The sequence below is a fragment of the Lytechinus pictus genome, unplaced genomic scaffold (assembly GCF_037042905.1).
Source record: "Lytechinus pictus isolate F3 Inbred unplaced genomic scaffold, Lp3.0 scaffold_19, whole genome shotgun sequence".
NCBI classification, from domain to species: domain Eukaryota; kingdom Metazoa; phylum Echinodermata; class Echinoidea; order Temnopleuroida; family Toxopneustidae; genus Lytechinus; species Lytechinus pictus.
Window position 1 is genome coordinate 12,024,740 of NW_026974140.1, and position 144,179 is coordinate 12,168,918.

Genomic DNA, 144,179 nt, shown 5'->3' on the forward strand with positions numbered 1-144,179 from the left:
TTTCCTTTTATCCAGGTTTCCCTCACGTGACATTCTGTTACTCCCCTTTTTCATATCAAGGCGATACTCTCATGATTTTTAATGTACCAAGTGATATATTTTATGTGATATTCTTTTTCATTTTTCAAATCTCAAATTGTTATTCTCTTCAGTTTGATGTCACATTGGCAAGTTATGCACTCCCATCTTACATTTGCCAGAGCCCCAAAATCATAAAATTTATTACACTATCACAAAAACTTCTATGTTAACTAATTGAAATAAACATGTATTTTCATACAAACCCGGTGTGAAAAAAAAACTCAATGGGGATTTAAGTTTATAGCTCTGAGAAAGAGAAAATCAGCTTACATACTGTACATCATAGACTTACTACTTTGTTGATATCCTTCTTTATTTTCCCCAACTCGATACCATAAAATGCTTTGTTCTCATAATTTTCTTATTCTCGTCTTCAATTATTATTTATAGGGTGATCTAATCAATCACAATGCACCTGTATTTTTTAAAGGGGAAGTTCAGCATGATGAGTTGATTTTAACAAAAACAGAAAACATTTGAGAAAACAATTGAAAAATTGATGAAAATCCATTAGAGAATAAGGGTTGTGAATTAACATCTTGTTTTAATTTGTAAGCAGCTCCCTCATAATATCATGCAAAACAAATTCCATAAATCCATATTTTTAATAGAACATGATGAATAAAAATATTTTTCTTATAGATTGGAGTATGAACTGATTTGTCTGATCATATATCCACCACACAAATAAAATCACTATCAATATTTTGAGAAAAATATGCTTTGTGGAATTTATATTACACAACATATAGAGCAGCTGCTCATCTGTGACATCACAAAATGAAACCTTTAAAACTTCATAACTCTGTTGTTCTTGATAGATATTTATCAAACCTTCACAAATATTTCTAATTATTTGTCTGCTTTTAATAAAACCAACTTTCATCAATGTGAACTTCCCTTTTAACTAAATTTTGTAGTGGCCAGCATATGAAGGAAGAATGGCTATTAAAATTAAGTTGAATGAGAAAGGTATGCTAGCAGACATGATAGTGAATAGTTGGGTTCTATGAGCAACATTGGGTGATTGTTTATTTTCTAGTGATATGCTTTCACATCAGTATAATATAATTTATTGTTATACTAGTAATTTACTATACTAATATCTGACATCACCCTTTATAAATATTCTAGAGGAGTTATTCTATAATTACCAAGAGTTCAAAACTTGTTTATTACACTGAAGAGTTATATAGGGAGACCCAATTTCTATGTGAAGTTTAGAAGGCAGAAGGAACTATTTGTTGAAAATCAGCTACAGAGTATTTCCTTGGTGTAGTGGACAATCATATATTTTGGTTCCATGACATTTGCTCCAGCGACAATTACTCCGATGGAAAATCTGCATGTTAAGATAATCATAAAAGCAAACCTCCTAAACTAAATAAACCTAATCCTAATCTTTTTATTACTCTGAACCAAAAACTCTATTACAATCCTAACTCAAATCCTATGCCTTTTGAGATATTAAGACCGGAGCAATCGTCGCAGAAGGAAATGTTGTGTCACCTATATTTCTCAGATTAGACACATTTTTTGGTCAACATTTCAAAGCAGAATCACATGCCAAGTGAAACAATGCTATATTTAAGATATAAATGAAATTTATTTATAAATCCCTTACCATTAACATGTAATCTTGTCCTATTAAATTTGAAATGATTTCACATAGTTATAAATGTACTGTATACATAATTATAAGAACCACATTGAAAATATTCCACACATATCAACAAAGAAGATATTATTTTATCAAGTTCCTTTAAAGTCTCACTTAAATAAATGAGCAGTCCATCTGAATTTTTCTTAATACTAACGATACATTACAATAAAATTTATACAGATACGAAATATCTAATATTAAGTCCAAAGCTTTAGTGAAGGTTCAATAATTTGAAATATACTTTATCATTCTAATATCACATTCTTGGATAATTTTTTCATCCACTTATTCATTGTGAAATTTGAATATGAACGCTAAACATATTTAGTCCCCTCTTTGTAACCTATTATATTATCTCTTATCAAATTAATTAAGGTACCTTTTACCAGAAAGCTATGAACGCACACATTTTATCCCATTCCACCATACTTTTATTACGACATTCTGATTGTAAATTTAGTCATATCTGATTTTTTTTATTGCGTTCTCAAACAACAAACGTTTAATGATAAACTGTTTTTACTAAATCTGAAATTTGAAAACTAACAATCTTAACATTTACCGAAACTGCCAAACCTAACGCTACAAAAAAAAAAACTTCATTGCTGTCCGTATGATAAAACATATAAAAATATACATCCATGTCCATATCACAATACAAACAAGAAAAATACAGGAAAAAAAAATAACAGTCTACACCTTTGGTGAACATTTTATTTGTGACATAACTGTAAAAAACACTTGATAATGGAAATATGGGTTAAAGTTGTGAACAAAATTTAGATACAAGATTCAGACATAAAAAGAATTCACTCATTGAGTAATAATCACCTGACATTAAAAGTCCTTAATATAAATAATTAATCAAAATATCAAAGTACAGAAGCAAGGTTAACTTCCAACAGACATGGAAACTCAAGATGAGGACCTTACATGTCAAACCTTGTTATATTAAGTTTTGAAAAATACATTGCAAGAGCTGGAATATCAGCATTATTATATCAATATCATGGGTAATACTTCATTGGGATCAATAACACAAATCAGTCTCAACTATGGAAAACCAGCAACACCATAATTTTATACTATGGAAAGCTAGCAACACCACGATTGCCCCTTTGCAATGCATGTCTCAGCTAATCCTATCAGATATGTCAAAAATTGGACTATCAGTATGCTCCTTTTTGTTTGCTAAAGGACAATGGCCAAAGCTTTCTTTTTAACAAATTATCACATTGCTGAAGTTACTTCTGAAGATGATTCAACTGATTACTTCTAATATTGATTCAATCATCATTTCAAATTATGTAGGTATATGGCACTTTGATGTCAGTAACAAGTATGATATTTCATCAACTAAAAATCATACACCACACTTTATAAATTTAACTAATAAGAAGTTGAGGTATTTCTTGCTGCAATTTTTTTAAAACTACATGATTATTCTAGTAGTTTAATCTTTACAAACCTGCAAAAAAGCATATCCCGGAAAATGACACAAATGACAATAAAAATAACAATAGAATTGACATTTTTAGAAGAATATCTGCAAGCATGGCTCATCATACACAAATAACCCTTGAAAACTTAAAGAACATGAAACAAAATAGAATTACAGTGATAAGTTCTAAGAAGTAAAATGATGCAAGCAAGGCTTCCGATTAGAGTGTTCTTCAAATCACAGATCACTTTATAAGGAAGCTGAAAGAAAAAAAAGAAAATCATTACAGAACAATATACAAAACATATTCAAATGACCTCTTTGACCTTTGACTTGTATTTGATACCACCAAAACTAACCAGATCATTGTCACCCTATATGCATTATTGGACTTTGTTGGAATTTGATATTTCAAACATTTCTTGAGTTATTGCAGGAATGAAACAGAATGGACAGATGGACTACCTGCAAACATAATGCCTATGATGGGCAAATGCATTAACATTTCTTTTAAACCAATGACCAATACATTTTCACGAAATTCTTTTTTTTCTTGAAGTAATAGTATCCATATCAAGAGAACTGCAGTTTTCTTTATTTTGCTGCAAGTTCACAAGAAATTTGTATATTCAAATAAAATGAATGATGAAAAAAAATGATGAAAATCCATGTTTTATTGTTCGAAATAGACATGAAATGAAATACTCCAAAAATATGCTTTGCCCAATTGATCGTGGACCCGGCAGCCGCTAAGCAGCGCCAGATCGATGAGGCTCTATCCCTTTAATCGTTGAACGCCAAATAGGGTAGCAGCAACTCCCATCTTTTAACGTCTTTTGGTCTGACGCGGCCGGGGTTTGAACTCCCGACCTCCCGGTTATGAGACGGACGCTCTACCAACTGAGCCAACACACCAATCAGCAATCATCCTCATTTACTTTCTTGCATATGCAGTGGACTTGAAATATCATTGCTCAAGTATTTGTACTTTGATTTTTTGGACCTGTGATACTGTCCAACCTCCATCTCTATTCATATTTTTCACATGTCAAAAAATAAATCAATTTACCTATGTGCAACCAAGTGCACTCCAAGATTCAATCATAAATTCAAAATAAAGAAGGCATAATAGATATTAGAACACATATGTAGAGATCTTCAATGCCATATGTGCTCTCTTTCTGTACCTATTTGTTAAATAACCACTGGAAATTCTAATACCAGTATCTCTGTATATTATGCTAAGATATGCATAATTTTGAAAATGTGTTGCATTTAGGTATAACCTGGTTACAATTTTCCTCATATGTGCAATTCCACAAAATCATCAAGTTTATGTACATCCCATCCCCATTTTTTCTTTTCATGTGTCATTTCATGACGTGTTAAGCTGTGGTAATTTGAAAGCAATGCAATCTTATAAATGCACTATACAAATTGTTTCAGGAATGTGAACACATATTTCATAGAATTGCGCATTTAAGAAGAAACAAGCTAATTATTGGTAATAAGAATATGCTTTGGAAAGGATTATTTCTTGATAGATAGGGCTATATAAATGCACATTATTATTATCATAATCAATAAAAAAATTATTCACCCAATCCCCATTAAAAAAAAATTAAATGACAAATGTATGGCAAGATATCTACGGGATGATTCCCCCAAAATATCAAGGATATTCCTCATGAAGTCAATAAAGATTTTTAACTTAAAGATAGATGCAACATAAAATGTACATAAATTGGAGTGAACATAAAGGGGAAAAATAGAACTCATACAGAAAATATGAATTTGTTAGATATTCACCTGTATGGGTAACCTCTATATTTGGCTCTGAATATTGAAAGTAAGAGACTGAAAAAGAAGACAACCAGAGCCAATCCTATAACAGTCACAACTGAAAAAAAAAAACAAAAAAAACATAAACAATACCAGCATCAGATAAAATTCCAATAAATTAAAGGGGAACTGTCCTCTATGAAGAACTAAGTCACAAAATTTGTGTCCTGCTATTAAAGGCCTGGGCACTTTATTGATTCTCTTGATAACCTTGATAGAAATGGTAGGATTTTACTATGGCATTTTATATTAATTGATAAACAGGAATGTTTGAAAACAAACTTTAATCCTTTCATTCATTGGTATATCAAAAGAGTAGCAGAAATTATGTCACATTGTGAATAAAATGTTGCATTCTTGATGAGGCAACAGGGAATATTTGATCATTGGGACTTTGGCGATTCTATTCCAAATGGCTTTAAATATATTGCAGCAGTCAAATATAATCTCTTCTCTGTATTGTCCTTTCTACCTATACAAAAACAAAATCATCTCAGCTGAAGATAATTTATACCCCTCCCTTCCTTCCTGCTGGTCCTATCTTACCTCTACGCTTCCTCACATCACCATCAGTAATGGAGTTTTTATTCAACAAGATAATACCACAGGTCACAGCAGCATCTGATTAAGTCGTTGGTTAAAGGAATTATTAAGTTATAGGAAATGCGCTCGTCATTATCAAGATATAGACACGTCTTCCCTGGAATTGGAGAATTTTATAGTTATTTTTTACTTTTGCAGACTGGTAAGTCAAATTTAAGCGGAAAATTTGAGAACATTAGAACAATAGCTTCGAATAGGACTAGTTAAAGGCAAATTGATAAAGAGGTGGAAAGAATATCATGTATGAAAGTGACGATTCAACCCGGCCTGTTGAGTATGGTGCTACGTCGGATGCCACGTATGCAGACGCAACCAAAACAATGGCACGTGATACGGGTCGTACGGGCGTGGAGAACGGGGTCAAGCCTGTCTTCCTAAAGAACAGAGACGTGCCCGAAGGAAAGCCGCTTCAGCATGAAGAAATATATCTAGCCATACACAGACATCTTGGCTCAACAAAAAAACCTGAAAGGGTTGCAGAAAATTGGAGGACTCTGGAGGATCTACTTTGTAGATAGAGTCGATAGAATTGCTCTGATATCTACAGGACTCAACATAAGAGGAGTGTCTGCCCCCATCTACGACACAAACCCCTTCCAGAATCGCCATGACCCTACTACATCTTTGAAAGTCATAGTGAAGGATATCCCTTTGTCTGTGAAAGACGAAGTAATTGCTAACGAAATCGAAAAAAAGAAATGCAAAGTGCTAAGTAGAGTGCAAAGGATGAAATTAAGAGTAAATGGTCTTCTGACCGACTGCTACACAGGTGATCGAATGCTGTTCATCGCACCCCCCACAACGCCTATGTCGCGAGCCATGAATATGGGTGGATTCAAAGCACGTATTTACCATGAAGGGCAGGACAAAGCCCCCACCCTGTGTTCTAGGTGTCTAACACAGGGGCATCATGCTTCAAGATGTGTCAACGATGTTGTTTGCAGAAAGTGTTCCCAGCCTGGTCACAAGGCTATGGATTGTGCCCATTACCCAAACAACGAATATACGGTTGCCCCTACTTCGAAACCATCGGGTCCTGTACAAAAGAAGATAGATACGCCTTCAGTGAGAAATTCCAATGGAAATGAGCTAGAACGCGAGATTGAGATGAATCAGTGTGATCGTAAGGTACAGAGCAACAAAGCATCAAGTAGCAACGAGATACCTCGAGCCCAAGCAAAGATCACTCAATTCATCTCAGCAGAAAAGGTGCGTGAAAATGATTCACAAGGAGATTCAGAGAGTGACGAAGAGTTTGAAGATGCTGATACGCGTGAAGATGAGGAGCAAGAGTACTCCGATATGTCAGCAGATTCCCCCAAACTACCGAAGGATGGGAAAAAGTTCGCCAAGGGTAAGCGGAAACAAAAAATCAGGAGCAAACCAGCAAAAAAGAAATAGGAAGCTGCTTCCGATTTCTGACAATAACAGAGTGTAAATAGTGTAAATAAATCACCTATGCCAGGAATAAAAAACAAATACTGCAACTTGATTAGTTTGAATGTTAGAGGTATCAGAAGTAAAGAAAAAAGAGACGCAATCCTGTTATGGAGCAAGCATCAGAAAACAGACATATTGTTATTACAAGAAACTTATTGGACAGATAATATTTTGAAAATCATTCGAAATGAATGGAAAGGGCAAGTTTTTTGTTCAAATGGATCTAATCATGCCAGAGGAGTCGCCATTCTTATTTCAAAAGATTTACCAATAACTTTCAATAACATAATTTATGGTCAAGAAGGACGGATGATTATGTTAAATATTATGATTAGTAATTGTAATCTATGTATAGTAAATATTTATGCACCCACAGAAAAGAAATACAGAGAACGATTCTTCAAAAAGCTTTATAGGTGGATCGAGTCGAACAGACCTCTAGATAGCGAGTTAGTAATAGGTGGAGACTTTAATTCCATCCTCTCCCCAACTAAAGATGTGAAAAGAAATCCGAATACTTATTATAAGACACCACAAAATCTTAAAGCTATTATCAAACATTTTGATTTATGTGATATATGGAGACGTTTTAATCCAAACAAACGACAGTTTACTTGGAGAAATGTATCTTTAGATTTGGCATCACGCCTTGATTATTGGCTGGTAAATAAGAATCTGAAAGCAAAAATAATGATGTGTGATATACGTCCATCTGTACGTTGTGACCACAACGCTATTTTTTTAAAGGTGTTGATAGGTAAAGTGGAGAAAGGTCCAGGATTCTGGAAATTAAATACGCATATTCTGAAAGATGATGTGTATAAAAGTAAAGTAAGAAAAATTATTAGAAACATTGAAAATATGAATCTTAGTTTCTCTGAAAGATGGGAACTTACAAAGATTAGATGTCGTGAATTTACACAAACATACTGTATTGGAAAGAAGCATAAATCAAAAGAATCAAAAACAAGCTTAGAAGAAAGATTTGCTAAGATAACTAGGAAAATTGATGAACAAGGTAACATTGATGATGTGACTAGAAAAGAGTACCTCTGTATTAAAAGTGATTTAGATAGACTGTATAAAAGAGATTGTAAAGCAGCAAGTGTACGAGCTAGAATCAAATGGCTAGAAAAGGGCGAAAAGAATACAAAATATTTTCTGAGTCTAGAAAAGAAAAACGCCCAGAAAAGAAATATAACTAAAATACGAAAAGATAATAAGATTATTACGAAACGAGTACAGATTCTAAATGAGGTTGTTTCTTTTTACAAAGAACTATACGCCAGTAAACATATACGAAAAGAAGATATTGAAAGATATTTTGTAGGTTCCGTTGTAAATAAGTTAAATGAAACAGACAAAGAAAAATGTGAAGGACTATTAACATATTCAGAATGTCGAATTGCTGCTTTTAAGATGAGCAAAAACAAAAGTCCGGGAGCAGACGGTTTACCCGTCGAATTCTTTTTCGAGTTTTGGGATGATATTGAATTTACGTTGGTCAATGCTCTAAATGAAAATTTTAGTAATAAGGTTATGTCAAAAACCCAACGGTTAGGAATTATTACGTTGATTCACAAAAAGGGACAGATTGAAGATTTGAATAACTGGAGGCCAATAACCTTGTTAAATTACGACTACAAAATAATGGCCGCTGCCATATCAAACAGGTTACATAAAGTGTTATCAAAACTTGTTCATGAAAATCAGGTAGGTTACATAAAAAACAGAATGAGTGGTTTTAATATTAGACTTACGCAAGATGTTTTTGATTATATGAAAAAGTACAATTTAGAAGGTGCCTTAATGTTAGTTGACTTTCGGAAGGCATTCGACTCCGTGGAATTTGATTTTATTGAAAGCTGTTTTAGTCATTTTAATTTCGGCGAAGACTTCCGATGTTGGGTTAAATTAATGTATGAAAAAGTGGAGAGTTCGATACTAATCAATGGTTGGAGAACGCAAACATTTCAGATCTGTAGAGGCATAAGACAAGGCTGCCCCCTATCGGCAATGTTGTTTATCTTGGTGGTAGAAACCCTAGCAGAAAGAATCAGAAGAAATGACAAAATCAAAGGAATTCTATTTGGACACAACAAAAGAACAGAATTAAAAATCTTACAATATGCAGACGATACATCTGTGTTTTTGAGAGAGAAATCGTCTATGCAATATATTATGGAAGAATTAGATAAATTTGGACATGTGGCCGGGCCGGTTGTTAATAAAGACAAAACAATGCTGAAATGGTTAGGCTCTACGGAAACTTATTGGAATTTTGATAAATATGGTTTGAAGTGGACGAAAGGTTGTATTAAATATTTAGGAGTTCATATAGACCATGACCTAGATAAGGTTGTGAAATTGAACTGGGAAACCAAATTACAAAAGATACAGAGAATCGTGGACAATTGGAGGAAAAGAGATCTTACAATTATAGGAAGAGTCCTTATTATCAAGACTCTACTTGTAAGTCAAATAATTCATTTAATTATGTTTTGTCCAGTTCCTCACCAGATAGTAAAGAAACTGGAGAAGATAATTTACCATTTTTTATGGAACGCGAAAGTTGACAAAGTTAAGAGAATGACAATTGTAAAGGAATATGAGGATGGTGGTATTAGAATGATCGACATTCAGAAATTAATACAGAGTTTCAGATTGAAATGGTTGGCGAGAATAGTTGACGATACAAGTGGTTATTGGAAAGATTTTGCTTTATTGAATTTGGAATCAGTAGGGGGTGTCAGACTAGTTCTTAACTGTACTATGGATAATCACATGATAGAAAAATGGTTTGTTAACAAATTGCCAAAATTTTATGTTGAGATTATAAAATCATGGTCACACTTGAAAGAATCCACAAAAAAAGATGATTTGTTATCGAACACACAGATTCTATGGTATAATAAATATATTGTATATCATAATCAACCATTTTTCTATAGAGATTGGTACGCTAGCAAAATCGAAGGAAAATTTGTATCTCTTACGAAACTGAAAGAATATTTTGAATCCGAGAAAACAAAAGCAAGAGCCCTGTTTGATTATTCTAAACTACAAACGGCGATACCGAAAATATGGTTGAATGATTTAACAGATGGTATTACGTTGGACATTCCAAAAATACCACTGAAGGGAAAAGACAAACAACTTAAGTTCTGTTCCAGCAAGCTATTTTACTACATTTTATTAACACATGACAAAACAAACGACGCTCCTACATATTGGGCTGACTTTGCCGATAGTCCTATAAATTGGAAGAATGTCTTTCAGAGAAATTTGACAAATATAGGGGAAAACAAATTGAAACAATTCAATTTAAAATTGTTGTATAACTTAATTCCTACGAAGAGGATGTTGTTTTTATGGCAATTGGACAATGATGATAAATGTGAAGTTTGTAATATCAAAGAAGATTTAATACATGCTTTTTTGTATTGTAGTTTGAATAGGCATTTCTTTTATAATTTATTCATAATGATTAAAAATGTGTATGACGTAGACCAGCCATTCTCAATTACTTTTTTTGAAGCGCCACATTTCATGTTGAGAATCTGTAATGCTCCACTGTCCATTGCGCAAACCAGCAATGTATCAGCGGAGGGGGTTCAGAGGCCCCTGGTGGGGGTCGAGGGGGCAGAGCCCCCAGATGTTTTGGAATATGAGGCCTTTTAAATTGCCCAGAGGGGCTCTAATTAATATCAACAGAAGAAATACAAATGCCAACAAACTACACAATATCAATATTAAAAGAAAAATGACCAGTGACTTTTTCACAACATACCAATGATACCACTAGATCAGACTGTTCTGCCCCAGATATATTGGCTGAAGCAAGTGGCGTAATGAGTAAAAAAAAAAAATGAGGGGGCTAGATATGGCAGCTGAAGCAAAAATATTGAACTTTGCAATACAAATATCTATATTTTGACATAATATTAAGAAAATAATACAATATTCCACTCTTTCTCTTTCCTTTTCTTTCCCTTTCTCCTTTTTTTCTTGGCCATGAAACACTTGGGCCCCCCAATCGCCACCCCCATCTGTACGCCAGTGGTTGAAGCTACATTCCCCGATTTTGCAAGGGCTGAAAATTAGGCGTTGCACTGCACTAACGCCCCAACTGCCCCTCTCTCTCTATAACTCACGTGCAGTATCATTCATTCAGTTCATGTTAAGCAAGAGTGCATGCAGGCAATCACGGCAGACAATACATCTGAGCATACATTTATTTCACTTTTACAACATCGGATTTTAATCGGCTTCGGAAACAAAGTTTCTGCTTGTTATGTCCCAAATTCATAATCTTTTATGATCAGGATGTTCTTTGAATATCATATCATTTGATGTTTAACTCTTAACCAAAACGTATACTCTGGAAATGCAAAATTTCTCGCCGTTGAAATAGAAATCCTACAAACGGGGTTTTCAAATCACTTGTGCGGCACAAAAACTTTGTACAGCGTAGAATAAATAACAAGTGGAATGCCTCTGGCCGTCTCACCTGCATCACGCGATTCAATATAGCAGCAGTGCTGATTTTGAAAACTACTATAACTCGCACAAGATGTTCAGTGATACTTGGTTACTCTTATTTCCACGTTTTATGAACTAGACCAATACACTTATAGAGATATGATGGCAATTCAACAAATACCCCCAACGTGGCCAAAGTTCTTTGACCTTACATGACCTTTGACCTTGATCATGTGACCTGAAACTCGCACAGGATGTTCAGTAATACTTGATTACTATTACGTCCAAGTTTTATGAACTAGACCAACACACTTTCAAATTTATGGCTGTAATTCAACAAATACCCCAATTTGGCCAAAGTTCATTGACCCTAAATGACCTTTGACCTTGATCATGTGACCTGAAACTTGCACAGGATGTTCAGTAATACTTGATTACTATTATGTCCAAGTTTCATGAATCAGATCCATAAACTTTCAAAGTTATGATGGTAATTCAACAGATACCCCCAATTCGGCCAAAGTTCATTGACCCTAAATGACCTTTGACCTTGGTCATGTGATGTGAAACTCATGCAGGATGTTCAGTGATACTTGATTAACCTTATGTATAAGTTTCATGAACTAGGTCCATATATTTTCTAAGTTATGATGACATTTCAAAAACTTAACCTTAGGTTAAGATTTTGATGTTGATTCCCCCAACATGGTCTAAGTTCATTGACCCTAAATGACCTTTGACCTTGGTCATGTGACATGAAACTCAGGCAGGATGTTCAGTAATACTTGATTAACCTTATGGCCAAGTTTCATGAACTAGGTCCATATACTTTCTAAGTTATGCTGTCATTTCAAAAACTTAACCTCAGGTTAAGATTTGGTGTTGACGCCGCCGCCGCCGTCGCCGTCGCCGTCGGAAAAGCGGCGCCTATAGTCTCACTCTGCTATGCAGGTGAGACAAAAAGGAGAACACCATCGATCCTCCATAATAGGGGTTATCGAGTGCTAAATTGGACAAAACTTGAGGAAATCAATTAGCAATTAAGTGTCAAGTAAAAAGTTTTTGTTTTCTCTTTGTATTAAAATGATCACCAAAACCTTATTGCCAGGTTACTGGTAGATACATTTTTTCTCCCTTATTTTTCCTTTATTTTTTATACCGGCTCCCAAGCGCCACTCCGCAAGGCTCGGTGCGCCACAAGTGGCGCGCGCGCCACCTATTGAGAACCCCTGACGTAGACCTTTGTTTTCATGTCGATATTTTGTTGAAAAATTACAAAGAAAAGAAGATTGATGATATTATAACAATAGCACTTTGGAGTATTTATAAGATGTTAATTTTTAGAAACTTACATAGAAAAGAAGAAAGAGAAAATAAATTATGGTTTACTTTTGTCAGAGAATTGAAATTAAGATTAGATATCAATAAGATTCTGAGGAAAAGAAGAAAGAAAGAAATGTATAATTTGCCTGTTGCTTTGGAAATGTATCTATGAGTTTTGTTTAAAAACAATGTGTATATGAAATGAATTTTTGTTGAAAATAAATGCCCCTGTTATGGGTGAAAGAGAAAAAAAAAAGTTATAGGAAATGCATTACAATCAACATTTCCCAATCATTTTGGGACAGTTTCTTTTATAATTCAATCCCACAATCAGAATATAATAATCTCTCTTTGATAGAATCAATCATCACATGTTATAGGTGTAAAAGAATCAAATAAGATAGATACTGTATCAGTAAGGAGATGAAATATTATATTTGATGACATAATAAGAACTTGTGCCTATAGCACTGTGCCAAGTGGGAATGCATGTTTAATAAATTGCATTATTCATCATTGTTGATTAATTCTATTTATTCAAGGAAACAAATTCAATCATTGTTAAGAGGTACATTATAATAAATTATCTTTGAAACATGCATAAAAACTATTGGACGGACTCCTAGATGTAGACCCCAATGCAAGACCCTGCCCTATGTAGAGATATGATTGTTTTCAAAGGATACTAAGAAGAATGACGATGTGGGTCTCAGCTACAAACTGTCCTTGACTGCTTCCGTGGATGTAACTCTAGAAATGCAAAATCAAAAAGAAATATAACAATAACTACACTTCTCCCCAAATTTCAACAAGGTGATATTAAAATTTTTCTTAAACATTGCCTGTCAGTAATCCTGTTTCTACAACTTCATGTTGTTGTTGTTGTTCGTTGTGGGTCGTTTCCACACCCAAATGATCTCCTCAGTATACAAACTAGTGTTTTCGCCCAGGCAAGAAATATGAGAACAGAATATATCTATGACGAGCAAGTAAGCTGTCTGAATATAATAGTGATAGCAATTACCAAAGTTATTTTTTGCTGTGGTGGTAAAAGGCAACTAGAATAAGAAAATAGGTTGATGTGCTTAGGCATTAATCTCAGTATTAAGAGCTACATGTATGTCATGAAGCTGTTTGTGAGTTACGCACGACTTTATGAACGACTTTTAACTTTTCTCATCCTAAATGAAATATCCAAATATTCTCTTGTAAGGTACTAAATTTCCTACATTTGGACAATTAAGGAACTTTGAAGTTGGATTCTTGTTGAAAATAATTTTAATCTACAAAAGATCAGGGGACAATGTCATGAGGGTTGACCATTTTGACAAAATGTAATTCTATGATAATGCCATTAATCCAACAAATGTTTATGAAGAACTACCAAAATTTTAGGGTGTGCTCATTGGAATTAAAAAAACTGAGGATGTGCATTCAGCTCAAAAGAAAGTATTCCAGTCATGTGCAAAGTTGTGCATAGTTTTTTCATGCCTTCTTGGCTTCTTATAATACATCCATGAGAATAGTTCACTTACCACTTGTCCATTCTGTGGGTTACGATGAGCGTAAGGTGGTCCTCTGATATGATTCCACATCTGACCTGAGGTCATGGCAAATACAATGCTCTGAGGAAAAATATGAAAAATCAATTACATAAAGGTACGCTACTAATTAATAAGAGTTTTGTTTTTTGGGGTTATCTCCTTTTGTTCCCATAATTGTGTACTAAATACTATCTGTTCACATATTCGTAAAATACAGCTTGATTTTTTTGTACTGTGCTGATATTAAAAAAATAAATTTTAATGAGAACCATTACCAGATTAATCACTAAATGTTCATTTAAGCACATTTTCTCTCCCAAAACTGACAAGCTCTTTCTCAATGTGAATACCACATCAACATTGACACCATTTTCTGATTAATCACAAACTGAATAAATCCCCGACACCAACAATTCTAAAGTAGTGCTTATCATTCAATACTAACAATAGCATTTTAAGCTAACATCTAACACCCAAAATTGGTAAATAAACACCAACAATAACCTCAATACCTTGTCGATCAGGAGACATTGTTCAATACACGGAGCACTATGTTGCTGTAATCTGACAATAACAATAATACAACTCAACACTAAATAATACTTCCCAGAGCACCAGTACCCGCATGGTCTTCTTGTAGAGGAGGTCAAGGTCATTCAACACCACAATGTGACTCAAACAACCAACACAACTCAAACACTTCAACCATTTGCACAAACTCTCCACATGGTGTTGTTAAACAGGAATTTTAGGATGATCAATACTGTAATCTGGCACCAACACAAAACACAACTCAACAACACTTACCAGAGCACCAACACCCCACATGGTCTTGTTGTAGAGGAACTCAAGGTTGTTGCGTCTGAAGTACAAAAAGCCAGCAACCATGGCCAGGAGGATACCAAGGGCAATGGTACCAGAGTAGTTGGGTGGACGGAAGATGCGGATCTGAAATCACAATATAAAGAGACATGATTGAAATCATTGGCTGACAGACCATTACCTTACTGTGTTGTAGCTGAAGCAGTTACTGTATAACAATGTACATATAACATTGTTTGGCTAGACTACCTGTTGCATGAATTCCATTACCTGATTGAGAGGCCCATGCAGACTTGACCGCAAATAAGCCTCTATAGACATATGAGAAAACTGAGATAGCCATACAAACAATAATCATTCCAAATCTTCAAGCAGGGACTGCCCATCTTCCTAACAGCAACATTTATAAGAAGACCTTGATTTGGCTGCAATATGTTGCAAGTTTTATTTTCAACTTTCATCCATTCCTGTGTGGCTAAAATCAGACTTGAGCCAGTCCTATTATTTGATCCTTGTGTCCTTTCTGACATAACTGTTTACATATTGAAATAATTTAAATAAAAATCTTTCACCCAAAAATAAAATACAATTTTATAGACTGTAAAACAAAATTATAGCAATAACTGATCTTTTCAAAATTATAGTTTGGGTAGTGGACTAATCTGTATACTTACATGTACATCTGTCCTTTCAGAAACCCACTTGGCCAAATTTTCAGCCTGGAATCCCAACCTGCAGTTAAAGAATTGGAAAATAAATTTTATGAATATAAACACTGTTACTATTACACTATGCTCATCTTATCCCCATTCTCATTCTCATTCTTCTCCCCTCCTCTCCTCTCCTCTTCTCTCCTCCTCTTCTCCCCTCCTCCTCTTCTCCTCTCCTCTTCTCCCCTACTCCTCTTCTCCTCTCCACTTCTCCCCTCCTCTTCTTCTCTCCTCCTCTTTTCCCCTCTTCCTCTTCTCCCCCTCCTCCTCTTCTTCCCCCTCCTCCTCTTCTCATTCCCTACCCATCCTTCCCTGTTTCTCTTCTTCCTTCCCCTACATGTATAATCCCTTTTGAAAAAAACTAATCTGCTCTTGAAATTTGAGAAATCCACTAGTATTGATGTGACCGATCTACTTACCTCTGAATTTCAAATGTATCTCCTTTCTTTGGCTTTCCCTTGGCTGGGAAGTGGATAATGCTGGGGGCAGAGTTGATCTTTAACTGCAGAAACAAAACAATACATGTGAAACAATGTCATTTACAGAAAGACAAAATGAACCATGTCATGGTTCACAACAAAACAAAATCACAACAAAACAAGAGTTAAAATTGCATTCCTACTCGAGCTAAAGTTTTGTGGTTGTTTTTTTTCTGACTGGTGACTCTTAGGGACTTCATTGACCCATGCACAGAAGATAAGACAATGAAAGTGTAAAATGTGTTTGGTATTTAAAAAACAGCCAAAAATGTTTTATAAAGCTATTACAAAATAATTCTCATTAGAAATCAGTTAAATTTTAAGTTTTTATATCATGTAATTTTTCTTGTTATTTATTATTTTCAAACCTGCACAAGTGTAAAAAAATGCACTGATGCATAGCAGTCAGTTTTCAGTGGACCACACGAGACAGAATCTCTACAAATCTAGATGTGCTTTGCTGAATGTCTCATTCGGTGCAGAAGTCTAAACTTGAATCCCATCATCATGGAACAAATGTAGTAAAATGTACTCAGTTCAAGACTTCAGTGTCCTACACCATACATTTTGTGTAATTGATTTTAAGGATATATCATAGACGACTGGCTTTGGGAAAACATAATTTTCAATAGTTTACTTCTCTGACCTACAGAAATGTGGAAAAAGTAAAAAGATAGCGCATCCCATACTCACACTCTTAAAGACATCTGCAGCCTCGTCATAATCCACACTGGCAAAGAAGAGTTTGTTGGAATAAGCTTGAGAGTAACGCCATGAATTTGCCAGTATCTGATACTCCTCACCAACAGCTCTGGGTCAAACAAAAGTGAATTCGGTAAGGAAGAATGAGATGAGTGGATAGTTTCGTATAATCAAAAGCTTACTTGCAGACAGGTTAGACTAAATTTTTTAAACAAGTGATTATTGGGCGTATGTTTCAAACTAAAGCAATGTTTAACTCAGCAATATATATATATATGGGCCCCTAACACAAAGGTTAGCCAAGGCTCCACACTAATTTTTTTTCTTGGTGGCCCAATCAGTACACCAAAATAATCAATTTCATATTTTAGTGGCCCTAAGAGCAAATTTGGCAGCCCTTAAACAATAGAAAACATTACAATTTATAGAAACTTTGGTAGCCCAACAGGGCAACAAAGTGTGGGCTTTTAAGGAATTTTGGTGGCCCGACTCTCATTTTTGGTTGCCCCGGGCACCCGGGCCACTGCTAATGTCGAGCCCTGGGTTAGCAATTAATCACTGAATGAAATGGCCTATCAAGATCATCCTTATATGCGCATTTCACTCAGTAGACTGACTAGGACCCAATCAGAATTGCCCTGTCAAATTAGCGATTAATCGCTAACCTTTATGTTATGGGGCCATGGTTTTGAAGTTTTGTTTTTTTGGCTTATCCCCATATCATCACTTATCAAATGTATTCTAAAATTTGGAAGATATCAAATATTGGTAAATCCATAAAAGAATTAACATGATTGTATGTTCGACACCCTTTTTTCCTTAACCTTACCCACTTCATGAATTTCTTAGGCCAGGATAAACATTTTTATATGAACTAGAAAAACATATATATAAATACTAGTAATCACTGCTATCTTTGTTCCAATGACGTTTTTGATAGCTCCCTAAGGAAAATAGTCAGGCCAATTGTAGTGACCAAACACAAACTGGAAAGTTGAACAAACAATTTTCTAATCTTACTTGCATACAGAGCACTGCCTCTGAGGCTGCATGGCAGTCAGCATGATGACCAGGGAGTAGTTCCTTGGGGAACTCTTAGCATACAGTCGATATTTGTCCCCATTCATACGGATGACGGCCCGTTTGTTACCCCACTCTACCAGCTGCTTAACCCTCTCACCAAGCTGCTCCTGTAAATGAGATGGAACAAAATAAAGAAAGTTAATCTCAAATAGATATTATAGAAAGAAGTGAAAAAAACCTGTGTGCTTAAAAAATGCTAAGAGCTAAGGGTTGCAAAATACATGTATTATGTAAGATGATTGCTAATTTCAAATATGGTACTTAGAGAGAGAAAAAAAAATCATTTCAAATACACATGCACCATGTTCTATATCACTCAAACAGATTCACATGTGCACAGATGGAGTGTGACGTAGGTCTTTAAAAATATTTATATCAATGAATAAACTATAATGATTTGAATCCATTTTACATTTGTTGCTGTATTGGGCAATGCTTGTGAAAGCTGTGAGGATGTAAAAGACAGCTTATAACCAAAGATTATGCACAAACAATTTAATATGGATAGTGCCTTGTTTATTTACCAGTGTGTGAAAAGCCAAATTTGCAATGAAACTTTATAGGTATATGAAAGGCTAACAAAGTTTCAGCTGTGGTGTTTCTATGCCTTTATAAATTATCTAAAATGAAATTCTGCTTAAAAACACCCAGCTTATATCACAATCCAGCATATCAAAACAGAAAAGAATCAGCATCACATGAAAACAGATGAGACTTGAGGTGTAATGCCCATGACATGAGAAAGTTTTACTTACTTCTTTTTTTACTGCATTACTCTGCTGATGACAGATAATGACAGCCAAGATGGCCGCTCCTAACAACATTCCAGACCTAGCAAACCTCATCTTGTTTACCTGAAATACGTTTATAAGAAAAAAAACATGTACATGTCTTAACAAAAACACACACTAAAACCCATTTCAAAAGACTGAAAACATTGAGGTACAGAAGGAAATATTCCAACATTGTAGGATACCAGAATGGTCATTTTCCGTAACACTAACAGGATAGAGTTTGAATACGTTTAAGATTGATTTATAAGGAAATGCCCCTTCGAACAGTCCCTCTGATTTGAAATATATTTTACCTTGGAAGTAGGCATAAAGTTCTACACAACTTATTTGCCCCTCTGCATCCAAAAGTTGGTACCTGAAACTAATTTGGCATTGAGTGGTATGGGTAGTGCATGGACAAAGAAAATTTTCATCTGGATTATACATATTCCACACCTTTTCTAAATGCGATTTGAACATGTTGACCATTAGACTTTTTACAACTTCATCTGGTAGATTATTCCATTGCGTGACGACTCTCTGTGAGAATACACCTTGTATCAGCTTTGTATGAACGCAATTCTTCTGAATTTAAATTGTGTCCACGTGTTCTCTCTGATTTTTACTAATTTACTAATTATGGGCACCAATAAATGAAATACCTTCAAAAACATAATTCAAGATTACTATTGGCGATTATAACACTTTTTTGCAATCAATTTAAAACGATGACTAATCAAAAAAATTGAAAAAAATACACATGCCTGAAATGAAACCAGCAGTACAAGCTTTAACGAACGTCAATAATACGGTATACCAAAGTCTATACAATGAAAAGATTGGACACTTCACGGACTTCGCGTAATGCCTTGCGTCGATTTGCGTGTAAAATAGTGTAGGTGCCTAGTCTTTCCCTTGTCGTGTCTTTGATATGAATATAAATCGCGCGCCCTCTTTAGGCGAAAATTGATATCCACGCTGACCAATTTTTATCTCCGTGAAATCTTCACTAAAGACCAAGAAAATATACACATTTTTAAAAAGAAACTTCAAGGAGAAGTCACGGAAGGATCTAAATGATTCGTGTGTGTCGCGTGCATATGACTGATATTCCTTCGCACGCGAGATGATATGAACCCATGGGTGGGTTGGAACTACCCCTTATTGACCACCTAATTTTCTAAGCATCGTATCTGCAAAAATATTTATCAGTTTAACCTAGTTTTCGTCTCATTTGTGCAGAAAATCGAGCAGATCAGATTCCCATGTTTCGATCGGCGACTCCGATTCAATTCGCGTACATATAGGCGAACAACGAATACTACGGTTTTACATTTGCACCCTTCTTTTGAAACTGACCACCCGCGATACACTAAGTTTACGGCCGATTCTTGTCGCGTTGGCGAAATATTTTGACTCTTCCAAATCAGTTCTATGAAAGTATGATGTCAACATGCTAATGTCAATGATCGTCTCACTACTTCCACTGCAAGCGCAAGCTCCAGCACATGATTTAACGATTGACGACGGATATTTGTTATTTTGTTCTAAACTAAAGCCGTTTCTTATCGGAAACGGGGCGATTTCGGGTCTAGTCAAAACAATTTTGATAAATTCTACTAAAATTTTACCTTTTCCCCCTCCTTTTTCTCTCGTAAAATTGATTCTTACCGTTCCTAACAGTAGAGGCGCACAGCCAATATTGGAGACTGTCTCCAATGTGGGAGATTATCTCCAATATCAGAGACTTTTGTAAAGAATTTAGGTATCCAATTTCAGAGACAGTCTCCAGTTTTGGAGACCAATTTCCTTTGTTTACATTTGCTGCAAAAGGATTACCTTGGCGGCAAATAAAAATGTGATAAGCAGATTCCTCATGAAAAATTACCCCTTTTCACCGTCTACTTTAAAAATTCACCGTCTACTTTTGTTTTGATAAGGATTTTTGTTGTCAATCACACACAAAAAAAATGGGCTTCTGACCTCAGGCTCAGTGAGACAAAATGAGAAAAAAACATGCTTTTGTTGGTGTTGTTTCTTTTGTCCTTTTGCAAAGCAAGTCTCCAATGTGGGAGATTGTCTCCCCTATCACTCCTAGTACCAATGAGGTCCAAACATTAACATGTATGGACCTCATAGGCGACATTACCCAAATTATGGGTTGGACAATGCTGTTCTGATTTCCAACCCAAGACTTGGTAAATGTACACCTTAATACAAGTTAGAGTTATCCGATATACCTTTCATTCGGACGGCAAACCTTTATTTAGTTGTAAAAATAGTTGAAATTAAAATCGATTATTGTTAAACTTACATTTCAGGCCCTTTTTGTTGATTTTCGGTGAGCGTTCCACACAGCTGCGACGAGTGATCAACTCCGAAGTGATACGCGTACTGGTCAGCTGATCGGTCAGGTGATCGGTTGGTTATATTTTTGTCAGACGTTCATAATTTATGTTAAGCGTATCAATCTTCAGTATCTTGATTTCAAAGCATCAGTATTGCAGAGAAAAGTCATTATTGATTGGAATCAGTGGCGGGGGGGGGAGGGGGGGGGGGTTGGGGTGAGCATTTCTGCCCGTTCCCCCTTTTGAGATTTATAGTAAACATTTTGGAATTAAATATGTTATTAATACTAGTTATGTGCCCCCCCCCTCATGAGAATCACGTACAGCATTATTTGTAATGGGGATATTTCGTTCATATTCTTTTCTCTTTTTTGCCTTTTTTTTTAATTGCCAAATTCAAAATTTTACTGGGAACAAATTAACAATATGACTTTCTTTACATCACTTTTAGGGACAAACTTTTTTTTATGGGGGTGGGGGTTGGGGGCTTGCCAAATATAATCAATGGTGGAAAAAATGACCTTCTTTTTAGTGACAACTTTATAAAAAAATTGTCAAATTTTACGCGAGACAAAATGACCTTCGATCATTGCTATAGTTAAAACCTTTTTTTTTTTTTTTTTTTTTTTTTTGGGGGGGGGGGTTGCCAAATATCACGTGGACAAAATGACTTTCCCTTTTCTTATTTTTGTGGGGGGGGGGCTTGCCGAATATTACGCGGACAAAATGACTTTCATTTTGAGTGACCATTTTTTTTTAACTTGTCAAACTTTACGCGAGACAATATAATGACCGGTTTTTTTTTTTTAGTAAGAACCTTTTTTGGGAGTTGTCAAATTTTACTTGAGAAAATTCACCCCGCCCCCCCCCCCTACTTAATTTGGAAAATCTTGGATGCGCCTCTATATAGTTTGAATCATAATGAAGATTAAGATCATGCGTATATATAGCTTACATCCACGGCAGAGGCGTAAACCGCCGGGGGCATGCAGGCTGGCCCTTGATCCCCGGTCCAGTGGATTTCACCAAAAAAAAAAACGGGATAAGAGAAAAGGAATGAAGGAAGGAAAAGAAAGAAAGAAAGAAAGAAAGAAAGACAGAAAGAGAAAGGGAAGAGAAATAAAAGGCCATAAAAAAGCAATAGGAAAGAAAAATGCATGCGAGAATAATTCCGAATGTTATGTCAAAATCTATTGCAAAATTGATATTTGTAATAAAAGTGACAAAGGTTTTGCTCGCTCGCCTCTTCATCTGGTAGGCGCGTAGCTAGGGGCGGTGCCCCCCGAAAAGATCCCTCCCCCCAAAAAAAAATAAGGAGGGAATAGAGAAAATAAAAAGCGAAATGAGAAAAGGGGGATGTATATAACTTAGTTTATAATTGTTTTTCCTTTTTTGGGGGGGAAGGGGTCAAAACATTAACGTTATGTTTTTCTATAAATAGGTCTAATTGCTAAATATCCAGAGTTATCGAGACCCACCTGCTGATATTGCACTGGGGGTACACGATGGAAGGGTTAGGCCTAGGGGCCCCCGAAAGTTCTACAACCAAGATAAAAAAGAAATGAAGGGAATTAATGAAAAGAAAAGGAAAAGTGTAAGTTAAGATATCTATCTCAAATTTAGATTTGCACGAAAAGTTTTTTTCTCGCTTGCTTCACTCGCTTGGAACATATAAAGCAACTTTATTCCCACGCGCCATGTATGCCTACATTGGCCCTCTTTCTTTCTTTTATTTTATTTTTTTTTTACTCATCACGCTACCGTACTGCCACACACGGGTTGCCCTAATGATCTTGGACAATCATAAAAAATATCATTTTCATACCATGTGACTGGGAAATTTTTGGCTCCACCCCCCCCCCCCCTCTCGATCCCTGTATCGATTTTGACTTGATAGGGGCCTATACCTGATGGAATTAGCTTCATTCAATATAAAATCATAACGGATAGAACGCCTTGAATACAGGCCAAACAGCCTAACGACATTGCCGTGTCACGTGACAACCAGTATTAAACGAGAATGTGCACAACCCTATGGCGACAAAATTTGCCGCAAAAGTTGAGCAAGTTCTGGACAAAAAGGCTTCAATACCCCAAGAAAAGACCAGGCGAGTACTATTTATACATTTTTTCAATTTAGTAATATCTAGAGTCTAATTTAAGGACGTTCCACAGTTAAAGTGAAATCCATGTCATTTTTACCAAACTTTGCACATATATACTTTAGAACCTGAATATTCGAAATATGCAAAAAATAACATGGGTCCATGTGCTTGATTTTTTGCTATAGAGCTTCAAAGTTCACCCAACTGGATGTTCTTAAGAATTGCGCATTCAAAATAATTTGGCATTTTTAGACCTCGCAAGATCACTACAATGGCCCGTATTCTGATAGCAGGTTTAATTTAACCCTAGTCTAAAGTTAACCCTGGTTTAACTAAACCTCCTCTAAACCTCACCTCTGGTCTAAGTGTAGTTTAATTATTTTGGTATTCTGATAGCCAGGTTTAACTAAACCTGGGTTAAACCCGGGTTTAAAAAATAATAACCCTCTTTTAACCAAGACTAGCACTTTTTTGGTAAATTACTGCTGCAGGGATGACTGCAACAAAGTTGAAAAAATGTCATTAAAGTAGTTTTATCTTAAAATTTTGGATTTCATGGAAACTAATTACAACTATTGTAGTGAAAGAAAAGCATTCATCATCCATATGTGGTAAGAAATTTCCATTCACATTGTCTTAATTTTTGTTAATTACTAAAACATTTCAACCCCAAACCGAGTGACCTGCACAGTTTTTTGTGTATCAGTCCCATTTGTTGCTTTTCATGTTTGTCAATATCTTAAATTGACTAGATTCCCCTCACCCACTCTAGACTAGAGTCTATACTCTAGTCCTAGATCTAAAACAATAAGTTAAATGGTCGACATCTTTATTCTAACTTTAAGTAAGGGAAATTTTTTGTAACTTTTGAGAGTAGTCTTAGGTCTAACATTAGGCTTAAAGTTAGATCTAGCCTAGGCCAATTGTTTGGAGGAGAATTGAACATTGTTTTGACTTTTTTACTTTCCTGAACTGAGCAAAACGTACCGTAGGCGCAGCCTAGTCTATTTAGTAATTCAGTGGAGCAACCGAGACTGAAGCTACATATTTGTCTAGGCTAAGAACAACATTCAGGACTAGGCTGGCTTAGCCTTGGAACAGGGATATATATAGATTGCTTTTCTAACCTTAGATCTAGTGGAATAGATCTAATTTGTCTTACATAGACAAAAAGCTTTGAACAGTCTCTGCATTGGTTATTCCGCTGAACTATGATAGTCTACATTGGCCTCTCTCACCAAGGCAATGTGATATGACAGAAAAATGTCAGAATTTTTAAAATAAATCCCATTAGATCTGACTATCGCTGCATTGCTTGCCAAGTAACTAGGCCTGGCAAAATTTAGAATTAGGCCTAGTCCTAGACATCTCTCTAGGCCTAGGCCTACTCCTGTTTTAGGTCCATATCTGTTTCTTTGAAGTTTTTTATTAAAACATTTTTGGGGACTGGTTTAGGTTTCCAGGTCCAGGACTAGAAAACAGGCCTAAACCTAGACCAACGGCTCAGTCTTGACTAGACTAGGCCTGACCTAGATTTAAAAAGAATTTAGATCTAGGCCTAACGTTAGTCTGTGCCATCTATTCATTCTAGATTCTATTTCTAGCCTAGCCGGTAGCCCTAACGTTAGGACTGGCTGATCTAGTCTACTGTATGATCTAGAATCTATAATGCTGGCCTAGGCTAGATCTAGACTAAATAATTTAGACTAAAAGTTAGACCCTATCCAGACCTAGAACTAGATCTATATCAATCTAGGTCTACAGAACCAAGCCTACACTGCTACAGCTACATGTAGTTCTCTGTGTAGCCAAACAACAGTTAGCATTGACCATTGTCTTAATCTTATTTTGGTGTGTGTAGTTACCATACAAACACATATTTTGATGAATGAGAAAATGTGTCTTGCAGATTATTTTACCTCAAGTCAAAACCTATGTGTTCTAAATTTTTTTTAGCATAGGCCTATGTCATAAAATGAAGTAGTTCAATCCATTAGATGTGTTTACACATAATATGCTGTCACCATGGCAACACAGTTTCCAACACACACAAATATATGTCTTGCAGATCTATACCTCAAAACCAATGTGTGAGACAACTTTTATAAGAATTGGTTGAAAAATAATGAAGGAGTTCAGATTTCACCTAATTTCTTTATAATATGTTGTTACCATGGCAACACGATTTCTGACATACTTTATGTCTCGCACATCTTCAACTCAAGACTAATGTGTGTGCCAAATTTTATGAGCATTGGTTGAAAAAAGATGAATGAGTTTTAACTACAAAATTTTCACCTTATTTTCGTTATTTAATATGTTGTTGCCATGGCAACACAATTTCTGATACATGTAAAAATATGTCTTAGACATCTTCACCTCAACATTAATGTATGTGCCAATTTTTTAAGAGAATCGACCAGTTGGAAACTGATAAAGTAGTTCAAATCACTAGATTTTCATCTAACTTTGATATTTGATTTGTTACCATGACAACATTATTTTTTTATTAAGTCATAAAATATATTTTGCACATCTTCACATCAAGACTAATGTTTGTGCCACATTTCATGAGAATTGGTTAAAACTGAGAAAATAGTTGGAATTGCAAGATTTTTAAATAGTTTTTGCCATAATATACCGTTACCATGGCAACACAATTTCCGACACATGCAAAAATGTGTCTTGCAAATCTTCACCTCAAGACTTATGTATGTGCCAAATATCATGAGAAATTGTTTAAGAATTATAAAGTAATTAAAACCACAAGTTTTTCACCTAATTTTCGATATTTGATATGTTGTTACCATGGCAACGCAATTATATACTTTAGGCATAGAATATGTTTTGCACATCTTCACAATAAGACTAATGTATGTGCCAAATTTCATGAGAATTGGTTAAAAACTGAGGAAGTAGTTGGAACAGCAAGATTTATACTTAGTTTTTGCCATAATATACCGTTACCATGGCAACATAATTTCCGACACATGAAAAAATGTGTCTTGCACATCTTTACCTCAAAACCAATGTGTGACCAAACTTTCTTGAGAATTGGTAGAAAACTGATGAAAGTATTTTAAACTGCATAATTATGGCCATAATACACTGTTACCATGGCAACACAATTTCCAAAAAAGGGGAAAAAAAGTTCTTACACCTCCTTACCTTGAGAACAATCTATGTTCCAAATTTCATGAAAACCGGTTAAAAACTGAGGAAGTAGCTTGTAATGCAATATAGGCATACATTCTAAAAAAAATGTTGGCCATGATTTGTTGGATTTAAACCAGGCTTAAACTACCCCCAGCGCGAGTTTAACTTTTTGAGGATTTATTACCACACTTAGACCAGGGTTAACTTAAACCTTGCTATCGGAATACGAAACTTAAACCTAGGTTTAAATATGGCAGTTTATTACCACACTTAGACCAGGGTTAAGTTAAACCACGCTATCAGAATACGGGCCAATGAGTTTAAACCTCTATTACTCAGTCAAAATACATGGAAAAGACATCAAATTTCGCACGAGAGTTAATAATTGTATCGTTAGAATGGAGAATCTCTTTATAGTGCTATTTTTTTGCAATTTTAAGTCTAACAGTACTGTCAGTTCTTAAAAATGGCGTAAAAGATAACAAAAACCCAATCTCAAAAATGTGAAATTTCAATAACAAACTACAAAAGTACAATAAATGCTGCACTTTATTCAAAATCCATGTCATTTTCACCAAAATTTGCAAAGTTGTAGAGGAAGGTATACCTAACAGGTGCAAACATTAAAAAATAGGGGTTCATGTGCTTGTTTTCAAACTATCAGCATTTTTATTAGAGCAAATTAGTTTTTTAAAACACCAAAAATGCGCCAAATGCTTTGTATCTATGTGAAGAAAAAATCAAAACCACTCTACCATTTATTCAAACTCGGGGTCATATTCGTGATTCTTGGCAGCACTGCAGAGTAAAGTATTTTGAAAGTGTAGAGAGATTTTTGAAAATGGTCCATGGAATAATTCCATTTTTTTAGCTTCATAAAATAAGGCATCGGATCTGCAGTTAGAGTGCAGATGATGAGAAAAATCAGCTCATACCCACAGCTAATTAATCACCTGTTCATCCATTGTGACGTCAGCGCGCAGAGTGTAAAATATGCGCAGATCATAATGCGCACAAACATAACTGTGGAACGTCCTTAAGAACATATTTCGTCATGGAGCTCCATGGTAAGATCAAGTAATTTAAGTCCAACATTTAATTCGCGTGCACTCACTTTTTTAACACAGGAATTAATAGCCTTGGTGCTTAGAGTGTCCCCTATTGGAGAGAGTCTCCCATATTGGCCGTGCGCCTCTACCTCTAGGGCTAGGCTCTACTACTGGCGGTAGTATGGCAGTGAGTCCAAACTTCGCGCGTGTCCATACTTCGCGGACGGTCATTATCTAAAAAACTAGCCAATATCCTTAAAATCTGACATCATCAACGTGAAAAGCGATCTAAAATTACCCTTTGGTGTAAGTTCCTTTAGGATGAGTTCAGTATTCGTGAAAATATTGGCAAAAGATCGGCAAATTTGTCACCGTTAGCGCCCGTTTTGAAGAAATCTGATATTCTCAACAAGCATCACGATATCACCATTTTGCAAGCAGAAATCATCAAAAATGTGAGTTTAATGTGGTACTAACCAATTCTATAGCATTTTGCCATCAATCTGATGTAAATATTTCACTTTTTGAGCTTGAGTTTTCGTTTACATGTCCACAAAAACTTTGGTCCGCGAAGTTAGGTCACACTTTTTCTGAACGTTTTCCAGCACGGCGCGCATTCGCCGAGCGGAATAGAATTTTGAGATCGCGATACCGGCGAATTCCCTTGACCTACTTTACATTTTCGTCCATGATTTTATAGTTTACGATCTTGCCGTCAATGTGGTAACTATTTCTTGAATTGGTTTTGTATAATTTATGAATATTTTGTGAAAAAATTTAAACCTGATGAATATTTTTGAAAAGTGCGCGAAGTTTGGACACCCCATCATACTGCCTAACTTTTTAGTTTTAGTATTTTTTTTTTTCCAAATTTTCCGCAGACGAAATTGAAATTGACCTCCGATTTTACGTGAAAACCCTTTTTTTTCAATTTCTAACATTATAGGGAAACAGGGGATTGAAAAGAACACAACTCCAAAGACCAAACCCCGAAACAATTAGATCTAAGTTAGAGATCAAAAGATCTGCGGTAACTCTTTTTTTGTTACAAAACTTACACAAAAATGCATGTATGGGACTGTTAAAACAATGTTTTCGCCTTTATTTCTTAAACTACGAGAGGAAGTTCACATTTAATACTACAATTTCGTTGTAAATTGATGACAGACATATATGATACATCAAATGTAGGAAAAAAATTATCAAAGTTTTATATAAATAAGAAAAAACAAGGGACCACTCACCTTCGCACAACACACAGCACACAGAATAATCACACTGCGCAAGCGCACAAGCATTTTCCCCCTAGACTTACATTTATAAAATTGAATTGCACCATTAATTCATGGAAGCAGAGTGGCGCAGCGGAAGCGTGCTGGGCCCATAACCCAGAGGTCCGAGGATCGAAACCTCGCTCTGCTAAAATATTTTTTATTTTTAACTGCTTTTTCTTCTTCAATTCTTACAAACACAACCTGATAGCTTAAACCTTTGAGTCCTAGTATTACAGTATTCTCAGTGAAAAAAAATTACCAAAGAAGAAAAGAAAAGCTAATGATGTTTGAAGGTTGCATGATGGTATATGGGACGATTAAATTCGGCTATACTAGTCACTATTCACAATCGACGGAGTGATTTTAATCCTTAGAATTTAGGGTGTTCTGCATTATATGGGTTAAAATATAGCCTACAGCGTTTCATTATGTTCTCTTGCCCTGTCGCTACGCTACACTTGAATAATAATAAGTTGTTCAGAACTTCCTCTAATGAAATAATGATTGTTATAGTCCCCTGCCTCATCACTGCTCAGCATGGGGGGGGGGGGGGGGGGGGTCGGTATCCCCCAATATTTCACCCCAAATAATACTGTTGAACATCATATTTCTTGATGAATCATAATTATGAGAAGTATGATCATGATGATAAGGAGCTATGATTATGATCAGGATGGTAATTGATTGTCGTAATAATGTACGCACGCCCAGGACCAAAATCCAGTTGAAACCAATTAGAGCAAAACCAATTGAAACCAGTTGGCCAACTGGTTTCAATATGGAAATTGGAACAACTGGAACTAATTGAAACCAGTTGCCAACTGGTTCCAGTTAAAACCAATTGGGCAACTGGAACCAGTTGGCAATTGGTTTCAATTGGTTCCAGTTGTTCCAATTTCCCTATTAAAACCAGTTGAATCCAATTGGAGGTAACTGGTTTCAATTGGTTCCAGTTGAAACCAATTGGAGGTAACTGGAACCAGTTGAAACTAATTGGTTTCCAACTGGATCCAATTGGAACTTCCAGTTGGAATGACTAATTCATTAGTTACAAATTAATTAGATTTTGCACTAACTATTACTCATGCCGAAAAAGAAGCAGTGCTACATGTCTATAATACCAATGTAAAGGGCATTGATAAAATAGACTTTTATAATGTATATACATTTCTAAGAAAGATTTTCAAATATATGTATTTGTATTTGATGTAATTTGGTAACAGTTAGTGGTGTACTAATTATCTTATAATCTGTTTTAATTATAATCTATAACATTTATGAACATGGTTTTCACTGCTAAGCATTCTAAACACTTATCTGAAACAAGTATGGTACTTGAAATAGAAAAGAATTAAATAGATACATTTTAAATGATGATGAATCACATAAAACATTAATATGTGCACAAGATATATTCAAATCAACTGGTTTCAATTGGAACCAGTTGGGTAACTGGAACATTTCCAATTGGAAACCAATTGGAAGTCATTTCCAGTTACCCAACTGGATCCAGTTAGGATTTCCAGTTACCCAACGGGTTCATTAGAATTAATTTCCAGTTATAATCACCTTTCCAGTTAGAAGTCATCTCCAGTTACCCAATTGGTTCCAGTTAGGATTTCCAGTTACCCAACTGGTTCCAGTTAGAAATCATTTCCAGTTACCCAACTGGTTCCAGTTAGGATTTCCAGTTGCCCAACGGGTTCCAGTTAGGATTTCCAGTTGCCCAACTGGTTTCAATTGGTTTCAACTGGAAATTGTTATATTCCAGTTAAAACCAACTGGTTTCAATTGGATTTTGGTCCTGGGCGATGACCATCATTTTTTTATGATGTAAAATAAGGGGAAAACATAGAAAAGAATGAGAATCGAAATTTAGAATAGTTTTGAAAATGGAGATATAGCCCTGAAACCGACAAGAGTCCCGAAAATAGCTCATTTTTAGGTCAATGAAAAAAAATCGGATCGCGCTTCGCGTTTGTATTATTGATCTCGTACACTATAAAGCTAACAAAATACTTAAAACATTTGTCTTAAGGAATACCCACAACCCAACGTACAGATGTCGGGTTTGGGGGCCATATAGACTCCCAGAAAAGTTTCACGACTAGAAGGATTATGGAAAAAAAGAAAATGAAAAGAAACAGGGTAAAATAATTATGATGTACTTTTAGATATCATATCAAACTCTATCACAAAAATTTAGACTCAGTACGCCACTGCCCCCTCCCTATTAACTAAGAAAAACTAAAATAATGTTCACCGGAGTACAAATTTGTGTCAGTCACCTCGCCCCCCCCCCCCCCCCCAACTATGAACACCGATCGACAGTCGTGCTGCTCAGGGGCAAAACCAACAATATCCAAGAGCAGAAGGGGTCGGGAAAAAAATCATCCACATTTTCCCCTTTCGGCTTCTTAAAGAGCCCAAAGCCAGGGTAGCTACATGTATATACAAGATAGTTATAAAAGTATTAGCTGTATTTCGACAAACAATTAAAATTCAAGCCTAAGTAAATGATATGAGCACAAAGCACAAGAAAGAACTGAATTCTTTAGATTTGTCGATACGAGAAAGGGAGATTTTAACCACATTTTCATTTCACGAAAAAAATATGAATCTCACTAAAGAAATACTGCGAGCGCGAAGCGCGATTTAATATACAGACATGATAAAGATGGGATCCGGATATTGATTTGTTTGTAAGAATTAGCGACAGGATGAGGATACGGAACTTACCAAACAAGTAGTGTAATCGCGAAACGCGAGCTGATTTTGTTGATAAAAATATAATATACCGGCCTAAAAAAAATGACATACCAAGGACTGATCATGATTGTATGATTAAATGAACAATATAGGTTCTGATGCAGAAGAAAGCGAAAGTTTGATTCAAACAAAGTTTATTCGAAAGAAACCGAAGTTTCGACGTAAGTTATTCGTTTAATGACAATTACAAATATATTAAACCATATCAACAACAATAAGAAATTTAAACAGTTTCAATATTTTGTCATTGCTCGTGTAAGCCTGAAGAAGATGTGTTACATCGAAATTTTGGATTTCATTTAAATAAACTATGTTAGAGATTAATTAATTATTCTTACGTAATAAGGCAAGTGTGTTGTGACTTGAAAACGGGACATTTCTGGACAATTTTATGATCAGTTTACGCATTTCACTAGCGGTCTGATAGTCATGATTATGCAAGGAAAAAAACAGTTGAAATTTGTTGATATCCAGACACGAAAAGGGGAACAATTTTATGCAATCACTAATTAATGTGTATTTTACAAAACAAACTAAAACAAGTGGAACGCCTCTGGCAGTCTCGCCTGCATTACGCAATTTAATAAAGCAGCAGTGCTAACTTTGAAAACTACTATAAAATAATCATTCACAAAAACATCATTCATATAATGACATAATACAACGTTCATTGACCATAAATGACATTTGAACGGAGACTTAAGACTGTCAACTACACCCATGTCCACATTTCATTCACTCTATCCATAAACTTTCAAAGTTATGATGGCACTTCAACAATTACCCCAACATGGCCTACGTTTATTGACCTTAACTGACCTTTGACTTGGTTTTGTGACCTGAAACTCACAGGGGATGTTCAGTGATGCTTGATTACTCTTATATCCCAAGTTTTATGAACTAGATCCATAAACTTTCAGAGTTAGGATGGTAATTTAACATATACCCCCAACACGGCTAAAGTTCATTGACCTTAAATGACCATTGACCATGGTCATGTGACCTGAAACTCGCACAGGATATTCAGTAGTACTTGATTAACCTAATGTTCAAGTTTCATGAACTAAATCCATAAATTTTCAAAGTTATAATGGTAATTCAACAAATACCCCCAACTTGGCCAAAGTTCATTGACCCTAAATGACCTTTGACCTTGGTCATGTGACCTGAAACTCAGGCAGGATGTTCACTAATACTTGATTAACCTTATGTCCAAGTTTCATGGACTAGATCCATAAATTTTCAAAGTTATGATAGTAATTCAACAAATACCCCCAACTTGACCAAAGTTCATTGACCCTAAATGACCTTTGACCTTGGTCAAGTGACCTGAAACTCGAGCAGGATGTTCAATAATACTTGATTAACCTTATGCCCAAGTTTCATGAACTAGGTCCATATACTTTCTAAGTTATGATGTCATTTCAAAAACTTAACCTTCAGTTAAGATTTTGAAAATAATTTTCCCAACATGGTCTAAGTTCATTGACCCTAAATGACCTTTAACCTTGGTCATGTGACCTGAAACTCAGGCAGGATGTTCAGTAATACTTGATTAACCTTATGTCCAAGTTTCATGAACTAGGTCCATATACTTTCTAAGTTATGATGTCATTTCAAAAACTTAACCTTAGGTTAAGATTTGATGTTGACGCCGCCGCCGCCGCTGCCGTCGCCGCCGCCGCCGCCACCGCCGCCGCCGCCGCCGTCGGAAAAGCGGCGCCTATAGTCTCGCTCTGCTATGCAGGCGAGACAAAAACGAAACGAAAAAGAGCGAACTAAAATGTAATTTGCGTATGCATATGGATGGGATTGGAAACGAGACATTTAAAATACACTTAAACTAGAATGAGGATGAAGGCCTACTTTTGGAACAAAAATAATCAGTTAAATTTAATTGGAATAAGAGTATTGATCTATATATAGGCATGTAGGCCTATACACACAAAAAAGTAAGTGCCCCTTAAACAAACATCCATAATTCCGAACCAATGATAGTTTTTAATATATTTTAACATGAGCGTGTAGGTAATTTTATAAGCTACCCTCTGAGTAAATGTCATGGATGTGTTTAAAGTCATGCTTCAGTGAGCACCGCCAGAAGGCAAAATTGTCACTTTTCAGAAGTCACAAGCCAAATATCATGATTTTGATTCCACTTTATTGGAACGAATTCCAAATTCTCATCATGAAAAATAGTCAGAAGGCTTGTAATAGGTACTTTCTAAGAGACGATACAGGTTTTCGGCTAAATTTCACGGTTGAAGAAACACAAGTTATCATCAATCAGTTTTATCACCACACACTTTCCGAACTTTACATTTTCATGGTTGAGCGAGCACATTCGAAAATTTGGGAATGAATACTCTTTATACTGCATAAATGTATTATTTTCCTAACGATTTCTCAGGATCAGTTGAATTTATGGGCAAATCAGTGGTGGATCCAGAATTTTAAAATGGGGAGGAGCCGAGTAATTGGGGGAGCCACCAATTGTTTTAACAAGTTGTAGGGGATACTGCCATAAACCCCTATGATGATACGTCCCAAAACATTCTGCTCACTCAACCATAAACATACGATATCAAAATTCTGTGTGATGTGGCTAAATGATGGATAGTAAAACAGCATTTGCACAATAAAATTCACCTAAAAACGACCTTTGCCCAACTTTGTATTTGGACAATCTGAGAAACGACTCTTGTGACTTTGAAAAATTGTCATTTTTAATTCAATCTTTGATTACTCATGCATGACTCAACCGATCAATCTCATTTTTCCCCAGGAGTTGCTTGATGACTGTAGAAAATTACCTACGAAATATCATATTTCACAATTATTCAATTCAAAAGTTACAGTAACTTGATTTAGGGGGGACTTACTTTTTTTGTTGTGTATAGCTCAAACATTATGGCGCACACACCCCACCCATCCTGTAGCACACCCAACTCCCTCTCCCCCACCCTTTCTCTTTACCCTCTCAAACATTTCACTCTTCTTTCTCTCTCTCCCTCTTTTTCTCTGCCCCCAGATCTTTCCCTCTCTCACACACTTATTTCTAATTAATGAAATACTCCGACTTTGAGAATCATGACAAAAACCATCTTTTCAAATCATTTGATTTAGTTCCCCAATGCCGTAACCCCGTAACATCATTATGCCGCCCCATAAACACCGAAAAACCAGTGTGTACTTGAACCATCCTGTGTACATTACAAGTAGGCGTACAGGATATTGCCCGAGCAGACGACGTTGTGATTCATCTTGATTTAAAAATAGACATTAATCTCTGTACAGAGTAGGGATCAGTGTACAGAGTCCGACTTAATGCAGGTAGTTTTATTAACGGCATATATACCGTTTGGTTCATCCTGACTCCGTGGCGCAACGGTAGCGCGTCTGACTCCAGATCAGAAGGTTGCGTGTTCGAATCACGTCGGGGTCAAAGGAAATTATTTTGTTTGCAAGCTAATCGAAAGAGACATGCTCATAAACTGCGGTTTTATGTATAATGAATTGCAAACGAGACGTCTCTTCAACTATTCAACCATTTGTGGCAATGATATACAGTACTAAATCAAGTTTTCATCTGAAACATGACAAGGAGTTAACTGTCTTATGTAATATTTTTGGGGGGAGGTTAATGTGCTATCAATATATCGTTTTAGTCATTCAAATTTTTCAAATAAAAATTATATTAAAAAATGTATTTAAAATAAGAAGCAGGCAAATGCCATAAAGTTAGGTATAAAATATTATGTATGTAATTTTCGCTGTATGTTTTTTTTTTAAGAAATAAGATGGGTCACAATTTTTTTATATAACAAATGCTCGGTGAGGTGAAATATTAAACGAACATGCAAGGAAGCTCGAACAAAAAAACAAATAAACAACAACAAAAAAAAAGAATCCGCGATGATTATTCTGCAGCCTTTCTTTCACCTCAAATGAGGGAGGACGGGGTGTAAATAATAATTTAAAAAACTATAGAAAACAATATTACATCCCTTTCAAATAATATGGAAAACAAATTTGTCATGCTGACGGACATATTTATTGTTAATGTCATGAATCTTGTATATTGATATTGTTGTTATTTTTTACTGTAAGTAATGGGAAAATAAAATGATTTAGTAAAAAATACAATTGATCCCGACGTGATTTGAACACGCAACCTTCTGATCTGGAGTCAGACGCGCTACCGTTGCGCCACGGAATCATGTCGATCATTTGCGAAATAGTTATCACCTTGAGCAGACAGTGACATGATGTAATGTTTGTCTATATTTCCTAATCCTATGTGATTTTGAACTATATTATTATACCTGTACAAATAGTCCAATATAATGTTTGAGTAAATATACAGTTTTATTTCGTTAGTCGTTTTTAACTTGTTAAAACTGTATCATTTCAGGTAGCTTATAACCTTGTTATTCTTCTATCAATTAATATAAATTAATAAATGTTTTGTTTGATAAGAGTGGGGGTCCTTGAAAATAGCAATTTAAATGTTATACAACCATTGGGAAAGGGGGTAGGAGTCCGACTAAAAATTGGAGGAAAGTAGGGAAAGAGAAGAAGAAGAAGAAGAAAACAAAATGAAGGAGGAGGAGGAGAGGAAAGATAAGAGAAAAAGGTGGAGGAAGGAGAGAAAAAGATAACGAAAAAAATCAAAAAAAGGTGTACATATTTCTATATAAAGAAAATGTGGATGTAAATATGTATATTCTGAGTTTGTCGATTTTGGTGCGACAATATAAATTCATTTCTGTCCGATGACCTATTGTTATCGTCATTATACTGTAAGGAATGGGAAAATAAAATGATTTATTAAAAACTACGATTGATCCCGACGTGATTCGAACACGCAACCTTCTGATCTGGAGTCAGACGCGCTACCGTTGCGCCACGGAATCATGTCGATCAGTTGCGAAATAGTTCTCAACTTGAGCAGACAGTGACATGATGTAATGTTTGTCTATATTTCCTAATCCTATGTGATTTTTAACTACAGTGCGTATCAAAAAAAAGTTTACACTTTGAAAAAGCCCTGGAAATATACAAAAAAATATACAACATGTGGGTAATTTTCTCACATATATTTTTGTGTTTGCGTCTCATCTATCCAATGAAAGTAAAAGTTATGACAGAATGTCACTTGAGTGAGCACTGCCCATTTTTATAAAGCTCGCAGAAATATGTTTGTGCATAATATGCTCGTTTTTACGCTGTGTCAAGGGGAAAGGGCGAAATCAAACTTACCCTGCGAAACATTTCTCATGCTTTTCCCTTGCAATTTTAGTCAGTTGAAATAAAACGGATACATTCAAGCATTTTGTAACAATTTTGCCACCCTAATTGAAATTTCAACACTTATAAGCACCAGGGGCATCGATCCATTTTTCAGATTGGGGGGGGGGGCGAAATCATGAATCAACGTTCCAAAGGCGCTCGATCACACAAAACAAACAAACTCTCTCTCTCACACACACACATACATAGGCGTATTGTTATATATATATAATTATATTATAATTATATATATATATGACTCATGAGAAAGAGACACATATCTCACCAACAAATTAATGCGAGCGCGAAGCGCGAGCTGAAATTTTATACTATACTGACCTGAAAACAGGAAAAAGGTACCTGTTTAGGACTGTTTGTAGTAACTCATGAGGAGGATACATATCTCACTACACAGATAATGCGAGTGCAGAGAGCGAGCTGAAATTTCTATATATTCTGACCTGAAAGCTTGATATTCTAAGCATTTTTGGTATCAATGATTAAGATGGGTATCTAAAAGAACAATAGATGCGAGCGCGAAGCGCGAGCTGAAAATTTTGATATCTCGATCTGAAAAAAATTGACAGTTTAATAAACGTTTTTAATATAGAACAAAATATATATCCAACAAAAGATTATTGCAAATCGAAGCGGGAGTTCTTTTGAGGTTTAGAACTGAAAACGGGACATTCTATTCAATTATTTAATCATGAAAAGTATGGGGTTTTGCTACAGGAATGATGCAAGCGCGAAGCGCGAGCTGAAATTTTTTAAATTCCAATCTAAAAAGCGGACATTTTTAGCATGATTTTAAATAAAATATGAGTTGTGTATCTCAATCTCGATTGCTGATTTCTGTGTAACATTACAATCTTATTTCATTTTTGCACATGCGGAATTATAGGGGGCAAAACGATATGTTTGCCCCCCAATATTTTCATTGGTGGGGCGATCGCCCCCCCCCCAGGATCGACGCCTCTGATAAGCACAACCTTTACCCTTTTTGTGCCAGCTGGATCTGAGGATATAACTGAATCTGAACAAAAGTTTATATCAGACATCTCCAGCATTTTTTCACTAAGTTTTTATTATTTTAAGTCGGTCTACATTTCATTTTTTATTCAATACTTGTTTCTCCACATTAACTTTTCCCAAGCTTGACAATGATTAACAAAATAAAAATCAAGCCTAAGCCATTTCATGTAAATCACAGCTCAGTGTAGAGCAAATATCGTCACGCACGATGACCTCGGCGTGTGGGGAGTGGGGTGGGGCGCAATGCACTCTTCGAAGTGTTTTGGGCAAGGAAACAAGTTAAAAAAAAGGTAAAAGATATCTTCAAATCAATTTTACTAGCTAAATTACACGTGTTATTCATGATTAAGGTCTACTTTTATTCGCATAACTATTTCAAAGTTATGCGCAAATCATTTTTCACCAACTTTTCAAAAGTAAGTGATGTTCACTCAAGCGGAAACATTTTTCGACAGTTGTATCGTAATTTGCTTAAATGGATCTGTACCAATGTTAAAATGTGGAAAAATCTTCAGGATATTACAAATGTATAATTTTACAGGATTTTTTCTAAGTGTAAACTTTTTTTGATACGCACTGTATATTATAACGTTATAAATAGTCCAATATAATGTTTGAGCAAATATACAGTTTTATTTCGTTAGTCGTTTTTAACTTGTTTAAACTGTATGATTTCAGGCAGTTTATATCCTTGTTATTCTTCTATCAATTAATATGAATTAATAGATGTTTTGTTTGATAAGAGGAAACAAGTTAAAAAAGGTAAAAGATATCTTCAAATCAATTTTACTAGCTAAATTACACGTGTTATTCATGATAAAGGTCTACTTTTATTCGCATAACTATTTCAAAGTTATGCGCAAATCATTTTTCACCAACTTTTCAAAAGTAAGTGATGTTCACTCAAGCGGAAACATTTTTCGACAGTTGTATCGTAATTTGCTTAAATGGATCTGTACCAATGTTAAAATGTGGAAAAATCTTCAGGATATTACAAATGTATAATTTTACAGGATTTTTTCTAAGTGTAAACTTTTTTTGATACTCACTGTATATTATAACGTTACAAATACTCCAATATAATGTTTGAGCAAATATACAGTTTTATTTCGTTAGTCGTTTTTAACTTGTTTAAACTGTATGATTTCAGGCAGTTTATATCCTTGTTATTCTTCTATCAATTAATATGAATTAATAGATGTTTTGTTTGATAAGAGTGGAGGCCCTTTGAAATCGCAATCATAATGTTATACAACCATAGGGTAAGGGGGGGCAGGAGAACGACCAAAAATGGAGGAAGTAGGGAAAGAGAAGAAGAAGAAGAAGAAGAAAACAAAAAGAAGGAGGAGGAGAAAGATAAGAGAAAAAGGTGGAGGGAGGAGAGAAAAAGCTAACGCAAAAAAATCAGAAAAAGGTGTATATGTTTCTATATAAAGAAAATGTGGATGTAAATATGAATATTCTGAGTTTGTCGATTTTGGTGCGACAATATAAATTCATTTCTGTCCGATGACCTATTGTTATCGTCATTATACTGTAAGGAATGGGGAAATAAAATGATCTATTAAAAACTACAATTGATCCCGACGTGATTTGAACACGCAACCTTCTGATCTGGAGTCAGACGCGCTACCGTTGCGCCACGGAATCATGTCGATCAATTGCGAAATAGTTCTCACCTTGAGCAGACAGTGACATGATGTAATGTTTGTCTATATTTCCTAATCCTATGTGATTTTGAACTATATTATTATACCTGTACAAATAGTCCAATATAATGTTTGAGTAAATATACAGTTTTATTTCGTTAGTCGTTTTTAACTTGTTAAAACTGTATCATTTCAGGTAGCTTATAACCTTGTTATTCTTCTATCAATTAATATAAATTAATAAATGTTTTGTTTGATAAGAGTGGGGGTCCTTGAAAATAGCAATTTAAATGTTATACAACCATTGGGAAAGGGGGTAGGAGTCCGACTAAAAATTGGAGGAAAGTAGGGAAAGAGAAGAAGAAGAAGAAGAAAACAAAATGAAGGAGGAGGAGGAGAGGAAAGATAAGAGAAAAGGGTGGAGGAAGGAGAGAAAAAGATAACGAAAAAAATCAGAAAAAGGTGTACATATTTCTATATAAAGAAAATGTGGATGTAAATATGTATATTCTGAGTTTGTCGATTTTGGTGCGACAATATAAATTCATTTCTGTCCGATGACCTATTGTTATCGTCATTATACTGTAAGGAATGGGAAAATAAAATGATTTATTAAAAACTACGATTGATCCCGACGTGATTCGAACACGCAACCTTCTGATCTGGAGTCAGACGCGCTACCGTTGCGCCACGGAATCATGTCGATCAATTGCGAAATAGTTCTCAACTTGAGCAGACAGTGACATGATGTAATGTTTGTCTATATTTCCTAATCCTATGTGATTTTTAACTACAGTGCGTATCAAAAAAAAGTTTACACTTTGAAAAAGCCCTGGAAATTAAAAAAATATACAACATGTGGGTAATTTTCTCACATATATTTTTGTGTTTGCGTCTCATCTATCCAATGAAAGTAAAAGTTATGACAGAATGTCACTTGAGTGAGCACTGCCCATTTTTATAAAGCTCGCAGAAATATGTTTGTGCATAATATGCTCGTTTTTACGCTGTGTCAAGGGGAAAGGGCGAAATCAAACTTACCCTGCGAAACATTTCTCATGCTTTTCCCTTGCAATTTTAGTCAGTTGAAATAAAACGGATACATTCAAGCATTTTGTAACAATTTTGCCACCCTAATTGAAATTTCAACACTTATAAGCACCAGGGGCATCGATCCATTTTTCAGATTGGGGGGGGGGGGCGAAATCATGAATCAACGTTCCAAAGGCGCTCGATCACACAAAACAAACAAACTCTCTCTCTCACACACACACACACATAGGCGTATTGTTATATATATATAATTATATTATAATTATATATATATATGACTCATGAGAAAGAGACACATATCTCACCAACAAATTAATGCGAGCGCGAAGCGCGAGCTGAAATTTTATACTATACTGACCTGAAAACAGGAAAAAGGTACCTGTTTAGGACTGTTTGTAGTAACTCATGAGGAGGATACATATCTCACTACACAGATAATGCGAGTGCAGAGAGCGAGCTGAAATTTCTATATATTCTGACCTGAAAGCTTGATATTCTAAGCATTTTTGGTATCAATGATTAAGATGGGTATCTAAAAGAACAATAGATGCGAGCGCGAAGCGCGAGCTGAAAATTTTGATATCTCGATCTGAAAAAAATTGACAGTTTAATAAACGTTTTTAATATAGAACAAAATATATATCCAACAAAAGATTATTGCAAATCGAAGCGGGAGTTCTTTTGAGGTTTAGAACTGAAAACGGGACATTCTATTCAATTATTTAATCATGAAAAGTATGGGGTTTTGCTACAGGAATGATGCAAGCGCGAAGCGCGAGCTGAAAATTTTTAAATTCCAATCTAAAAAGCGGACATTTTTAGCATGATTTTAAATAAAATATGAGTTGTGTATCTCAATCTCGATTGCTGATTTCTGTGTAACATTACAATCTTATTTCATTTTTGCACATGCGGAATTATAGGGGGCAAAACGATATGTTTGCCCCCCAATATTTTCATTGGTGGGGCGATCGCCCCCCCCCAGGATCGACGCCTCTGATAAGCACAACCTTTACCCTTTTTGTGCCAGCTGGATCTGAGGATATAACTGAATCTGAACAAAAGTTTATATCAGACATCTCCAGCATTTTTTCACTAAGTTTTTATTATTTTAAGTCGGTCTACATTTCATTTTTTATTCAATACTTGTTTCTCCACATTAACTTTTCCCAAGCTTGACAATGATTAACAAAATAAAAATCAAGCCTAAGCCATTTCATGTAAATCACAGCTCAGTGTAGAGCAAATATCGTCACGCACGATGACCTCGGCGTGTGGGGAGTGGGGTGGGGCGCAATGCACTCTTCGAAGTGTTTTGGGCAAGGAAACAAGTTAAAAAAAAGGTAAAAGATATCTTCAAATCAATTTTACTAGCTAAATTACACGTGTTATTCATGATTAAGGTCTACTTTTATTCGCATAACTATTTCAAAGTTATGCGCAAATCATTTTTCACCAACTTTTCAAAAGTAAGTGATGTTCACTCAAGCGGAAACATTTTTCGACAGTTGTATCGTAATTTGCTTAAATGGATCTGTACCAATGTTAAAATGTGGAAAAATCTTCAGGATATTACAAATGTATAATTTTACAGGATTTTTTCTAAGTGTAAACTTTTTTTGATACGCACTGTATATTATAACGTTATAAATAGTCCAATATAATGTTTGAGCAAATATACAGTTTTATTTCGTTAGTCGTTTTTAACTTGTTTAAACTGTATGATTTCAGGCAGTTTATATCCTTGTTATTCTTCTATCAATTAATATGAATTAATAGATGTTTTGTTTGATAAGAGGAAACAAGTTAAAAAAGGTAAAAGATATCTTCAAATCAATTTTACTAGCTAAATTACACGTGTTATTCATGATTAAGGTCTACTTTTATTCGCATAACTATTTCAAAGTTATGCGCAAATCATTTTTCACCAACTTTTCAAAAGTAAGTGATGTTCACTCAAGCGGAAACATTTTTCGACAGTTGTATCGTAATTTGCTTAAATGGATCTGTACCAATGTTAAAATGTGGAAAAATCTTCAGGATATTACAAATGTATAATTTTACAGGATTTTTTCTAAGTGTAAACTTTTTTTGATACGCACTGTATATTATAACGTTACAAATACTCCAATATAATGTTTGAGCAAATATACAGTTTTATTTCGTTAGTCGTTTTTAACTTGTTTAAACTGTATGATTTCAGGCAGTTTATATCCTTGTTATTCTTCTATCAATTAATATGAATTAATAGATGTTTTGTTTGATAAGAGTGGAGGCCCTTTGAAATCGCAATCATAATGTTATACAACCATAGGGTAAGGGGGTCAGGAGAACGACCAAAAATGGAGGAAGTAGGGAAAGAGAAGAAGAAGAAGAAGAAGAAGAAAACAAAAAGAAGGAGGAGGAGAAAGATAAGAGAAAAAGGTGGAGGGAGGAGAGAAAAAGCTAACGCAAAAAAATCAGAAAAAGGTGTATATGTTTCTATATAAAGAAAATGTGGATGTAAATATGAATATTCTGAGTTTGTCGATTTTGGTGCGACAATATAAATTCATTTCTGTCCGATGACCTATTGTTATCGTCATTATACTGTAAGGAATGGGGAAATAAAATGATCTATTAAAAACTACAATTGATCCCGACGTGATTTGAACACGCAACCTTCTGATCTGGAGTCAGACGCGCTACCGTTGCGCCACGGAATCATGTCGATCAATTGCGAAATAGTTCTCACCTTGAGCAGACAGTGACATGATGTAATGTTTGTCTATATTTCCTAATCCTATGTGATTTTGAACTATATTATTATACCTGTACAAATAGTCCAATATAATGTTTGAGTAAATATACAGTTTTATTTCGTTAGTCGTTTTTAACTTGTTAAAACTGTATCATTTCAGGTAGCTTATAACCTTGTTATTCTTCTATCAATTAATATAAATTAATAAATGTTTTGTTTGATAAGAGTGGGGGTCCTTGAAAATAGCAATTTAAATGTTATACAACCATTGGGAAAGGGGGTAGGAGTCCGACTAAAAATTGGAGGAAAGTAGGGAAAGAGAAGAAGAAGAAGAAGAAAACAAAATGAAGGAGGAGGAGGAGAGGAAAGATAAGAGAAAAGGGTGGAGGAAGGAGAGAAAAAGATAACGAAAAAAATCAGAAAAAGGTGTACATATTTCTATATAAAGAAAATGTGGATGTAAATATGTATATTCTGAGTTTGTCGATTTTGGTGCGACAATATAAATTCATTTCTGTCCGATGACCTATTGTTATCGTCATTATACTGTAAGGAATGGGAAAATAAAATGATTTATTAAAAACTACGATTGATCCCGACGTGATTCGAACACGCAACCTTCTGATCTGGAGTCAGACGCGCTACCGTTGCGCCACGGAATCATGTCGATCAATTGCGAAATAGTTCTCAACTTGAGCAGACAGTGACATGATGTAATGTTTGTCTATATTTCCTAATCCTATGTGATTTTTAACTACAGTGCGTATCAAAAAAAAGTTTACACTTTGAAAAAGCCCTGGAAATTAAAAAAATATACAACATGTGGGTAATTTTCTCACATATATTTTTGTGTTTGCGTCTCATCTATCCAATGAAAGTAAAAGTTATGACAGAATGTCACTTGAGTGAGCACTGCCCATTTTTATAAAGCTCGCAGAAATATGTTTGTGCATAATATGCTCGTTTTTACGCTGTGTCAAGGGGAAAGGGCGAAATCAAACTTACCCTGCGAAACATTTCTCATGCTTTTCCCTTGCAATTTTAGTCAGTTGAAATAAAACGGATACATTCAAGCATTTTGTAACAATTTTGCCACCCTAATTGAAATTTCAACACTTATAAGCACCAGGGGCATCGATCCATTTTTCAGATTGGGGGGGGGGGCGAAATCATGAATCAACGTTCCAAAGGCGCTCGATCACACAAAACAAACAAACTCTCTCTCTCACACACACACACACATAGGCGTATTGTTATATATATATAATTATATTATAATTATATATATATATGACTCATGAGAAAGAGACACATATCTCACCAACAAATTAATGCGAGCGCGAAGCGCGAGCTGAAATTTTATACTATACTGACCTGAAAACAGGAAAAAGGTACCTGTTTAGGACTGTTTGTAGTAACTCATGAGGAGGATACATATCTCACTACACAGATAATGCGAGTGCAGAGAGCGAGCTGAAATTTCTATATATTCTGACCTGAAAGCTTGATATTCTAAGCATTTTTGGTATCAATGATTAAGATGGGTATCTAAAAGAACAATAGATGCGAGCGCGAAGCGCGAGCTGAAAATTTTGATATCTCGATCTGAAAAAAATTGACAGTTTAATAAACGTTTTTAATATAGAACAAAATATATATCCAACAAAAGATTATTGCAAATCGAAGCGGGAGTTCTTTTGAGGTTTAGAACTGAAAACGGGACATTCTATTCAATTATTTAATCATGAAAAGTATGGGGTTTTGCTACAGGAATGATGCAAGCGCGAAGCGCGAGCTGAAAATTTTTAAATTCCAATCTAAAAAGCGGACATTTTTAGCATGATTTTAAATAAAATATGAGTTGTGTATCTCAATCTCGATTGCTGATTTCTGTGTAACATTACAATCTTATTTCATTTTTGCACATGCGGAATTATAGGGGGCAAAACGATATGTTTGCCCCCCAATATTTTCATTGGTGGGGCGATCGCCCCCCCCCAGGATCGACGCCTCTGATAAGCACAACCTTTACCCTTTTTGTGCCAGCTGGATCTGAGGATATAACTGAATCTGAACAAAAGTTTATATCAGACATCTCCAGCATTTTTTCACTAAGTTTTTATTATTTTAAGTCGGTCTACATTTCATTTTTTATTCAATACTTGTTTCTCCACATTAACTTTTCCCAAGCTTGACAATGATTAACAAAATAAAAATCAAGCCTAAGCCATTTCATGTAAATCACAGCTCAGTGTAGAGCAAATATCGTCACGCACGATGACCTCGGCGTGTGGGGAGTGGGGTGGGGCGCAATGCACTCTTCGAAGTGTTTTGGGCAAGGAAACAAGTTAAAAAAAAGGTAAAAGATATCTTCAAATCAATTTTACTAGCTAAATTACACGTGTTATTCATGATTAAGGTCTACTTTTATTCGCATAACTATTTCAAAGTTATGCGCAAATCATTTTTCACCAACTTTTCAAAAGTAAGTGATGTTCACTCAAGCGGAAACATTTTTCGACAGTTGTATCGTAATTTGCTTAAATGGATCTGTACCAATGTTAAAATGTGGAAAAATCTTCAGGATATTACAAATGTATAATTTTACAGGATTTTTTCTAAGTGTAAACTTTTTTTGATACGCACTGTATATTATAACGTTATAAATAGTCCAATATAATGTTTGAGCAAATATACAGTTTTATTTCGTTAGTCGTTTTTAACTTGTTTAAACTGTATGATTTCAGGCAGTTTATATCCTTGTTATTCTTCTATCAATTAATATGAATTAATAGATGTTTTGTTTGATAAGAGGAAACAAGTTAAAAAAGGTAAAAGATATCTTCAAATCAATTTTACTAGCTAAATTACACGTGTTATTCATGATTAAGGTCTACTTTTATTCGCATAACTATTTCAAAGTTATGCGCAAATCATTTTTCACCAACTTTTCAAAAGTAAGTGATGTTCACTCAAGCGGAAACATTTTTCGACAGTTGTATCGTAATTTGCTTAAATGGATCTGTACCAATGTTAAAATGTGGAAAAATCTTCAGGATATTACAAATGTATAATTTTACAGGATTTTTTCTAAGTGTAAACTTTTTTTGATACGCACTGTATATTATAACGTTACAAATACTCCAATATAATGTTTGAGCAAATATACAGTTTTATTTCGTTAGTCGTTTTTAACTTGTTTAAACTGTATGATTTCAGGCAGTTTATATCCTTGTTATTCTTCTATCAATTAATATGAATTAATAGATGTTTTGTTTGATAAGAGTGGAGGCCCTTTGAAATCGCAATCATAATGTTATACAACCATAGGGTAAGGGGGTCAGGAGAACGACCAAAAATGGAGGAAGTAGGGAAAGAGAAGAAGAAGAAGAAGAAGAAGAAAACAAAAAGAAGGAGGAGGAGAAAGATAAGAGAAAAAGGTGGAGGGAGGAGAGAAAAAGCTAACGCAAAAAAATCAGAAAAAGGTGTATATGTTTCTATATAAAGAAAATGTGGATGTAAATATGAATATTCTGAGTTTGTCGATTTTGGTGCGACAATATAAATTCATTTCTGTCCGATGACCTATTGTTATCGTCATTATACTGTAAGGAATGGGGAAATAAAATGATCTATTAAAAACTACAATTGATCCCGACGTGATTTGAACACGCAACCTTCTGATCTGGAGTCAGACGCGCTACCGTTGCGCCACGGAATCATGTCGATCAATTGCGAAATAGTTCTCACCTTGAGCAGACAGTGACATGATGTAATGTTTGTCTATATTTCCTAATCCTACGTGATTTTGAACAATATTATACCGTTACAAATAGGCCAATGTAATGTTTGAGCAAATATACAGTTTTATTTCGTTAGTCGTTTTTAACTTGTTTAAACTGTATCATTTCAGGTAGTTTATAACCTTGTTATCCTTCTATCAATTAATATAAATTAATAAATGATTTGTTTGATAAGAGTGGGGGCCCTTGAAAATCGCAATCTAAATGTTATACAACCATATAATAATAAGTAGTAGGGAAAGAGAAGAAGAAGAAGAATAAGAAGGAGGAGGAGAAGGAGGTGGAAGAGAAAAAGAAAACGCAAAAAAAGAAGGTATATTGAGTTTGTCGATTTTGGTGCGACAATATAAATTCATTTCTGTCCGATGACCGATTATTATCGTTATAATTTTCTGTAAGAAAAGAGAAATAAAATGATTTAGTAAAATCTACGATTGATCCCGACGTGATTTGAACACGCAACCTTCTGATCTGGAGTCAGACGCGCTACCGTTGCGCCACGGAATCAAGTCGATCACTTGTGAAATAGTTCTTATCTTAATCAAAAAGTGAAATGATGCAATATTTGCCATTCTTTCCTACGTGATTTTGAACAATACACCGGGGAAGGGGGGGGGGGGGTCATAAAGTTGTTCATACGCAGTATAAAAAACACGTTGTTTAAGCCTGTCACTCTAACAACAAGTTGTTTAAAATTTTTAAACAATTTTAAATAGTTGTTTTAAGCGTTTAAACAGTTTAAACAGTAGTTTTTAGTGTTACGGGCTTAAACAACTTGCTCAAAATTTTAAACAGCGTTTTACAGTGAAGTTAAGAGCGACTTTAAGAACGACTGGTAATAATTTTTTACGTGCTAAACAATTGCCAGTGAACATTTTGGTGTATACCACCACAAGAAATGATAACCAGTCGTTCTTAATGTCACTCTTATCTTATGAACAGCTTTATGAAACGGCCCCGGTATCCGTCAAAAGTCCAATACAATGTCTGAGTGAAAATCTCACAAAAATCGTAAATCATTTTGAAAATTGTTATTTCCCTTACAACAATAATATATCCTAACAACAAAATGTAAAGTAATATCCTAACAATTACAAAATGGTCATTTTGCCTCCGACGAAGATTCTGCTAGGATCGAAAGCTTAGGCCCCTTTTTGACTTTATAATTTACTCCATTGGCTCTCTTTTATTAGATAAGCAGTTTTCAGCAGCTTCTTTTTGCCAATTACAAAATGTAAAGTAAATGTTTTGTCTGAAGAGTGGCGCCCCTTGAAAATCACAATTCCTAATGTACTAAAACCAATGGGAAAGGGGACAGAAGAACAACAAAAATGAAGGGGTAGGAGAGAAAGAAGAAAAAAAAAGAAAAAGGAGAAGAACATGAAAAAGGGGGAAAAGGAGGATGAAGAGAAGTCAACGTACAGAAAAATCAGAAAATGGGCATATGTTTCTATTCAAAGCAAACATGAATGTTAACATTTCTATTTCTGAGGTTGTCGATATTGTGTTACTATAAAAATTCATTTCTGTCCAATTTCTTTACAGGTTACCAAATCGAACATAATCTTTGTACCTATTCATAAATCCGTCCGATCTGATTATTGTGTCTATTATTATGTAACTTGGGAATTTGATAGGCCTTTGAACAAATGAATTGTTTACTTATCAAATTTGTATCACATTCGAGAAACGGTTTAGTCAACTTTGTCTGAATTAGCCTTATCATTCAAGTCCACGTGTCATTTTCTAAGAGAAATGTGCTCATTTTTTTATAATTAGATTTTTTTTTCTGGCATGGAATATAAAGCAAATAATAACCTTTTGGTTTCAGTAGATGAGACAACTATCACTCGGCGATATAAATGTAGACATCATCTTCCATCAGCTTCAATTAATAGCTACATCCATTATCACCTCTGATATGATAGTTTGTCTTTTTAATTTTCATCAATGGTAGTTACTTGCTTACGGTCTCTCTACCCTCTACATAGCGTTTTCACCCATCGACCAACCCATCTTCCATCCTTCCATCATCTATCAATTTATTTTCTTTATCCATCCATCCTTCATTTTGTCCATTCATTATGTGATCTTTCTGATTATTCATAAATTCATCGCATATGTCTTCACATCAATTCCCAACTACTCATTCTACATAATAAACCAGCAGACCAACTTTTGCTAAAACCATAACTATCAGAAATAGTTTGCACACCAACACACCACAATCCAGAATAAACATGCATAATAATTCATAAGCAATACTCTTCACTGACCATTCTTTTTCTTTTTACTTCAAATTATTGGCTTGATAACAACACACAGAAAACAGAGATAGACAATAGAAATTTGTTTAATTTTAACAATAGAAACTTGCTTTATTACCTCATTGAACAGTAACAAGGCTCAAACTCTTATAAAATTCTGAATACTGACAAAGTTCCTATTTCCCTTCCTCCACAATGTAAATATGTTTACATTTACTGCAAATATTATCAAAATTGTACTGTGACACATTTAAAGTACTTTATTTCCTTCAAAGTATATCATACATAATTATTCACATCGGTGCTTGAACCAGGTGTTTAAATATTTGACAGAAGTAAGTGACACTTCATTCTTGAAAATAAGTAGACAGAATGGGTGAAAATGTTTTTTATAGTAGTAAATAATATAACAATTTTTTTTGAATTGTGATAAAAAGATAATGCAATACGGCTACTTTAAACAGATTTCAGTGCAGTAGTGTATATTTGCTGTGAGAAATTATGACAGAGGAGAAGAATTAGATGGAGATAGACAGAAAGAGAGAGTACTTTGGTCAAAATATATATTGTAAGACATATAGCACATATTTACTTAAAACAGAGATAAAACATTGTACAAATTAAGCAATAATTATCTTACATGTACAACATGTATTTTTAAAGGCCAAATATTCACGAAATAACAATTCATGTGCAAAGTTGAAGACATTGTTGTGAATGAATGGAAAGAACTTGATAAAGTTAAAACAAAACTATATGATGTTATGAATTTATCTACAATCATAAGTGTTATGCAATATAAGTGGAGGTGACAAAGGCATTTTGTTGTGAGAATACATGAAGCAATATATGCTGTATGCTAGCATAAAATAAAAATCTGAATGAACTCTATGAAAATATCTACCAGTTTGCAATATATTAAAAAGCAATCTAAACATTATTCTTATGTTGATAGAATACTGATCTAAGTAGATTTTTGGGGGGGAATTCAAATATTTACTATCATATCATGAGATATACTATGCATATGTAAGAGTGAAATCTTCAAAGATTATCATCATTTATGTATGAGAGAAAATACCAACTTACATACTCACAAAGAATGTCCATTTTGGCTCTGACTACCTGGGATGTTTTTAAAGAGTAATGAATTCAGACACTTTTATCGTAAGCCAAGAAAATCTTGGAAGTATTTTACTGAAAGTTTAAAGAAAATGAGGGATAAGAAACAAAAAAAATAATGAAATGAAAAAATGTAAAATCCCTTAAGGCAATCAGAACATATTGGTCAACATCAGAGATAAAATAGAGAAATTGATTTATATAATGTTTCTGTTGAGATTTTCAAAGTGTTATGTGTAAGAGGTAACCAGAAAATAAAGCCGATCAAAGCATCTCTCCAGGGAAATGAAGACAGAGCAAATTTCAGATCTTCATAGATGTACATCTTTTCAGTTGGTATTTCAAGTATTCATGACTGTTTGAAAAGTTCTTCTCAAATTTTGTGAAATTTTCACTAACATTCCTCTGAGATTTTATACTTCTGATTTGGAGGGTATATAAATTTTGGGTTCCATTTTCATTTGAAATCAGATTATGAAAGAAAAAGAATATTGTTTCAACACTGTCCTCACATGAAGTATATGTTGTGCAACATTTGATAAAAAAATATCTCATTAGTCAATGAATACACATAACAATAAGTTTTCATAAACCTCAAAATACATAATACATATTTTACATCAGTGCTATTGCAAGGCATGTTACATTAAAAGTGTGCACTAATGAAATTTTGACTTCATAATAAATACATTAAAAGCACTACATAAAACAAGTGACATTTATAAATAACTTTATATAAACAGATTGTCATCTTCAATACATGTAGTACAAATTCATCAAACTTGTCAAATCTGTTCAGATGCAAATATAATCTTGCAAAATTGTGATCTATTCAGCTCTTCATACTTGGAAAATAACAAGAAACATCAAGGCATATTTCAAATATAAAACAGGATAGAATAGACAGACAATTTTACTAAGTGCCAAGTGCAATATAACATCTTTTTGTCTCACTCTATTCTATGACTGAAAAACTGCTTTCATTTAACAGTGGAGCTAGGAATGAGGGGTGCAATACATTACATAACATCACCTTTAAAAGTCAGACCTCTCGTGTCAAACTGAACTCTAAAACATAGCTATAAAAAGATTAAATACAAAAGTATTGGTATATCATATTCAAGAATGATGAATATTAACATTAAAGTTGATTTGGTGAGGTTAACTAATTTGGTATCAAAGAGTACTAAAATCTTAGAATACAAGGAATGGCAAAAACTCTTCATAATATAAAACAGGAATGCACAAATTTGAACATGTAGTACTCATGTATTTTTTAAGTATGACAGTGCTGAATAATCACATATATGAATACATATATTTGAACAATAACTGACAAAGTATTTGCTTGGCATTAAATAGAACATCTTGCAACAATATAACAATAACTTTGGAATAAGGCATTACACAAACTCTTCTTGTGTGAGAGAGGCTTGGAGGACAATTTTGCCATTGTTTTCATGTAGTTGTGCAATGTCTTTGAACACACCAACAAGATTATCAAACCTAGGTCCCCATCCTAAGAGTCTTTCCAAGCTCACATCCCCATTGGTCTTTTCTTTTCTAGAATGTCCATTCTCATCCTCTGAGGTAAAGAGTGTGCTTAGCGAGCCTCCGCGTGAATCAAGTCGTTTCTGCTTGAGGGCGCCATTCACATGAGGGAGCACGCTGTCCTCTGCATGCTCGATTTCAGCGAGTCTATCGAGTATTGCAGCCTCTGTGCTGTTGAACACTCCATGTTTGCCGTACTCCGAGTCCATCTCAGAGCAGGTAAAAGAGTCATTTGTATCATCCGATGTGGAATCAGGAGGTTCTAGCAAACGTGATGGATCAACAGGAGTATCGTGGGGGCGCTCTCCACCATGAACTTGACTACTGTTGGATGATAGGTCTTCCAGAGTGCTAGCATGGCTACCTGACATAAGGTCAGGCCTTGCTGTGTTGAGCTGAGCTACTTCCTCGGCTGTCAACCCTACAACCAAGGGGCTCTTACTAGTCCTTCCCTTTGAATGTGATTGACTTTTTCCCTCATGCGACAGAGGTGTTGTCATTCTTGCTGGTTTACCCCCGCTTCGGAGACTGCTCACGTCCGAGCGATGGGCTTGACTGCGTAACTCGCTCTGGAAGCTACGATCTGAGTTGACTGGGCTGCTAATGTTTCTAGCAGGAGTTGCACGACCACTGCTTGGGATGGATCCCATACGCAGCGTCGGATTTGTACTATAATTTGAATGCAGTCCTGGGCTGTGTCTTAATAAGGCATTGTGATTATCTAATGGAGTACTATGTGCTAAGTCATTTCCTAATGGGATCTGATTATGAGACCCAATGCTGACTGGACTGAGTCTGGCTGGGGAAGCTTGGATTCTTGCAAGCATTGGGTTCTGATTCGGTCTATGCTTTTTCTTTCTACGATTCCTATTTCCTTGGTCATGGAAGTGCTTATAATGATAAGGAACATCTACATCTGATGCGGCTAAACTACTCGCATTTTCTAGATCATAGTGCTCTGCTCCATCCAATCCACGAGGGTGAAGCGTTTCCATTTCAAGATTGACATGTTCTCCTGTATCATTTTCCATCATCAGGGAATTACTTGAAGGATTGCTGTTATTTTGCTGCATGGCCATGTTCTGCTCAATGATATCTGGAGTCTGGCGATGGATCAAGCCAGAAACATTCACTTTCCCATCGGGTCCTATCATCGTGGCCTCATCAAAGGTATCTCCTAGGAATCCTGGGTTCACGGACGAGGACAAGACTGAGACCTTAGGATCCTGTAAACCAGCTTGCTGTTGGGCCTGCTTCTGCTTCATGTTTCCTCTTCTCCTGCGGATGAGGTAAACCATCGCAAGAATGATCACAACCAACAGGAGCACAACCACTATCGGAATCACAATTTTCAGGATGTCTGGTCCATCTGCTTGTCGAGGGCCTGTTCCCTTGTCACAGTAGTCACCGCTGTATCCATCAGCACACTGACAGATGACAGATCCCGAGCCATCAGAGCAGACACCACCATTTTGACACACATCAGGTGAACATGTCACTGGAACACAGGAGTAGTAGGTTCCAGAGGGAATGCACTGCTCACCCTGGTTGCATGGATTGAGGGCACAGAGATCTGCAGGGGAGCATCCATCACCGGTACCAGCTGAAGGAACAGCTTCAAACCTCTGTGAGTCACCATCTAGAGGGAGCCCTTCATCGTTCATCTGGAAACCATCAAGACAGCCAGTGAAGCCTAAAAATTGGGAAGAAAGGAGAAATTAATTTAGGATCAGATAGCATCGAAGAAAACTCAAAATTTACAGGTTCTATTTTTCTCATTGATCAGGATGAATCGATTCCTTATCCATTAAATTAAAATTTACTATTCAGAACTATTTTGATAAAGAAAATGAAATTCACTGGAAGATGAAATTTATGATCAACTTAAAACTGACTTCAAATTCCTCAAAATTAACATTCAGTAGACTTTGTATGCCACTGGATGTGAACAACTGAACTCCAATTATTTCATAAAATTGTGAAGCATAGGCATACAATCAATAACAAATTATCCAAACAATCCTAGTTTACATCTTTCTTTCAATTATTAACAGCTAATGCAATCCAAGACTTCTTACCTTCAATGGTCCTGCCATCGATCACAAGTGGCATTTCTGTACCACCCAGAGCCATTCCAGTCAATCCCAGTCCAGTGAACTGATGAGGGTTGGCAAACATGGCTGACTTTGGAGCATCATCAACAGTCAATGTGACCTGTCCACCTGATGATGTCAGAGTGATGTTGTGCCACGCACCATCGGTCAGAGAGGATGATGGGATGTTGATGATTTGTCCGCTGCTAGAAGAGCCAGTCCCGTAGCTGTACATGACAGAGCCATTGGTGAGCTATAAGAAGATAGAGAAGGAAGAAGAATATCTCATGAAACCATTTGAACTAAACTCAGTGGATGATATTCTCATAGCACAGATTCAGTTAACCCTAGGTTAAACCGAGAACACTTCTGACAAAGTGCCAGTTAATTTAAATCATCTGGTGACAAATTGTGCAAACATTGACATTCTTATGAAATGAAGAGAAAAAGATATGAGTGTACAATTAATGTAAATGAATTCTTTGGTAAATTATCATCTTCATGAATAAGGAAGATGGAATCTTTCGGATAAAAATTTTGGAGTTAAACCTAGGTTTAACCACCATTTTTTAAATAAATATAATATCTATATATTGAGAAATATGGAAAAAAAAATTACAATTCCCACCAAAAGTAATTCTAAACAAAATATACAAAAAGAATACATCTCTTCCCATAAAATGTGTATCTGGAAGGAGAAATTCCTTTATTCCTACAATGCGTCAGCATCTCATCACTTTATTGCAACAAATTCATTCAAAAACAAGTTTGCAATTTTAAAGACCATAGAATCCTACCTGTAAGTTTGTGAACTCTGCATCAGAGATGACGTAAAGCAGTAGACCATCCTTGACACCGGTCCTAAAGGAGAGACTAAGTGATTCTGATCCACTAGCCCTCCTCCTCCTCCTCTTGGCCAAGTTCTTAGCATCATCCAGAAGAGCCTGACGCTTGTAGTCCTCTTTCACCCTGTAGTCCACGCGGCCGCCGCCTCCAAAGGATACAGAGTTCATGTCTGGTAGGAGTGATGAAATGAAAAGATGACAATTATATATCAATGCATATACAATTCATACACAATCTTACCCTAACATGAGATAACCCGGTTAAAACAGTTCTGAAATGTAAACAATACACACTTATCAACATTTTTCCTGAAAAACAGATTTTTGTTTTATATTAAAAATAAGACTTATTGCTAAATTAACAAAAAACATCAACCAAAATGCACATGATATTAAATATAACCTTCTAGTTCAAAGAGGCTCGAAGCATTATTCATAAAAACCATCCCATTCTTTAAGAGGTAGTTTGCATAAAGCAAATACATGTCTACAACTAATTAATATCCCATTATTAGAAAATCTATGACTTGCAAATTTTTCACAATGAAGTTTTCTGACATAAAGATGAGGTCTTTGATTTTATATCAAAACTCTATAATGAATGTTGCAATAAAATCTTTTATAATGTATCTATCAACATAAAGCATCTGATGCTAACCTTCAGTGCATGTTGCTCCTGATGTTTCCTCATCACAGTCACACCAAGTCTTCCACCATTCATCCACGCAGACACTCCCATCTGAGCATGAAGTCTCACTGCATCCCTCTCGGACACACCCCTTCACAAGATTGGATTGATCCTGTGCATTGCTCATGCTCAGTCGTTCCCCGTTCACATCGATGCTCTTCATGCAGCCCACAAAGTCTGCCGTAGAGACCTGGGAGGCGCGGGATAGTAGTTCTTCGATGTCGTAGACTCCACCGACAGTGAGGGGGTTGTTATCGAATGCAAGTGATCTGGACAGGAAAAAGGAACAAATTATCTCTTGTGATATTCATTTAATTCTTTCCCTGAACAAAAAAAAAAGTCAAGGAGAGCATTTCATGACACAAAAAATTTGTGATTTTCACAGACAACTTTGTTGCAAGCCAATCAGATGCATGGATTCAGTAGCTTATAATAAAAAGTCATATGAAATGCTCCCCACGAGTGTTCCATTAATATATGTGTAAAGTTAAGTTTGACCCTATGAACGATTGTAATATAGCAAATCAAATTGGATTTCCCTTCACTTTGAATTGCATCAGTTAGAGTTGATTAACATCGTAATTGTTAATAAACATTTCAAACGCAAATTATGATTATTGCAATTACTAAATAAACGTAATAGGATGTGAATCATATAGGCAATAATTGTCGCAACATCAAGAAAACTTCATCACTTTCGATAATTTTATGAATAGCTTATAGTACTGATAAATATATTTAATATAAAATAAGCTGATGAATAGAAAAATGAAAATAAGATGTATTTAAATTTGGAAAGTGTTTGACTTCAAAGTGTACTATGCTTACATTGTGGTATCTTGGGATGCTCTGCATGCATCAGCTGACAAACGAGGGCAGTCTTCATCAAGGATGTTCAGAACAACACTCTGTATGTGTAGATAAGAAACAGTACAGAAATCAAGTAAAACAAAAAACATGAATCAATAAAACTATCAAAACTGACATTAGGAAAATATATAATGTTTTTTTCTAAATCATGACCATAATTTCTTGTTTTTATATCAAAATAATCTTTCCTTTATTCTCACACAGAAAAGAATGTTAAACAATTGCTACTTCTTAATTTTGTAGGTATGTTCAAATAACCAATTTTAACAACTTTGAATGACTTTTGATGCTGTAAATATATCTTTGTAATTCATACTTGATGGCGATATATATCAAATCCCATTAAAAAATAAAAGGGGTCATTTTGCAGAATCAAATAGAGAAACACCTTATTACAAGTGAATAACAATAAACCCATTCACAAACAAACCAAGATTTATGATGATTGACTCCTTTACATGTCTATAAAGTACAACAGCTCAATAAATCATTGAAATATGCAATGTAGCATTTTACAATGTGTAGTAAAATGCTACATTCTATTGTTTCTCTCATTATGTAATTAAATAGAAAGGGAGGAGTCGATACGGTGGAGTACGTGCAAAGATCCATGAACCAGCGTCCGCTGGAGATCAGTAATTAATTACTCTGGGTAATACCAGTAGCTGGGGAACATTTAAACTTTGAACTCATGTGACCCTAACAGCATTATTTATCACTAAGCTCCTAAACAGGTTTCGCCTGTCACAGATGCAAACAAACAAACAAGAAAAAAAGATGCAAACGCAAGACGCTTTTAGGATGATAAATACTGCCATGATCACGTTGCAATGTAATCAGGTGACATCTGAAGGAATCTATAGAAGTATGTTGATGATAAGAGCAGCGGTACATGGATACCAAAGGCCACATGGGATATTTTTAAGGGTGAGATATTACGAGATTACATTCGTGTGCTCCGAGACCTCCCCAAGGAACATGACTTCAACTTTAAAATGAGCCAGGGAAACAGGTGCTTAATGTAGTATACACGAGACACCAGCATAGGAAGATGACGTTTACAACTGCCTTGGGTAATACACGATTGGCTTCATTAAACTTTAAGATATATAAATTCAAGTCAGGATTGTCAATTTCTTCAAAAATATATGAATGTTGCCCAGGTGCCTGGCTCACAGCTGACATTTAAACTGTCTAGAGTTCACATGAATGAAGCAATCAGATTTTATTCTTTCATAAAACTCATGCACGATTTCTCTTAAATGCTGCTCTTGATAGGTTGCTGGCCTGAAGATAGCAATGTTTCCTAAAAAAAATAAGCTCAGTTCAGAGTTTTGAAGACCGAGAAGAAAAAAATACTGAAATAGAATGAACTATTGAAGTTCCATTCAAATGAATGCATCTATACTTGAATCAGAAAGGATAGACAAAAGATTTCTCTGAAATAATAGGTTATCATAAAGGACGTCAAAGGCACAATTACACAATTAAAGTGGAAATACATACACTATTACACCAGGGCCCCATCTTTACAAAGAATTGCAATTGATCCGATCAACCACAACTATTGACGGCCAGCAACGTCAACATCTAAAATGCAAATTTGTTCAAATTATTTTATAGATATGATGTAAATTCATACATTCATCGTTATCTTGAAGATTTAGTGTTTGTTTACAAAAGAGATTGTGAAATTTCCTGTAGATACAATTATGGCATCGATGGATATCCATATAGTTGAGATTGATTGGATTGTAACTCTTTGTAAGACGGGGGCCAGAAGCAACAAGTTCACCAGAATTTAAAACCTCCAAATGAAACTTTTTCCTTATTTTTATGATAGCTCCTCCTTGTCCCTATTCAAGTCAAGAACCACTTGATGGCCTAGTTAGCTATGAGGGAGGGAGTTGATAAATATGGCTATAAAGTACAGTGTTTATTGCAAGTGATGAGTTGAATGCCCGCAATCGGCTACATAAATCATTCTACGCTTCATGTCAGGACACAGCCAGTAAATTTTCTCCCTACACCAGATAAACCCACTGATCAATAGCTTGGTATTGTCACGTTCAGACTTTTTCATGTCGATTCCATCTTTGGTCTTTTTATCCTTTGTTCTAATTCCTGAAACATACACGTAAGCATGTGTAAATAAACTTTGCGGGAATGTTTGACGTCAAGGTTTCCAGCTACTGTCTGATTACCCATAATTCACCTGGTGTAATCCAACAGATGGATACTTCATCAGGTTCAGTGAGATTAATGGATAAAGTGAAAGTCAATAACATTAAAAGTTATCTTTGCAGCAGGGAAGAAATTGCACAGGTACTCGGGGCAATTTCACCCCTGAAATGCTCAAGAGAGCCTGGAAACTAAAAAAAAGGAGCCCTGGGGAGCGTTTCATCAAAATTTTTGTCCGACAACTGACAACTATCCTTGATTCTGATTGGCTGAGAGGCACTGTTACTATGGTAACTGTCGGATAAAACAGGACTTGTCAGATAAAATCCTTTCATGAAACACTCCCCTGGACAGTCCCCATTCATTGCAATGTTAAAGCTGTCTAATGTAGCAGATTTAGGCAGTAAGTCGGAAAAAAAAAATTTGCCTGTTTTTCAGACAGCTTTGCTTTAGTACCCACAATGCATCATGTTAATCTGACAAATAGATGTTGAATCATGCAAAGTTGTATTAACAGACAATGCACATGTTAATGTTAAAGTCCAGGATTCATCACCTAAAAATCATGTTATCAAAATATTATTCATGGTGTTCAGCCTTTCTGTTTATAAAAATGTTGGATTTGTCCTAATTTTACGATCAAGCAGTAGACATTTATCATGTTCTTGACACTTGTACAATCCCTGGGAGGACCTAATTCAAGTAGTTATTCACCCCAAACTAGATATTATCATAAACATCACACCATGATACAGTCAACTTCAATCTAGAACTCAAGATGCAATGATTTAAAGACATAGTGCAGGGGGGCGTTTCACACAAGGTTTTGTCAGAGATTTTAAATAACTAGTTTGGTATCAGCGAATCAGATGCAAGCATTTACAGCAGCTTCGTCAATGAAAATCACCAACTATCAGTTTCATCCTGAAACGCTCCCAAGAAGGAGCTCAGGCACAGTTCATCAATATAATTCAAATTTTTAAAGGATATGTGGAACCTTGCAAGGGACTTGCCAAAGATAGCAAGAAGTATGAGCATATTTATAGGATTCCTTATAATGCGGCTAATGATTAAGAACGATAATAATTACACTTAAGATATGGTAAGAGCATAATGGGCTAATCTATCAACCACTAATCTATTCAAGGGTGCACAATTTGATCATTATACATGCATTAGGAGGGGTAGTAATAATATCAGTATCAAATTGGGCCAAATTGTACCGTTTCATTCTTCAATAACATTTTCAATGAAATACTCTGTTGCGCTGTTCCGAGGTAAAAATGACCCTCTTTTAAGATTTATATTCTAGATATCTATTCTAAGGTCTATATGTCTTACTCCAAGTTATGTTCCATAAGAAAAATGAGTTTTCAATACATTATCCCAATCAAAATTTTAAATCTACACATATTTCCAAAATATTGGTTGAATTGACATTACAACAATGATATGTTGATTCTTATTAGTAATTGCATTCAGAGAAAAGGAGAGGTCAAGGGTGAGAAGACGGAAAAAAAAAAATCAAAGTTGCCTTTTACCTTGGGAGCTTTTCTGTAACAAATGTCAGTGACTTTCATTAATTACTTAATAATATCTGGTGAAATCCTTGCATCTGATTGGGCAAAATTCACTGACCAAATGCCTCATGAAGAACTCCCTTGAATTTCTTTAAAGAGAAATTGCAGTAGTTGCAGTAAACACTGATTTCATGAGAAAGTCTGTAAAACCAGGCTTAATTGTCAGTATATCATCGAGGATCTAGATCTGGTACAGTTACATAAACTGAACTTTGTGAAATCTTGAAATCTACGCTGAAAAATGTTCAGACTGAACTTCCCCAACACAGATAAGCGCACGTGGGACTGTGTATAATTATTGCTTTGAGCGTCGGGCCCGACGCTCTACCCGAATCCTGTGCTTATTTGCTGATTTCTCAGCAATTACACAATTTCTTCCAGAATCCTTTGGCACATGCGTTTTATTTATACAAACAGACACTTTGGTGGTCATTTCATTGGATTCTGTACAAACTCATTTTGATATCGTTACCGAAACTAGCATTTACCTTTAAGGGACAAAACTTTTGGCAATAGAATATACCGGCATAGTAAATGTGTCATCGATGAAGAGGAATGAATTGAACTTCAGACAACTGTGAAATCTAAGGGTCCTGGGTCACATGACTTCAGGGAGAATTTTTATTGGTTGGCCAAAGTGACAAGAAGACGACCCCGTGCTTCATAAATCCTGCTTTATTGTTGGTTGGCTGTGGCAGTGGAGGTAGGTATGTGGGGTATTAAATAGTTCAATTGAACTTTTTAATTTGGTGATGCCTGAATATGGATCTGAATTCATCTTTGAGATGCCTCTATTATTGTTTAAACAGCAAGGAGGGCATTTTCATGTAATGTGTGAGTGATTTTTTCAAAGACAAATTTACTCTCGACCAATCAGATACAAGGATTTCAGTGGCTGATAACATTCGTCGTAAAAAAAAATCACTTGCAAACTGCCTTATGAAACCTTCCTCAGGATAATAAAAAAATCTGATTTACAAACATATTTGATGTTTGATTTTGTTCCTAACTTCAATAACAAGTTGTTCTTGGATACAAAGAATTTCCTGACATAGCAAAGAATTTCCTGACATAGCAATAGACAATGTATGATGATATTACATCTTTTAGGATAGCAGGAAAACTAAATCTGCTGGTTGGAAGTAAGAGTTCTTTTCCAATTTTCAACATCAAAAAGCAAGAAGCTAGTTCTGGACTTTGGAATTGTACGGGGGGGGGGGGGGGGGTCATTTTCTTTTGAAAGGACTCTTACGAACCACCAAAACTCAATAAACATGAATACATGTAGATTAATAGCCAAAAGATGCAATTTAATATGAAATCTTCTGAATCAAATATCAAATTTAATTCAAAAGTAACTGAAAGTTTTTTTTTCTTGCAAGCAGAGAAAGCTCCAGTTGTTTTGATGAAAAAGCAAGCAATCTTGATATGAAATCCATATGATGCAGGACCGCTCGGTGGTCTCTGATCTGGATTGAAATGGGAATCAGTCTAAACAAGACATCGAATGAAAAGATGAACATCTCAGAAGAGATCCTCCTTGATGAAGGCATAAATAATGTCAATACACCATGGAAAGCAAGAGAAGATGTGGTCAATGCTCTGTAAGTCAGAACTGGGGATAGATAAGGATGATTAAACGCAATGCAATAACAACATTTCTGTACCCAAGATTGAATTTAAAATCTGGAATCTTTTCCTCTTTAGTACAATGCACCGATAGTGCTCTCGACCTCTGTTTTGAGGAATGTTACCTTTCATCTGATTGAGGCTAATCTGCTGAAGTATTAAAAAATACCAATAAAAAATACCAAAAACTGAAGATGATGATGACTGCGTTGACTCTTTTATTACATGGAGAGGAGACCACCATAATTCAGAAAGATAAAGGGGATAAATTGTTCCAGCTGGACTATTTTTGATATCTTCAGCTATTACTACCCCTATGTCCCCTCCATTACCTACCTAATCACCCTCCCCCTCCCCCCCCCCTCACCTCAACACCCATCCCACAACTGCAAACTTCAGCATCAATTAATAGCTCTCCATCCCTCCTCCAAAGTTTTACCACGGATAGAGAAATAGAATACCCTTTTCTGAACCATGATATGTTAACTGTGCAAAATATGCAGTCTGGGCCAGGATGAAATGAATACCGTTTCTTGACACAGAGTTCATGTTCAGGTACTTCATCATTACCAAAGCAATGATAATTGCCAAAGATATTAGAATGTCTCATATCTACTGTTTTTATAGCCGATGTCTTGACACATCTTCATGTTGAACTCTCACCGATATAGGGTAGTGCAAGTAAACACAAGAAATTTGTAAGTTTATGTGTGAAGTTATTTTTCGAAGACTCAATGTACCACTTCACTTTTTATAGGGCTTGAGGTTCGATATAGAATATGGATTGCAAAACCATGATCTACAGAAAATTAAAACATTTTCAAAAGAGTAAAATTCTATATTCTGCATTTGATTGATTTTCTTCGGTAAAATGGATAATGAATTTGCTTGAACTTCTATGCTTTATATAATTCTCAGATAATATTCAGGTTCAGAGAACAATTTTTTATTTAATTTGATAGACCTTTAACATAGTTGAATGTTTTGTGACCCTTGAACAGAGTAAAAAAAAAACATGATCACATTGCACACCATTATAAGATGATCTTTACATTATCATGATACCCTTCAAGAATGGATGAGAACATATTCTCTTTGTCAATGGTGTTAAAGCTTATCAAGATGATCTAACCCCCATGAAGAGAGAAATGATGGATTTGGTGCTAAATCTCAACTATCTTTTACATTTGAAATGGGAAATTCTAATGTCTCTACTATTATCTGTTTTACATTATGTTCCTAAGAGCTTCTGTCATTTCGAATTGTAAATTTCTTTCTTCTCTTTTAGTCAATTGATCTGTGTTTATACATATTATGTGTCTTTGGCTGTGAGCAAACATTTTATATTACAAACATTTCACGAAAATGCAGAATTCAATAACATCAGTTTTTCCATACACACTCCATAAACAGTTTTTCCATAAACAATCTATTAATCTACTCTTCATCTCAATATCAATAATCTTGCCCTATTTTTTGCTCTTTTGGAAAGGAGAAACTTGAAAATTGGTATATTGACAGAAGCTGTCATGTCTTATTATCTAATAATTCCCATTTCACATCTTCATAATCAGAATGATACATTTAAAAGAAAAACAGAAAAAAGCATTTCTTACCGTTCCTTCCATTCTGACTTCCACTTTATGCCAGGCACCATCACTGACAGGCTTGGTCGCAGAGATCATGTTCAGTCCAGACCCAAAGTTGAATGACAGTTGCAGTCTTTCATTCAGGATCTCTAGCGTCACAAACTTGGCATTGTTGTTGGTGAAGCTGTCATGGTTGAAGAACAGAAGGGCCTTGGTCGAGATGGTGGAAAACTCTAAGAGGATGACAGCACCTGTCGAAGGAAGAGCAGGGCGGGAAATGAACGAACCAGCTTGGAAGCCGATGGTGTCATACTGGCAGCGATTGCCCCAGTGGCTATTGTCACAATGGCAAATGTAGTTGCTCCCTGACTCCCCGCACGATCCTCCATTTTCACAAGGGTCAGTGCTGCACGGGCCGTTCTCACAGTAGACTCCAGAGTATCCTGCAGTGCATTCACAGTGAAAACCATTGATAAGGTCTTGACATTCACCATTGATGCAAGGATCGCTGGAACACTCATTGATCTCCACTTTACAGTCTTCCCCATTGTATCCAGGAGAGCAGATGCAGATGTATCCACCAATGGCATTCTGGCAGGTGGCGCCATTCTTGCAGGTTGCATGCTCACAATAGTCAGTTGGGATTTCACACCTTTGACCACTGAACTCAGCTGGGCAGGCACAGGTGAAGGTGTGGCTGGTCTGAAGACCAACAAAGATGACTGGGTCACTCTCTGTGATCAGTTCCTCTAGATTGATGTTAGTCTCATGGCTACATGTCCCGCTGTTGAGGCAAGGACTGTCTGCACATGCTGTGTAATCAATCGTCTCGATGATGATGTCTGATTGACTCTCAAGTGTTGCTTCATTGGCTTCAAGAAGATTTACTAGATCATCGTGTAAGAGATGCTGACCTCCTTGCTTCTTGATTGCTAAGACAAGATCAACCTTATTGACATCTGGATGATCAGTGATGCTAAGCACAATAAGAGTTTCTCTGCTGCCTAAAAAGGCAGAAAGTGAAGTCTTGAAACGATCATAAGAATCAGCCAGGAAGGCTTCTGCACTGGTATCTGAAAGGCGAAGGGTCACACTATTTGTGAGTGTATCGTTGGTAAATGATTCATACACAACATTGAAGGAAGATGTAACACTCTGATGTGAGCCATCATTACCAGACACTGAGAGGTCTAATACTGATTCTGTAGAGTGAGCAGCTGAATGTAAGTCACAGTTTGATTGGATGGAAAACTTTGATGTATCTCCACTTGTTATCTGGCAGAAGAACGTATCATCAGTATCTGGATCTATTGGCTTGACAGAGCCAATGACACCACCAGGGAACATAGACTGAAACATCTTTACTTCTATGCGAGCCTGTCGTAGAGTTGATGGATTGTCATTGCGATCTGTGATGGTAATATGTATAGTTGATGTTGCAGACACTGCTGGAGACTCTCCATCACTGGCTTCAATTTGGAGATAATAATCAGATTTGACTTCCCTGTCAAGTGTCTGGGTTGTACGTAGCTCCTCTCCAACCAACCTAAATGCCGAACTGTCAGGTGAATCGAGAAGTGTGTAGGTGAACTGAGATGGATTAGGATTGGAATCAGGATCTGTGGCCTGAAGTATCATAACCAGCTCATTTGAAGGTTCATTCTCAAACACAGATCCTTCTGCCGCATCTCCAATGAACACTGGGCCATTGTCATTGATATCATCCAACTCTACACTGACTACTGCTGTGCCAGTCTGTGGTGGATTTCCTGTATCAATGGCTGCAACCGTCAAGAAATAGACACTTACAGTCTCACGATCTAGACGACTGGCTGTTGTGATTCGGCCACTTCTGGCATCGATATTGAATGCATCTCCTTCATTACCTCTGAGGATGGAGTAGTTAAATTGACGGAAGCTTGGTATTACATCATAGTCTGCAGCAGTAACTACAGTGACATCAGTACCAGGTGGTTCGCTCTCAAGGACCCTGGCCTGGTATTGTTCTGAAGAGAAGATGGGAGCGTCATTTCCATCATTTATGTGGACTATCACTTCAGCCTCGTCAATGTCAGCTCCAGTTATAGGTCCCTCATTTTTGGCCAAGACTGACAACAATATTGTGTCTGCTGCTTCACGATCAAGCCTTCCATTTTCATAAGCTACAGTAATTTGTCCACTTTCAGGATTGATATTGAAACCTTGAGAGTTACTGCCACCAATAAAGAGATAGTTCACAATGCCATCATCTCCAAGGTCGTCATCTGTTGCAAGAACAATACCTACAGGAGCACCATCAGAAGCATGTTCATTCACATAGAAGTCATACTGATGCTGGGTGAACTGAGGATAAAATTCATTCTTCCCTAGCAGTGTCACAGTTACATGAGCATAGTCAACCATGGTAGCTTGTTCATTAGTAGCTGCAACTGTAAGGTAATACATGGTCTTCCCTGCTTCAAAGTCAAGGTTTCCTTGTGTCAGAATGAGTCCTGTTTCTGGATTAATTGTAAAGAAGTCTGTGCCATCCCCTCCTGAGATTACATATTCAAAGTCAGCATTTGTACCTGTGTCAGCATCTGTTGCTGTTACGGTTGCAACAGGTGTAGCACTGGGTGAGTTTTCAAAGACATCAGCAGCGTACACTCTGGGTAGGAAGATTGGTGGATTGTCATCTACATCAGTGACAGTGACGATCAACATAGCTGTTGCTGACTGGGGGTACATGGCTCGGTCCTTTGCAATGACTTGAATTTGATGTTCAACTGAATTTTCTCTGTCCAAGCTCCCCACAAGACTCACAATTCCAGAAACTGCATCAATACTAAACAATGAAGCATCTGCCCCACTGATGGAATACCTAATCTCACCATTTATTCCATCATCATTGTCTTCAGCATGGACAGTGGTGACATAACCTCCAACATCTTCAGCATTAGAAGAGCGATAGGTATCATCATCGAAGACAGGAGCATCATCATTTGAATCAGTGATGAGGAAAGTAACAGAGGTTTCAGCTTCCTTTCTAAGGTTACCATTGTCTGTAGCCTTCACTAAAAGCTCGTAAGTGGTTCCCACATCTCCAGTTAAAGATATCTGTTTTGTAAAAATCCAACCAGAATCTGCCTCTACATCAAACTTTGCTGTGCCGTTACCACCAGAAATGGAGTAAGTGATGGCTGCATTTGATCCTGTATCTTCATCAACTGCTACTACTTGAAGAACTCGAGTACTTGGTGTGGTGTCTGCTGTCACAGGTGAGAAGTATGATGGGGCCTCAAAGACAGGTGTGTAGGAGTTATCCTGTGTGACCGTTATGATGACAGCTGCTTCACCATATAATGCAGGTGTACCACGATCCACAGCAAACACACTGAAGGTGTAAGTATTAGGATTTGAGGTATCATCTGGTGAGGGTGTGATGTATGAAATAGGGTGTTCAGGGAAGATCCAGCCCCTGCCTGTGATGGTCTCAACACGGAAATCTTCTGTCATGGTCTTGAGGATATAGTCTACCTTTCCATTGTCACCACTGTCTTCATCTGTTGCTGAAAGTGTGGCAATGACATTGCCTGAGGAAAAGAAGATCTCTGGATAGGTTGCATTGATTAAGTTTTCAGTAAATACAGGAGCGTTGTCATTTGTATCTTCTACGTTGATAGTGACCTGTGTCTGCACCTCATGAGATGAATCTGGATCAAATGACTTTACAAGGAGGTAGTGAACAGCTTCGTCTTCAAAGTCTAGAGAGCTGTTTAGTGTGATTTCACCTGTTATTGGGTTTATGGCAAACAAGGACGATTGTCCACCAGCTTCTATGGAAAACTGACTCAGGTTGTTCTCATCAGGGTCTGTGGTATGCAGAGTTACAACATGAGTGCCAGGGGGTGCATTCTCAGGGATGGTAGCATCATATGTCCTGGTGAAGGACATTCTGTTGTCATTGATGTCAGTGACTGTCACAACCACGATAGCAGAGCCTGATTGTGATGGGTTCCCTCCATCTGTAGCTTCGACGGTAAGAATGTAAGATGCTACCATCTCCCTGTCCAGGGGTTGGGTTGTGGTTATTACCCCAGAAGAGTTGATGTCAAAAGCATTATCTGTGTCGCCTGATGTGATTGAGTAGGAGACATCTCCATTGTTTAGACTATCCTCATCAGTTGCTGACACCGAGGCTACCTGAACCTGTCCACTCTGTTCCTCTCCCACAATTGCAAAGTAGACAGCTTGGTCAAACAATGGAGCATTATCATTCACATCAAGGACTGCCACTTGCAATTCCACAAAGTCAGAAAGCTGTGCATTGCCTGTATCTGTCGCTGCAATCCACAAGGAGAATGATTGAATCTCCTCATAATCAAACTTCTTTATGATGCTCACCACACCGCTCTGACTTCCGACTCCAAAATGCTCCCCATGGTTGCCGCCAACGATGGAGTATGTCACACTGCCTGTTGCAGTCACTGTTGTGACGGTCATACCTGTCTGAACATTTTCGCTATAGCTGGAACTCGTACCAGAATTTGGGGAAGTGATGACCGGGAATGAAGCAGTGCTGAACCCCACTCGCAGTGAAGCCACTGCAGAATTCTGTCCACTCGCCACATTCTCAGCAGTAACTTGGAGATTGTAGACATTGTTTTCATTTGTGAAGTCCTGTTTAGTGAAAACCACACCAGTGTTGGAGTCCACACGGAATTTGTTGGTGTCTCCACTTGTAATGCTGTATGTTATGACTGCATTATCTTGAAGGTCGGCATCACTTGCCTGGATGGCTGCAACAAAGCGACCTGTAGAATGTTTTAAAAAAGGAAGGAAACAAAAACATTCTTCCATTAAATTTCCAAATCAAAATAGGCAATAACATGCCTGAATGATCAAGATTTTTTTAAGCGTAGACCTTGCCATATGTGTATGTAAATACATTATTCAGAAATAGGTTTTCCTATTGCCAATCAAACACAAAGTACATGAGGAAAGTCAAAAGTGAAATGCAATTTAATCTTATCTTCGAAATAACAGTGTTCTGCAATATCTACTATTAGCAAAGCATCAATGCAAAAGAAGGGCTTGAATTTCACAAAACTCTTCTAACTTAAATTTTTATGACTTAACAAAATTTGAATTACAAAGGAAAAGATTTATCTCCATTTGAATTGAAAATAACTCCTGAATTTGTAAAGTTACAATAACATCAACAAATACATAATGCATGTCCATTTAAAGAGAAGTATCACATTATGGTTCAAATCATAAAAAAAATAATAAATTCAAGTTATCATCCTCTTTCTACTTATGAAGAGAGATCTATTCATCAGCTAACCTTGTGAGGAGGTGGCTGGTAGCGTGGCAGTATATGATGTGGGAGAAAACTGCGGAGGGTTATCATTGACATCCAGTACTTCCACATGCACACTGGTGGTTGCCTGGCGTGAAGGACCATCCCGTACGGTTACAGTCAGAACGTATGATGACTGCACTTCCCGGTCAAGAACCCCTGATGTGATGATTCTGCCTCCTAGTGGGTCGATGGTGAACTTGGACCCAATGTCATCATTAAGTTGGTACCTGCAAGGGGAACAATAGTGAGTGGCTATTTATACTGCTTTATAGCTGCTGGTCATTTACTTTCTGAAGTCAGTTGGTTCTGAGATGTCTGATGTATTAAGTGTATGGAACCATTGCTTGTTCATTAGTAGGTTGAGTACTTCGTAAGTACATCCTTAATTGTATGTCACTGATTTTAAAATATGATAAAATGATATTATGGAAAATTAACTAAAAAAATTAAATGGTGTCCAATAACCCAGGAAACTACTAAAGATGCTGTTACAGCTCAAGAATTTTCAACTGCTATCAATTTTACATTGGATTCTTCAATCAATGGTATAATGATGATAAATGATTGACATCTCCCAGTCACAGGTAGAGTGTCAATATGGAACCATATGACTTAATGTTAAGCAAACTTGTTCTGATAAACGTTTCATGAAATGACTTGTCAGACTTTTATTCCACAAATTTTCTGACAGTTACCATTGTACCAGTGCTTCTCAGCAAATCAAAATCAAGGTAAGTTGTCAAGGGTTGATTAAATGCTCCCCTGAAAACATGAATGAATCAATTAAACAGCTTGTATGTTCTACAGCTACTAGTCAGTATCATTAGTAATTCAATGAAAGTTTTTTTTCTTCTGAAGAGTACTTACCTTAGATCTGCAGTAACATCAACATCAGTGGCTGTGACTTGGATGACAAAGGTATCAGGACTTGCATCTTCAGAGACAGTAGCCCGGTAGAAGTCAGAGACAAACTCTGGGTCATGATCATTGTCATCATTCACTGTCAGTGTCATTGTTGTGCGTGCCTGGTGAGGTGGTAGACCTAAAAATATATTCAAAGAAAAAATGGAAGGATTTATAAACTAGAATTGTGACAAAAGATACAATAATAACAGAAAACATTACAAAAAAATTCAGCACTTAAGTGTTATTTTTCACTGAAGGAACACACATTCACAGTACAATTTCTTTCTTGTAAATATGCAATCTTCTAAATATTACTCAAATCCTGTTAAATAATTCAAGGTAATAAAAATTATTCAGGCTAATTGGCAAAAATAAATCCTACATACATTCATAATTTTCTACTTTAAAAAGAAATGAATAAAAAGTATGGGAACTTTTTATACAACTTGATAGGTGATGGGTCTGGGATCTTGCATACGTCATTGGAACCAAACAGAAGAAAATGACAAATTAATTTCATTAATCTGGTGTATGTAGAATAAAAACTTATGGTGAAGTAATTACAGCAAACACCTACATTCACCACACACTCAACAGTAAACCCTCTATGGAAGAAATATGTCACCACAAAAAAAATCACAAACAAGCGACAAGTTCCGGTTCATTAACGGCTCTGCGATGAATAAAAAAAGCTAAGGAGAGATGAAAGCGGCAGACAAAAGATGGCAATCAACCCTGGCTTTGAGATAAATTTGCTGCATATTTCAAAGTGGCAGGCTCTAAATGGTTGCCTGTGTAAGCAGGGCTTGTAATGAACAATTTGGTGAGATATCCCCTTCCGTCAAGCAAGGAAAGGGTATGGGAGGTGACATGGATTGCAAGGACAGCTGTGGTCTATGGATTCTTAAGCAGCAGAGATTTAACGGAACATAGGTTATCATAGCTGAGGATTTCAGGTGCCATGTACGTGCACCTGCTTGGATTTTCACTCCAAGTCAAGTTCTTGTCCTGCAGGGTTTTTGTTCGTAAGGTAGAAACTCAGAAGGAAGGAAACCCTATTTCTTAAATGAATCTTTGAATTTTTCCCATTTCTTGCCCACAAAAATAGTGTCATATATTTTCACTCTCCTTTGAAAGTTTTGGTTGAGTTAGGGCCTTCAAGAATGCTTGGAAAATTATAAAGCTAAGCATCTTATGTTATATTACAGAAGAAAAAGGGACATTCATTATGTTCCTTACAGCCACTAGAAAGAAAATTAGTTATGAAAAAGAATCAAAATTGGAAAAATTGATTCTCTATCTATAAACCCTAAGATTCAAGATCAATTGCTATTATCTCTCTTCCTGTCAAGTATAATGAAGTGTATGGAATGTTTGATATCAGAAGGATTAGTACATGTAGTAAATTCTGACAGAAAATTTGACATTGGCTCATAATCAATCAATTTCTTTTTTTTAAGTATTGATTTATATGTGCAGTCAACACATCTTATTAAGTTTCTCCCATCCACCCATTATATGTAACTAATCAATCATATAAATTGTTCTATATATATTCAAAACTATTTGCATATTTCTCTCTTGAGGAAATTATTATATGGCAATGCCACAGTAATAAATCTCAAGGTGGGATAATAACCATTAAGGGTTTTTTCCCAATTCCCCCACAGGTGTATGATTACTTTCCATAAAGCTGGCTTAACTTCCTTTGACACAATACATGATTAGAGTACCTCATTATTACAAGGTCATGTCATGGATTTGAAATTGAAAGGATTTTTAACAACAAAGCCAATTTGTAATGACTATAATGCATATTGGTGGTGCATGAAATAATGCAGAAATTTTCCTTGAACTTCAATCTACCACTTTATACTAAAGTACTTTGGACATTTTTAGTTCATTTTCAAAATCATGTTCTGAAACAAGTACTCCACCTCGCTTGTAACAACGTAATTGTAAACCCATACCCTTCTCGGGGTCATTAACACTGGAAGTAATTCGCATGTCATCATGTGGTTTATTAAAGTCAGCCAATATCTAATCCTCATTGCCTTTGGAACTTGTAACAGTCTGGTCGTTAAACTTCCCAAGGCTCTTGGCATGATCCTGATTACTGAAGATCGGTCACGTTCTCATCCCTCTCCAAAAGAGATGTCAGCGATACCTTGTCAATATATTTCTGTTCTACCCCCTCTACCCACACTGGGGAAGGGTAAAGAACACCTGTGCTAGTATCATAACTGTGAAAATGCACATGAACTTTCCCTACCAATAAAAATAATTTCCATTGTGAAAATGGAGATCAGATTTAGCAACTAAGATTTGGGATCTTCTAAGGATCTGGAAAGTGGATATGAGAGTGCCAAACACCCCTTCTATTAAGATGGATGTACAAGGGACATCAAACTATAGCCATACAATAATTCACCAAATCCCTAATGTGATACATGCTACCACTGCCATAGTAACCAAATCTAAAGAACTGTATCATATGACATCTCTTTAGTTTAGTCCTCAGCGCGTCACTGCAAACTTGGGCCAAGACTCCAAGAGGAAAGACTACAAACAGTGCTCAATTATTGACAGAATATAGAATATAGAGTATTCAAGAACTATTGACCAACTTCATTCTATCACTAGGGGCCAGTAACACAAAGCTTAGCAATGATCTTAGAACATTTTTTCTACGCTCGATCCCATTGACTTCAATGTACAATCAATCGTGAAAATCAAGCGTACGATTAATCGCTAACCTTTGTTTTACGGGACCCAGATGACCTGAACCAGACACGTGGGGAACATAAAAGAACTGTTGAAAATAATAAATACTACCAGGTAATCATCTCCCTAATTCATAAAGCTACCAACGAATCTATTCTATCATCACTGATTATACCCCCTCCTTCACATAACCACCACCCTGATGTTCACCCCTCCCCATCCCCCTTCATACATAATCCCTCATAACCTTTGATAGTGACCCTTGACATCTTGGTGCATTTGAAGCAGTCACTGAGAAATCAAAGAACCCTGGCTACCACCCGAGGTCTTCAGACAGTACATGCCATACAGTCTATTGTGAGATAGTATCTCTACTACTAATTGTCTTCTGGGGTGAAAGTACTTTTGTGATGACAATGGTGAGGCAAGCATCACTCTTTCAGAGAGAGGAAAAAATAAGAAGACGCTCACTTTCAATATCATATCGGATTAAACAGCTGTATCAACATATGAGGTGATTTGTGCAACCCTATTCTCGGTGAAAAACGAGTTACATGCATGAATATGATCAGCTATGACCACATAATCTTTACAAATTCTGAATCAATGGAATCAAATCTGTTCATTCTGTCCAGGGAGTTGATCACATGATTTTGACAAAATAATGTTGATGTCCTCTTTTGACTTTGTTTTAAAACCTAGATATCAAATGGAAAGAGGACATTTGCCAGTATGAATTAAACACACTCCCTTATCATTACAATTACCAAAAAAAATAGTGATTATAAATCGCGATAGAGATTTAATGAAGATGAGGTGAAAGCACTGACAGAATTTGACTTTGATTTGAACTTGGAAGGAAATAGGTATTTGTGCTAATCACTTCCTCTCAGGGCTTGTTGAACTATGATCTGCTATTACTTCCTTAAAATAGCTGAAAGAGTTCATCTCCGTCCAAAACCCTCTCTCCTGTCACACCCTTCAGTCTTCATCTCATCCATCCAATCAAAGGAAACCTTACAACAAAATATTTATTCAAACCTACTTCATTCTAACACTGAAACAGTGAAATATATATACTCAGACATCAACAAATAAACATTCTCCTAAGCACATCTACGGCCTCATATCTTGTCACTTCTTGAAGACCCTAAAAAATACCGCAATTCAAAGACTATGCCGTATTTACGGCTGCAACGTGCCATATCAAAACTTAGCGATTCAGAGAACTGCTGTTCCCTCTAACCTCCTTGTTTTGTTTTTGAGCTGTGGGTCGGTGAGGTTTGGGTGCCTACGTGTGGAACAGCAACCAGGCATCAGGGATGGGGGAATTCTGGGCTCTGATCTCTGTCATGTCTGCTATTGTCCCTCCATATTTCACTGTCGCCCGGTAGAAGTTCCACTCCCCCTCAGATTACTCAGCTACCAGTTTTAATACGACAGAACATGGAAATAAAAACACATGATACTCCGGCAATTTGCATGAATACCGGTGTCGGCGGCAAGTGGAAACATTCCGACTCATATTTCTATGCTTTCTGGGGTATTGGATTTCAATGGCATAATGAAGAAATGTGATTGCAGGTATTAAAATACCAGCAAAGTGAGAATTTGATGATATAAATCTTATCCTCAAGATGCTTGAACCAACATGAAATACATTATCATTATGTCATAACCAATTTGAGAGGATATGTTTTTCAAAAATATAGTTACTAAGCCTTGTAGCCTATGTAACCCCCAAAAGTGATTTTTAAAACAAACAGCCAGTCCTCCAAATAGCATTTGAGTACATGACTACATGTTCACTGATCAATGTAGGCCTACTGCAACAACTGCATATTATGTCCCACAACAGAGATCATCAATGACCTTTCTTAATATCTACCATCTTGAAAAAATACAAAATTCTTCAATTAATTTATAGGCTATATATGAATTGTCTTGAAGACTTCTATCAATAAAAACCACACTAGAAAGATCATATCAAAAAAGTAAAGAAAAAGGCCCATATGTGAAATATTTTCTAAATGTTAAAATATATTTTTTTATTAACTTACATTTGTTACTTGCATACATTTATTTCTATTGATATATAGCTACATTTTCATTTGATAGGGATAAATTAATTTCTTGTTCCCATTACTCCACAGATATGTGATTAATATATTCCCTCACTTTTCTTTTCTTCCCTCATTTCATTATTCCTTCTTTTTAAAATCTGCCTATTACTTGTGTGCATTTCCCTTTTCTATTCCTTTCCCTTTCACCATTCCTTCATTTCATTCTCAAATTCTTCCTTCATTTCGCACCTTCCCTAGTGAAAATCATGTCCTACGAGTCAGGATCCACTAGCGTCAAAATGGATGTGTAATAGAGGCCATCACAGGTCGGCTAGGAATCATTCGCTATCACCAACACATCCATATATTTACGGCTGGAATTCCTTCAACCAATATAGTTGACCCAGCTCCAATTCGGGTGAGTGAAATTTATGTTTCCAATCGCTCCCAGAGTTGGTTTAAATAGTGAGATGATGGATCATCGAATAAAACTTTTTTATCCAGTTGAAATGACTAAATCATTGCCATTCTAAAATGATTATGACTAACGTTATCTTTTGAATACACTGCATACCAATTAAACTTGTTAATTTCTCATATTTGATACCTTTCAGCAATAACTATTTCGGTGGCAGCATACCAAGCTGTCTCAACATTCTATTTTATTGTATATATATCCTTACCTTGTAATTGTTTTTAATTTTTAATGAAATAAATTGAAATTGAATTGAGATATATATATATATATATATACAAAATGCAGAAAAAATGTCAGTAAGGAGATAGAAGGTAAAAAAAAACATTAAAAAAAATGGTACAGGGGCTTATGTATAAAGAGGAGGTAGCGGTCTATAATACTTAACTAATGATTCAAGTAATAAGTGGGCCTACATCGTAGGGAATTCATTTCAAGCACATAGGCAATCTGATGGGCAATACAAACGCTGTTGCTCTTATACCCTCAAAACAGATATTTAGCATTGAGTTTTCAACAAAAGACAAAATTTATCTTGTAGTTGACTGAGAGTTGCTGAGAGTAAAAACATGATTGTAAATTTATCTGAAAGCTTGTTCACTTTCAATCATGTAGAGGGGACTACCATCCATCTCTTATGATTATTCTGCCTTCTATTGCGTCTCAAGTTTCAAGTATCCGATGGTAATTTGCAATTCTGCGGCAGCCAATAGTGCGACTTCTCTGACCCAGTATCTGCATAATGAATGGCTAGATGAGGGTAAACCTCCTGCAAACATGGGAATCCGTACGTACATGTACGTATGCCCTGACAAGTATTCCGCAAGGGGTTTACATAAAACAAGGTTTCCAAGAAATGCATGTCATGACAAAACGTCTTCATCTAGGAATACAACTGCAAATGCCCCATGCATTGTTTCTGCATTCCTCCTTCATCATGACTTTCTCTAAGAATAAGGTACAAAAACCTCTTTTTAATGGCATCCTAGATCTGTACTACAATAATATACACATACTATCACTATGATTATTCAATGCATTACGTGTTTTAGATTACATCATTGTATGGGAAGTCATACAATTTCAGTGCCTTTATACAAATTTTGTTTTGAAAATCACCCTGTAATTGATTTCAATACACCTCAATGCAATCAAATTTACATGAAGATAAAAAGATATTTTATGGTTATCTGTCTACATCAATAGGTAGGCCTAATGATATAATGAATGAGCCTTCTGAAAGTATAATTTTCAAAATATCCTGTGAACATTTCATAAGTTCAAATTCTCAACATTTATATTTTCCTACCACCTGCCCCCCAAAAGGCCTTAAACCCAACAAGTCTGAAGATCAGTTTCACTTCTCATTCCACCTCACCTACTCCTTTCCCATCTACTTTTACATAAAAAAAATATAAAATGAGCTGCAAACAGCAACTAAGCACCCTCTTCTACCTTCCCTTCTTGTCTGTTAATGTTCAAAATTTTGAACAAAGACGATCACCCTCACAAATTGAAAAATCAATTTTCCGCTCCAGTTCCTCAAACTGGCCTCCAAATTCAAAGCCAAGAAATGGGTGTTAAAAGGTAGAATGTTATTGTACTCCAAAGTTTACGCTATGGTTGGAAAGTCTTGAGGGATAATGTCAGTTCACTTCCCCCTTATCTTGTTTGATATATAAAGTGCAAGAATCCCATAATCATGATAATATTTGGAGCTTTTCACATCCCCATTTACCAAACACTCAAAATGAAACAAAAACATCTTACTTTATTTCTATTGTGTGAGCAATTAACTTTACATGAAATATTATTGAAATATGACAAGCTTGCACTTTGAAGAGATAACCTGGACATGACATTGACAGACAAAACAGTGTCAGTATCAATAATACACCATTGTCCTTTTGGAAGTCACAGGAAGATGTCCCATATGAACATGATCTTGTCATTTAAGATTAACTTAATGAATATAAGATATGCCAATGTCTTTTTTAGCTTATTTGATTACAAGATTCAGGGGGGAAAAAAATCAAAGTAAAAAGGATGGGGATGAAACATTGCGATGATATAAATTTCTCTTTTGCTTCATGTGAAAGAGCAATACAATAGGAAATTTGTATAAAAATAGGTGTGTAAGAATAAACCAATGAAAAGTGCAAAACATTTTTAAATCTATATTATCTTGATGAACACCTCTAAATTCGAAACCCCCCAAAATGATTTATCAAATGTTTAAAGGTGAAGGGACTTTTCTATAAGTCCTTATCAAGAGCCGATTCAGTTGCAAGAAAAAGCATAGGCCGTGTGAACTATTCATTTTTATCTTTTAACTTTAAGGTTCATGTTACAATTAGAATTCACATTCATACATTTGATGAAATCATAACATTCCTCAAGGGTTAACTCAGGATACAATTGCCAGTAAAGAAAATCTCATGAAAGCAAATTTCTTGACTGCAATCATTGTATCATAGTATTTTCCATTTGAAGAAAAAAAGAACTTCACATGTATTTGGAATTGCTATTTTTATTCTCATGAAAAAGTCAGCACAGTAACAAGCAAGATATACATGTATCATTTTTTTAAACATATGTTTTATACATACATTTTTCTGCATGATAATTCTGGGGTAATACTATATCTGTAAAACGCTTAGACACGTCGTTCTGATGTATTAAGCGCTATATAAAAGCAGATTATTATTATTATCATAATAATAATAATTCTTTATCTGAATAATAATAATGGTTCACTAAGCACACATTTAACACTTGCTAAAACAGATCTTGTAATCTTGGAGAAAATAGCATCTGAGTAAATTATTTATCTATCAAGTCACAATGGACTCCTCATACAGATATCATGACGGCATATAGTATATCTTTTATAATTTCATATAAATGCTTTCAGAAATAATAAACGCTGTAATTAAACAAATTTAGAACTACACCTGCTTCTCTACCCTTATTCTCTGAAAAATGGATTGCAATAGTTCATTCTGTTGACATCTGAGAATGATTAATGACAAGGTGAAAAACTAAGAGAAATTGTCCTTTCCCTTCCCTCTCAAATAAATTCAAACATAATCAAATATGTAATCACAGGAAGAAAAAAATTCTCTCAATAAATTGAAATTATTATGATAAATTTGACTCTTATCCAAATTTACACCATTTTAGAATAGACCTTTGAACAGGAAACCATAGCAGAAGTAAAATTTAACTCCCAAAAGCCATGATTTCGGAAGTTTGACCTGGGGTTTCAAAAAAGTATCCTGACCCCATATATAAAATTCTGTTGTTGGTTCTATTCAATCTGTATAGGCACAGGGAGAAGCATTTTTCAAAGGAACAATTACTGGATTAATAATTGAAAAAAATGTTTATTCAAACTGTAGTTAATAATTGACCGTCAAATTGTAAATGAGTCTAAAATTTTCTCCCAGCAGCTTTCAAACATTCTTGTGGTTTTCCATGAAAGTTTAACAGGTTTATGAAATTTGGGAGGAAGAGTTTCAAGAAATGAATGAAAAACTAAAGATAACCTATGCAATATAAATGAGAAAATGATTAATATGGACTGGAAGAATCTAATAACAACGATTTGGACAGTCCATTCAGTCCAACTGCCTTTTTTTCACTCATATTTAATAACAAACATTTGTTTCGAATTTGTTGCTCCAACAGGTTCTCCAGGGCTCCACACTAACCCTTTTTTTATACTGCTCCAACCTGACCATGTCGGACCAGTACATACCCAGTTTTTTCATTTTTTACTGGACCGAACCTAAAATTTACTGGTCCCCCCAAATAAAGAAAAATATAAAAAAAGACTTGACTTTATTTTGCCATCTTTATTGCTTTTTGTTACCCCCCCCCCAAAAAAAAAAAAAAAAAACCAAACAGTGCACAACCACAACATAATTCATGAAAGCCATTTTTTTAGACGCCAGAGCTACTTTTATAATTGACAAAAAAAGAAGAAAATATATTTTGTATCAGTTTAATCTTACTCACTGGTCATGTCGGACCAGTAAATTTGGCTTTTTCTGAAAAGTTACTGGCCCGACAGCAATTTTAACCGGTCTAGGACCGTCGGACCAGTGCCAGTGTCACGCGCTGGGTTCTCGATGGTGTACAAATGTGGAAACTGCCTAATGTGCCTTTCAACATCTATATGAGAAAGAGTTAGAAAAATGTCAATTCAGAAAAGTAAAACAATAATTTGTCACCGACTACCTGTAATAACTTATGTCAAAGTTTGACATTGACTTGTGACAAATCTTGACGAATTGAAAACTTGACTCCCAATGGTGATGACCTCTAGGTTGTTGACCTGTATTTACACTTCTTGCTAGTTGCTATCATTGTAATCATATTTCTGCATCAGGTAAATTGGCATTTCAAGTGGCTTTGTCTACCTCTTTGTTCAGACAAAGATGAAAAATAATACTTTTGGTGTTTTGGCTAGACAGTGATGAGAAAATAAACATCAAACAGTTTACCCTAATGACCACATATCAGTCCCTATCCATTTATTCCGGAGCCTCTCTTAGCACCAAAAATATTTCTATCCCTTCCCCCAAAATGGACAAATACTATGAAAGATGCAAGAGCTGTCATTAATTGATGAAATGGTTCAGATTGAAAGGCACTGTATAATATCTTGCACAGCATCAAACTCCCCCCCCCCCCTTGTACACACAGGGGACTAGATGTCCAACTGGTGAATGCCCTGGCAACAAAACTTTTTATTCATGTGATACTTTTCAGTTGTACAGCCTGGTCTTTCCTCAGGTCTTTTTGTTCTCCCGATGCCCGGAGGAGCGGCCGTCATGGAAGATTTTTTTCTCTTTGTGCTACACGACAGTTTGTACAATAAGGCCAATTTGTGGCATCTTGCAGACTTGGATGTGAAAAGAGATGGCTGATCCATGTGGTTCATTGGGCTCTCTTTTAAGGTGAAAGGCAACTATGAAGTTTGCAATAAGATGGTTTAAAGTGAAACATTTGCATCTTAACCTTATTTCGTCATAAAATGAAGAGTTCGATAAAACCAGTTTTCCTAGACTTATCCACACAAATTGATGACACTATCCTAGTCCAAATGGGTGTTTTATCTATCTCTTCAGTGCACCATTAAGTTTAATGAGTTCACTTTGAATGAAGATCTAATACTGTTTAATCCCCTAACAATATCCCCTTGACCAATGCTGACCAGCTATGACCCTACTAAATGATGGCATCATTTTAAATCTTGATTATGAAGGAAATTACTCTCTTTTCTTCATTGCCCAACAACAATTGATCGCATCCACCAGTCCCCCATACCAACCTATTCCCCCAACAGTCAAACCCCTTTCTCCCCAGCCAAAGTATCAAGTTTATGGGAATAAAACCCTCCTTTGGTTACTTTCTACTTCAATAAGCCTAATCAGCTTTATGGCAAGCTTACAAATCAATGTTGGTCCGTTCAGCAAACACTGGTTGCTCTATAGGCCAGCTTTCAGGGGTTTACCAATGAAAGGAAGTGAGATTATTGAAAGAAAAGTGAGTCTCTTATCCACAAAAGGGAACATTTTGAAATTCTTTTGATAAATATTGGGAATTATAGCACCTGATCCAAGCACAATGACTTCCTAAATAAAATCTTTAACGAAAATGAAGCAATTTGTAAGGAACATTTTTAACTAGGTTAAGGACCTTATCGCATATATTAAACCCCTCAAGGTTAAGTAATATTATGAAAATACACATATTTAGGTTCTAGCTAGGAAATCAATATTACCAAACAATGACATAAGTTTGATTCTCAGGGGATAGGCTGGAATGTAAGATTTAAAACAGTTTGGAATGTGTGAAAAATACAAAAGAACCACCATAAATTTGCTCAGGTAAACACTTTTAACTTGAAAGGAGTTTATTGGGAATTATAAGGCTGTCAGAAAAATATATCCATATTCTTATCAAACTGATTCTTCATCAGTGACAAATTATAGTTGAAAAGACATTTTCATACTTGCATACAATTAACACTTGTTTAGAAATAGAATTAAAAACAAAAAATAAAGCATAAAGAGAGAGAGAGAGAGGGAGAGAGAAAGAGATGGCAGAAAGTCACAGCCTGATATGATTTCAGGAAGAAATCTTTTTCGTTGACAGTCAAATGATCCTGAAATGATCTCTAACCCATAAAGCTATTAAAAACCAATCAAACATCTTTTTAAATACCTTTCAAAATTTCATGGTTGATGAGTTGATACTAATATGTAGACATTTATCATCCCAAATCTTGATTCAATCAATTCACTTTGTATCGCCATCACCACTTTTTTTCTTCTTCAAATTTCTAAAACCTCTTCCCGATAAATAGAAATAGGGACACAACTTCCGATATTTAACTAAAACTTTTCAGACTCTGTTATATTTTGTTCAATTTTTTACTTTAGGAGAGAGAAAAATGTCATGATTGTCCATTTGTTTTCAAATAATTTTTTTTCAGTGCCAAGTACTGTAGGCCTGACAATCCTTCTACCCATTTGTAACAGACTGCACAACGTACACACATGTGTTCCATCCCATACATACCAAAATAAAAACTAAATAAAATAGATTACAACCCACCTGTATCATGAAAATGCAGTTGCATTTTTAAAAATTCAAACAGCAATTTTTAACTTTTCAGTAATAAAGTTCAAAACTTTTGTTTAAAATGTAAAAATATAAAATACCTTCTCGATTGATAATGTATGGTACACCAGATTCTTTAAAGCATTTTTACTGCGAACATGTTTGGGTATATAAAATTTATTTAAAAAATTGTCAGTATATGATTTTAGAATGACTTTAATTTGACATCTATAACATTTCATCAAGGTACGTGGGTTGACCTTAACCTATTTTTCTTCCATTTATTCTGTCACTGAACATTCAGATATAAGATTTGTGGCTGTGTGAGAAATGAGTAATGGAAATGAGGGATGAAAGCGAGAGGAATAGCCAAAAGCAAAAATATAATTAATAACAGGACCAAGTTTGACAAGTAACCAAAAGATATCCAGAAGGGTTAAGAAGTTATTGGAAGGTGTCGATATACATGTTGATTGCTATCTTAATATCAACTTACTTCCATACACCAGTGACACCACTACAGTGGGTTCATATGCTTTTTATATTAACCGTCATAATACTTTATTTTAATGAAAATTTATTTGCTTCTGGAATGTGTGAATTTGTTGCTGTTTTTCTGACAGACCATCCTAAATCTAATCAGATGAAACTTTTTCATACCAGAATAAAAAAAGATCATTACCGACATAATTTAGACTACACTTTTAAATTTAAATGTATTAGTAGTATTGACCGTTGGCTCAAGTACATGGATTTCCATTTTCAGATTTTCTCTTACACAAGACATACCACATTTCTTCATATACAGATTTTTATGATTATTCATTTTTCCCATCCTCCCTGACCCCACACAGACAATGATAAACTGGGGTCATGACCTTCTGGGCCATTCAAATATAGGAATTTGAACGTGATACACGTTTGCACAATAAACATGTCATTCGTACCCATCTCAGCATACATGTGGGATTAACAAATCAAAACACCGGTAAAGAAATGAATGGAGATAAATGTCTATTTTGTTGTCTCATCCACAATGCATTAATATCTAGAACAATGGCAAAATTTGTGTGTTTGTCCTTTCTTTTTCCCAAAGTGAAAGAGTGAGGAATCAAAATCATATGTGTTTTTCTCCCCTAAACAAGAAAATGAATTCAACATTTCAAATGCATTCAAATTCTACTAGAGGATCTTTCCACAGGTGAGACTGAGAAGGAAATAAAGACAATTGCACTGATTATTTAAGTCCTCAGGAGCAAAACTTCATAATTTTAAACTTTAGAACTTTTGACTGAAAAAAAATCATAGCTAGCATATGTACAGGAGTTGATTTTTAAACTCTGAATCGATACTTCTACGCCAAGAACATATTTGATTATTGCCCAAAAAACAGAAAAAGAACCTATGGTACCAAACTTCTTGAGAATACAAACAAAATGTTTCATTTCAGGGTTATCTTGATAGCTTCTTTGAGCAGTGATCTGTCATGGTAGATACAATATCTGCAAAACCAACTTCCTTCTCCGATGCCTGACAGAGATTACACCCATGGGTCCTTTGAACAAACAACACAACAAATGCAGGGGTATGCGGTGGTGGAAAGAACCTAGGCCAAGTCCACTGGGGTCAGGCTAAAATACGATATCATTTAGGGCTACAGATGGGTCTATGGAGCCAACAATTTTCAAGACAAACATTTGTGTACAGTTCTAGAATGGCAACCAAAGGGGGAATGTCACCCTTGCCACTTCTGGAAAAGTTTACTTTGAGGTCAAAAGTTGGAGAAAATGAAACTAAGCTCATCTTTCTTGTTAACATTTATGACTAGCCTTCAAAGCATAGCTTACAGGCAGCATTAACCATTCTCATACATCACAAACTTGTGCATGAAATTCTGAATAAAGATTGCTGACAGATAAAGAATCATATTATTTTTTGTAAATTTCAAAATCGCAAATTAACTTTTTTACCCCTGTGAACATAACCTTTAAAAAAAGAAGGAAATTGCTCAATTTGTCATTATAATGCAAATTCGTAATCCAATTGGCATTGCTAAAAATAAATGGAAGTAATTGATAATTCTTTGATTGATGAGTGAAGGAAATAATCAATTCCAACTCAATAGAAAAGGAAATAATTGCAGTGTTTGCAGTTTCCACTTTTTATAAAGAACATCCCCCCAATAAATTTCCACCAAATATTATCTTGGAATTTTGGAAACTTCAACCTTGGTTTCCAAAAGATAAAATTTCCATATCATTCAGTCTGATTAATTTCAAGACATTCATATCCATCATCTTGATGCAGAAATGTATTAAATATATCGTAAACAAACTTTTATTTATAATAGAGTTTTGATATTGTCTATTGTGAAGTTAATTACATGTGGTTATTCATCTTTAATTGCATGTCATGCATGTAATAACATTTGCTTTGTCAGTGAGATGTTAATTTCATCCCAAAATATATTCTATCCCATTTTGGGTCAATATCCTACTGCCCCCAAAACCACAAACTCATATTTTTAACCAAAAACATGTGATAATCACAATAGGTATTCCTCAAACTTAATTTGTCAAGGTATGAACACCATGCCTTACTGACAGATAATTCACATATAATTTGATGAGTGTGAGTGTTGTTTGCACATTCAAAAGTGAAGGAATTTATGCGGTATTTTTGTATCTCATGTTTATTTCAATAAATAATATATAAATTGAAATAAATCATAGAACCACTTATGTTTTTTCTATAGAAAGAAAAGGCTTTAAATTGCAATAACCATACTACATTCGTGCATGTGTGAACATATTAGGAGTAGTCTCAGAAGTGGGCTATTCCATTTCGTATCCAGGGGTAAGGTGAGAACAAGAATGTCAGGGGCCAAAGGTGAACTCACATCTTCTGCGTTTCAATCATCACTCTCATTAGGAGCATACAGATGTAAGCTTTGTTGGGTAAGATATGTGCCTAAAATCTCCCATCTTGGTATACTCCTTTTAACCCCTGCTAAACTATTTCAAATAATCCAAGATTTCTTGTGGAAAAGACGCTTCCCCCATGGATCAGAGTCTCATCAAAATGCAATCTAATCAAACAGTCTTGATTTGAGGGAATTCAAAATAACTTGATTCGGTATTTCACAGCTGGTTGAAGAGGCCTCTAAAACTGGAAAAACATCTCATTTCGGTAGCAGAGTTTGGGTAGAAAACAAAGGCAAAGACTGTTTTCTTTTGCTTGCTTCTGAATACCAATTGAATCTTCAAGGAGTGGCCATTCCTTTGAGACAGAGAATTGCAATTGGTTTTCTGTACTTTCTCATATTACTTTGCTTTCTTATAATGATTTTTTTTTTTAATATCACCAAGAAAACTAAAACAACCTGATCATAAAGAAACCTGTACAGAAAGGACCACACATTGTAGTTCTTGATGGATAGAAAAAGCAAAAATATTTATTTATGCTCCAAACATAGAGGAAAGGGAAGGGGGAAGGCTGCAAGAAAGAAGAAATTGTGTCTTACCTGAATCTTCAGCAATGACGATCAATTCAAAATTATTCTGGTCCTCATAATCCAAGGCATCGGTAACCTGGATCACTCCACTGGTAGAACCAATGGTGAAAAGACCATTATAATCAGACTCCAATCGGAAGTTGACCATCCCATTCGAGCCGCTGTCCGCATCATCAGCAAAGACTTGGACAATGTCAGCATTGGGGAGGTTATTTTCTGTAATCATAGGGGAGTAGGAACCTTGAAAAACTGGTGCATTGTCATTGACATCTGTCACAGTGATGGTAACAGTAGTGGAGCTAACTTGAGTGGAGTAGCCCTGATCTTGAGCACGGATGGTCAAGGTGTAAGATGACCTTTGTTCATAGTCTAGAGCGGCATTGACAGAGAGTACTCCAGTGACAGCATTGATGGCAAAAGCTTGACCATTGTCACCACTGAAGATGGAGTATCTAATGATGGAGTTGAGTCCTTCATCAGGATCAGAAGCAATGATCTTCAAGAACTCCAAACCTATGGGTGTGTCTTCATCCAAAGTAGCTTCATAGGGTGTCATTGAGAATGCTGGAGCATTGTCGTTGACATCTGTGATGTAGATGGTAACATTCATGGTGCTTGACTGAGGTGAGGTGCCTTTGTCTGTTGCCTGCACCAGGAGATTGTATGAGGACTCTGTCTCACGATCCAATGAACCGGTCACTTGCATGTTGCCTTCAACTCTGCTTACAGCAAAAGGCACACCGGATGTCAGCAAGTAATACTCCACATAGCTGTTCCGCTCCACGTCCTTATCTTCTGCACGTAGGACCATGATGATGACATTGGTACGGGTGTTCTCTGCGATTTCAACAGAATCGGGGCTTGTGAAGCGAGGAGCATTGTCATTGATGTCAGTCACGATGATGGAAACCTGTGCTGTACTGGACCTCCTGTTTGCTGGGTCAAGCGTCATGTCGGATGCAACCACTTCAAGGTTGTAGAAGGACTCTTCTTCTCTGTCCAAGTTCCTGATGGTCACTATGGTTCCATTGGGGTACACTGTGAACCTCTTAGATGGGTCACCTGAAACAATGCTGAACTGCAGCTCTCCATTCAAGCCTGCACCGAGATAGAATAGAAATAAAAACAACAAGAATACAATTAATTTCCTCTGTAGCAATACATTTAGCATATTCTTCTAATACTTATTATTTGTTTGTTGTTTTTTAGTAATGACTCGTTACTAGTAAGTATAATGATTTTCATTCTAACTTTGCGTGACAGACAAATTCACAACCACAAGGTTTCACTAAACAAAAAGCTGTCATAGGTTAACATCGCAATTCCTGCCATTTCTTTCAAAACATCCCCTATGTTTCTTATCATTTGAACATCAAAGCCAGACAAGCCTTCTATTAACATCATATGCAAACGGCAATTAGCACCTTCACCCCTGTCCCTCCACACAAGGCATTCATTTGATTTGAACAATTTTGTTCCAACCATTCGATATTCCCAAGCAATCCCCTTCATATCCAGTCTTACCCCCCAAAGAGGATCCAAACAAGAACAAGTTCATCATAACCAGCTCTCATTTTTCACTGACAGCCCTAACTTTGAAGGTCAAACTTTTCTGATTGTGTGGATAAAATTTTCAGTTCAGAGGGGAAGATGACATGAACATCTGCTTTTGAAAAACCAAGGTTTGTGAAATTATTTTGGTATACATTGACACAAGTCCTATTGATTATATTATATTAAAAAGAAGTTATTATTAACACGGTTTAAAATCTATCAAATTCTATTAGGAATATTCATTACTAATTTAACATAATATAATTTGACATTATTGAATTGCACGTTTTTGTAAACAATGGGGGGGGGGGTAAGCATAGGCCTTTTAGATGGAAGTTACAGGGTGACATGTTTTAATGATTGAGAAAGATTTGTATCCATGGAAAACCTTCCATAAGCCAGGGCTTGGATCACAACAAGTAGGGATTTCTGTGAGCTAATCATACAGCAGTGATACACAGTCTCACTGTATATGAATTCTGAATCTAGCCATGATCAAATGTTATCACATTCATATATCCTTCTGGAAGGATACAATGGTAGCATCATACCAATTCTCTGACTAGTACACTATTCCCACCTGAACTTTGGAAACTAAAGAGAAATGGGGGGAAAAACTTCATCACAAATAGTCTGTACCTCTGGGGACAATGCCAGCGGTTGCTTTGTTATCGACACTGCTATCCCTAATCTTCTGACAAAATGCATGGGAGTGTTTCATGGGCTCAGCGACAAATTACAAGGGTCCTTATGTTTCAAGCCTCGGTCTAAGAAAATGAAGTTACATTCTTTTGACTTTCGCAATTTTTGTCAAGTTAGAGGCTTTTCAGGTAATTTATTCGTAATTTTGGCACTCCCCTGATGCATGTTGTGATTTCCTAGCATTGATGGAATGACCTACATTTTTAGAAAAATCTGCCAGAAAATAAATTGAGACCTAAATCCAAAGTATTTCTAGCCCGGTATTTGTTGCCTAATGCAAGATGTGTTATGACATTTTATACTAGTAAATGTTACTGGCGACATGGTTCTTGATGAAAAAAAACCTGGCAGAAAGTGAGACTACCAATTACTGAATTGATACTTGCTTAGATTATATCTAATTCCTCCATTTGTCAAAGGGTAGGTACCATTATTACTTTTGAAATATTTGATTAAAAAATTCACAAAGATTATAGAATCAGTGCTCAAATGTAAACCAGCTGTCACACTTATGACAAGTTTGTATTTTTTTTTCATGTGTTTATTAAAAACCATAACTATATATATGGACACAAAGTGCTTATGATGAGTTTGAGAGTAATATAAGGCCAAAACTACAGGGGATAAAAATTGTATGAAGATATCTCCAGAAGTAGAAGTTTCAGTTAACAGTGTTATGACAAGAACTATACTGACACTCTGAAGGGACCTGTGACTATCATAAAAAAGATGTGTAGACTATAATGTTTTTTATCTAAAGGTTGCCGAGAGGGTAATGTTTATTGATGCCAAAGTAAGACAAAATTTGCCCTTGGCCTCACTATCTTTTCTCACTTCTCTGACAATAGAAACAATGATCTTCTTTTCCTCTCATCCTATACAATTATGACAGGGTATGATCGAAGCATACTTCCTTTGTCGTGCAAACATAGTGGTATGATTGATGAGACAAAATCCTGTCGATTGGCTTTTAGAATCTGAAGATGTTTAGCCCTGCTTAGCGAGGTCCCAAATACATCAACACACATTATCAAGCTACAATAGGATCAGCATGATAAATTGCTTTTGAATTCCATCTTTACAAATACCTTAGGGGTGGGGGTCATGTTCATATTGAATTGACAAAGGGGTGAAGATGCACTGAAGCTTTTCCTCCTATAGGCCATGATCAATGCACTGATCACTGTATTTTACAGCAGGCGATAAAAACACCAGCAGTTGACAAGCATACCTGTTGCTACCATTCCCTTTTTCTCTCTCACCGTTAGCCTCTGTCCGCCTCTCATACTAATTTCCATTTTTTTGTTAAATCCTTCATCCCTTTGCACTTTAATAGATTTTATGGATTATCTCTGCACGCGATTAAGGCTGAGGGATAATGTGCAATGGATTACCTGCAGAGGCAAAGAGCTTTAGCAATACATTAGCGTAATGTATTGCCTGGTAAATGAATGTTGGGATAAAATATAGCTATTTAATCATGCTCAGAGCATAGTCACATATTGATTGTTTACCTATAGAAAGCATTGTTAAAACACCAAGCCATAAATAAACTCATGAGATCATGATTCAATTAACATGATCAATTACCTACAGGGTATATTATCAATGAAGAAAAATAGTTTTATGAAGTTTCAGACTGGAAGTCAAGGGCTTAGTCAAGGGCTTAGATCTGCCTGTAACAATGCAATTCGTTCTCTAGTTCTGTCCCGTTAAGATTACTGCAATGGTCTTCTCTCTAACATCCCCATTACTCAAGTTGATCACATTCAAAGGCTTCAAAATTGGGCAGCTCGAATAATTTATCAAGTAACAAGATTTCACTTTTCTAAACCACTCCTTGAATCGTTACACTGGCTTCCCATACGACATCGTATAGTTTTTAAGTTACTTTTGCTAGTTTTTAAGTCTCTTAATAAGCAGGCACCTTTATATCTGCGTGATTGTTTGACCCTATACACCCCTCGCAGGAATGTACGAGCCTACAGTGACCCATTCCGTCTCACATATAAAATCACTAGGAAACTGGCTGGAGATAGGACTTTTACCATAACCGCTTCAAAATATTGAAATCACTTACCTTTTACTCTTAGACAATCACCATCTGTTGCTTCATTTAAAAAGGGACTTAAAACCTTTCTTTTTTCCAATCCAGATTTTTAGGATTGTAAGGTTTCATTTTTATAGTTGTAACAATTTCTTTTTTTTGTTGTAAGCGCTTTGGGCCATTCTGGGAAAAGCGCAGTATATAAATAATAATAATAATAATAGTACGTTTCACACCTGAAATGGATTAATAAAAATAACCCAATATCATGTTGCACAAAATGAATGCATAAATCATGTTTTATTCAATACATGCACTGCAAAAAATATTTTGTTGATCAGAGCATGTTTTTGTATGCTACTGCAGTTTTCTACTTCTTGTGAGGTAACGTTCCCACATGTAATGAATGAATATGAAATGATAGTGCATTGTACTTTTTCATTCTCTACCGACTCATTACATTCATTATTTTTCACTAAAAGCTTAGTCTGTAACTGCAGACTCTAGTTTGACTCTTCATTGAGCAAATTATGCTATTCCTTGAAAGGCTATTTTATGAGAAGCAGCTTAGTGCAGGATTCTATAAGCTTACATACGCAAAAAACACTGCATGATTCAAGTATAAAAATATATATGGACCAGGAAGTTTGGGAGTGTAATATTTCCTGTAGATAAATTTCCACTTTGTTGCATTTTGTTTTAATGACAGGAGGAGGCAGAAATTCGCTATATACTTCAGCTCGCTTGTTAACAAAGCTTTGTGATGTCAATCTGTACATATTCGTCAACAGTGACAACTTTTAGCCCAAGTCTGTACAAGGTCAGGGCATATACCAGAACAAATATGTTACTCTTGACCAAAGGACTTCTTTGAGGAACTTGGGGGAAGGGAGAGCTTTAAAATCTGGGTCAATTTTCACATTAATGCAAGCCTACAGCTACCAGACTATACTCGGGCACCTGCAAAACAGATTAGGGATTGAAATGATTCTATGAAAACGGTTTGATCTGAGGTATTCTCCTTGAGCTGAAATCATGGCTTTAGACTTGACTCTGCGACTGACGAAAAGCCGGATCAGGAATGCCTAAGGTATTTGGTGAAAACCCAACGCCTGTGGAATGCAGGCTCCCGAGCGATGATTGGGAAGGGGTGTGGGGCGGGTCTCGGTAAGGGGTGCATTTCGCCAAGATTGACAAGATTAGGGGTAGTTTCTTTCTTACAGCCAACGGAAGAAAGGCCTTCGCAGAGATTCATAATTGGCTCCCATTTATCAAAACCATTTGGAGAATGGGTCTGTGTTTTATACTTGGAAGCTGATCATAATCAAATACATTTTCCTGCTGTATACTGATGAATCAGCACAGAGAAAAAAGAGGGTGCTTAAGGTGGTTTTTTTTTAAGTAGTACTTTGAGTCATACCATTATACAAAAGTAAACATTATGAAATGAATTTTTTGTAAAGAATGAAAAAATTACCCCCAAATGACAAAAAAATGGAATTGCTTCATCTAAATTTGAAGTGAACAGTTTAAAAACCATATTCTAAGCAATTTTAAGATTAGAAAAATATGTACAATATCTCTTGTTGATATTTCACCTCTATTCCTGCTTTGATCAAGTTTGGGACCTAAAAAATATGAAATCTGTCAATATTTCAGAGGCTAATGTTTCATGAAATTGGGCAAGATGCAGTTGAAAAAAAAATGATTTAAAGTACAACTATTTGGCTACCTGAATCAAGATCAGTGGCAGTCAGGCTGACAACTGAAGTCCCGATGGCCACATCTTCAGGCACTTCTTCACTGTAGTAGACAGGGTTGTAGATTGGATCATTGTCATTCACATCCTCTACATTGATGTAGACTGTGGCCATTGAACTCCTTGGAGATGATCCCTTGTCCGTAGCCGTCACTGTCAAGTAGTAATGCTGCTTCTGTAATTTGTATTAAAAGGAAAATAATGAAATATTAAGTATGATGTTGGTCAGAGGTTTCAAGGTAAAGCAGGAGATAATTTGAAAAGTAAGAAAAACAAATTCTGAGTTAATAGTTCTTTTTAAGCTATGTCATGTATAAAATAACTATTTTATCTGCACCTTGAATTCATCTAAAGCAGATTATATTGCTCATATTCCTCAGCTAATGATAATTTAGATTGAATGAAAACTAAGAAGATGTGTATTTTTCAATTTCTCAGACTTTTCATGAATTCTCAATCAACTTACAGTAGATATAAAAATCATGAGGTTTATTATGGATCTTACTTTTACAAAGATATAAACAGTGAAACCTGTCTATAGTAACCACCCAAGAGAAATACCAAATGTGGTCAGTATAGGCAGGTGGCCGTTAACACATAATTGTATAATTTCCTTGCCAAATGAGATTCATTTCTATTTTTCTGTATTCATAAAAAAGGACATCATTCATTCTGTCAGTTATGGATCTTTTGTGTCTCATTTTATGACAGACATTTTTTTATATTAACAATGACATTACCACTTCATAATCTAGTGTTTGTTGTAGCCTGAAAGCTCCTGTCATCGGATCCAGGTAAAAGACATCTTCTCCAGGAGCTCCTTCCTCCACCACAGAGTATACCACCTCCCCGTTTGAGCCTGCATCAGGGTCTGTTGCTATGATGACACCAACATCCTCACCCACCAGCTCATCTTCTGGAACCAAGAAAGAGTAGATGGACATGGAGAACTCGGGGTCATTATCGTTTTCATCCAGGAGATCGATGTCGATGGTGGTCGTTGAGCTCAGCGTGCCGTCAGATGCTTGGAGCTGGAGCTGGTAGACGGCGGAAGATTCCCGGTCAATCACACCCCTGGTCTTGATCTGACCGGTGGTGGAGTCGATGGAGAATAGGTTGGTTGCACCGTCGATGATACTGTAGGAGATGATGGTGTCCAGGTCTGCATCCGTTGCCATGACAGTCTTGACAGGTGAGTTTGTCACCACATTCTCCATGATGGAAGCAGTGTATGGACCATTGGTAAAGACAGGTGCGTTGTCATTTTCATCAAGTACAGTGACAGTTACCTATAAAGAGAAGAAAAGAGAAAGAAAAGACAGGTCTTTGAGTGAATCTGTGTGGAATATTCTTACATTCTTTGTTCTTGTAATAGAATAAAAATCACACCCCTAAATCCAAGGTGGATGACAGGGGCACTATGTCAGGTACGCATGTATATTTTCATGGTTTCCTAAGAAAACCATTCCTGACCTTGGAAGCCAAGTTGAACAAACCTTGGTTAGAATGGGGCCTTCGTATTGGATTTCCAGCCATAAATATTATTAGAAAGTGGGAAAATAGTGCAATGTTAAAGGCAATCTAATTTGTCATGCTCTCCTCAAAGCTACAATAAGCTCATTGCCCTTCACCTCTTGCCTTGGTATCACCTATGTTGGTGTTATGTTCATCAAGTTCAATGGAAATGAAGGAAAAAGGCGTCTTTTCCTTATGCGCCCCCACCACTACCTTTCCATGGATCCTTCGGCGGGGCTCGGATGAACAGGGTTAAAAAGTGGAAAATATGTGCTGCAGCAAAGCATTGTTTTCTCACACGCATCACTCATCGCTTTAACCGATGAAACTCCACATACAGGCAGTGCTGACAATGGGGCGGAGGGGGGAATCCAGCATGTACATTAAAAACATGGATAGCCTTTCAATCATAACATTTCCACTCCTGTTGCTACTCTCGCCACTCTGGGAACAACATTACATGCCGAAACCCTGACTTCTGCCTGAGAAAATAGCCTGGAAGAAGTCACAGGTATTGTATCACATATTACCATGACAACCACCATCCATCAACTCCATCTACTTAATCATACCATACTTGTTCTCATTTAAACTTTTCCATTTTACTTATTGAGCACAAAAAGAATGGGAAAGTGTAAAATCTTGCCCACAGGGGGGAAAATCTACTTGATGCTCTCATCATCAATCAACACCACAGTCATCTGCTTAGAGACAGAAAGAAGTTCAATCATCCCAATTCACACACCGTTAACACCCTTCTGACACTAAGAAGATCATATAAGAATGTATAGCCAAAAGCTGGGGATAAAAATGGATGTGTCCATACATCATACAAATTTGCTAGAACATGTGATTACATAGAGGGGAAAATGAAAAATTCAAACCTGCAGGGACTACATGTAAGCATTTGAGGCTAGACAGACTCAGTTTTCTGACTAGCAGAAGGGGAAAATCTCTTCTTTTTTTTAAGTTTCAAGATGCAAGAGTCTCCTACTTATGATAATGAAAGAATTCTTACATTATGTTAAATCACTTAATAACACTATCACCTAATGTGACAATTGTGATGCTATGAGTTGTAATGTATACATGTATCTAAATGCTACCAAATGCACATAGGGAGTATGAGCATTCAAATGTGCAACATAGTGTTTTAATGTTGTTTGATGTAGATTCATCTTCAAGATTCTTTTGCAATGCAAAATTCTTGGCCTGGTAACTGTTTACATGATCTTTTCCTCCTTGTTTAACAACCAGGAAATGGTGAGAATTCCTCTCAAATTCTTTTTCAAAACCCATCTGTAAGATGCCTAACAATGAGTAAGAAACTGGAGCTACCTGTTGCCTGTTGTTTACAATAGAAGCTATTGTTCCTCATCTTTTTTACCTAATCACTAAGAAGGTTGACCAATTGTCCAAAGTATTTTTTCCTTTCTCATTCCACTGAGTAATCATCCTTTACCACCAGAGCTAACATAACTCAACAATGGAATTACACGACTAAGGTGGGCTTTCTGGGTTTGAGAAAGAAGAGGAGCTATTTTAATCCAACAACTCTTCAATAAATTGTAATTACGCAGTTACCAGCCCAACCAACAATCTTCCTGGTTTACTTACGACATATGAACACTCCAGGAAATGTAGATGATGGGGGGGGGGGTAAGAGAAACAGGATAAATGAACAGGTAGGAATTATCACTACAAATCCTTGTGTAACTTATTGGATAGGTATTACTTAAAAAGATACATCTCTAATAGCTGGTGCAATCTTCTTTTGAACAAAGGTTTTAAGGTGATTACTACATATTTTTTGCTTTTGTTCTGATTTTTTTTGCAGGGGATAGCATCATATCCTGCTATGCTTAATCATGTTAAACCTGTGCTAATACTTGTAAGAATTTGTAATTCTTTTGTGCGATATGAAGCCGATGCCTTTCAAGATCTTTTCTCAGAGGGATGATCCTTGGGTTAAGAAGGAAAGGAGACAAAGTGGCACTTGATAAGTCATTTCTTTACTTTTCAGTTTAGAAAATGACAGCTGGGGTATGAAAGCTCATCATTTTGTCAGCTTTCTATCTATGATGGATCTATTGAATTTTTGAGGAGTGACTCATAATTACTACGCTTGTCTGAAAATATATTATTTTGTGTAATATTATGTAACAAACATTTTTGCTATGACTGTTAGCTTTCAAAGCTCAAATTCTTAGATTATCTCGAGATGATCAAATAAATGGACATAAATTACATGAAATATAGGTATAACTCTTAACCTATATCCTTGTTATATAAAATAAAACTAGTCAATTTAGTCAGGATCCACAAGAGTGTAAGTAAAGTATGACCAAATGTGCTTGTGTATTTCCGAATCTTTGTCCATATTCTTTTTTACCAAGAACACAATGGAATATCATGGAATATTTTTCTCTGACAAGTTGAGCTAATTATATAGGATGCTTTATTAGGATTCTCAGCGTAAACTAGACAACTGCTTCTAGTTCAATGCCCTTCATTTGGAGGCAGGATTAAAGTAGGGAGGAATTGCAATCCTGCACTTGAATTGTACACCCTGAAAAGGATTAAATTTGAATAATATTTTATTTCATGATAAATATGTACATGAAATGCCCCATATACAGTATAAATGTCGCTGCATTCCGAAACAACCCGTAACCCTCCTTTGTCTTCATGAAAAAATCTTTCTGTGGAAATGTCATCTTCTTGAACTATCACTACACTTTCACATTCATCACCTGAGCAATGACAATTTATGGTTTGACTTTGACACATCTTATCATAAATAATTCACAGGTTGGAACAATTCAATCACTTCCCTTTCTTGAACAAGCAATGAAATTGATAGTCAGATCCGAACTTGAACCAATTTTTTTTTCCTTCCCAACAAATTAAAACAAAACACAGCTCATCAATCATTTTTGTTTCTCTAACATCTTGATTCTCAACAATGACTGTTTTGATTGCCTCTTTCATGCCATAAACCAAAAGGTATTTGGGTTATAGTGCAATTATCTTTCTCTACCCTTCTGGAAGATACTTAAGTGTGACTGCAGTTTTTTTGCATGCAGCAATAAGTCCAAGTTCGCATCATTCACACATAAGCCTACAAAAAGTCTCAGTTACTTATGAAGAGAAAATAGACAATATAGATCAATCATGCTAGGGTGATTTTGTTGACACAACTACCATCTAGATCTGAACGCATAGTTTCAATGTTTTTAAAAAGACCAATCTTGACTCTGGTTTGCACTTTCTGCCATGCTAATTGCTATCACATTTTGGCTTCAGACTTTGACAAGGAAAAGAAAGGCTTTGACTTTGGTATTCAAATTGAATGCACTTTCAAGGAGCAAGCTAACAATTGAAGCATTGGTTTGGAACTGTTTTGCAACACAGGAAATTTAAAGCTTCACCTCAGGGAATAATGAAGATTAAAAAAATCTGGTGGATGACAATCCTTTTAAAAGATGCAATAGAAATATTTCAAGAAAACCCAATCCAACACTCATTAGTGTCAATTTGATTCTGGGATCATTTGTTTTAACCTATTTAGGACAGAGAACAAGTAAACCCAGTTCCTATTATTCAGTGTGATTGCCCAATGAATCTCTCTACAATACCTGGACAAAAACAAATGATACATATTTTTCCCTAATTTTTTTTTTCTTCAGTTTTCTTACTGTATAATGCACATGTATGAATTTAAATGTCAACATGAAGATAGAGCATAGGAAGAATTGAGAGCACGCCCACATTGTGATATAAAGATGGAGAGATTAAATGGGCTCCAAGAAAGGAACTCAGGGAAAGGCTTCTACTTTTTCCTTTCTCCAGCCTGACCAAGGGGTGAAGGAACAATAGTATCTTATGTAACAAGAACAAAAGAGAACCTGAGACTGCTGATCTGTGCCCTGAGGGGGACCGCCAAGATCCTAACAGACTTCTCTCAAAGGAAGGGTGATTTCAAAGGCCCCTTCCCCCATTCTGTTTCTTCTTTGCATGATTAGTCTTGTATTTAAACAGACAAGAACTTCATCTCCCCTTCAGAGAGTAGGCCTACTATTTTATATTTTAGGTTTACATCTGAATAATGACAGGCAAGACTATTTTTTTCATATGATGGATGTGTATAGTATCTAATATGCCACCAATTATGTAATAAGCTCAAAATAAAACTGGAATTTATCCTTGAATTCTGATTAAAAAGACTGATCTCATAATCCATGAGAGTGAGTAGTGAGTAATGTTCAAAGTGGATAACTGCACAACATGGTTGATTGATCAAGATATTGATTTGTTCTGCAGATTCTGAGTTTCTTTTTGTGTGCTGAAAAAGATATGGAAGGCTGAATACCTTTTCAGACATAAGAATATTTTACAATTTTTCAATAATATCCTAGGGCTCAACGTACAAAATATCTCAATATACCTTATGTAAATGCATAATTTTTATCCACAAAGAATTGTAGGAGATGAGAGCCATTAACTACTCAACGACTTTCAATCTGTGTGGCTAATTACATGGCCATTATCCCAGCTTTTGACCAATTTCTATGAAAATTCAATGTTTTTCATGTTCTGTATAAGAGACTCATGCAGAGAATCATAGGTGATTACATGGTCCTACATAATGAACAAAAAACATTGGTAAGGTATCTCTCCCTCAATTAAATCCCAACAAAGAATGGATTTTTGAAGGAACTGGATTCTGCTCCCACAAGATGCCTTCAAGCCTTGAAGAACTGTATACAAAATCATCAGTGATTATCAACAGTGGATGAGGAAAAGAATGCATTCCTCCTCTTTGGTGCACCATGGACCTATACCCTTATAACAAGCACCAAACATGATAAATGATTCTGTTGAGAGATTATGGCGTGATATTCAAAGAGAGTCAAAATCTTCAAAACAAGCGGCTGTATTTTTTTCATTACTCCTGCCTTTTTTTTACTCCACAAGCCTATGAATTCGCATGCTTTTAATATATTATCATATTATTTTGCAAGACTTAAATTATTTTGCAAGACTACTTCAATACTTCTCCCATATATTTAAAAAATAACAACTATAAAAACTATATATGCTTGGATTTTAATAAATTGTCAAAATAGTTCAATAAGATTGAAGAAGATATTCAGATAGGACTGGATGGATATTAAATTTCATTTTCATTGAAGTATTAAAATTAAAATGTCATGTTCTCTGTCAATAAACTTGGAATGCTACAGGTATGGTGTTATGTACATGTGTATATGGATGGGTTAACAATACTTTACATAGAGTCATTGGCAAAATTGGTATGAAATATTTTTATATTCAATTGAAGATGCCCCCCCCCCCCCGAAGGCACTGGTGGTATAAATCCAGGCCTGGATTTTTTTCAGACCAATAGGTATACTGTCAGCTCAGATGAGTAATAGCTACAAGTAATGGCTCTACACAAGCTTTGGTATTATCGAACAGCGCCCACAATAAGCCAACCTGCTAAGCATCTTGTACCCAATAGAACGGCACCAAATTGGCAACATTCTTGGGAGGATAATTTGGGGCCTTAGCGCACTATAGTCCAGGGGATGGGGAGACACAGTTGTCGCCAGATTTTCTTCTTTGTCTCTTCAAAAAGAAGAGATAGAAGAAATAGATGGTTGATACAGGCTTCATTTCATCCTGACAAAGAAAACTTTTTGTGTCTCTTTTGATTTGCATCTCAGAAAAGAAATGAATGGTCAGTTTCCCTGGTCGGATGACAAGCATCAAGCAAAGGCTTAGCATGTCAAAGGAAAAGTTGAAATAGATGTGTTTGGGGCGTGTTTATGCTTCCACTTTTCAAGCCAGAATCAGCATTTTCATACGTGATTGGTCCAAAACACGGTTGCGTCCATGCTTACTTTCATTTAAACGATATTTCAGAACGCCGATCGTAAACTTACAAAAAGGTGTTTCTAAACGTCGTTTGACCAGAATCAGGGTTTCTGGGGAAGTATAAACAGAACCACAATCGTAAACGGGCCCGGCCTTTTTTTCACTGTAAACGGGATCTTTGATGAAATATAGGTAGAATACTGTCCGCTGCACAGGAATAGTTGGCCATGCCAAAATGAATAATCATAACTAGCATTAAAAAGCAATAGCCTATTTAAAGTGTCGATGCAAGTTATTTTTTTCTACTTTATATCAAAAGCCTGAATGTTCTTTTTTTTATATTTACAGCACCATCATATGCCTGCTTCACAAGGGAAACTCATGAACTTAAATGCATCAGAGATGGTAATTAACATAAGCATCATACTGAGCTAGAATGTAAACAAAATACCTAAATGCTGAGGAGAAAGGGGCCAGGGTACATTTAAAGAACGCTACCACAATCCTCTTGAAAATACACATGTAATCTGACATAGGCCATCCTCCCTCTATCCACTAGGTGAAGGGGGACAATATGACTGGGTAAACAATGGTAGGCAAACAAACAGAGAAGGGGAACCCAGGCTACTAATCTATAAACAGCTCCATGTTGCCCTTCATACCGGGGTCTGTATAGTCTTCAGTACATTCTACTCCGAGCCATCATGCAACTGGCAAAAGGGCGTAGCACAAGCCCTGGCCCTGAATGCCATCAAGGCTGAAAGAAGGGCACAAACTATGGCGTAGATGTAACAACTATCATAGTGCTCGCAATGTCACTTGTGAATGTTCCACACAAAAATAATGCCTTTCTGTCAGCAATACACCATAGAGACACTTGTGACCAAATTTACAACTTTTTCCTTAGTTTTGAAGAACTACAGAGTACAGAATATACAAGTGTGTTTGAAACTGGAGTAATCAGGATAACATTGATGTCCAAAATCCCTCCTCCCCAAAACTCAAGACAGGAGTAGATCTATATTACCCTATGAAAATTTGGTTTGCTTATGATTTTGTTGTGTGTGTCACATATCCAATTAGATGTGAACTCCCTCTAATAGGCTAGATGAACTTATAAGGAATTACATGATTAATGAAGCCATATTTGTAGGACAAAATCTAGAACTACAAAAACTACAATTATCAGTATAAATTGTCCATGTATAGGGTGTGTTTTTAGCATTGCAGACAAATTAGTATGATCCATTACATGATTTTAACACATAATTATGACCACATATAATCACAGAACAGAGATAACAAATGTACAATCACTCTCAAATTTTCTAATACAAAAACCTTGTATTCATTATTAAGCTGTTAATTGGTTCTATCGAGCTATCTCATTCCACAAAGCCCTCTTTTATTCTGATGTAATTTTGAACACTGAAAGAAACTATTTACATGTTCACACAGGGTCACTCATGATTAATGTCCCCATCTTGTGTGGAATACAAATTAGGTGCCTATTCTTTGTTCAAATCAATGGAATTGGATGTTATATGATACAAACTCAAAAGAGAACATCTCCCTTATTACATTTCGATGATCATTAAATCGCGCAAGTCTGTGATAACAGACAACTAAACGTCAGAGACGAGGACAAATCAATCGGGATCAATATACTCTCAATGTATAACAAATTTTTGCATTGAGTACCAAGCCATTCCAGGAGCTGAGTGGAGAATGGTATTCAAATGCGGTTTGAAGGGACTGTTCAGTTACTATTTAAAAGGGAGACCAATAAAATAATGCTAATGATGTTTACAATTCAAGTTAGGGTCTGTAGTTTCATTATGTGCAGATTGAGAATTCTGGAGTGGGGTTTGGTACGTGAAGAATTTTATTTTAGCATAATGCACATGATTGTACATTTCTTTCTAGTATGGACAATGAGATACAAACAGGTATGTCATTATGTTGAGTTGGTATGAGAATACATACAAGTCGGCGGAGGAAATTCAGCTCTACTATCCTAACGTACTGTTGAAAATTATCAGGGAAATCCAGTATACAATGGAAATGGAACAACCAATCATCAAAAACAGCATTCTTTCAAAGCATGAACACATTATCTGTCCTTAAAAAATAAGATAATTCATTCTGTTCCAAATGTAGTGGTCAAGCAGTTAAGTTCTATGTGAACATGCACACACTCCTACAAAGATAAATCATGTAGTTCAATTCACATTCAGACAGTGCTTGAAAAATTCAGCCTTTTCTTCACCTGTTGACTCATACATCTCCAACCTCAAACCACCAAGATTATCTCTTTCCTTCATCAGTTTTAATATATCATTTATAAAAAGTGGTGTAAATAACAAACACAGTGAATCAGAAATTAATGGTCTACTCCATTTCTTATCTGAGCCTGTCTCCCTCTCAAAGCAAACTGCCTGTTTGTATGCCACTCCATGGTTAAGCGAATTAAAATGTGTCTGAAACCTATTTTGCCTCATTTCTAATGAATTATTCTGATTTGCAATATCCTTATAGTTATAATATTCCATTAGGTCTAACTGTCTCTTGGCCAATTCATTATTTTATTCAATTTTTTTTTCACATTATTTTATCTAATATTCACTCGGTACAATCATGAAGCTCTATGGTATAACACCATTATCTGATCAGCTTAATTGCTGATAGACCAAATTGAATCAGAAACCAATAAAGCTAATAAAAAATAAAAGTTAACCAAAGATGAATGAACCAAATAGAAATATACCAAGTGGCAATCTATCCCAAACATACAATGTGCAAACTACAGGCCTACAGGCTTCATGTAGTATACAAACGCTACTGTATTTTATTCACAGAGGATGTTTAAGTTACAATGTAGGCTGTAGAGAATCACTTATAGATTGGGTAATAATCATTTAACAATGTTTACTCATGAATGGATTACAGAACAAAGACAGCTTCTCATGAATTCTGTGAAGAATCAGTGATTTTCAAGAAATCTGGAAATCATTCATTCAGCCTTGTTGACTGTTTGACCAACTAGACTTGTCTTCAAAGAGGGGACTACACTTTATGAGAAAAATGCACATTCAGTAGGCCTTTATCTTTTAAATCTGCAATGATATATATTTTTTCATAATACAATCATACAGGCCTATTTGGGAGTTATATTATCATTGGCAACTGTACACTTCTGAAAGGTATCAAAGTGACATCGAATTTTAAGATTCTGAAGGGTTATCTTTATCATTAAGCCTTAATATTTCCAAAATAAAAAAATCAACTATGTTATTATTTTTCTATGAGAATTAGAAGGGTATCAACTTATCTGAAGAGGATTTATGGCTATCTAGTCATCAACTCTATATAGCATCAAATGTTTGATCATTTACACAGTGATACTGTAGGTTCATGGGAACTGTCCTGATAAGCTAATATTTGATGAGGGTTATTGGGCATCATTAAGTCATTAGATTGGAGCTGATGTCTTTATCAAACCGTGTCCACTACCAGCTAATCTGAACTTGATGATGCAAGCTCATCAATGGAAGAGGTTTGTCATAGACTCAAGTCAAGTTGTGTACTGAGGTCTTAGCACCAAACAGTCAGAATGACTTAAGAGTGGGATTATGAATATGTGCCCCAATATGTTAATTAAACTTGCATATGGGGAATCTTAGTAAAAGCCGACAGGAAACCAATATGAATGTAAACACAAGAATTGCAATTCTGTATTAACACTATTTGTACATTCCTTCGCATTTTTCAAAGATAATGCTAGCAGTAGGTGGTACCTCCTAATAATATGGTATTCTAATCATCAGTTACACGAACATTACAAGGAAGACAACATATTTCACGGCTGATCTTCTCTATAAAGCATGAAAATCGCAGAATAGATTAGTTTACTCAGCACGATACACGGTTCACTATCCCATATAGGCCCCATGTTGAGCTATCCAGTGACTGGCAAAAACTAACAGAGAAAGAGAAAATTCCTTCCACAAATTTGACACGAAAGGTGCCGCTCAACAACATTATTGTGCTGGATGGGCTCAGATCTTGCCGGCCTTCTATGGACTGGGATAATGCAAGGATTTATGACATTGTGCCTGGTTAAAGCAGGTGGAATTGATAGATTCAATCATAATTTTTTTTTTTAAGAATTGAATTTCAGATATCTTCACATTGGCTAAAACTGTGTGTGTAGTGTGAAAAGTATGTAGATCAAAGAGAAAAGTGTGATTTTAGCTAGCTTTCAATATGGTAGGCTGTGGTGTGAACAATGTATTTTGGTTGTGCCTTGTATTTTCAGATAAAATATCCTCTGGATTAAATCCACCCCCTTATTTGTCCTTCACATTTTTTTTTGAAAATCTTTGTGTATCTTTCCCCTCCCATCTTGCCTCGATCTCCTCCCTTTAAGTCAAACAGATGTCATCACGCAATCAATTATCATCAAATTCAAAAGTTTGACAAAATATATGTGCATAAGACAGACATGCACAGAAATCATATTCAGTTTTGATCATACTTTCAACATGCAGCTACATGAAGGCTACAATATGAACCAGAGTAGAGATACGGTACATATATCGGCCTCTCAGAAGATTCTGTGAGCACAACAGCAGCAAATACATGTAACAGAGGCTGCGTTTATGCGACCTCAAGCCAGAATCATGATTTGAATCATGATTTGAATCATGATTCAAAACACAAACATGAATCACGATATCACAGAATCAGCGTTTAGACGACCTTCATTCCAAAGCTGTTTCTCCTCAGATTCGGGCCAATCCAGTGCGCATCACTAGTGCGCAGTTTGACAGAGGAAGTTTTTCGCACGTGTTTCGGCTCTCGAAAAATATTTTGCTTCCAGAATTCAACCTAAGTTTACTTCTATCATATAGGGTCCATATGCTTCTATTAATCTTGTTAGTTAATCCAAAATGGTGTTCGGAAGTGAATTTCAGCGTAGATCCAATTTAATATTGACACTCTATACTCAACAACAACTGAGATCATTGTCTGTCCAGTTAATTCATTTACTAGAACTTGAAGTTGAAGACATGACCAAAAAATGAAAAGTAGTGGACGATGCGAAGACCAACACAGAATTTGAACATGACAAGAAATGCATGCAGAGTAATCATGTACATACAATGAGCACATAGAGAGCCTTGAGCTTGGCAAGAGTCAAACCGAAAGCCGTAGCCCGACACAGTGAGGTCATATAATCATGATTCAAATCACGATATCGTTTATTCGAACATTTTCATACGTGATTCTGCAGAAACGTCTTTCCAAACGCCCCTTTTTTCGTGTTTCATGTTTGTGATTCTAATCATGATTATATTCAATTTCGACTAAACGCAATCGTGATTCTGCAGAATCATGATTTGAATCATGATTCGAATCATGATTATAGGGTAAAAAAGTGGCGGATAAACGCACCCAGAGTGAAGTAAAGAAGGAAATAACACAAGATCTACCATTATCCGTATTACAGACATGACATATTCATCCCAGCTATCAATGCGTAGGCTTATGGGATGTGCTGGCAGCCGGTTAGCCTTTTTGCAATTACTTCCTCTCACTCACAAAATGGCTGCAATAGGCCTACAAATAGTGGCAATAATCTTGTGAAAAACAATAATGTGACCAAATAGCCAAACAATCTTTGTCAGAAATGCAAGATCTTTTTCTTTTTTAAAAACCAGGAAATGGCTACACCTAAAAAAAGCAATTTTCTGGAGCCAATACTAAAATATAGGATTCTATTCTGAAATCTTCAAACAAATGTACAGTATTGGACTGAAATTACAGAATGCCACTGAACTCCATAGGTCTTCATCTTCTCTGCTTGAAGTACATGTGCAACTGGTTTGCATGCAAGACTCTCATGTTTCGCTGGTCACCATGGAGACTTCAAACTGAGTCAGTGTCTTTGCAACAAGACACCTTCAGGCAGGCTCATGCAGGATACCCGTTTCAGGTGTTTACTGGACAAAGAGACCAAAACTGACCAGTCCTGAAGAAACTGACCTTTACAATGACCTCGCAAATTGATTTATAGTTTTCTGTCAGTCCTGTGATGATAATGACCACTAACTGACCCATGCCACTGGCTTTGCCTGCTTCTTTCCTCACAAGTGCAAACTCCCTGCTCAAAGTCAAATTTATGCCATCAGGCTACAAGTCTACAAGTCGTCAACCCTAGTGCTGACACATATACGAGTGCTTGGGACCGAAGTAAAGAAAAGTTTCCTCTGGTTGTATAATAGGGCTAGAAATTGAGGCTTGAGGTCAAATTTCAACCTAGAAAATAACAAATTTATGATAAAACATTCTTTCAGTCCATAATCACTTTGCCAATTTCAGAAGGTAGTGGGCCATGTAACGGAGGTCTGAATGGAGCACATAAATTTTCAGTTTTGGAGGCTAAGGAAAAAAACACATAACTGATATTACATAAAAATCATATTGTACAAGAAATGATAGTGATTTACACCAAGTAGGAAGGGTAATAGCAGGGGCAACATATTTGGCATATAACTAAAACCAAAAAACAGGTGCAATAAGTCTAAAAAATTGAACTGCATGGAGAAAACCTAACCCCCATTACAACATAAACCATGTATATTGAACATTGCTCAGAGGGAGGTTATTACTTGTGATTTTGTTTCTTCGTTTTTGCTCTTTCAAAGTAATGTGGTACCCCCCTTTTTAGATGAGTCCTTTTGAAAGGAGACACTAGCCGTAACCGCTGAAGGAATGAGTGGGGCAGTGGAGTCTGGAAAACAACATTAGTGGTGACATTTGAGAGAAAAGGAGGAGAAATGGGGAATGGAATCCAGAAGTTGGAGAAGCAATCAACCGGGTTCATAAGAGAGCAACGGCAGAGCGGGTGGTAGACCAGAGGAAAATTATACAGATTTTCAGGCTTCTCTATACTCATATATTATCATTCAATGTTATTATCAAAGGGAATTCATCTCCTTCAAATAAATACAGTTACAAGTTCAAGAGAAATGGCATGATTGGAAGGGTTGCAGGCCATAGGACAGTGGTAGGGGTGACTATAGAAAGAGAGGTGAGGGAACGCTGGGAGAAAAGCAAGAGAGAGTACATGTACAAGAGAGACAGAGAAAGACAGACAGACAAAGGCAGAGAGCAAGAGACTAGTTTGTTAACAGGAAATTGATAGTAGGCAAAGAAAGAGAAAGACATTGAGATGAGAGAGGGAGAGAAAACAGGGAAGCTACATTTGGTGAAGAAAAGAACGAATAAGAGATAAAGAGAAAAGAACATTAGGAAAGGCTATTGCAGTAATTTTCATTACCTATCAGTTTAATTCTGTCTGTGAAGATTCTTTTCTGTTTTGATTCCTTGATAAAAAAAATCTAAAAGGCAAAGTACAAATATGTAGAAGAGAAATTAGCGAGAATACAGTGGGAAAATATGAATCAGAAAGAGAAATGAGAGAACTTGACACTTCGATAGGAAATAGAAAACAGAGAGAGACGTAGATGTATTTACATTCATGTACACTAAAGGGGTAATTCAATTTACTTTCAATCATAGCCATCATTCAAATATTATTTCCTATTCACCTCCAAATCATGAGATAAAACATTTTTGGCAAACCCTGAAAAACATCCCTTCCTAAATGTTGACTGGATAAACAAGACCTCAAAATAAGGCCTGGAATGCAATTTAAACCAGATAAACTCTCATTGTGTCTACTTTCTTTTAGGTTTTTATGGTGCCATTTTGATGGACACAATTGTGGGATACGAATATTGCTTTTTCTAAATAGTGCCTCTGCTTGCACTTGGTAAATTTATTTTCCAGTTGCCAAGTCGCAAGCTTTGCCGAGTAAGTCAAGTGTTGGTCAAGTATAAGAGGTGCAGATGACACAGCTAGGTCGGCAAACAAGACGAGTCTCCCGGGAAAAACTCAACAAAGAAATGAACACATTCAGGCCATTCCAGATGCATGAGAAATACAAATTTTGAAATTTATAAATTTTCTCAAAGGTTTCAATTTAGGGTGCAATTAATAACCAGGTGGGAGGCAAACAGCTATTTTTCATATATTTTTATATAGAATATGAAAAAATACTCAATGAATATATCAAGGAAATTCCAACCGTACAAAAAGAAAATAGAGGACAAAGAAATATTTTTAAAAAACATAGCATAACATCATAATATATGTATTTCCCCCACTGAGAATATCTTTGAAAATTTCAATGCATTTTATTGTTATTATACACTCAGTAAAATCTTGTTATAAACATGTCAAAGACTATCAAAATCCAAACTGGGATTACAAATTCAGTTCATTCATAGGCATTCATCCAGTTTTTAGAAAACAACAATGCTATACCTCCAAACCAAACTCCTCATGTTTTGATGAATTTTTACACTGAGTGGGAGTGACATTATCCACAAACTATCATTCTGAATTGAAATGACCACTATTTACTGCCAACAATTACATACTCCATATCATTTCATATATCAAAGGTATATATGAGGCAAATACCCCTGCATAGGCCTTCATGTTGTGCACTCAAATAAAATGATTTTCAGGACAAAGCAGTTACCTACTGCAAACTATGCAAATGTACTCTAAAATAATGAAGTGCATTTTCTTCAAGTACATGTAAATGGATTCCCCATTCATCAATGGGGACTCACAAACATAATCACCAATATTTTCTTTTTAATTTGAAGAAAGGCTCAATTAGCAATATGAGATATTCTAACCGCATCTACAAATAAAACAGCTCTCACATTCACAATATGAATTTAGGCCTGATATGAAGAAATAATACTAACATCAAGCCTCTAATGAAGTCAGAATACAAATGAACTTTGTTTTGTTCAGAAATTTTTCTCATATCAATATGAAATTTTTTACGCAAGGTCAGAGTTCAAAAGATGCCATTATAAGAAAGGTCACTAGTAAAGGTCAATAATTTTCACTGGAAGCCGATAACATTGAAAGTTGGCTTGTGGTAAGCTCACAAACCAAATGAGCAATGCATCAAATATCTCCATAAATGTCAGAGAATCCACCTATGGCTATTATTCTTATCTTTTCGCTTCTTTTTAAATATAGGGAGGAAAACTTATTAAAGTGTTTTGATAACATCAGTTTATTTAATTTGTTTCCTGCAGGCTCAGTCAAAAAAAGAAGTATTAATAAGATACATAAACACCTGTATTTAAATGGATTTTACACCCAAATTATAAAAAGAAACTGAGAAACTTCTAATCGATATTTCAGATATAGTTTGTTTCCATATCCTGTGTCAACAACCTTGGAAAAAATGTCTTGCCATCAAAATCTGACATTTTTTCGAGATAAATCCAAATGGTTTTATTTCCAATTCGTCTAATGCCAATTCGCCCCATTGCCATCTCGTCTACTATCATTTGGTCTACCACCAGTTCGTCCATTATCCACATGGTCTAATTGCCATTTCGTCCACTCACCATTTTGTTTAATAACCAGTTGGTCCAATTGCTATTTAGTCCATATACCATTTGGTCTAATTGGACTAAGTGCTGATTGTGCAAAATGAATGAAAATGAAAAGGATATTAGACCAATTGGTTATAAGACAAAATGGACATAGACGAAATGTTTGAGGACTGAATGGCATAAAACAATGAAAGTAGACCAAGTGGTGAGTGGATGAGTTGGCAAGTAGACGAACTGGCAATTTACATGTACCATCCAAACGGGAGCAATAAAGATGACTCAGAATATTTGTTGGCACTTGTACTGTATGTACCTTTATTTTTTCATTATGATTATGTTTAGGCTAGATGTGCTAGAGCAGAAATTGGTTTGTGTACTTCCTTTATTTCAATCCTATGAAAATTAAAATGGCCTTAAATCATTCACTTCAATGAGCTGAGACTGTGCAAAGTCACATGAGAGATTCTAGAATAAATATCCTCAGGCACCAATAAAGTTGGACGCGAAGTGTTTTGTCAATCCCAACCATCTTCGTCACTATTTTCCAGAAGACATGTCACAAGAAAACTGAAGGCACATTGAATTTGTAAATGTTAAGCTGATAAGAAGGATTCTCATTAAATGTTACAAAGAGTCACTCTACTAAGCAAAAAAATATATAGGCCTAGAGGTTTCTCTAATGGCTCCTGTGATAAAAGTCTGGGTTTCGTTTTTCTCATCTGCATTCATTTTTTTTCTTCAAATGTTTCTGATTGAAGTGAAAAATAAATGCAGAATTGAATACGGGTATGCAAAAATTAATGATATAGCACATGGTGTCTGGTATGGCAGTTGCTCATAATTCTTTTATCTATATATGTGCTCGTTAATAGAAATGAGGTGACATGTTATAATTTCCACAGCATGAGATGAAATAAAACCTTAACATAAAACAATCTGCAGAGGAATTTCCAAGAGTGTTTTGGGGTTAACCTTTCACAATGTTGGTGAAAAGACTTCAGATAAAACCTACAGTAGAAGAGGAAATTCCTGGTTTGGTTTGTATTTAATAATACACAACTAACTACTCAGAATCAAAAGCACACTTTTTTGTGAGCAGGGCTTTTATGTAATGTCCATCTTTACATCCAGAAAATCATATGTTATTGTCAACCATCAACCTTTCTACTAGTTTTAATTGTACACATGAAGAATATTTTGGAAATATGCTAATATGAAAAAGCTTTCAAAATTCAAAATGAATGGAATGAATAAATATTATTGTTAACAATTCCTTCATTTTTGAAGGAATTTCATGTTTTCATGACATCATTCTCTATGAATGGGCTGAATTAATTTGCATATTTCCATAAATTTAATTATTCCTGACATGAGAATGATTTCCTGGGACTGAAAGAATGCTATTCAACTATTATGATTATTGAATGCCTTACATAGCCACAATTGATGGAGTACCACACATGACCCTGTAGATAATGTATCTTGATCTTTATTGGTAATAATATTTGAGCAGCTCATGACAAACATGTGTGGCAAAATACTGCAACATGCTGTGATAAATGGACTTCAAGGATTTGGAAAACAAGTTAAATTTCTCTTTTTTTTCTTTGTTTTCATTTATTTCTCATTGATCTCAATGATCAAAAGAATAACATATTACTACACTGAATGTATCAAATTCTATAATGGAAAATGCACATTGCAATATTTAAGTAAACAGAGATTTCTAATTTGAAAGTGGGGTCAAAATAATTAATGAAGTACATCATACATGGATCACTTTAAAGTTGAATTACATCACTAAAGACAAATCATTGGATGTGTAAACGCCATCTGTTCTTGAGCATGGCGAGGTTGCTGTTCCCAAAGCGATATTTAAAAAAAAAATTGTAATATGAAATTATTTTTTCAACATCATAATTTTTTATCTAATTTCCTTTAGGGCCTACTATCTGGCCAATTTTCCTTTTTGCATATCACATTTATTACAAAATGACTGATTTTAAAATCAATCAATTTCCATTTCTATAGAAAATAAAATGGTACACAACAACCACTATGCCAATGGTCTATTGATACCTCACAAATTCAGAATAACTTTGGATGATACATAATAAAACTGAGTTTATATTAGAATAGATTCTATTGAGACACTTCTGCTATAAAACAAAAATCATTTGCTTATAAAAGACATCTATAAAATAATAGCCAGGCCAATTCTAAACCAAAGATAATTCCTTATGAATATAAAAAAAAATCTACTTATAATTTTGAATAATCTGATCATTCCAAAGCTAATAAAACTCACTCTTCATTTAAAAGACACCTGTAAAATTCAAGCCTGGACAGCATGACGCCAATTTTTTTTTTCTTCAAAATAAATAATATGACAAGACAGACGGGTACAAAGGTGATTGTAAACATTAATATCAGATTACAATCTTGATGAGCTTTAATATGAGCTCATCGGTCTGTAATATGTAGGTTAATTGCATGATGCAATGATAAATATAATGCTGATATCTTGTTTAAAAAATAGTTTGCATAAGATGAAATACAAATATACAGTAAGTAAATGTGTTGGTTGAATAATCATTTTAGATGAGACTCTTAAACGTTGGTTACTGAGAGCAAAGGCCCAATCGAAGGTCAATATGAAGATTGTTACAACTTTGACTACCACGCATAAATAAATATTCAGAATTCATGGCATATAAATTAATTTCTTCAGACTTTTTCATTTTAATATACATAGTAGATATTGAATTGTCAAAATATGAAAAATAAATTTTTAACTATTTTGGGTGAAGTACATGTATCGAGATATTTGAGGCCAGCTGATGGTGAAATTATGCACTGCAATTTTTTTTACATTTCAGAATAATTTCAGGAAGCTTCTCTTACTTATAGGGAAAAATGGTAGTGTAATACATATATGTAAACCAGTCAGCATCCAGTAGACACTTTACTATAATTCCACAAAGCTAAATTTATGTTCAAATCCATGCGCTTTCTTATTTTCAATATGACACCATGACGTCATTCCTCCTTTGGAGAACATTATAGATCTCTTTCAAGGGATTTCCTTACAGGCTTTTGCATGTTTCTCCTATTAAAAAAAATTAAGGTCTTCAAATATGCATCAAAATTGTATCGATAACAAAGGACTAGAATCAGGCATGGTTTTAGTTTACAGATTGGATGAAATTAAAGAATGAAAGAGAGAGAATCAATGTGATTAGTTACAATTCTCTTCCTCCAGTGAGTTCATTGGTCATGACAGGGCACAAAGAAAGAGAATGGATACATGTAGGATTATGGTAGGGATGGTGGTTTGTGTTGTTCTTTTTTAAATTACATGAAGAAGAAATAGAATCAGGTATGTGATTAACCTTTTGTATCCTTTTGTATAACTTTTCAAAATAGAGCAGTTGGTCCTTTATGTGTCTAGTTTTTAAAGTAAGACACATAATGTATAAAGTGAATATATATATTTCAATCACACAAGCATGAAATTAATAATATGCATATTGTCTTTCATGGTTCATGGATCCTACATGTATGGTTCATCAGGGGATACATGTATATATTTTGGTGGGAATTGGGTGGGTTGGTAGTTATAGAAATAAGTAAAATAATGAATTTACAAACACTCTTAACATCTAAATATCAGCACTAAACAGGGAAAATCTTAAACAAGATGGCAAGATGATATAAATCCCTGCATGGTTGAGACTCAAGAGAAATTATTTTTGTGATATACAGTTGTATCATGCCTAATACATTAAAGCTCACTGGCACCTTTATTTTTGGAACAATTTGACACAAATTTAGAGTTATTAGAGACCACTGACCTAGTTAAATATTACTCTGATTAGCTCTTTTGACAAAAGTGGGGAGTAATTGATACTCAATCCATTTTGAAACTCAGAAGCAAATATTTTTGCTGACCTATTGTTCAGCAGCCATGACTTTCTACCCTGATTTTTGACACCTGAATGCTTGATTGAACTAACTAACAAGTACTTGTAACTTGGTAAATTAAGGAAGGTTACTATATCCTGCCCACTTAAATTGTCATCAATCACAATGCACAGGAAAAAAAGTCATGTGATTCTTTTTCATCTGAAGCAACTTCAACCACCAACAACCTCAAACCATGGAATGTCAAGTCCTGTACATGATGGGGGAGTTTCATGATTTTTTAAATGGAAGAATACATATGTGTGCAAGAATTGCCATCTTTAGAGGCATTATGCAGACAATTCGAGGATACAAATTCAATTTTTCCTGCAAGCCCTTTTACTTGGTGATTTTATAAGCTTTTAGGGTGCTGTGAGAAGAAAAAATTGAAATATAAATACATTATCTATGAGACGTCGAGAACCATAAGGACTTCATAACTCTGCTTAATAATGAATGTATTGTATCATCAACCTTGTAACTCTTAGCTGAGGCAATTCAAATGAGAAATTTAAATGAGTTTTGAGAAAATGATGATAAATATGATTCACATTAAATATTATTCAAGTTTCTGCAATAAAATGATCTTCACAACAATGTATAGGCTGCATGTTGACCATTACTTAATATTAGGGATTACCTTTTCCTCTGCATTGTGTTTTTCCTTCATCTGTGACAAAAGTCAAGTTGAAAGTCAATTTTCAGAAAAGTATATTGAATCACATTGCTTAAACATACATGGACATTAGGTCAAGGGCTTTGATTTCCCCCATCATAACCACTTTGTTAATGGGTGGAGTATGAATTTAACATACACATAGGGAGCATACACCAAATATTTGCCCATTAACTTGTCTCAAGTGCAAAAAATACTCCAATACATTTCAAATATCCTCCCCCTCAAACTTCCAATTCCTTCACTTAAAATCGTATTTTCATCTCGTTAATCATATCGATATACACAATCTTTTGTGGCAAATAAACTTGGTTTACCTAAGTGATTGAGGGAGTTTCTAAAGATGACTGATGGTGAAACACACAAAGGAATGCAAGATAAGGATCAAAACATTAGAGGACCAAGTATTGCGGTCCTGCAAGTAGATACACTCAACACCCAAGTGCAGGAGGGAACTTTTCCAAGGTCATATTGAACAGAAAGTAATATTTAATGATGCAGAAAATCAATCACAGATAAGTTTTTCCTTAATCTATTTTTCTTAACCAAAGAAAATACATAAACTGCAAGACTGCAGGTCCTGGGATGATTACAACAATCATCACAAGGAAAATTCAGCATTTTGCTCAAAATAAAATTGATTGGAAAAAAAGACACACACAGGTCAAATAATATGAGGAGATTAGGAATGCCATACCTATAAGTCAATAATTGAAACTATAAATTGATATTAAAAATGAATCACTCAATTAAAAAAATAATCAAAAATTGAATAAAATGGCCTGTTTCATGCAGTCTCTATTAAAAAGTATCCCCCTCTTGAAATATGTTGGTTTGTCACATGTGCCTCTCTTAGATATTGAGGTTTTTTTTTTTTAAGTGCACATGCTTTTTGTATATGTGTATATTTGTATGTTCATTTTCCTCCAAATATTTTTACTTCCTAATACTTGAACATTTAAGATTGTTGTAGAAAAAATTATGTTTTCTTGTACATAGTGGTTGGTCATTTCAGAATAAAAAGGATTTTCAAATCAGCAAGCAATATACAAACTACATGTATGTTCAATGCGTATTAAAGGGTACAACAATGTGTACATACATGTATATTTGCGGTTCCCATGCTTATATTGGTGGTGATGGACTATTGCTGGTTATTGACTCAGGACTATAATCATCTAAGGACTAGTATAATCATCTAAGAACAATTAAATCAGTTTAACTGGACCAGACTCAATAATCAGTGAAGATTAGGATTTTATTTTATATCATTCTATAAACAGCAGTGAGCAGGTACCCACTGACAACTGCATGAAGAACCAACAATCATCCCTTAGCAGGGGAACAATGATATCAACCCCAGACAAAAGAATGGCTGAACAATGTGCTTTATCGTTTATTTGAGAATTTGTGGAGAATGGATGGATGATAGATATTCATTCAGGATGAAAGGGGACCTCTTACATGAACAAAGATTAATGACTGCGAAATGACAATAAAAAATAGGCTTAAAGAAAAGCTGGTAATATTATGGACTTATTCATGAACAGATTAACAACCACACTAAAAATAAAACTCAGTAGGCAGATAAAAACACAAGTTATGAATTTCCCTTTGGAATGTGCAGAAGCTGTTAACTTAAAACCAAACTGAAATGATTTTACAATATCTATAACTAATAATTTCTATGTTTAAACTTTAAACAATATTTCAATAGTCAAACATTCCTGTTAGCAGCAATATTGTGTTTATCTTATAAGAAACAAACACAAAGGACAGGTACCTACATGTACATGTAGGCTGACTGCGAATATACAAATAAATATACAGTGTATGTACTGTAATATATGTAATTGTAAGCTGACACAGACATTTATACCCTGTCCCAACCCTAAAAGTATTTACCACAGGATTAAACTGTGGAATATTCTGAGATCTAAATCTCAATTTGAGGGTTCAGCAACATTTTTAAACTCGCATCAGGTCTACATACATTTCTATGATGTATTTAGCCTTTTAGGCCTATATGTTTGTCTTTTTTTTTTAAATCATATGGGGCACAGTGATATCCTAGCATTCCAAAAGCACTGAAGTAAAGGGAACATTCCTAAAGGGTTTATCAAAAACCAATTTCCTCTGAATTTTCCCTATGTCTACGAAAGGGTGTCTCATCCGCCAGTTGCGGTTCAACAAATTTCAGCCACATTCATCGGCCTGCCTCTTGACTTCACCCATTATGAGGCACGGCAGACCTTCACTACAAAATACTAAGGATTATTTATTTAAATATTTTGTCAAGATAATGTGATTATTTAGTACTGGGTGGCGAAATGAGCAAAGGAGAGGAAATTCAATCTTCTTTCAAAAAGAATAAAAAGAAAAAGAAGGAAAAGAGGGTGGATCATCAAATTTGATGGCCTGTTCTGATATACCTGAATGACTGGTATCCTGCCATGTTACAGTTGAACAAACGTGGATTAGAATGTAGAAGATTATCTCAAATGTACCCCAAGGAAAAATCATTTTTCTACATGTCAGTATGTGTGATATTTCCACTGTATGTACTGTAGGCCAACATTTCTATTGGTGCATGTACTGTATGTAAAAAACTTTGTCCATCAATCTTTGATGAGATACACAAATAAATATGACCAAATTTAATGAAGAAATATCACTGATGTTAAGAATAAAAAATGAGCTATTTATGCACTTTGTCATGTTTATTATTATAGAGGTGTGAAAATTCATTATGTTTTATAGGACATGGGTAAATGGTAATACAGTCCTGCAGTTTGAGTAGCATGTAAACTCCCATTCACCAATGGAAAGCAACTAAATCTGAATTTCATGTTTTTCCCTTTATATTTAATTGAACACTGGCATGAGAAATCTACCAATCATGATAAAGATATGAACTGGGGCATGCACAATTTTCAATCACATATCATGTTTTCCTTGTCTTTTTTCCCCCAACAAAGAATATTAAGGCTCTCAAATTTGAACTTTATAGAGATATCATCCCCACTCAAGGATATGTACGCATGTACATTAACTCATTTGAATGATGTCATTGACAAGGTAAAGTAAACAGTTAACAGACAAAAAAAATCCTTCAAAAGGAATAAAGTGTCCTCAAATCAATCCCAAACCATTATCAAATCTATCCCTTTCAACAAAATTCAGTTGGAGGCCAAGGATTCCTGAACTGTAAATCTTTTTTTTTCCATCTCTTTGTTTTTCATTACAATTTTGGTAGGACCAAGGAGTTACCAGCAGTGTAGGCTACATACATTTCCAGAGTTTGAATGTCTTTTTCCACACCACTAATATTGAATTAAGGGATACATGTATTTAGTGAAATTTGACTTGGAAGTTGATGGTACGGACTAATTTTTTAATTATTTTTTTCAAAACATTTTTCAAAGCCCCAAGATGAATAATGCACATGAAGGACAATAGGCATATACAGTTTGCAAAATGTGTATTCAACCAAGCCCCATATTGTCTTGAATGTACCCCTTCTAATCGAGTGATATAAATAATTTGAAATAGCTGGATAACTTGAAGTCCAAAACCTGCCTGATATGGTGTGAACTCAAATCATTTACAAACCTGACATCATAATGGCCTTCAGATTTTCTTTTCAATTATCTATTTCAGACTACAATATTGAAATTATCCTGCTGTAAAATACAAATATAAAGAGTATCAGTGATACAATACAAACTGTATTATATCTTAACAATGAGGACTCCATCTTGTAATAACTCAAACAATGCGCAGAGCACTTCATTCATCTTCACTGGATCCAGAACAAACTGTTCCACTTTCAAGTTTGCTCTTCTGTCTGGTTTAAACACACAAAGTTTTCTAGATTTTCTCACAAATTCAAATATTCCGGAGTAAATAAATTATGATGATGAAACTGATCTGTTCAACTGTACGTACACTACATGTACATTGACGTGTATTAGGAGTAAAGCAACGACCTTGAAACTGAAAATACATGTATTTTGACATGTAGACCAACATGTACAAATACATGTTGTACAAGATGTTACTCTTAGCATATTGACATAATTGTAATGAGCTTTTAAAAACGCCTTACATTGTTCAACCATTCTTATCTGTATATAATGTATCTCTTTTTCTATATGTTTATTTTCCTTCAGATCTTACACGAAAGCAAATATTCTGACTGTATCAGCCCATAGAAAGACAAAAAGTAAATGCGATATCCATGACTATGCAATTTAATTCAAATTTACAATGGAATTTGAAAAGACATTGATGTAATCCCTCTGAATGTCATGTGAATGTGAACTGAAGATGGACTCCACCTAGGTGCTTGTCATGAAAAATAGGAAAACAAGATAAAATATACAAAATAATGTAAATAAGCTTGTCATATTCAAGCTTCACATAAATCTTAAGATAGTGTCAATGTGGAAATAATATTAGAGCCAGCATCTTCTGCCTCTCTAATTCATCGCATTTGGGACAATGTCAATATAAAAGGCCTACAATAAGAAATTGAAAAATTGTCCAGTCTTTACATATACTGTAATATGTTTACAATTTACATATTTGAGCATTTATAAAAATGCATTCCATGTACAAAAATGTACAAATAGTATTAAGGTCAATGAAAAATCATTTAGCCATTTTTGTAAAAAGCCTCTCCTTGTGGCCAAGGTATTTGATTTTTTTATCATCATAAATATTTTTGTGACAAAAGAGATTTTTTCAACTGAATAAAGTCATGCCTGAGGCAATTGAGGATCCCCACAATAGAAGGTTATCTGAACCTGTCCAATGATTTTGTCCAGTTCATGTGGCGCCTTGGCTGAGTTTTTTAGTGCCTGGTTTGAATACAAAAGTTTTACAAAACAAATACTTGGCAATATATGAAAAGTAATAGGGATAATAGTGGTCTGTATGCCCAGATGAACACACAAACCTTTTTCATATCAAAACAAATATGGAGCTGGCTCAATGGCAAGGTGGTTGAAGAGAGAGAGAAACAAAAGAAGGGATACACAGATAACTATAAAAGGTGACAAGAAAGGTTTCGTTTACATTTATAGTTTGACTGAATAAATTTGAATAAATATCCAATCAAGCATTTGTTTGTGATAAAATCCATGTACCATAAACATAAATTTAGGAATATTTCAAACAATTCAATAGGTTACAGGAATTTACCCAAATGGAATTTGAAAGCTTGATACAAATAGTACTGTCTGCTCAAAATGCCAAATGACATTTTTTTTTTTTATGAAAGCTGCACTTTTTAAATCCAATAAACATTCCATTAAAATGAATTTATTTGGAGATAAAAAAAACTATAAATGTCAAATTTTTTATATACATTTTACTCTGATTTTCTCTTTGGAAATCTTAATGATGAATGAGGTACAATACAACTATAAAAATAATAAAACATTTACTAGCAATGCACTTGCTTAAAAAAAAACTGTTTTAATCCATTTTGAAGAACTGCAATAAGGAAATCAGTAATACGAGGCCAGGGGGCATTACACATAGAACAAATACTGAACCATAATATTGCAAACATTTAAAATCTACAATACATTGATGTTTTCGTCTCAAATGATTCTTTACATTGAATCTTTTTTTCTCAATTCAACTGATCTTATCTCCAAAAAGTCACTAACCTATAAATAGGTTTCTCATTCTTTCCCGCTTATTATTCTTCCTTTTTCCATTTCTTCTTTAAAAAACGTGAAAAAGGGGATATGCTACAACTCTGGCGTCTCAATCATCGACAGTGCAGACTGTTCTGTACAGTTACAAATTGTGGTATTTGATTCCGTGTTTAATGACGTGTTTATTAGACCATTAAACAATACTACCTGCTATTAAAGACAGATCACAAGAAGCTGATAAATTCCTGCATACTATCGATCCGGACAGGGTTGAAACAGAGCGATGACGTGTTACGCTTTTCTTGTAAGTGACCAGTGACATGGTGACTAACAGGGAAAGAATTCTTTGGTCTTTAATTGATCTCTAAATTTCATTAAGTTACATCTGCATTGGTCCTAGATTTGTTGATTTTTGTTATTTTTTGGATGAAATTAACAATTTATAAAGGGGGGTGATTCAAATGTGTGCACTTTATCTTCAAACCAATTTTCACTTTAATAGACATCTTTATGGTAAAAATGGAAATCTGCATGCAGGTCTACACCTCATAATAAAGCAGCAAATAAGAAATACCATTGAGAATTACTAGCGGCAACAACTTCCTGAAAATAAACAAACTGAAGTTTGGGCCACAACTAACAACATGTACATGTATGTAGAAGTATTGTACCCTCTACAGTGTACAGTGTAAAGTACATTAAATGAAGATTACCAAACAATAGACAAATATGTGCAAATTATTAACTCAGATAATTCAGATTGGTATTGAAAGTTTATACAAATGTAATTATGTGAAATCTTCAATTCAGCAATACTGTCTTCTGAATCCAAAAAAGTCAACAATCATAATCACATTCCACAAAGTATAGAGTACATTTGTGTAAGGTCCTCATTAATACTAATTCCTATGATTTAAGAGTGCCAAGTCTAATACCTCAAAATTGCCAGATTTTATGTCTACAATGTGATGTCAATTCTCTCTGGCTTCTCAAAGACTACTTAATAAAGCAACATGTATTATCTTTGACTGAACATCAAAGATGTACTTAACCTACACCTTAATATGACTTTTATGAATATGTTTTGAAATCCTTTTCTTGATAAAATGCATAGACATGTACATGTACATGTCTATGTATGTAAATGCATGTGATCATTATGAGCAGCATCATGAATAGAGAAGATTATGTGCATGCCCCCTCACATTGAGTACGTCTGCACATGAGGAAATTCTTTTTTAAAAATCTTTTATAATAGTTCAAAAAACTCTACTCTATTGTTTGTCACCCTGGCTTTTCATGAACACAACTTCGCCTCTAGCTATTTTCCCAACGTCTGATTACTCCTTCCCATGTTGTAATCAACCGTTGCTGTGCAATGTGAATAGAAAAACTACCCATCCAGTCACAAAGGGGTTAACATTTATAGTGAAAAGCGTGACTTGCATTCACAATTGATGCACAGTGACACGCAACATGGAGTCTCTGCAGTCACACTCTGTTTCAGAAATTGATGTACAAAACTATGTAATTAAACCTTAAATCAATAATATTCTTGTGTCCCATGATGGGATAGGCATTTAAAAAGAAAGATCTCTCGGTTGTGGGAAAATGTTTAAACTGGCTACAGCTTTGGAACAAAACCTTTACCTTTGAATAAATTGGGCATAGAAATGTAATTTTCGACGCTGGAAGGATTAGGGAAAATAACAGCATTTGTGAAGAAATTGTTGTTAAATTGTCCTATGCTCATTGTTTAATTGGTTTTGGTGCAGCCTTGGTTGGCTAGCATATATAATAATGCATATTGATTTTTGGCAGGCACAATTCAAGGGACGATTTTGAAATAACTATTCGCAAATAATGTTCACACACATGTACATGAACATGTATTTCATGATATATGGACCGGAGGGCTAAGGCCGACACCTTGTCTCAAACATAAACCTATGTTTAATAGGGTTTTTAACATAACAGAGTGAGTGAAGCATAAACTGTAAATAATGCTATTTAAGCTATGCAGGATTTTAACTGAAGTGGGAACAAAATCAAAGAACAGCCTAGAAAAAAAGAGGACAAGTTCTGCAACAGAAATAGCACTTGTAAGAACAACAAGATTTCCTACTCTTCTTGCTTGCCTGTGCCACAAAACAAATAGCCAAAGCAAACAAACTTTCTACCAGTCCTTCTTCAACTTGCGTCCCATCCATCAAAGGCTATACACAGGAATCTCAAAAAGAAAAAACCATTCCTCTCAGACATTTGCTTTCTATCCCTCCATTATTCTCCATTCTTAGCCCTTTTACACATGAGGTTCCAAAAATAACAGACCGGCAAATGTACAATTGAAATCAATGTAGCAAGGAATATCTCATTTTATTTGAAAAATTTCATAAGAAAATAGGCTGGGCTGCTGGGAGGTGTGTTGAAGTTTCTTCTGCTACATTTGGTTTGAATAGCACTTGTATCCTTGTCAAAGCAATGACAGACAACGGTCCAATGACGCTGAATAGAATGTATTTGTTCTACTTTATTGTCTCTCATCTACACTGCATTATCATCTACCTGCAGAATGAAGTCACGCTTCTAAACCACAATATGTTCTTGGCCCTTTAATTAATATCAAACCTCTTATCAGCCGGAATGTCCATATCACAATGAAATCATTTTTCATCAAAAATAATAATGTAAATTAGGTGTAAAACAATTGGATAAATGCATTTGGTCAAAATAAAGTATATTGATTTGGCAATTAAAGCCTACACTACAGGTAGACCTCTGTCAAAGGATGTTTTTGAAATCCTTTCCAAGTTTTGATAGCATGTCAAGTGTAATTTACCTTCAGTGGTTACTACTTACTAGTTATCAAGTCTCTAGCTGTAATGTATGTACATTGTAGTTTGCTTTATGGCCGATCAAAATCAAGGATCCCAGGAAAGCAATCAATTGTTGCAAAAATTACTGTTTCATGAAATGGGACTTTAATTACATACATCTAGAGAGAAGAAAGGATGTGTGGGAATGGAATAATAAGAATGAATTTCAATGTGCTAGGATGTCAATACAACTACAATGACAGCTATGGGTATATCGTGCCAGCCCCACCAATATTTTACACCTGGTGTGCACAGCATTCACACCTATGAAAGTACAACTTGCAGAAAATTAAATTTCTCGCTCTCTTTTCGTATTGGAATAAATATGAACTTGGAAGTGATGAATATTGATCATCACAAACAGATGTTGCCAAGCGAATCTGAAACTCAACAAATCCATTGTAAAGTATTAAACAGAACCGAATGAGGACTGCAATAGCAACTAGAACCAAATAGAAACATGAAAGTTTCCGTGAACAAACATTACACATCATAACTAGACCAATTTGAAATGAATAAATACATAATTTTTAAAGTGTTGGTTTAAAAAAAAACTATGCCAAGCCTACGTTGTTGACATTTTGGTATTTAGCACAGCTTTTTTTAACATTCTCCTTTCCGCGCTTGAGTATATTGGGTAAAGCTCTCGTCCATTGTTCAGCCACAAACTTCTGACAGCCTTTCATCGAGAACCCTTGGGAACTACACAACTTCATATCCTATGAGAGCTCAGGGTTCGCTAGGCAAGTAAATATTATGCTAGCGCAGGCAATTGCCCACTGTTACATGAACGTGAATAAGACACATATGAACTGTGTACCAAATTTAATCAGAAAGAAAATTACCAGCCTTAAATTTGTATTGTTGGTTTTTAATATTAATCAATCTTACAAAATTTTGACATTCCTTATTTTCTTTGTGTAGTAGGATGATATGCATGGATGATGTCACAGTGGATAGGAACATTTAATAGTCATTACCATTTTTATAAAGTTTATTGAAAAAATGCTTCAATGTAGGCCTACCATATATACACTGGTCTGTAATAATTTTCAAACAAGAGTTGGATTTATAACTTTTCATGAATTTCTCATACTCTTAATTTCTTAACACCAAAGTGATAACTTAAAATAACCCTAAAAAGTGCATGTGAGTGAAATATAGAAAAAACAGCTACATGTAAATAACTCAGATTCTATGTTCAAATGAAATGTTTTGACTTGTTGAAGAATTTCCCTTTTTTATTCTCAAATGGCATTTCTTTTGGAAAAGTGCATTTTAGGGGTTAAGCATAGATTTTTATCAATCCTCAGGTACATGTAACACAGAAGATTTTTCTTTTTTATTCTCAAATCACATTTCTTTTAAAGTGAATTTCAGTGATTCACCATGGGTTTCCATGTTTATATCAATCCTCAGGTAACGCAGAAGATAAAGATGTAGGCTGAGTATTTCACCACATAAAGTTAAAACAAATATGATCATCATTCACCACTAAAATAATAACACCAAAGTAACAAAATATTTTCAATCTGCCCACTCTCTTCCCCCCCCCCCCCCCCCCTTCTATGTGAAAACAGAAGTGAAACATAATTGTTTTTTGGCTCTGAACTTTAATATATTTAATACCAAGATTTTGGTTTGGGCTGCTGTATAGAAATAAACTTTCATTTGGACATGCTAAACTGTTGTTGAATTTTTTCATTGCTAAATATGCAACCATTCTTTTAATAAACGTGAACCACTTTTCTGTTAGCATCACAGTACAGAAAGATACACTATATATGATTTGTTGAGTGTAATTTTAAGATGAAATACCTCAATTTGTTTTATTTCTGTCACTAGCTGCCAATCAAGAGAACCTATAGCCACACACCTAGGGTTGTAACCAAATAACCCCAGCTTTGGTCCTTATGAACACACTCCATCACACCTTATCCTCCCCAGAGGTATAGACCAGTTTTCTACCTTTCACCATTCCTCAAAGTGCTCTGCTATATTCCCTAAATCGGTCTGCCCTACAAATTTGTGTTGGTATTGAATGTTGTACAATGTACATGTAGATACAGTAACGAGTTGATGGTATCTAAAAGTGAATTGTTTAAGATTCGTCTATGGTATGTTTTGTACTGGAGGAAAAAACTTAATATGGAAGATGTACAAACATCTAGGCCTTCATGTACATTACATTATTTTTTTTATATTAGGAAATCACTGGCCTGCAAAATAATGTGCCCAGGAATGTGGATTCCTACATTAACTATTATACAATCAGAGCATAGGCCTCCAAAGATTCTGTACTGCACCATCCTAATGCACCAGTGTAATGAAATATCAAGGATAATTCATTTCATTATTCTCTAACATTCAGCCAAGTCATTCTAATTAATCTAATTGCAGCTCACATGCCTCTCCATTATAGCATTCCTATAATTAAAAAAATTTGAGAATCAGCAAATGCCAAGCATGAATATGAAAAACATTAATATCATAGGTGTTGGGTCGCATTGTGGAGGGAGATTGAACATGAGAATTTTCTTTGGAAGTACAAATGCGGCCGACATCTCAAGGTTGTGGGTATATCCCTGGAGAAAGTTTGAAAACAGAAAATCAAAGGTATGAACCTTACATCAGTGGAGGGTCTAGGGCAGTTAGGGCAGAACCTGATAAGAATAAGATGAACCCAATTATCCTATTTCTCTTTTTTCTTTTCTGGGGGTGGGGGGTGGTTAGTGGGATAAATGAGAATTTGAGACCGATTTTGTTGCATGCCAGATCAGAGAAGGTAGATGTATTCTCAGATGAAGGTGATTTGAATTTTTTATTATAACACAGTGCCAAGAAGCCTATACAGTGCACATGTTTTCTATAATGTACATGTAGAAGTATTGCCTATATGTACGTGTAGGCCCTTACATGCAGATGCCAGTATAATTACTTTTAAAAGTAAGAAAAGAACAAAATTTAGGTTTCTTTTTGTACACAAATGGCATTTTCTATTCCCCAAAATATGTTTTAATGTACATGTAGGCATTTCAATACAAACTATTTTCCATTACCTAATCCTGATTAAAGGTCATTTGCAAATATCAGCTAATACATATTCTATTCCACTTTTATTATTGAATCTACACTGACAAATTCAACAGAGATGTATTATACACTGTATACAGTGCATTGGGTGCAATGATATGGATCACATAATGCAGAATGAAATATTATTTTAGCGGCTTTCTTTATGAAAACAGAAAAGGGAGGACGGACTGAATGCCCTTTCAGGCGGTTTTAGAAGTTAGTTGGTTGTTCAGCAGCAGGTCAAATCTTGATGGGGTTTCTCCTTTGTGTTCTTCATATCATTGGTTTTACCCTTTGTGTTCTCATCAGACTGAATTCTCACTGCAATAGCTTATAAACAAACTAACAAAATGCGACTATTTTTAAACATGTTGCCCTGTTCCTCTGTACCAGAACAGTATTGGTGCAAACACATGTGTTGAAAATATCACCCAATCCCTTCTGATCAAATGAGGATGAATTCTCAGTAAATTGAGGCATACATGTATCAGCCACCTTATTATTTTGGTGGAAGACTAAAATTACAACTAGCCAACAATAACTATGATTAAAAATAAACAAAACCACTGCATCCAGAAAAGAAACGGTTATCTTTGCAGAGAATATTCCATTTTCACTTATCATGTGAACTGGATGGTGTAGAGCCTAACATGTCCCTATGATTTTGATTTGACTGTAGATTTCTTATCAAGAGCATTGACTCAAGACTAAGTGCAAATAGAATTGTGTATTCCATGGGACATTCCTGAGTGTGAATTGCATGAATGTTCGAATTTCACATCATGCCAAAACATCACTCTGTTCGTGCCCTACCTCACACAGCGACCAAAACTTCCAATTTGTCTCATTTTCTTCCTTCGTTTTCAGAATGAAATCTCACAGATATCAGATGTACACATAGCAAATGTTGTGCATTCCAATGATATGAAGTTTATTTTGTTTATAATGACAGACAGAAATTTCAAATTGTTATTTCATAACACTTGAGTTTGTCAAGAAAGATCTAACCTCCATTATTCCAAAACCAAATAGATCTACAAGTAAAGGTATGGATATGGAGTTTTGAGGATTACAAATGCAGAAGAATAATCTGAGAGCCCCGTATATATGCATTTTTACTCACAGTTCACAGTGATAATGTTAATACAAGGGAGATGTGAAGCTTGTGAGGAAGGTGCCAGACCTAATGAAGACTTAGGGTGCGTTTATCCGCCACTTTTTTACCCTATAATCATGATTCCAATCATGATTCAAATCACGATTCTGCAGAATCACGATTGCGTTTAGTCGAAATTGAATATAATCATGATTAGAATCACAAACATGAACTACGAAAAAAAGGGCGTTTGGAAAGACGTTTCTGCAGAATCACGTACGAAAATGTTCGGATAAACGATATCGTGATTTGAATCATGATTATATGACGTCATTGTGTCGAGCTATTTCCGGTTCTTGCCAAGGCGCGCGCCCCACGTTGTCACATCACATGTACGTCGCCGACCTCCAATTAAGTGTCCAACGTTGACCTATACTTCCTGGGTCAAACTGCGCACTGTGATGCGCACTGGATCGGTCCGAATCCGAGGAGAAACAGCGTTGGAACGAAGGTCGTCTAAACCCTGATTCTGTAGTAATTGTGATTCATGTTTGTGATTTGAATCATGATTCCAATCATGATTCAAATCACGATTCTGGCTTGAGGTCGGATAAACGCAGCCTTAAAGGGACAAGTCCACCCCAACACAAAGTTGATTTGAATAAAAAGTGAAAAATCCAACAAGCATAACACTAAAAATTTCATCAAAATCGGATGTACATGTGTAAAATAAGAAAGTTATGACATTTTAAATTTCGCTTAATTTCACAAAACAGTTATATGCACAGTGACATGACATCCTGGTCAGTATGCAAATGAGGAGACCGATGACGTCATCCACTCACTATTTGTTTTGTATTTTATTATATGAAATATGAAATATTTTAATTTTCTCCTCATTGTCAAGTGAAACAACGATTAATTCCTCCTGAACATGTGGAATTAGCATTGTTTAATACTATTACTATATGGTTAAGTCAAGTTGGTCCTTATGGTCAAATCTGTAAAAAAATGAAATATTGTATAATTCAAACAAAAAAACAAAAGAAATAGTGAGTGAGTGACATCATCGACTCTCTCCTTTGCATGTCACTGAGTTGTGCACATCACTATTTTGTGAATAATATGCGAAACTTTAAAATGCCATAACTTTCTTATTTTACATCCGATTTTGATGAAATTTTCAGCATTATGCTAGCTTGATTTTTCTCTATTTATTCAAATCAACATTTTTCTGGGGTGGACTTGACCTTTAACATTGACAAGAAAGACTAAAATAAATACCAGTTACATGTACATACAGTATGACAAGATGCATGTTTTTTGCCAACAAAATTAAAGTGATTTCATTTTTTCCTATATATTTATACTATAGTATAGACCTCTTTCATAAAGTTATTAGTAATTTTCTAACTGGTGAGCTACATGTATACATGAACATGTAATTGAAATAAGGCTGTCCAGTCGGTAAGCAATACATGTAGATCAATACAAACCAAGAGCATTTAGCCTGAATACTTTACATCCATCACTATATGGAAGTCCAGTGATCACTGTATTTACATGCTAATTATTTCATGAATTTCAAATTTATTCACCCTGGCATTTCAATAGAGCTTTATGATGACCAATTTTACTCAATTCTGCAATATGTGACTGATGAGTTTTCCACTTCATGTCAAAGCAGTAATAGGTTTCATTTGCCTAGACAGGTGATGAATGATTTAATTTTCTAACAAGTACATGTACATCACACCTTTAATAAGTGAAAATTATGTACTTTCCGCTGTATATCAGGAATAAAGGAAATTATTTTATAATTCAGACAAATATCGAAGGAATAAACGATGGAAAATGTGAAAATAAAAATGGATTGTGTGTAAAATTTGTTCTGCCGAATTCCCTATTTTATGTTTGAGTTTATGATCTAGATGTGTCGTCAAAGAATGTATAATTTGATTATTAGCATTACTGTAGGTACATTGTACACCATACATGTACATGCATTTTGTTTCAAAGAAATCACAAGTATGCCTATTAAAGTATGTGACCTACTGCAAACTATACCAGTTTTACAAGTTATAAAATACTTATGTCTGAATTTCATTTTATTCTTAAATTGGAAAATACCATTCTTAAAAATTCACATTGAACGTAAATAACAGCTGAAAGCCTGAAATTGTATCAAATCTGCATGGAGCTTGATGAATGTGTGAAGAAAACTCAAGCTACTTTTCCAATTCAGGAGCTTTTATGAAAGTGCAATAGGGCATCAAGAAAGTAGCACCTTTCATAAAGGAGATTTTATCAACACAATGTCAAAATAGTTGACAACGTTTTAAAGTATTGCAGTGTGCAGACTTGATGGGTTGTGGTTTGCAAATGAATTCACACGGCGGCCAGGCCAGCCATGTAGGCCTGCTTATAATTGGGCCATGGGAGCCACAGTTTATTTTCAAACACTGGCCAACAGCAAACTCGTTATTAACAAAATACCCTAAAATAAGTTAAATTTCATTTTGAGAGTTCCTGTATCATAATGTAGCTCTGCGTTCAGCTGTGCAGGTTATGAACATTTATCAAAACAAAATAATTAATTCTTATTATTCAAATCAGGGAATCATGAATGGAGTAGTAATATTTCACTTGCAGAATATCTCCCAGAATTTTCCCATTATTATCTTTGTCCGAGTGCAATAAAATCTGAGGTTTGGTTTCTCAGTGGGGGGCTTGTCATAGGAAATTGGCTCGACAGGGGTTTAGGGTATATGAGCTGAATTATCGGAATCTTTTTTTTTAATGGGTAAAAAGTCTACATTGAGCAATGATAGCTTATCTTATTCTGAAAAGCAACATGAAATGCTAAGTACCTATAGATGATTTTTTTTTTTACATTAACCCATTGTAACTATTTCTTCAGGCGATTTTCAATGTTTCATTAATTTTATCATTGCATCCACTATACAATGCAAATTGGCACATTAATTGGCCATTAGCTGTTGATTCAGTTTCTTTAATATCTTAAGAACCCTTCTGGCTAAATTTGTGGTTTTCTCAGTTTCTAATTTGCTCTGCGTAGGCCTGCAGGTAATAGAAATGCAACAAAAATTCAAAATCATTCAAATCACTATGTCTCCATCCAAATCATAAATTACAAATGTACATGTACAGTAGAATGGGATACATGTATGGAAGTGATCCTAAAACAGTTTTTTTTTAATACACGTTAAGCCAGGAGTTATGCACATTGAATTGTAAAGGGAACCAAATAGTCTTTGTTAGTGGATTTGATGAATGTTTTGTTTCAATTCAAACTCAGCTGGATATTTGTGTTGATAAGGGGATTGTGTCACTGTACATGGATTGAGATAAAAAGCCATTGATACTCAACACTTCTATGCTCATTAAGATCAAAATCTCTACAGGTTGCTGACACAAGAGGTCATTGACATGTAATCTACACAGACTGGTGTAGTTTTTCAGTGGTCTTGAAGAACATGAATTATGTGAGCATGTCAAAGAGGCCGTTCTCATTACGCTTTCTAAAACTATTTACTGGAAACCGATTCAGGAAACCACTTTGGAAGATCGCTTTGCTAGCGTTTCCACTTGATCACACGAAAGTGGTTTTTAAAATCACTTCACTTAAAGCGCTCTTGTTGCTATGGAAACGCTCTAAATGGCGTGACACGTTTCGCGCGAAATTCGAAACCGCAGCATCTATAGGCATTCTACACCTGTCGTGTGGAGTAGCGCGCTCAAAATGTGCGAAGATCGCTTCCCGAAGAACGGTTGTGTCCTCACTTACGCTAAAACCAGTTTTACGAGGCAAAGCGATCTTGAAAACTACATCGCAAGGTGGTTTTCCAAACTGGTTTGGAAGATCGCTTCCAAGAGCGCTTTGACCGTTCTCACTACGCGTTAAACTAGTTTCCAGTAAACTAGTTTAAGGAACGTAGTGAGAACAGCCTCTAAATGTGCCTTAGAAAAGATGTACCTTATATAAAAAAAAAAGGAAATCAGATACCATTCTCGTTTCTGAAGAGCGTGCCACATCTCGAGATAAAACTTGAATTATACTTGTAGCCTTTATTTTGCTTTCTTGAAATGGGTAAATTAACATGCTGCTAGCTCACTGTATTTTGTTTTCAATTGTCAACTAATTGTACCTAAAATTAACATCCTACACAGTAGCATTCACTTTTAATGTTTTTTTTTTGTTTCTTTTTCTTTTTTTAAATTCAGTCCTACTACAACCTACATGCACTACAACCTCAACAAAAACCACACTCTGTACAAATACTAAAGTTATGAATTATTGAAACTATGTAAAAGCTTGGATTCATATCACAAGTGATATGCTAGATGATCAATTGAACAGACCTCTATTAATTGAATCTACATGTATATATATGTACATGTACATACATGTAGGCCTACATGCAAGTAATGTGCATACATGCACAGGTACTAACAGCGACAATAAATATCCGTACCTAACATGAATATGTATAGCCTTGGTAAGTTGTATTCATAAAATGTACAATATTTTTTAATCTCTTCACCATACATGAAATCACAGAGACCAAAGAGTAAATAAAACAGGTGAGATAAACATACATTCCCACCAAGAGTTCATAAGTTGGTCATGACATAGGAATGTCCCATGCACCTACTTGCATACATGTATGTACACTGAACATAAACACTCTATATGCACTGTCTTTATTTCATGAAACTGAAAAAAGAATTACTTCTTGAGTTTCTTCATAAACCAAGAACTGTAAAATAATTGTCAAGAAATTAATTGACTTTTAATCTGTGCATAGGCCTACGCAATGAGCGAAGGGTCAAAATCAACTTAACTTTGGTAGAATATTTCTTTAAATTTTATGATTACTTTCTCTCTTTTTTTGGGGGGGGGGGGGTATCCAACAGCACACTGGTTATTTTAACAAATTTGCCAATCCTATTTCAGTGTATACCAAATGGGAAATAAACAACCATTGAGCATACATGTGAACGTCAAGATGAGAGATGACTGGGTGTGGGTTTTACAAACTGAGTAAAGTTTTCAATTTTGTTTTTCCCCTTTCATGTATTGACTTTGTGTCACTGGGATTTATAGACAGAAAGCTGAAAAACTTGTGAATGTGCAAATATATATTTTTAAAAAAAAGTGAATTAAGAAAATAGCCATTTAATTTATTGTGTGGCAGAATGAAATTATGAAATGCTGTGTAATAGATGTTATAAAGTTGTTTGAGTTGGCTATACATGTACATGTAGTTTTTTTACAATATTCAGCAAAATCCTTGTGCCAATTCAAAAATGGAGAACATTTTTAAAACATGAGATTCCATGAGGGGATTATGACACTTCAGCACGCACAGAGTATCTGAAAGGACACTTTTCAAGACCCATCCTCATTCCAATTTTCACATTTCAAATAAAGCCTTAACACAAACCCAAAGTATAATAGAGGATGGTCACTAATCAAATACTGGCCAGCAGACAATTCTAGTCACATCCTGACACTGGTGTGCAGTTTGCACTGCCATCTATACTTTCACAGGAGGGGGAAAGTGGCTACAGCCTGGAACAAAAGGGTAAAATTTCAACACCCAACATTGAATCTACCATAGCATTCAAACCAAGGGGTAAGGGGTGGGTGAGAGAGTCTTCAATTGTCTTGTCAGGACGATGATGGAGGATTATTGTGGGGTGAGACCTTGGTTGTTTTCTTCTTCAGGAGGCATCGGATCCATGATCCAACCCTGATGAAGCCACACACACAAGAGAAAAATGTTACATCGTCACCACAATCAACAACCGTGTGCTATTCATATGGAAATGAGCCCTCAGCCCTATACATTGCGTGCCTTTGCTTCGGCTGTGAGAATGCCAGGCTGTTTCAGTGCGGAGCAGAGGCTTGGGCCATGAGAATGAATAGATTGTGGTATATATATGTGTTCTATGAAAGAGAAAGCTGTTCAGTGTTAGGCCTAGCACACTAAAGGAATGACTAATCAATACTTGGTCTAACGAGTATTCTTCTTCTATTGTCAGGGTATGGCTTGCCAATTTAACAGGCAGAAAATAGAAGGATTAACTTGAACACTAACACTGTGTCATGGAAAACAGAAAGAAGCATCTTACACTGTAGACCTATGTACATGACACATCCTTTCGAAGACTCTGGCCATGGACCTACAATGTACATAATAGGTCTACAAAATATCCCATAACTGTGATAAATTAAATTGTGGTTTTACAGTGTACATGTTTAAGTTTGAAAATTAGAAATAAATCATCATTACCTACTTGTCATTTGTCAAATATAAAATAAATGGAGTATAAACTGTAATTTGATGCATTTGACTATATGTGCAATATATATCAAGCCTACAGTGTATATCATGTACATGTAGATGTACTGCCATTTTAATTTTTAATTTTTTGTAAAATCTCAATTTGTAATTTTGAATTTGTATAATTTGTAATTCATCTAATGTATAACAATGTCACAACAACTATATTTAATTCAATGCAGCATAATAATCATTTTTAATTTACATCAGATATTTCTTAATCTAAACTTTTGAAATAATGTACAAAGTATAAATTACTGACAGGAATGTGAGTGTCTCTGACACTTTAAAACTTGTCATATTGGGTAATTAATCTTTTGATGTGTTTGGCTTCAAAGTGATTTTACTGTTCAAAGTGAATAAACGATATAACAAATCAATCTGGTGAAACTATCAAATAAGTGACATTTATTGGCTGGGCAGGCCAGGTTCATTTCAGGACAAAGATTTAAATTGTCAATAAAAGTGTCTAAAGCCAAGAGTTTCTATCATCACACGGCCTTGACTGTTAACATCTTGTAAACTATCATTGGTGATAAGTTCCAGACATCAGGATTATGTGCTAAACAGTTTTAATACTCCATTACAAGTTTACAACATTATCTGTTCTTACGACTTGGTTTTAATACAGAGCCCTACTTGAGCTCGATGAATGCTGGAGTCGGCCTACAAGAAGTACCCCTTTTATATCCTTTGGAAAATGTACATGTATGGTCAGGTTTAAAATTAATAAAGTGTTTATTATAGGTGTGATTGCCTATATCATTTTTGTCATACATGTAGATGTAGTCCAGGGAATAATTACAAGGGGCTCAGGATGATTTTGCCCCCCAAATGTTCGAAAGAGCCCTGGAAATTCCCCATTCATAACAATGTTAAACTTTATGTTGCAGATTGAGGTAGTAAGCTGCAAAAATTACATGTAGATCCAAAAATTTAAAAAATAGATTTTTTGCCTGTGTCATAGCTGTGATCTTCTAGTCTATCTAAAACAGAAAATTCCCATAAATTGACAGCTTTAAATAGAAGTTTGCAACACTTACAGCCAACATGTACATTGTAGGCCTATACATGTATGTCAACAGTTAAGAGATAAAAACCAGTATATTTAAAAACATGTGGGTTAATTGTATCACTTTACGTGTATTTGCAAATTGGCATGCCAAAACAAAGTTCAAGTTCAAGTTATCACAAACTGACTTGCTCAAACAGTCTCTATGATTGACACATGTACTTGAATTAAAATGGTAGATGTATTGTAGACTTTGTACATGTAACATATAGTGGGTAGTAAAAAAGAATGGTTCTAATTAACACCTAAACAACTTGGTGTTAATACCCTTGGAACTTTAATCTGGATTAAATCCCTTATCTCCTTTATTACTAGTCAATTACAAAGGGTTTATGATTGGCAATAGGCAACTAACACCTCAATCCACAGTACTTTTTGTTTACTTTTTGTACACGAAAATGTGTAACCTACTTCTACATGATGTAAACCTTATGATGTAATCTTGTAGGCCTATAATAGGCAGACATTTTCCTACGAAAATATTTCAATACAAATGCAATTTCCTTACATTTGGTTTGAAAGACAAGATTCATTTCATAATTTAATTAGAAAAAAAACAGCCATTGCTTGTTTGTGAGATTTAGTTCAGTGTTACCATTAGGCCTAGTTACCATACTAGGATCCATGTTGTTACATGAACATGTAAGAATTTTGTGATAATTTTCAAGTAACTGAGTGAACGTCAAATTGTTTTGAAACTTGAAATCATATTCTGTCAGCACCTACAGTGTAGCAGAAAAGTGCTTAAACAAAATCAACTTCCATTTCAAGACAAATGAATCTCATCAAATCTTTTGAAAAGCCTACTTTCACAATAAATTTCATTCACATACACACTGCCCAATACAATCCCATAACATATTGGAATATTAATTACATGTATATGCCTACAGGTCTATCTTTTGGTCAATCATGACCAAACACTGAATGACACATGAACAAAACTTTCCTCTGTGTGTTGTAGGCCTACCAATCACTCTTTCTGGACCAGTAAATTTCAGACATTGGGGATTATCACAAAGACACTTTCCATAATAGCAAGATTTAGATAAGAACTTTCAAAAGGGGCACTTTTAACAGGCTAGATTACTGAATATAAATGCATGGAAATGTCTATATGTACATGTAAGGGTGTTGGATGGGTCCAGCTGTCTATTTCAAGCGTATTTCTCTCCATAAATGCCCTTTTCGACATCCATCCCACACACAGGCAGACAGAAGTAATCTCTTACTGTCACTTGCACAAAGTCATTGGGAGATTATTTGTAGGAGTTTAATCTCGTGAAAAATGTTTAGTGAGAATGATTTCAGGATTTGAAGCGATATTTAAGAATCACTCCATCCTAGACAAAATGAAAACTGATCACTGTGGGCATGTACAGAGTTCGATCAAGAATATAATAACTGTATCCTGTACATGCATTCTCCTTATTTTCCATTTCACTGATATGTTGACCGAAATGAGCAAACTCCTTTTCATCAAGGAAATCTGCTGTTATTTCATATCATTTTTTTTTTTTGCTCAGATAAAAATTTGTAAGAAATCAATGAAAAGCAACATTTCAAAGAGTATTTAAATTTTAAATGACTGTCAAGTCATGCACTGTACAGTACATGGCAGATCATTATCATCATCATCAAAATTTTGAAAAAGGTCTAAGATATCTAATTTGCAATATATACATGTAGACCTTGTTCTTTGAGGACAAGTATTTTGATACATAATCATGTACATGTACTGTAGGAAGCATTTATTAGAAACATGTTTTCAAGGTACCATTGCCTTTTTTAACGGAGAAAAAAAGACTTGTCCTATTTTCTTTTCTGAACACGCAGACCCAATTACTGAGAGGTACAAAAGGAAAATCTGTAGCTCTGAAATGGCACAAAACATGGATAGACTACTGTATTCAAAGTGGAGGTGACAAACAATTAGCTTGCACGCAATCTTCAACAAGGCAATGGGGCACAACTTTCAGTAAGAGATACATGTATTTTACAGTATTCAAGCAAATACAAAGGCAGAGACTAAAATTATGTTTATGCCCATTTACGCCAGCTTTTGAATTTTAGAAAGGCGATGTTGTACTGTAATATAAACTAGGATTCAAGTATCGGACATGTAGTACATGTACATGTAGTTCAAAATGCTTTAAAAATCACAATTTAAATGCAAGGTAGATCAGATTTAATTTCCTAGTCAGAGGAAACGGTATTCACAGCTTTTGAGTCAGAATGAAAGCATCACTATTACCTGGGGAAAATGGAAGGTCAATGTTTATATCTGGTATCTTACCCCAGGCCTGCTTAACCCCCACTTTCATACATGTACTGTATGTATGAGCCTCTTTCTCTCTCTCTGCCCCCCCCCCCTTTCAATATCTCTCTCACTTCCACTCTCTGTTTTTCAAATGTGCAAGCATCAAAGTCAATGACAACAGCATAATCAACATGGAATGACATGGTGCTTTGATATCATGAAACCGTAAACCAGGTATTTCACTACAAGTTTGGAGAATCAAGTTTGAAAAATAACGATATCAATGGTTATATTATTTTTAGGGACCATCCAGTGGTTTAGTTTTGGGTTTGATGATATCATTAGCTAGAATTATCAAAATCAGTTTCTTACCTGCACACTTTTCACATGGGAAGATGAAGAGCTTGTGTCAACAGCGTAGACAGTAGCCACTAGAGATGATCCTCCACCCAGGTCTTCACGGTCCAGGACATCACCAGTACGTATAATTCCATTGGTAGGACTAGCAACAATCAGGTTTCCCTTGTTGACTCCTCCCGCAGTCACACCAGAAACGTAGTACCTCACCGCCGCAGAGCGGCCATCAGCGTACTGTGCCACAACATTAACGATTTCAGTCCCAGAGGGTTGATTCTCACGTACTGATCCAGAGTAAGAACTCTGGACATAGTTCAACACAGAGCTCTGGCCGTCTGAGATGATTATTGTCAGGGTGAAGGTGGTCAACTGCTGCTGGGGGTTGCTGCCTGCATCCTGGGCCTGAATGTCCAAGGAATAGAGGTTGACCGATGATGGAATGGTCTGTGTAAGGGTCAGATCACCTGAGTTCAAGTCCAGTCTGAAAGGCACCCCTGTTGAGAGCAATGTGTAGGTGACCTGACCATTGACACCAGTATCAGGATCATCAGCATGCAATGTGGCCACTTTGGTGTTTGTTGAGGTGCTTCTTGAAATGATAGCAGCCTGCTGAGAAGTAAACCTTGGTGCATTGTCATTGATGTCTCTGACAAAGATGACAACATCAACAGTGGCAGTACGTCTACTCTCCACAGGGACAGCCAGGTCAGTGGCATGGACAGTAAGGATGAACTGATCTGTAGCCATCACTTCAGATTCTCTATCAATTCGACTACTGGTGGTGATCCAGCCACTCTCAGGGTCAATAGCAAAGAAATCCCCGGCAGGTCGCTGACTTGAGATGGAAAAGCTTACTTCACCGTTGACTCCAGAGTCTGAATCAGAGGCACTGACTCTAACAACTTGAAATCCTTCAGCTTCCTCTTCATTAATTTCAGGAACTCCAACATAAGCAAAGATAGGACTATTATCGTTGCAGTCTCTGATATTTATGACTAAGGATAAAACAGCCTGAAGAGAAGGACTGCCACCATCACGAGCTGTTATGTTAAGCAAGTACTGGGATGTTGCCTCATGATCAAGGAACCCTGTCAAGTACATTTCACCAGAGTTGCTATTGACTCCAAATACTCCATCAAGATTACCTCCAGTGATTGTATAAGAAACCCATCCATTGCTATTGATATCCATGTCTGTTGCTCGGACACTACCAATGATATCACCAATTTGCAGACACTCTGTAACCTCAATCTCTCTCTGCACATTCGAATCAAAGGAAGGTCTGTGATCATTCTCATCAAGGACTGTGATTTCAACATCAACCATCGATTCCTGCGGAAGGGTACCTCCATCGCGAGCTTTCACCCTTAAAACATAGTTATCAGTTACTTCACGATCCAAAGGAGCAATAAGGATTATCTGGCCAAGTACATGATCTATATGAAAACGTCGCTCTTCATTTCCACCAATGATGCTGTAAAGGATATCAGCATTATCTCCAACGTCGTCATCTGTGGCACTGACTCTGATGATCAATGTTTGATTCTGAGCTAGTTCCGAAACAGAGGCCTGATAACTCTCACGGTTGAATGTTGGAGGGCTGTCATTGATATCAACAATATGAATGTTCACATCAGCATGATCTTGAAGGGGCGACTGTCCACCATCACGGACTCGAACACGAATAAAAAAGGTAGTTGGCTGGCCTGATTCAACAAGGCTTTCTCTATCAAGGCTCACTTTAGATGTTATGTCACCAGACATAGGGTTAAGTGTAAAGAGACTGTGATTTGCTGTGAAAGAGTAGGTAAGTTCTCCATTTTTACCAACATCATTGTCTACTGCATGGATTGTACCAACAAATGCATTGACATCAGATTCCTCTGATAAGTAGAAATTGTAGGTGGCATTGTCAAAGAAAGGTCGGTTATCATTTTCATCAAGAATGATAATTTCTAACATGAGTGTAGAGGTCATGGACGGCACACCACCATCTGTAGCTTCAATGGCCAGGTCATACTGGTCAACCTGCTCCCTATCCAGTGCTCTCTTTACATACACCATGCCATCAGGAAATATACCAAAGCTGTCTGCTGTATTCCCACTGGCAATGCTGTAGGTGATTTCACCATTGGTACCTTCATCAGCATCTGTGGCCAAAGCATGGATGACTATTCTGTTGACAGGAATAGATTCTGTTAATCTCAGAGTTGTGTTAATAGAGTCAGCAAAAACAGGAGCATTGTTGTTGACATCTCGTACGCTGACAAGGAGGTTCATACTGGAAGACAGGGGAGGGGTGCCATAATCTGTAGCCTGGATTTGCAGATAATACTCCTTTTCTGGGTAGCTTTGCAGATCCTTCCTCAAGAACAACACTCCAGAAGTATGATTGATGCCAAAGCGGTTGTCAAAGTTCAACGATATGTCATAAAGGATCGCATTATTTGGAGGACTATCTGCATCTGTAACTTGTACAGCGTAGAATTCATATCCAACAGCCCAGTTTTCAACCACATCCACCTGATCTTCCTGGAGTGCGAAGACTGGTGCATTATCATTGATATCCAAGATCTCGATCTCAACAACAGTCTGTCCATTTTGAGAACCATCAACAGCTAAAATTGTCAATCGGAAAGTAGCAGATTCAAATGCTTCACGGTTAATAGAACGCCTTGTCTTGATGACCCCAGAATAGAAGTCAATCACAAACAGTCCATTTGGATCTCCATTGACAATCGCATATGTTATTTCTACATTTAAATCCATACTTGTAGCTAGGACAGTTCCAACTTCTGTACTATTAGGGCGATTTTCTTCCAGCTGAAATCTGTAAGGGTTTAATTCAAATTCAAGAGGATTGTCAAGGGTATCAGTGACAGAGACATAGATTGTTGCTGGTTGAGTGGCAGATTCTCCTCCACCATCTTGGGCATGTACTGTAAGGGTATAAGAGGATTCCTGCTCCCTATCGAGTGACTCTAGCGTGGTAACGTTTCCAGATCTGCTGTCAATCTGGAACTTTGATGAGTTTGAGAGAGAGAAAGTGATTGCTCCATTAACACCAACATCAAGATCTGTTGCTGAAACGATGGTAACAAAGAGTCCAGCTGGTCCATTCTCCCTTATACTCGCATAGTAATCTGTGGGATAGAATTGAGGGGGATTGTCATTTTGATCTAACACAGCAATATTGACAGTAGCGGTGGCCTGAAGTGGAGGTACACCACCATCTGATGCAATGATTTCAAGTTCATATAAATCTTGTTCTTCACGATCTAGAGATGCTGTTATTTGAAGCAATCCACTCTCTGAATCAAGACTGAAAATGTCAGAGTACTCGTCACTGCTAATCGTGTAGGTTACTTCTCCATTCACTCCATTATCTAAATCTGTAGCAAGAACTTGAACCAGATCCCGGCCAGGAGAGTTCTCACGAACAGTCTCACTGTATGTGCTCTGATTAAAGACAGGATACTCATCATTCTCATCAAGAATATCAATGGTAAGGGTGGTGGTGTTTGTCATGGGTTCCAGGCCTTGGTCAGATGCTGTTATCGTAAGGGTGACCTGGGCTGCTGTTTCATGATCCAGCTCTTCCTTAGTTGTCACAAGTCCAGTTTTATTATCTATTTGAAACCACCCATATTCATCTCCAGTTATGGAATAGACTATATCAGCATTGATTCCAACATCTGCATCAGTAGCAGTCACACTTTCCACAAAACTGCCAATCTGCAACGATTCCGAAAGACGGGCATGGTAAGATCCCTGGAGGAACTCAGGGGCATGGTCATTCTCATCCACAACATAAATGATAATGGATCTGTATGTTGTCTGGGTTGGTGTTCCCATGTCTTGTGCAACAAATGTGAGGTTGTAAGAAGCCGTTATCTCCCTATCGATATTAGCCGTTTGAGATACCCGGAGGACGAAGATCACATCTCCATTTGGCAGAGGAATAGAGCTCCCTGAAAAGTCATTCCGTTCGTTACCACTATAGATGTTCAAAGAAACCCTTCCATTGTCATCCCTGTCATCATCCATGGCTCTGAGAGTGAAAAGAGGTCCTGGTATAATGGTCTCACTAATTTGATGAACACCACTGGCTTCAATGTCTTGAGTTAACACCATAATGACAGGACTGTTATCATTTTCATCCTCTACCATAACCTTTACAAATGCAGAGCTCGATTGGGAAGGTGATCCTTTGTCTGTAGCCGTGACCTCAAACAGATAACCATTAGAAGTATATGGTAACTGACGAAGAAGAGTGATCCATCCCGTATCAGGATCCAGGGCAAAGTTATCAGATTGCTCATTTTTCAAACGGTACACAATCTCACCATTTGAACCTTCATCAATGTCGGTAGCATTGAGGTGCACAACTGATGTTCCAGCTGCTGAGCTTTCATTGACCGTAGCAACATAGGTCGTTTGGGTGAAAATTGGGGAGTTATCATTGACGTCTGTGATGGTGACATTAACAATGAGATAACCAGTTCTAGGGGTTGAGCTGTTGTCAGTAGCAGAAATATTCAAGATGTAAAAATCCTCTGTCTCCCTGTCGAGAAGTGAGTTGGTGACAAGTGAGACTGTGTACTCAGCATCTTCACGAGGACGGAAAGTTTGGAGCGAAAAGACATCATCTCCTTCTCCACTCACGCTTTCAATCCGATACGTACTAATGTAGCCGTTACTGTCTTTATCAGCATCCATAGCAGATGGAAGAATCTGCACACTTCCAATGTCCGCATTCTCAGAAAATGACAAACTGATAACAGGTTGAGGGAAAACTGGAGAGTTATCGTTCAAGTCATTGACTGTTATTTTAACATCCACAATATTTGTGGCAGCCGATGTTGCTACTGCCACTGGAAGTATGAACAAATCATTTGACAATAACTCTCTATCTATGCGTACTGTAGTGGTGATAATTCCTGTACTACTATTGAGCTGAAATTCAAAGTCATTTGGAGGAGAAGATAGAAATGAATACGAGTTGCTAGTTGCACCATCCTCAGCCACAGAACCCACATAAGTCCCTGGTGGTTGATTTTCATCAACAAACAAGTTTATATCATTTGTAGTTGCTCTATTTTGTGCCTTTGCTACTCCTGGAAACATACAAAGTAAAGTCAAATATAGCACCAACGCTCCAGGCATCATGTTTGTCCATCTTTTCCTCTTGGACCGCGACATCATTTCAAACAAGTTTGGGCTTTGCGAGCCTCTACACATTTTCCGCTCGTCACAACACATCTTCCCCCTAACTCTCGGGGCACCGCACATCCTGGATACGGCGGCGTCACTCACGGGCATCAGGCAAGCGTCCCTAGTGAACCTCAACACAAGTGCAGGCACGGCTCCGCGGGTCCACAACTCAGTTTCGTTTCCATCGTCAGTATGCAAAGAAACAAATAAACTGTCACTAATAGACGATTCTGTTCAGAAGATTATTATATACTCCACTATCTCCATGACCTAAAGTGTACTTTCATATTCACTTCAATGTTTTTCAACAAATCGACGCGAAGAAATCGAAAAATGTCCAAGAGTAGTCAACGTAAATGTTTCACTCCGTCTCCGATCCGCTATTCTAAAGCAGCGAGTCTGATCGATCGATAATAACATCATACCACAAGTGTGACACCCGGTACGGTACGGTTCTGCGCATGCTAGCTACTGGGTCTACTGCACTACCAGCAGCATAGCGTTGGGTCGCTGGTCGTCTAATCCGTACTCCGATCAGTCCGATGATGCTGGTAGCAGTGGTTTAACGACTCTTACGACTGTTTGCCCGTGATTTCCTCTTATCATTTTCACTTGGCAAGTGACATTTACAGTAATTTGACAAAAAAGCAACCGCCTGATAACACAAAGGAATATGATGGTGTTGGTCAGAACTTCCAGGAGACAGAATATATTTAGCAGCAATAGGCTATCTGCATATATAATCTTCTCGAGATGATATATAAATTTCTTCAATAAGCCGGATGTTTTCAAATTTTAAGATTAGCTTACTACATCCATGGACCTTTTAATAGATCCATGCTACATCTTTTTATACTGGATAGAGTTTGTTCATGCAAGAATTTCTGACAATTCTATCTAACCATATAAGCCCATGGGAGAAAAATAGTGAACATATAAAATAAGCCTAATACCTTGCCCCCCCCCCTTCCATCAACTCTGACGTGACTTTAGGGGCTGTAACTTATTGATATAATCATTCGCAGATGGAACAAAATAATTTTACAATTCTCTTTCTGATCCAGCATATAGGGGCATAACCAGGATTGAGGAATCGGTGGCATAGAAAAACTTTCTGCCAAGTTAAAGGGAAAAAATATGAAATTTCATAACCAGCAATTGCCAAAATAAAATTTGACAAGCAAAAATAAGCCTCCCTTAATCCAAATGACATTTCTGTTGTTAGAAAGGGCATAACATGGCGTCTTTCAAGGCCCGACATGCATTTTAGAAATAGGCTATTTGTTTCATCCTTCAATTTTCTTCTTTTTTTGGGGGGGGGCTGTCATAGCTTCAAATTCATGGACCATTGATGTTTTGTAATTTGAAATCATCACCACTGTGCACCAAGCGTTTTTATAGCAGCTGGTTGTTTTTTTTGCTTGTCAAATTTTCATTCTACTCGAAACCCCCAAAATCCTGGGTATACGCTACTGGATATAGATTACCTTAGATCGCATAAGGCAATATAATAGGGGCTCAGATTAGTGCTGTAGGCCTATTTTTGTCAAATTTGGATGTTCTTTTTTATTCAAATCTATTCACAAATCATAGCTTAATCGCAATGTGCCACATGATATGTGCAAAGTGATGACTAGTGGTTTGCCATTATTATACACCCCAAAAAATAGAGTTTGAGTACAAGTTCTTTTCTCTTCTCTACTAGGTATTATTATGTATTTTACATAGTTTGATTGAAGCTTCGATATGTCCTTTCTTCTATTCTTTCTATTTCTTTTATCTCTTCCTATTCTCCTCTTCTTGTTGTTATTGTCGTCACGTTTTTTGCTGTTGTTCTTCTCCTTATTTATTTCCCTTCGTTATCAGTTTCTTCCGTCTCCTTCTACTCCTCGTCCCCTCTCTTCTTCTTCTTCGTTATATTCTTGTATATATCTTATTTATTGTCTATATATCTTATTTATTGGTAATAGTAAATTCTGATTTTTTTTCTTCATTTTTAATATGTAAATAGTATAATTTTAACATTTTATTATCTTAATTCTGTATATTGAGGACCCCACTGGAAATAAGCTTTCGAGCTTTCGTGGGTCATCCTGTGCAAGCCTGTTGTTTTAATGCTACTGTATATATGTTATGGTGACTTGCCAAATAAAATCAATCAATCAATCAATCAATCAAAAAAGTCCGTTGCAGATGCAGATAGATTCGTAGTGACCAGTATGAATTGTGTCCTCCCTCAAGAGGGCGCTAGTCCAAATACTACAAGGCCCTATATAAACAAGGTTGCGACAACAGGGGTCAAAGGTCAAATTTGAAGGATCTCGAATAGTTCCAACCGGGCCTTTTTGTCGACTGCTACCATTGGAAATGCGTGTAAAATTTTGAATCATTTTTTATAATTATATCGGAAATCGACGTTAAGAATTTATTTTCACACTGCACATCCATATCAATATATTAGCGGCCACCTAAATTTATCAAATTTGTACAATCTTATAACAAAAATCGTGAAATATCGTTGATTTGAAAAATGGCAACCGAGTTCGTCGGGGTTCGTCGCAAGCCGTAAATGCTCACTGCTGCTGGTAGCGAGCGGGACGCTGCACTAATTTCCCCCGGAACTGTCGGGCTGGATGTAAGGTTCTGCTGGTCCCCCACGGGTCGTTAGGAGACCGAGAGGTGAGATGTATGTGGTGTCATAAATTACTAGTTTCGTATCCTAAATTCTTATTGTAGATTTGTGCCGTTGTAAATTTAGCTGATTTTGATATCTCTTTTAGTACCAGAGCGCTCAAAAACATGAATTGATTTGACTTTGAGCATCTTTGAAATTGAGACTTTGTCTTTGAGACTTTGTGCTTTGTCGACCCTTTGTCTTTGACTTTGACTGAGCGGGCCCTTATTTATTTTTTTTCAATTTCTGATAACAGGCGGCACATATCATCAACTTGGTGGTCTTCCATGTGGCCCTGGCCCTATTGACAAAAAAAGAACAGCAAAAAATATTACTACTAGATCTAGGCCTAATACTAGGGCCAATATAGGCAAGTCTAAGAGTAAGACTAAGAACAACTACAAAAAATAGATCTAGATATCGACTACATCATGCAGTGAGTTATATTAATGTAAACATGACAAAATGTACAGGCAAAAAAGTGTATGCAAACATGTTATAAGAAAGGTTATTGGTATCCTTAGGCTTAGGAATTACGTTCATTTGATAATCAACTTTGGCAATTTGATTTGAATCATTTTTTTTTT

General features: G+C 35.8%; 4 protein-coding genes and 10 non-coding genes across 14 annotated transcripts; 2 read left to right on the top strand and 12 right to left on the bottom strand.

Moving 5' to 3' along the window:
• Positions 1-369: 369 nt before the first annotated feature.
• On the bottom strand, positions 370-28,964 carry LOC129260892 (tumor suppressor candidate 3-like). Its single transcript, XM_064114494.1, has 12 exons — positions 28,891-28,964; positions 18,971-19,069; positions 18,153-18,322; positions 17,124-17,241; positions 16,371-16,453; positions 15,916-15,973; positions 15,227-15,367; positions 14,411-14,500; positions 13,562-13,625; positions 5,574-5,648; positions 4,995-5,085; positions 370-3,445 (listed from the first exon to the last, which is right to left on the bottom strand). Exons 1-12 carry the CDS (start codon positions 28,942-28,944, stop codon positions 3,430-3,432), a joined length of 1,059 nt encoding a protein of 352 aa, XP_063970564.1. The 5' UTR covers positions 28,945-28,964; the 3' UTR covers positions 370-3,429.
• Positions 28,965-28,996: 32 nt separating this feature from the next.
• Positions 28,997-29,068, top strand: TRNAM-CAU (transfer RNA methionine (anticodon CAU)). Its single transcript has one exon. It is a non-coding gene; the product is annotated as a tRNA-Met (tRNA).
• A 5,994-nt stretch (positions 29,069-35,062) lies between these two features.
• On the top strand, positions 35,063-35,134 carry TRNAW-CCA (transfer RNA tryptophan (anticodon CCA)). Its single transcript has one exon. It is a non-coding gene; the product is annotated as a tRNA-Trp (tRNA).
• A 702-nt stretch (positions 35,135-35,836) lies between these two features.
• On the bottom strand, positions 35,837-35,908 carry TRNAW-CCA (transfer RNA tryptophan (anticodon CCA)). Its single transcript has one exon. It is a non-coding gene; the product is annotated as a tRNA-Trp (tRNA).
• Positions 35,909-36,533: 625 nt separating this feature from the next.
• On the bottom strand, positions 36,534-36,605 carry TRNAW-CCA (transfer RNA tryptophan (anticodon CCA)). Its single transcript has one exon. It is a non-coding gene; the product is annotated as a tRNA-Trp (tRNA).
• A 2,989-nt stretch (positions 36,606-39,594) lies between these two features.
• Positions 39,595-39,666, bottom strand: TRNAW-CCA (transfer RNA tryptophan (anticodon CCA)). The gene has a single exon. It is a non-coding gene; the product is annotated as a tRNA-Trp (tRNA).
• Positions 39,667-40,291: 625 nt separating this feature from the next.
• TRNAW-CCA (transfer RNA tryptophan (anticodon CCA)) lies at positions 40,292-40,363 on the bottom strand. Its single transcript has one exon. It is a non-coding gene; the product is annotated as a tRNA-Trp (tRNA).
• A 2,988-nt stretch (positions 40,364-43,351) lies between these two features.
• On the bottom strand, positions 43,352-43,423 carry TRNAW-CCA (transfer RNA tryptophan (anticodon CCA)). The gene has a single exon. It is a non-coding gene; the product is annotated as a tRNA-Trp (tRNA).
• A 625-nt stretch (positions 43,424-44,048) lies between these two features.
• Positions 44,049-44,120, bottom strand: TRNAW-CCA (transfer RNA tryptophan (anticodon CCA)). Its single transcript has one exon. It is a non-coding gene; the product is annotated as a tRNA-Trp (tRNA).
• Positions 44,121-47,107: 2,987 nt separating this feature from the next.
• Positions 47,108-47,179, bottom strand: TRNAW-CCA (transfer RNA tryptophan (anticodon CCA)). The gene has a single exon. It is a non-coding gene; the product is annotated as a tRNA-Trp (tRNA).
• Positions 47,180-47,696: 517 nt separating this feature from the next.
• On the bottom strand, positions 47,697-47,768 carry TRNAW-CCA (transfer RNA tryptophan (anticodon CCA)). Its single transcript has one exon. It is a non-coding gene; the product is annotated as a tRNA-Trp (tRNA).
• Positions 47,769-49,609: 1,841 nt separating this feature from the next.
• Positions 49,610-70,061, bottom strand: LOC129260658 (protocadherin Fat 4-like). Its single transcript, XM_054898611.2, has 8 exons — positions 69,888-70,061; positions 69,003-69,247; positions 63,704-68,469; positions 56,656-56,735; positions 55,798-56,096; positions 55,092-55,309; positions 54,280-54,547; positions 49,610-53,894 (listed from the first exon to the last, which is right to left on the bottom strand). Exons 1-8 carry the CDS (start codon positions 70,031-70,033, stop codon positions 52,054-52,056), a joined length of 7,863 nt encoding a protein of 2,620 aa, XP_054754586.2. The 5' UTR covers positions 70,034-70,061; the 3' UTR covers positions 49,610-52,053.
• A 15,124-nt stretch (positions 70,062-85,185) lies between these two features.
• On the bottom strand, positions 85,186-92,695 carry LOC129260657 (protocadherin Fat 4-like). The gene is made up of 3 exons (XM_054898610.2): positions 92,138-92,695; positions 91,371-91,572; positions 85,186-86,433 (listed from the first exon to the last, which is right to left on the bottom strand). Exons 1-3 carry the CDS (start codon positions 92,612-92,614, stop codon positions 85,280-85,282), a joined length of 1,833 nt encoding a protein of 610 aa, XP_054754585.2. The 5' UTR covers positions 92,615-92,695; the 3' UTR covers positions 85,186-85,279.
• Positions 92,696-129,888: 37,193 nt separating this feature from the next.
• LOC129260890 (protocadherin Fat 4-like) lies at positions 129,889-141,344 on the bottom strand. The gene has a single exon (XM_054898888.2). It carries the CDS (start codon positions 141,024-141,026, stop codon positions 135,708-135,710), a length of 5,319 nt encoding a protein of 1,772 aa, XP_054754863.2. The 5' UTR covers positions 141,027-141,344; the 3' UTR covers positions 129,889-135,707.
• Positions 141,345-144,179: the final 2,835 nt, after the last annotated feature.

Excerpts from the sequence above, each read along its gene's own strand:
- LOC129260657 (XM_054898610.2), bottom strand. The coding sequence starts at position 92,614 with ATGGAGAATGTGGTGACAAACTCACCTGTCAAGACTGTCATGGCAACG. Across the intron at positions 91,573-92,137 it reads AAACACTAGATTATGAAGTG|AAGCAGCATTACTACTTGAC; the intron begins GTAATGTCATTG and ends TACAAATTACAG. Across the intron at positions 86,434-91,370 it reads TGCCACTGATCTTGATTCAG|GCTTGAATGGAGAGCTGCAG; the intron begins GTAGCCAAATAG and ends ATCTCGGTGCAG.
- LOC129260890 (XM_054898888.2), bottom strand. The coding sequence starts at position 141,026 with ATGCCCGTGAGTGACGCCGCCGTATCCAGGATGTGCGGTGCCCCGAGA.
- LOC129260892 (XM_064114494.1), bottom strand. The coding sequence starts at position 28,944 with ATGCTTGTGCGCTTGCGCAGTGTGATTATTCTGTGTGCTGTGTGTTGT. Across the intron at positions 19,070-28,890 it reads GTGCTGTGTGTTGTGCGAAG|GTAAACAAGATGAGGTTTGC; the intron begins GTGAGTGGTCCC and ends AACGTATTTCAG. Across the intron at positions 16,454-17,123 it reads CTGCAGATGTCTTTAAGAGT|TTAAAGATCAACTCTGCCCC; the intron begins GTGAGTATGGGA and ends TTGTTTCTGCAG.
- LOC129260658 (XM_054898611.2), bottom strand. The coding sequence starts at position 70,033 with ATGACACTGACAGTGAATGATGACAATGATCATGACCCAGAGTTTGTC. Across the intron at positions 69,248-69,887 it reads GATGTTACTGCAGATCTAAG|GTACCAACTTAATGATGACA; the intron begins GTAAGTACTCTT and ends TTCCCCTTGCAG. Across the intron at positions 56,736-63,703 it reads AAGTCAGAATGGAAGGAACG|AGTGTTGTTCTGAACATCCT; the intron begins GTAAGAAATGCT and ends CTACACATACAG.